Source organism: Macrotis lagotis, chromosome 2 (assembly GCF_037893015.1).
Source record: "Macrotis lagotis isolate mMagLag1 chromosome 2, bilby.v1.9.chrom.fasta, whole genome shotgun sequence".
Lineage (NCBI taxonomy): Eukaryota > Metazoa > Chordata > Mammalia > Peramelemorphia > Peramelidae > Macrotis > Macrotis lagotis.
The window spans coordinates 279,068,805-279,212,983 of record NC_133659.1 but is presented as its reverse complement, the minus strand read 5'-3'; the positions used below and the strand labels follow the sequence as shown (position 1 = coordinate 279,212,983).

Sequence of the window (144,179 nt, the reverse complement as noted above, 5' to 3'; positions counted from 1 at the left end):
ATTAAATATCTGAGAGCCAGTGCTCTATCCACTGTGCCACCTAATTGTTCCCACTTTGCAAACCTTAAAAGTACAAGACAAATGTTAGGTGGTATTATTGTTATTCTCCCTCTACATCTCTCTCATTTGTTACCACAGTATTTTTCATAGGCACCACCCTAGTTCAAGTCTTTCTGGCTTCTTGCCTAAACTATTACAATTGCTTCCTAATTTGTCTCCCTACTTCAGGTATTCCCCCACTCCAATCCCCCCACCTCCACTGCAGCATCCAGATTAATCTCCCTTCAGTAAAATTCTGGCCATGTCATTCCCCCTCTAGTGACAAATAGAAATTCCTTTGACTTTTAAAGCCCTTTTAACCTGACCCGGCCTACCTTTCCAACCTGATTATATAGTCTTCTTCTTCTTATAGCATTCTGTTATCTGTGTATATATTAGATATATTTATCTGGCAGTCTAGATAAACTGGCCTTCCCATCTCTTTGTACTGAGCATTCATCATTCTATGCTTCCCCTTCCCTTCCATCTCATATAATCCCTTTAGGTTTTTTTTTTGTTTTTTGTTTTAGTTTTTTTGTAAGACAACAGGGTTAAGTGGCTTGTCCAAGGCCACACAGCTAGGTAATTATTAAGTGTCTGAGGCTAGATTTGAACTCAGGTACTCCTGACTTCAGGGCTGTTGCTCTGTCCACTGTGCCATCTAGCTGCCCCTACATCTCATATAATCCCACACTTCCCTCAAGACTGACCTGGAACACAACCTTCTCCTTCAAGATTTTTCTACTACATCCAAATGCTAGTGCCTTCCCTCTCAAAACCATCTTGAATCTGTATGTGTGTCTATATCTTCTTTAATAGATTGTAAGAGAGAACCTGTTCTCTTTTTGTTTTTGTATTTCCCAGTACTAGCATGGTTTTTGACATAAAAGAGATAAATGCTCATTGATGGGTTGATTGGTTCACTGATTAGTTTACTCCATTTATAATAACTCTGTGAGGCTGTTGAGGAAGACAAATGAAACCTGATGACTTAAAATGGGAGATAAGCAAAGTTGGCATGCCCATCCCCATTGCTATAGCTGTTTCTGTCTTTATCAATGCAATGGATCAGGTAGCTCACCCCTTTGGTGAGGTGGTATGGAGTTGTCAACATTAATAATGCTTTGTTTTTTTCCTCTATTCCTATAGCTGAGATTAATCTTGAATAATTTACTTTCACCTGAGGAGTACAGTTTATTTCACTGTCCTTTCCCTGGACTTTCTGATATCTCCCTTGTATTGCCATAATGGAGTTAGTCTTTAACTAGGAGCCTACTCATTCACATCACCATAAGAGTATGGGAAGATCAACTGGAAGAACATGAGTGGGACATTGGGATAGCAAGGGCCATCTGGGAAAATTTCACTGTCACTATAGCAATCGGGGGATGGCAGGAAAAGGTACAGTTCCTGCCATGTTGCTAGAAAGGGGGTATAGCTCTAGGAATAATTCACAAAACATGGAACTGAGACAAGTACTCACTAGCCTGGCTTGGGGAAGGAGAGAGGCACTAAATTTTTTTTTTACGAGAAATCTAGATATCTCAGGGTCTTAAGGACCCTCTAATCTCACCTAAGCCAAAGACTTAGAATTTTACCAAGAGACCCCCCTCCCCGGACATTCTAGTTTCCAAGGAGAATTTCTGAAGGACATTCTTCTGAAGGAATGGTATCATAATCTCATGGAAGTTGATATCTGTATGGGTCCCTTGGGTTATATCTATGCTAGTTATTGTGGGAAGGGTCAAATGGAAATTCTTAGAGTAATCTGAGTCATACTATGATAGTCATACTATGATCTTGAGGTGGGGGATATTTCCTTCTTATTGATGCAGATGAAGGAAAATAGAATACTTCTCCAAATCCCCTTTATAATAATCCTATGAGGTTTGTGAGGAAGACAAATGAAACTGGACATGGGCATACCCATGCCCATTGCTGCAACTGTTTCCTGTCCTTACCAGTACAGTGGATCAGGTAGCTCAGCCTCTTAGTGAGGAGGTATAGAGTTGTCTACATCAAGAATGCTTTTCTCTCTCTCTCTCTCTCTCTCTCTCTCTCTTATTATAGCTAAGACTAATGAGAAATAGTACAGTCCTTCCCCAGGACTTAATAAAATCTTCCTTTACTGACCTCACAGACACCTTCCTGAAGGTTTTGATGTCATGTCCACATACTGTTGACATAGTGTCCTGCCCCCTCAGGCACATTTTTGGAATTATAGTAGATGGGGAGAATCCAGTTATTCTAGCAACAATTCAGAACAAGCTACTGACATGCTTTTCCATAATCTAGAAAGGAAGCTCAGATTTATTGATTCTGGATTTTAGAGAGGTCACATTCCCCAGTTGGGTCTCCTGATTTACTATTTACTGAATTACCTTTAAATATGGGTCTTTCAAGTGAGGTCCAGGTTAGCTAGGTGGTGCAGTGGCTAGAGCACTGGTCCTAGAGTAAAGAGGACCTGAGTTCAAATCCCTTCCCAAATACTTGATACTTCCTAGTTATGTGACCTGGGGCAATTCACTTAACCCTGTTGTCTTAAAAAACAAAAAAAGAAAAAAAATTCAAGAGTTGTACGTGTATAACTTTTACCAGACTGTTTGACTCCAATGGGGGGGGGATGGTAGAAAAATGTGTAACTCATAAATTTGCAGATGGATAAATATTGAAAAACTGCCATTGCGTGTAACTAGAAAAATTGAATAAAATTTCAATTAAAGTTTAGTGCAGAACAGATTAAAGTTTTGGAAGAATAATGGGAGCTCATCAACCTAACCAGGCCCATATGTCTCCATGGGGCTCACATATTTGAAATTCTCTTCCATAAAGACTGAAGCAGGACACAGGAAAATGACCATGTTGGACTTGAAGGTCATGTCCTTTCAGACAGAAAAGACTAATGTGTAGAACACTACCCATACACAATGAGTACTGTCTTAGCTGCTCCTTGGCATATGTATTGGAGAATACCTGGAGCCAAGTACTAAACTACTCTCCAAGTACCACTTTTGTTCAATCCACTATGGAAATATATTCAAGCAAGGTCTTCCAGAGTGGAGCTCTCTTTCTTTTCTCTCTTTTCTTCTTTGCAGGATGCCACTCTCTCTAAGCTACAGTGTGTGCTTCCAGCCTATGTTCCTGAAAAAAATATGGCCTCAGCTCCATTTGAGTGGACTCAATCAAGTCTAAGCCCAACCACCTCTTATGTCTGATTTCTTCTCTCTTTCCCTCACGCATTGTCACCTAGATCTTTGTTATTCAGCTTGTCCTCAAAGCAGTTTATTTTCTCTCCAAGAAAAAATTTAATCTGTGAACTTTTCCAGGCTTGTGAAACAAAAATCCTGAGCTTTTCTACTTTCAGGGTTAGTTGTGAGTTTTTCACTTCAAAAGAACTCTCATCTTTATCACCACCAATTTCCCTATCATCAAGATTAGATTGAATGGAACCTTTGGCAGCCAGCTGGGATAGACAAATCTAATGATCTTGAAACTTCTGGAGGGCTGCAAGCTTCTTGAATTAACTATTTGCTTAAAAAAAAATCTTTATTATGTTCTGAACTTGAGAAATAAAGAAACATTTCCACAACAAAGTGGAATAGAAAAACAAGATTGCACCAGAAATTATAGATTCATTATATTCAACTTGCTTATTCTTTCAAATATACAACAAAGTTATCATGTAACTCTCTTTTTTCCTCCCCCAAAAGCCTTGAGATTGCTACCATTAAATACAAACATTGTATGTTGTTTGTACTTCATTTTACAAAGAGGACTATTACATCAGGGAAGTGAAGTCATGATATGCATTGAGTTGGATTTCAGAGAGGAGCACTTTCTCCTCCTGAGTCATTTGCATCCAATGGTCAGATATGGATCTGCACAACTGGAGAGGACAATGGATGTAGAGGGAGACTTTGACCTTTTAAGTTAAGGTCATTAACAGATAGCTGTTTGACTGAGGCAACATCCATTAAGTTAGTTAAGAAAAAAATGAAGAATAGAGTGACCTCTTTTGTGCAATCAGGAAAAAAAATCAATCTGGGAGGGGAAGACCCTTAAGATTTCTGACCACAACAGAAACAGTTGTTATTTACATTTACTCTAATCTAATCTGGGCCTAAACAGTGACCAAACAGGTCTTGGCCTGGGACCTATTGTTGGTCATCAATGAAAGCCAGAGTAATTTTGGGTTTATAAACTCTAAAATAGATTGTCAGGTTACAATTCTTTTGGCAGATTCAAAGGTAAGGGTGGGGGGAGTGAAAAAGAAAGAAAAAAAGAGAAAGAGGGGGCAGCTAGGTGGCGCAGTGGATAGAGCATCGGCCCTGGAGTCAGGAGTACCTGAGTTCAAATCCGACCTCAGACACTTAATAATTACCTAGCTGTGGGGCCTTGGGCAAGCCTCTTAATCCCATTGCCTTACAAAAAAAAAAAAAAAAGGAGAGAATACTCCTAGTTCTCCAAGAGGACTATAGATAGATATAGATATGTATGTATATATTATATTCAAATGTTTATACATACATGTGTATGTATGTATGAACATGCATATCTATATGTTCTTTCTTTGGATGCAAACAGGATTGCCATTTGCTCTGTTTGTTTGTTTCTATGTTTTCTAGTATTTTTTTTTTTTTAGTTTTTGCAGGGCAATAGGGTTAAGTGGCTTGCCCAAGGCCACATTAAGTGTCTGAGGTCAGATTTGAACTCAGGTACTCCTGACTCCAGGGCCAGTGCTCTATCTACTGTGCAACCTAGCTGCCCCTATTTTCTTCTTTTTTTAAAGAAATATTTTATTTGGGGGTGGCTAGGTGGCGCAGTGGATAAAGCACCGGCCTTGCAGTCAGGAGTACTTGGGTTCAAATCTGATCTCAGACACTTAATAATTACCTAGCTGTGTGGCCTTGGGCAAGCCACTTAACCCCATTTGCCTTGCAAAAACCTAAATATATATATATATATATATAATTTATTTTGAGTTTTACAATTTTTCCCCTAATCTTGCTTCCCTCCCCCCACCCCCCCACAGAAGGTAGTCAATTAGTCTTTACATTGTTTCCATGGTATACACTGATCTAAGTTGAATGTGATGAGAGAGAAATCATATCCTTAAGAAAGAAAAATAATGTATAAGAGATAGCAAAATTACATAGTAAGAAAACTTTTTTTTTAAATTAAAGGTAATAGTCTTTAGTCTTTTTTCAAACTCCACAATTCTTTCTCTGGATACAGATGGTATTCTCCATTGCAGATAGTCCAAAATTGTGCCTGATTGTTACACTGATAGAATGAGCAAGTCCTTTGAGGTTGATCATCATGCATATGTTGCTGTTAGAGTGTACAATGTTCTTCTAGTTCTGCTCATCTGACTCAGCCTTATGCAAATCCTTCTAGGCCTCTCTGAATTCCCATCCCTCCTAATTTCTAATAGAACAATAATGTTCAGTGACATACAAATACCAGTTTGTTAAGCCATTCCCCAACTGAAGGACATTCACTTAATTTCCAATTCTTTGCCACTACAAACAGGGCTGATATGAATATTTTTGTACAAGTGATGTTTTTATCCTTTTTCATAATCTTTTCAGGGTATAGACCCAGTAGTGGTATTGCTAGATCAAGGGGGATGAACATTTTTGTTGCCCTTTGGGCATAATTCCAAATTGCTCTCCAGAAAGGTTGGATGAGTTCACAGCTACCATTTGCTTTTGAAAAGTAGTGGCTTGGGACAGCTAAGTGATGCAGTAGATAGAACTCTGGCCCTGGAGTCAGGAGAACCTAAGATCAAATCTAACTTCAGACACGTGATACTTACTAGATGTGTGACCCTGGACAATTCACTTAACCTAGACTGACTTGCAAAAAAGAAAAAGAGAAGCTTGCCAATGTGTGTTAAATTGCTACTGAATTGATAATGAAATGCCATCTGTCATTCTTCATCCTGGATGTCTATTGTGAACTTAGATCATACACTATTAGTCCCCTAAACAAGATAAATAGGTCATGGGAGGTTTTTTATCATTAAAAGTGTACATTCAAAATTTAATTCAGTTGGGTTCAGTGTTAATACCCATCACAAAAAGATTGTTAGGCTGTCAAAAGACTGAGGTCACTACTTCTATTCCTGACAAGTTACCTTTTTTGTGTTATCAATGGCTCCTAATTATAAATACTTAGTCCAGAGTGATTAAAATAGGTTTTTTTAATAAGCTTCTCTGCAAAGAAGGAACATCTCTCCTAGTGAAAAAAGGCAGTGAATTACAACAATGTTCAGTCTTATATGCAGTTTGAAAGGCTTCTTCCTTCCTTTTGTGCTAATCATTGGTCAGGGTTACAATCTAATTAATAATCCTCAGCCCATTCTGTTCTGTAATAAGATTTCCCCTGTCCTTGTCATTATACTAGTGAATACAGGGGAGTATAATGTATTATGTATAAACTTCATTGAGCCAGCCCAAAGGACAAGGACACAGAGCCTAGGTCAACCCCTGACTAGTTTTTGACCTCTCCCTCTGCAAGAAGGCTTCATATTGGGTAGGAGGTCCTCAGCTCAGTGATTGGTCAGGGTCATATCTTTTGTCTTACACTCACATATATTTTGCACATAGGCACCAACAGTCAGGCTGACTCCAGTCTTTGTAATGCATGCGCATGCGCATGTGTGTGTGTGTGTGTGTGTGTGTGTGTGTGTGTGTACTAACAATCTCCTCTTATATTCCGTGGAAGTCAAATACCCTACATTCCTCATATTTGTTAACCTATTGGGTCCCACCCATCACCCATGAGCACTTGGTGATGTCATATTGTCCTGGGCATGGGAAAATATGATTCCCTAACAAAGAATGGTACAGCAATTGCTGCTCACCTGAACTTCATGCCAATCAGAGAATCCATTTATTCATCATCTTCCTTGACTTGCTCTCAAATGATGTGGTAGAAATCAGTGTCACCATCATAAAGATGAGAGCACTTTTGAAAGTAAAAAACTGGGGTGGCTAGCTGGTGCAGTGGATAGAGCACCTGCTCTGGAGTCAGGAGTACCTGAGTTCAAATCCAGCCTCAGACACTTAATAATTACCTAGCTGTGCAGCCTTGGCAAGCCACTTAATCCATTTACCTTGCAAAAACCTAAAAAAAAAAAAGTGAAAAATTTACACTGTCCCTGGAGCTAGAAAAAACTCAGGATTTTTATTTCACAAGCCTGAAAAGTACCCAGATTAAAAATGTTTTTGATTTGAGGACAGGATGAATAACAAAAGTCTAAGCAAGGGTGTCTGAGGGAAGGAGAGAGAGGAAAGCAGGCCTAAGAGCTGGCTGGGCTCAGACTTGAGTGAGTCCTACCTATGAGGAGAGTTTAGCCCAGACTTTTATAGTCTTGCCCACTTCTTCCAAAAGTTAGTTGAAATCCCATCCCCTAGACAAGATTGAGGTCAGGTAAAGGTGGGAAGCTGGAGGAGGTTGGTGAGCTGAGGATGCTTATATCTTGGCAAAATTCCATTTAACAATGGAGTTACATTGAACAATAGGAGGGAATTTACATCCAATTAGGGCTAAAACATTTTCTCAATATTAAAAACTAAATAGAGGGGCAGCTAGGTGGCGTAGTGGATAAAGCACCGGCCTTGGAGTCAGGAGTACTTGGGTTCAAATCTGGTCTCAGACACTTAATAATTACCTAGCTGTGTGGTCTTGGGCAAACCATTTAACCCCATTTGCCTTGCAAACACCTAAAAAAAAAACCTAAATAGATATTTCTTCTACAAAATGGCAAAATGACCCCTAACCCAGGACAGAAGTTTGTCCCTTAAAATGGTGGGCTCAAGTGTCCTACCTATCAGAAGCCATGTCCAAGATGAATGATGCCAAGCTAAGAAGGTTTCTTGGATGTAATTTCTAGAAAGATTTATTTAGACTAAATATAATTTATTTAGAAAAAGACAGCTTTGGGTCATAGATTTAATTGATCTGCTTCTTTATTTCATCCCCGGTGCATATCTCAGGTCTTGAGACCCCTTGCTCCTTCTGAGGGTTCCATATACCATGTTCAAATTCCCCTCAAGTGGCAGGTCTCTTTTTTTCCTGAGATAGTTTAGAAACTTCATTTCATTTATAAGTACTTTGAAGACCTATGGGTACTGTTGGGAGGTACCTTAACTTTTTAAAGACATGGTGGGGATGTAAAAATGTCTCCATATAACTATGATGAATACAAAGGGATTCCTTAGTTAATTATGTGTGAATGATGTTATAATTACATTTATAGATATTATTTGCAATATCAAGTTTCCCCATCAAGATTTTGATAAATTTCAGGTAGACATAAGAAATTAAATGGGAATTTTTTAGATATTTTTGCAAAGGCTAACAGGTGAAACAGAAAATGTATTTTATCTTAACATTGATATATATATATATATATATATATATATATATATATATATATGTATATATAGCCTATTACTAAATACTTAACATAAATTTTAAACAAATTTAACTTAACAAAAACTTAAATTTAAACAAAAACCTTAAATTTTACAACAAGGTACTATAAACACCATATAAAAGAAAAAGAAAAAATTCAAACTTCTCTGCTTTGAATGGAAGGCTAAAAGTTACATGCAGATTCTCTAGACGGAGGGAATCTCACCCCTTATACCATGATGTGGAAGGGATAACTTCATTAGCTCACTAAACAGGTCTGATTTGATTTTTGCTTGGCCTTTTTTCCCTATTAAAATGCATGTATATTCATACCTTTTTTCCTGTGAAAAATGTGCATGTATGTATGTATGTGTGAGTATGTTTGATAGTATTAAATGTTTTGGGCTTTTTTTATTTGTTTTTAGCTGGAGTCAGATTAAGAAAATTAACTGAAAGCTAAAATAGGTATCTTAGTCCTAAATTGAAAAAGCATTACTGATCTCTAGAATGATTATTTTATGAAAAATTTGTTTATTTACAAGATAAGAGTTCATTGACTTCTAATTTTTAAGATAATTTTGTAGCAGGAGTCATCTCATAGAACATGCAATAAGTTACTTTTCCTACTTTTGACCCACTCAAATGCTGAGAAGCAAAAGCAGTTTCTCAGAAGCAGGAAATACAACTTTATAGAGGTTCCTTAGTGAAGCCTTCTTTATACATTCCTTATGATGAGAACATGATGAACTGGAAGTCTGCATTTAGTTTTTAGAGTCTTAATTTAGTGGATGATGTTACTCATCATAGATTCTTTTTTGATTTTATTGCATTTTTATTTATTTTGTTAAATATTTCCTTGTGGCAGCTAGGTGGTGCAGTGGGGGGGGGGCAGAGTACTGACCCTGGAGTCAGGAGGACCTGAGTTCAAATGTGACCTCAGATACTTAATAATTATCTAGCTGTGTGACCTTGAGCAAGTCATTTAACCCCATTGCCTTAACATTTTTTTTAATTTTAAAAATTAATATTTTCTAATTACATTTATAATAATTAATTTATTTTTACCAACTACATGCAAAGATAGTTTTCAATATCATTTTTTGTAAGGTTTTGAGTTCCACATTTTTCTTCCTTCCCTCTCCTCTAATCTAACTTATATATGTATATATATATATATATATATATATATATATATATATATATATAACTATGTTAAATATACTTCTGGATTAATCATGCTGTGAAAGAAGAATCAGAACAAAAAGCAAAAATACTATGAGAGAAAAAAAGCATAAAACAAATTTTTAAAATTGAAAATAAAAAGACTTTGTGGTTCCTTCCCTCTATGTGGATGGTACTTTCCATCACAAATTCTTCAGAATTCTGTTTGATCATTGTTCTGCTGTGAAGAACTCTGTCCACTATAGTTGATCATCAGACAACATTGTTGTTGATGTGTGCAATGTTCTTCTGGTTCTGCCTACTTTACTCAGCATCAGTTCATACAAGTCTTTCCAGGTTTTTCTTTAGACATGGCATTGCTGTCATCTTTGTCTGTAAGGTAGTTTTCTATAGTGAGTACTTTCTTAGCCTTTTTGATCAACTTTGTTGTAGCTCTGCTCCTGGGGCATAGGGAGTATAGAGCCAAGCTTTTTATTTATTGGGGCTGGGGTCTGATCCCTGGCTTGTCATTGGCCAAGATGTTGTTTATGCAAAGGCCTTACCTTTGCAGAGGTTTTTTTCCTTCCTTTATGTCCAGGTTCTGATTTAGCAGTTGTTTGTTCCAGACCCAGTCCTGTCTTTTATCCAGTGTTCTCAGACTTTGTTCCTGGTTGGGATCCTCCCTGCTGGCTTGCTACCTAGCAGCTGGGACTTCTGCTATTGTTAAACTGTCTTTTCAGGCTTTTCTGGAGTCTACCGTCGCTTGATTTCTTACAGTATTTGTATTAGTATATAATATTCTATCACTTTCTGTTATAAATGGCTCATAATTATAAATACTTAATCCAGAGTGATTAAAATAGCTTTTATTAATAAACTTCTCTATAGAGGAGGGCCATCTCTCCTAGCAAGAAAAGATCCTGAATTACAATGTCCAGTCTTATGTACAATTTGAAAGACTTGTTCTTCCCCTTCATGCCAGTCCATTGGTCACAGCTACAATTTAATCTATCCTTTCATCCCTAAGTTTTACCCTCCCTGGTCATTATACTAATGAGCATAGGGGAGTGAACAGTAATTTGCATGAACCTCCTTGAGCAGGTGCACTTATAAAGGACTAGGACCCTAGGCCAACCCTTGACTCCCTGAAACTAGGTGTTTTTGTCTGTTTTTTTTTTTTTTGGTAAGGTTATGGGGTTAAGTGACTTGTTTTTTTTTTAGATCAAAGATGTCAGTCTTTTTTTTTTAATTTTTATTAAAGATATTATTTGAGTTTTACAGTTTTCCCCCAATCTTGCTTCCCTCCCCCACCCCCACCCCACAGATAGCACTCCGTCAGTCTTTACTTTGTTTCCATGTTGCACCTCGATCCAAATTGGGTGTGATGAGAGAGAAATCATATCCTTGAAAGAGAACAGAATTCTCAGTGGTAACCAGATCAAACCATAAGACATAAGTGACTTGTTCAAGGTCACACAACTAGGTAATAAGTGGCTGAGGTCACATTTGAACTCAGGTCCTCCTAACTCCAGGTGCTATATCCACTGAGTCACTTAGTTACCCCTTGAAGCTAGTTTTTGACCACCCCCTGGGTAAAGAGGCTTAATTTGGGTGAGGGGAGCTTTTTATCCCAATGATTGGACAGGGTCATTCTTTTGTCTTACACTCAAATACCTGCACAGGCTGACCCCAGTCTTTCTAATGCATGTATATATATATATATATATATTTAAGCTAACAATTTCCTCTTACATTCTGTGGAAGCCAAACACCCTACATTCCTCACACTTTCACATATCAACAATTTGTTCAGCCATTCTCCAATTGATAAGTACCCCCTCCATTTCCAATTTTTTGCCACTACAAAAAGAGCTGGTACTACCTCCATTGAGCCACCTAGATGTCATACACACACACACACACATGCACATACACATATAAACATGTGTGTATCTGTATGACAGAGTTCTTGCTCTCACATTGAGAGAATTTAGCTTAATAAGAGACAGAATCCTAGATCTCAATCAAGGGCATGTGGCCTGAACTCTCTACTGCAGCAAGTTGGAGATAGGAAGTTGATGGACACTACCAGCTGCTCTCATGCCAACTTCTTCCCAGAGTTATTTTCCTTCTACAACTGGGGGGGGGGGGAGTGAGGGGAGAGGAGGAAAGGTTGGTATCATTCATCTCTCTCAATGTAAGAAACCAGGAGAACTCAAAACAAATGTAGAATATGTGGCAATTGGAAAACAATTTGAAAAAGATTGAAAAGACTGGACAGCTTTGGCTTGGGCTAAGTCCTCTGATAAAGGCTCAGGTCTTTGATCTCTAATATGAGACTCTCATACTAATGGGCTGTGGGACTAGGGTTACATAGGGTTACATGGACATGTGTGTGCATGCATATAATATGCATATATGTATCAACTCTTACTCTTATTAATTTAACCAACTTTAGGGGAGATTAGATTTAGGGTTCCTCTTTTCATGAAACAAGTTCAAGCATAGAGAACTTTTCAGTTCAAAATGGGAAGGGAACAAACATGTAGTAAACAGATTGCTTAATACTTCAATGCACACAGCACCAGGCAAAGACCCATACAAATATGCTCTCATTTAATCTTCACAGCAGTCCTTAGAGTGGATATTATCATCCCTATTCTATAGTTGAGGAAACTGGGGAAGATAGAATAAAGTGACTTTCTGAGGGTCAGACAGTTAGTTAAATGTCTGTTAAATTGAAACTCAGGTCTTTCTAACTCCAGACCGAGTACTCTCCTCTCGGTACTTAACTTCCTCTAAAATAAGAAACATTTCTCAAGTAATGACAGTGCCTTATCTTTGTACTGAATTCACTTCAATTTTCTTCTTTCTTCAGTTTTTTAACAGTGAGAATTTTGAAAATTAAGAAAAGATATCTTTGTATGTAATTTAAAAAATTATAAAGAAAAGGCTCTTTGAGTCTTTAAAGATGCCCTTTTGTACATGGTGAGGTAACTCCCTGTTTTCCATCAGCAGTTTTGCTTAGTTTATACTCCACAGGGCTCCCACTCCTAGACTGATTCTTTTGGGAGTTCATCTTTTGTCTCAATTTTTACCTAGTCTTTAAATTCCTGAATGGGCATTGCCTCAGACAGACCGAGACCTGAGAAAGCTCTAACCTTAAAAAGATCAAGGCTTCCCATCGCATCCAGGGTCATTGCCAGTTGTCTTGATCAATCATTATAAAGGCTCATGAATACTTAGTCCAGAGTGATTAAATTTTTTTATTAAGATATCTTAATAAATGGCACACCTCTCTCAAGAGGAGAAAGGGGCACCAAATCCCAGAAATGTTGGCTCTTATATACACTTTGAAAGTCCTTCCCCTGAAACTGATATCTTATTGTCTAATCTTGCTCTCTTATACTTTGTTTCTTCCTTAAGGATATGATTTCTCTCTCATCACATTCAATTTGGATCAATGTATAACATGGAAACAATGTAAAGACTGGCAAATTGCCTTCTATGGGGGGTGGGGGGGAGGGAAGTAAGATTAGGGGAAAAATTGTAAAACTCAAAATAAATAAAATCTTTAAGTTAAAAAAAAGAAAAGAAAAAGAAAGTCCTTCTCCTTCCTGCCACTCTTAGGCTGGAGTCACAATCTAATCGATACATTCGCCCCCATATGTTTTCCCCACTCTGCTCATTATACTAATGAGCAAGAACAGCTACTTCCTAGAGCTTGGCAAAGGAGAAAGACACAGACCCTAGGTTAACTCAGAACTAGGTGGGACAGACATGACCTAATCTCAGGTTTTGATCAGGTTGAGGCTAAGTCTTTTGTCTTAACTCACATACCTGCCTATAGACAACAATACAGGCAGACCCCTCCCATATTCCTCATACCTATGTTTTGCCTCTGGACTCCAATGACTCAGGAGGAGAGAGTGAGGCTGAGGACTCAGCACTCTGCCTCACTGAAATCCAATTCACTTGAAAGTCAAAACATCACCCTCCTGGTGTCATTGGTCCTCTCAGAATGAAAGACAGATGACAATTGTTCATGGCTGATGCCCATTTACTAGGACCTGAAGAACCAGGACCTTAATAGGTCAGAATAACTAACGCTTTGCCCAAGGGTACTGAACTTCAGAGCATTGTTCTTCCTTTATCAGCTGAGAAACAGCTGAATTTAGCTCCTGGTTAATTGGTGAATAATTAGTTAAAATGGGAAGTTGCCAGAAGACTGGGTTTTAGTCTCTGCTATTATCCCTTCCCAGAACACCTCTAATCCTTCTTCCATAATAGCAATGTGAGTCAATTAGCAATCACATATTAAGTGCCTATTCCAATCCAAGTCAGCCATTATTCTAAAGGCTGAGGGTACAAAGTGGAAAAAACAAAACCAAAAATGGTCCTCTTTCTCAAGAAGTCCTTAGTCTAAAGGGGAAATAACAGGCAAACACCTAAGTACAAAGGATATATAAACAGTCAATTGAAGATAGTCAACAAGAAGGAAGGGGGATCAGGAAGGGCTTTGTATAGCCGGGACATGAAGAAAGCTCTCCTTTTGGGGCACAATTTTCTCCCCAGTGTCCCCTCTCTGACCCATTTGAATTTGGCACTGAAAGTTGAATTGCTGTCCAGTTTCCTGTTTTGTGCTCCAGAGTGTGTTTCTTTGTACAACTTGTCTCTGGCACTAAAAATGCTTGCTGTTGAGAAAATGGTAGATTCAAACTTGGAAGCAAATAATTCTCATTAGATAAAACTTCAAGTTTTCCTGTCTTTGAGATCATTTTTTTTTCTCCCTGAAGTTTTAATCAACTCACTTTAAAGGGGAGAAGTGAAAAATAGTCTTTGCTATAATCATTTATTTTCTTCAAAGAAACTCCAGAATGCACACAGAAATTTCTCCTAAGAGTAGCAGGTTGCTATTGACCCTGGAATGAGATATCAGTCTTTATTTTGATTGATTTTAGAGATGTAGACCAGCTGATTGGGTTCTGTTGGCAGTACTAGAAGAGCAGGAGTGTATACTGAATAGAATAAGGGTCCTGTGTTTTGCTTGACTCTGGAAAAGTCACAATTTCTAAAACCCTTAGTTGCTCTTACTGTAAAATTGAAAATGCTGGACTATAAATCTTAAATTCTGCAACTAGAAAACAAATGAATGAAAAAGCATTTTCTTTTGCAAAGCAAGTTACCCTGATCTTGAGGAACTCACCGTCTGAAACATAACCCATATTTGAGATTTCTGCTGCAAGTCAAATGGAAAAGTCTCATGATCTTTACTTTTTTTTTAATTTGTGAAATAAAACAAGCATTTCCATAACCTAATATAAAATGCACACAAAACTGCAAATCTATTATGTATAATATTGCTATTCCTTTTCAATATCTATAAAGTTATAATGTAAATTTCATTTATTTTCTTCTCTCCCTAAAACTGGCTACTATTACATATTTATATATGCATATAAATATATTAAAATAATAAATATATTTTTATATGTATACATATAAGTATATAAAATCATTCTATACATATTTCAATTTATCAGTTCTTTGGATGCAGATAGAATCTTCTATTTGGATATTTATAATAGTCAAAATCATGGTACTTCAACAAAGGAGATGATAGTAATGCATCTTCTCTAAAGTTCCTTCCACTGATAAAGTAACATTTGTCTCTGATTTTGAATCATTTGACAATGCTTAAAACTTTAATGCTGAGAACTCTCTTCTCTGTGTCTTCAGTACTGTGTTTGCTAAGTCATTAGGGGCTTGAGCACTTGCAGAAACAGTTAGTTATCAGGTCACATCTGTAGGGATTGCTTCCCTTAAACCAATTTACTTGCATTTTACAATATCACCTCTCTGATGTCATAGTCATTTTCAAGAGTGAAGGACAAACAACAACAAATTGGGGTACACAATTTTTCTCTTCCCACTGATCCCCCTTAGACTGTAAGCTCCTAGAGAGTAGGCATTTTTTCCCTTGACTTTCTTTATATTTTCTATCTTTAGCACAATGCCTAGCCCATTTTAGGGCATGAATGGACTAGGGAGGAGGAGTGGGCTGGAAGTAAGAATGGTGGTTACCTTTCCTGGCTCTTGGTCCATCTGCCCATTAATGGCAGTTGGTCAGAATTGGTAGCAAGGAAGAAGGTGGATTTTCAGATGTTGGGGACTCATAACTGCTCCTCTCCAGGTTTAGGAAATTCAAACTTTTCTACTGCTGTTTCATTTTATCTTTCCTATGCCTTATTCTTACTTGAATATTATATTATATTTATTTATTTATTTTTCTTTCTACATGCAATGGTCGTTTTCAGCAATTTTTTTTGCAAGGTTTTGAGTTTTACATTTTTCTCCCTCCCTCCTTCCCCTCCCCCAACCCAACAGAAAGCAATCTAAGCTATATTATATATAAGCCTGTAAATCTGTGCTAAACATAGATACATATTAATCATTGAATGTCAAATTTATATTTATTATAGTTATTTGTGTCAGAACTGCCTCACAAATTAAAAAAACCCAAATTACAAAAATATAAGCACCTTGAAATTATGTTATTATAATTTTTCACTTTGATAGGTTGGGGGCAATTCAAAGGGTTGAATGTTAAATTTTCCACTGTCAACATTACAGCTCGGAAATAGGCAAACCCTACAAATCTGGCCATGACTGCTTATTTTGTGGATTGCAGATGGGAGAAAGTGGGGCCAATGCAAATTAATTTGAAAGTGTGTCCTTCCGTTCCTTCCATCAGGGAAACAGGGACAATTTTGGGGCTGTATCCAGAGAAACAGCTGTGGAGTTTGAAGAAAGACCAAGGACTATTACCTTAAATTTAGAAAAAAAAACCTGATATCTTATTGCCTGATCTTGTTATCTCTTATACTTTTTGTTTCTTCCTTAAGGATATGATTTCTCTCTCACCACACTCAATTTTTCAATGGAAACAATGTAAAGACTGGCAAATTGCCTTCTGTGGGGGGATGGGGGAGGGAGTAAGACTGGGGGGGAAATTGTAAAACTCTAAAATCTTTACGATATTAAAAAAAAAGGAAAAAAAAGTGCGTCCTGCTTGCTTCCATCCCCCCACTCCCGGCGGTTGTTAAGTAAGCGTGCCCCAGCTTCTAAGTCTTCAGGGCCTAACACATTGCGTGGCTCGGTGCTCTGGCATTATTTTAACATTTAGTGACTTTGCGATCACTTCCACAGATGGCGTAATGGACGACAGAGGACGCCCACGAGGTCTCCGAGTAGCCCGAGCATCCATGTGCGGCCACGGAGCAGAGAGAAGCGCGGCCGGGCTAGGAGTTGGTCAAAGTCAGCCAACTAACTGCAGGCGAGCATGCGATCCCCAGAGGCTGCGGGGGGGGGGGGGGGGGGGGGGGGAAATACTACATTTCCCAGAAGGCCCAGCGGGCTCTCTCATGAATCGGGAGGTCCGGGCGCTAAGGGAAGGGGAAGAATACTACATTTCCCAGAAGGCACAGCGGGCGTACGCTTGTAAACTCAGGCAGTCCGAGGCGGCAAAGGGGAAATCCTACATTTCCCAGAAGGCATCCCTTTCGCGACTGGCGACCTTTCCTTCCCCGCCCTCCGCCCTCCTTCCCGGAACAACCGTCACCCTTCGCTGCGTGGCATGCTGGGAGTCGTAGGCTTCCTCCGCCCCGCGGGCCCGGACCGGGGCTGCCCATGAGGTTGTCAGCGTTTTCCCGAGCTGGATTTCCGCGCGGGGAGCTGGTCGGAGCGGGAGCCGAGGCGGGGGGCGGCGGCGCGGGGGTCCCGGGGCTCGCGCGGCGCGCGCTCTCGCCTTCCTGCCGCGGCGGCGACCCCGCCCGCTCGTCGGGCGCCACGCAGTAGGCGGCCTCGGAGGCGCTGCCAGCGGCCGGCCCTCCCCCTCCGGCTGCCCCGGCGGCTCCACGGTGGCGATCTGCTCCCGGGGCCGAAGGAGGCGCGGAGGGGATGGAGTGACCGGCGGGGAAGGTGGGCCGGCCTGGGGGGAGGGGTCGGGCCCCCCGCCGCGGGGGGGGCGGCAGTCGGCGGGGCGCACGTGGAGCCCCCCCCCGAGACTCGGGCCCCGGGCCGCCGCACGCAGGGGCCCGCCTCGGCGCCCCCGACCCTTCCTCCCGCCCCCCGCGCGGGCTGGGTGCGCCCGGAACCAGAAAAACGGGTCCTGGGCCTGGGGCCGCGCTCCCGAGTGGCGTGGGGCGGGGGGGGGGGGACACGCGGCCCGCCGGGCCTGGGGAACGTGGCCCTGGGGAGCCCACAGGCGCCGGCCCCGGCGGCCTCACCCGCCAGGGACATGGGGTTTTCCTTTTTGTCCCTTTTTACCCCAAAGGGATTTGGTTCTTGATTAGTGGATGAGGCGCTGCGGAGTTTCTAGAAAGTGGGGCTTTATCAGCATCACCTGCAAGCGCGGGTTTTTCCATTCTAGTGGTTTTTCTCCAGCCCTCCTTTCTTTTTACTAAAAAAAAAGGGGGGGGGGTGACTTTAATTACATTTTTATCATTTTGGGGGTATATTTTCAGCTCCTGATTAGCCTCGTCAGTGAATTATTTCTGCCTTTTAGGCTCCTTGGTGTCAAAGCCGGGGCTGTCTGTAAAGGTGGACGAGTCACCCAGTAAATGTTTGGGACTTGGGCTGTCTGTAGAAGTGGACAAGTCACCCAGTAAATATGTTTGGGACTTGGCCTCTCTTTAAGTTTTATCATCCCCGAAATGGGGCTAAAATAGCAATAAGGTAGCTCTAAGGATCAATTGAAATCATCTGGCAAACAGTCTTAGAAATGCTAGCAATTATTGTCTTTCTGTTCAGCACTGACTTTTGGAACTGGATGTTTCCCTACTCTTCTTTTTTAGATGTCTAATTTTTTTTGTTCTCTTACAGATTTTATTTATTTTGAGTTTTACAATTTCCCCCCTAATCTTACTCCCCCCCCCCACAAATGGCAATTTACCAGTCTTTACATTGTTTCCATGGTATACATTGATCCAAATTGAATGTGATGAGAGAGAAATCATATTGGATGTCTTTTATAAAAAGCCCAATGTACATTATTTTACTCTTTATACCAGATTTCTGGGACTGTGGAAAGGACCCTGAACTTAGAGTCATGGAATCCCCTTGGTCTTCCACTTGTTGCTTGTGACCTTTAGTCACTTTTCTCTTTTCTGGGCCTCAGTTTCCTCATCTGTAAAATGAGAAAATAGGGCAGCTCATTAGTTACCCCTTGGTAAATGGAGAATTCTTAGAAAACTGAAGGAGCAGCTAGGTGGTGCAGTGAATAGAGCACTGACCTTGGAGTCAGGAGGACAGGAGTTCAAATGTAGCTCAGACCCTTGACAACTAGCTGTGTGACCCTGAGCAAGTCACATCCAGGGCCATCCCCACTCTTCCTCCTTCATATCTGGTCCCTGGACCCAGATGACTGAAGAAGGAAGTGAGGCTGGTGATTTAGCAGAGCACCCTCCTCCCTCAAATCCCATTCATGTGCTTGTTATTGGCATCACGTCCCTGATGTCATGGTCTTCTTTGAGAATGAAGGACAAACTTTTTTTTATATAAAATGAGTAGATAACAAATGATCTCCCAAGGCCCTTCCCAGCTCTAAATCTAGAACTAAGATCCTATAATCCTATAAATAGATTAGAAGTAATTTTCCCCAAGATGACAAAATAAAGGCAGCAACACCAGGTTGTGAATTTCATTCTGAGTATTTTTCTGGCTTTTTTCCCCCACAAGTTCCCATCTTTGGGACTTCCGACTCATATTAACCTTGGCAAGTCATCAGTTCAATCCAATGTTTTTTTTTTTCAGACAAGGAAACTGGGGCCTAGACAAGTGAGGGGATTTATTCAAAGTAACAGATTATTCAGAGCAGGAATCCCACATCAGATGATCTGACTCTTAAATCCAACACTGTGTCAATGTGAGGGCTCTGTATTTCCCCCTCCCACTCTCCTCCCTTCCCAAAACTTAGAAAATTGTCTATAAATTTGCTACAAAATAACATGCTAGCTAGGTGCAGGGGAGCTGAGGCTCCCTCCCCCCCAGGGCCAATGATTTTAGCTTCACTTTGCTTATATGTGTATGGCCTATTGTGATAAAGATCTTTCTGTTAATGACTGATAGAAGAGACACTGTAGGAAAATTAGCAAAGTAAAGGAAGGAAAGCAAACTTGAAGAGGTCATTTGAAGCTCACATTCCTTCTCCAGTGTTCCCCACCAGGGATAGAAGAGCTTCTGCCAGATTCACCTCCAGTTAATAGATAATCTTTTAGTGAACTAAAAGGAGATTTAGTTACTTGAGACAATATTTATGGCACAAAATCCCAGTCTTTCCTTGATTTTTTTTAAGTTAAAATACTAGGAGAAATGTGAATTGAAGATATTTATTTCAATTTAAGTGAATATGGAATTCAAAAATAATATGCTAGTGGTGACTGCATTTTTAAACTTGGCAACTAACAATAAATTCAGAGTCCTTCTCAGCTTTTAACTGTAGATAACTGAAACTGCCAAAACCTGGTTGCAAAGAGTGATACTTTTCCACACATGCCTAGTTCCATAGTCTGTTCATATGTTAATAATCTATAAGTAGAATCCTTCATCAGCCAAAGTGTCTTTGGTCCTAGCTCAAGAGCTCATCAACTTACTTTGTTTCTCTACAGTATTGGGGTGTCTAGATATGAATTTTGTTTTTTTTGTTTAGGTTTTTTGCAAATGGGGTTAAGTGGCTTGCCCAAGGCCACACAGCTAGGTAATTATTAAGTGTCCGAAGCCGGATTTGAACTCAGGTACTCCTGACTTCAGGGCCAGTGCTATATCCACTGTACCACCTAGCTGCCCCAGATGTGTATTTTCTTAACATTGACATTGCCTTTTAGCCTTCTGCTAGAGGAACTATAACTGAGAAGTGGGCCAGACTTCAAAATTGGGGAAAAAAGAAGTGATTCAGTACTTATCTTTTGGTCCTTCAACTTAGAGGTGCCATTTTAGTTACTATTTAATTATTTTAAGATTGCTTAATTTTTCTTTTGCTTTACCTCTAGATTAATAACTAGTCTTCTATTCAGATATTTAAACTATTAAAATTGATAGAATTACATTTGTACAAGGAACTAAAAGATAATCTTTACCTGGAAGTTTTGATAATTCAGTCTTATGTTTTGTAAGCCAGACAATTTATATGACCACCCTATGAATTGCTTTTCTAGCATTATCTGGAAGAGGAAAAAAGTCATGAATCATTTCAGTAGGTTCCCCCCCCTTGGTTTTTGCAAAGCATTGGGGTTAAGTGACTTGCTCAAGGTCACACAGCTAGGTCATTAGTAAGTGTCTGAGGCTGGATTTGAACTCAGGTACTCCTGACTCCAGGGCCAGTGCTCTATCCACTGCACCACCTAGATGCCCCTTCAGTTTTCTAAGAATTAATTCTCCATTTACCAAGGGGGTCACTAATGAGCTCCTGTTTGTTCTATTTCTTTTTATTTGACTGCTCATGAACATCTCTACTGGGAAATGAAATACAACAGATTATACTCATTTTTTTGTCAACCATTCTCAGGAAATGGTTTGGGATTTGAATGTCTGATAGAAATATATACTTTTACCTCTTTAATTGCTCATAGATTTAGAGTTGAGAGTCATCCAGCCCAACCTCTCATTTTGCAAGTGAAGAAACTGGTTTAAAGAAATTGAGTATGGTTCTGCCCCCCCCCCCCCACTTCGCATCCTTCTCTCCAGGTCAAAGGGATAGTAAGGAAAAGATCTGGGACTCAAATCCAGACCCCTCACCCTTAATGTTGTGTGTGCTACCTCACTCCTAGCTAGACCAGGGATAGTGGGGGCAGTATTGTAATAGCAGACACTTGATAAAGCACCTTAGGTTTTCCACAGTTTCACATTTGGTGCTTCCAATAACCAAATGAGGTAGAATAGGATATTATTTCCTTTTGCAAGTTAAAAAGCTAAATCCCAGATTTAAATGACTCTCCCAATCCATGCTTCTAATGTGTGCCATAGCCAAGATTCATATTTGTGTCTTCTGATTTGGAACCTTGGATTTTTTTCACTGTGCTTTAGTTTTTGTGAAAATTTAAAGTATTTGACAACTGGATTATTGTAGTTTTTGGGTAGTTATGGAACATACCAGAGAACTTCTATTTATAACATGTTTTTACATTTACTTAGAACCATATCTTGGAAAAACAAAATAACAGAATTATCTATTAGATGTTTATAAATTAAACCGAAGATTAAGTACATTAAGTACGTCCTCGTATTTTGATATAAACCTGTATCCTTTGTCCAGAGAAGCCAAAAAAATTTCATGTACAGGCTTTTATTTTAAAATATTTTTTGCATAATTTTTTGACCTCTACAATTTACAATCAAATTAATTTCTAATATATGTAATTCTTTTGACAAGCATCTTTTGCATTTACATTCTTTTGTATCTGCAGATGTTCGTGAATTCTACTGTAAGATCAGGGGGCAAGCCTACTAAGATTCGAAAACTCAGAGTATAGCAGCAGGCATGGATGAACAGGCCCTCTTAGGGCTAAATCCAAATGCTGATGCAGACTTCAGACAAAGGGTATGTTAAAGATTTAAAGATTTTTTTTTAACTAAGTGTTATAATGAAGCATAATTGTGGATGTTATTAGAAAATTGAAGATTAAACTAATCTTTTATAGTACTATTTTATTCATATAAATGATACTGAATGTTTGTGTAGAAAACTTATTACTAACCAAGAGAATTTGAAGTCTCTTCCATTGGTAGTGCTGAAAGAAAATGATGACTATTTAATGGAAGCAGAAAAATTTTACACGAAAATGTGGAAACTTATCTTTACTGGAAAACAGGGCATTAATGATTTGCATCCTTTACTTTTTCCATTTAGGATTACAAACTAAACTGAAAAAGGTAGAAGGGACCCTTCCAACCTGCCATATTTATTTAACTTGATATATAGAATCACTTAATTGCTACACATTTAATAAAGTTATTTTGTTAAAAGTTTATCTCAGTATATTAGCATTGAGCATAAAGTAGAATTTGACATAAGGCGATTTTTTTCCTGGACTCTGTTGTAAAAAATTTAGTTTACTGAAGCACCTCAAAGGTGGTGTCAGCTGGAAAATGGTTCTTTGATGTCACTCCAAAGAATAATATAATAATAAGGTGGTATTGTATTTAGGAAACTTAATCATCTAATGGAGTTGTTTTAAGTAATCCAAACTATAAGTTAACCCTGAATACAAACAAAATACAAAAAAAGCCTTTAAGAGCAAATGTAATTAGTTTTTTAAAAGCCTTAAGGCCTTTTGAAGCTTAAGCTCTGTGGGAGGAAGGAGGAACTTCTTTTCCATGCCCCTTCTCTTTTTTTTCTTTGTTTCCAGTTGCAATGGAATCATATGCCTAGAGAATTTAATAATTGTAGCCAACACTTACTCTAGTCACATTGTTGCCTCCTATTTGAATAGATTTTTTTTTTAAATATAGCTTGCTATAAGATGCCCAGTGAATTTTTCATTAGATTAGTAGGAGATTTCCTCCATTCATGTCCTTCTCTCAAGGTATGAAGGTGGCCCTGGATTTTTCTGTGGCCCTCCCTGTACAATCCAAGCTGCAGCAGTTCTTACCCAAGTACAGACCTATGACAAAGACAACTACTTTGAAGCCTCATTATCAGAAGTTGATTACTAGGTGACCAGTTTTGTTTGGCCTTAGCCATGCATGGAATCTACTACTGGGAGAGAAGAGTTGTGATTTGCCTTAGAGCACAAATCCTTTGAAGTTAAGAGAGAGCATTTATTTTCCTGATTAATGTTTCATTCAGTCTTTGCTTTACAGGATTAGTTATCACTTAGGTATTACAGGAGACAAATAGAAACTCAAATTTAAAATGTCTTCAGATTATCCTCTTCATGAAACTCTTTTAAATATTTTGTATTTCTTTCTAGTGTGGACCACAAAAAACAGGTGAAAGGAATTATGGAAACCCATTACTTTCTTTTAAATCTCATTGTTTCTTGTTCAGTCATTTCAGTCTTGTCCAGTACTCTGTGACCCCATTTGGAGTTTTGATTTGGCATTTCCTTTTCCAACTCATTTTACAGATGGGAAATTGAGGCAAATTGGATTAAATGACTTGCCCAAGGAGCAGCTAGGTGGCACAGTGAATAGAGCACTGGCCCTGGAGTTAGGAGGTCCTAAATTCAAATCCAGCCTCAGACACTAATTACCTAGCTGTGTGACCTTGAGCAAGTCACTTAACCCCATTGCCTATCGGAAAAAAAAACACACCTTAAAAAATGACTTGTCCAGGGTCATCCAGCTAGTAAATGTCTGTTGTCAGATTTGAACTCATGAAGATGAGTCTTCCTGACTGGAGGCCCTAAGCTCTTTGCACTTTGATACCTAGGTGTCTAAGTTATCTTTCTCTTTCAGTATTTTTGGAGAGAGGGGGAAACAAGGGGCTTCATAGAGTAAATCATAGGATCATGAATTTGTAATTAAACAGAAGAAGGGCATTAAGTCCAAACCCCTCATTTTACAAATGAAGTGGTCGAAACCACAGGTTATGTGACTATCCAAGAGTCACAGACCTATGGTCAGAACAAGATCTTTGAACTACATTTATGTCTTGTCCAGATTTCTTGAGTTTTCTCAAGATAATTGACCTGGTTTAGCTGCTTCTTAGAGAGTGAAATGATAAGTTATGACTAGAAAAGAGCTCTGTGGGAAGTTCATGACTCACTGTATACCCCCCCAGAAAAGAACATACAGATAAGAATAAATTCAAAAAGGATGGAAAGAGCAAAAAAAAAAGTCATGAATTAAAGAATGATCTATTTTGTCAGATCACATTAACAAACTTTAGAAAACCTTGTTTGTTTTGCCTGCCTACCTATACATCAATATCTGGAGAGATGGGTAAGAGCATCTGTGGTTGGAGTTTTGTGGCTCCAGATTAGCCAGATTATCTCAGAGTTTGTAAGGGTCCTTGACTTCTGTAAATGGGATAAAGCAGCACAGTTTGTATCCAGCTGCTGCCTGGGTCATTTTTTCAAGTCTCCCTGCTTTGTGTTCTTATTTCAGTTGATGATGCAGCTCTTTGCAAACAACACTATCACAGGATCAATAAAATCATATTGACTCAGAGTTGTACAAGACCAGATATTAGTAGCAAATCTTTGTTATTATGATACCTATTATTTTACTTATTTTTGAATTTTATTAACCTTGTCAGATTTCAAAAACATTGTTTTTAGTCCACTTTGCTCAGCTACTCTTTGGAGCAAGTTTCATGTTCCCATCTGTCCTTATAGATGTCTGAAATACAATTGATTTAAAAGTAGTGCTCCTGAGTTAGGAGAGAAGTAATTCCCTTCTTTCAGTTTGAGAGTGGGAAAATAGCCTGTTTGGTTCTGGTATTGCAGACAGCAACAATATACCTCCATCTCCTGAGTCAGTGACTGAAAGAACAGACTTGGCTCTTTAAAGGTAGTCTAAAATTTAGAGTCTAAACTAAAGCTTTGACCATTTACAGATAATTGACATTCAGAACATTTCTCAGATTTCTGTATTTTCTAGATTTTAATTTTTATTTTAGAAAGTCAACATTTTGTTAAAAGACATTCCTCTTCTATCCTGTGATAGCTCAAATGATACAGTACAAGATTTTTTAAATTTTCTCTCTTTAGTGCTAATTTCCTATTAAGTTGTTAATATATTCTATTAAAAATTCTTAGATCTTAAAAAGAGTAAGATTTCAAACCAATGCTTAGTAGTAGTAAAAGTTTAGGAGAGATGTGACTTGATATTCTGAACATAGACTTTTTATTTTAAACTTCTAAGTTATAAATGAATTTTTATATTTAGATAAAATTAATTAGCATAGGAGTGCACAGGAAGTTGTAACAAGTTCAGATTCATTATTATTTATGTAAGGTTTTCTGAATTTTGTTTTGCAAATAGTGGGACACTGATCTTGTTTAGTTTTCAGTGAATTTTTCTTTTTTGTTGTAGGCACTGGCCTATTTTGAACAGTTAAAGATTTCCCCAGATGCCTGGCAGGTGTGTGCAGAAGCTCTGGCCCAAAGGACATACAGGTAATTAGAAATTAATAATTCTGTAGAATTCTCAGAAGAATAAAAACTTAACCTTAACTAAATTTAAGAAGGAATCAACATTTCATGGGACCTTATAATTTGAGAATGACTTCATAAGCAAAATTGAATAAGGAGGACACTAAAAAACAAATTATCTGAAGTTTCTTCCATAAATCCAAATTCTAGAGGTTTTTAATATGAAATAGACGATAGACATAGGTAGTGATAGTTTTCAGTTTTAAATTTCAGGTTTTGAATTAGAATTATTGTAGGTCTTGAAGTAACCCATGGCAAAGATTTAATTGATTCAGTTAAGGAGAAAAACACTAATACCTCATATTTGGAACAGATACTGTTTGGCATTTTTTTAAATGTAATTTAAGTAGCATAATAGGTTTACTACTATAGAGTGTCTTATTTCATCTAGTCATCTCCAGCCATTTTATAGATAAAAGAAAATGAGTCATATAACATAGAAAATGTCAGAGATGAAATTTGTCCAACACATATTTTCTATCATGTAGCTTAGAATCATTTGAATAGTGACATAGGGCACAAGCAGCTGGTATAAGGCTAGTTCTTGGGGTCACAAGAAGGCAGAGAGCTAACAAAAGAATGCTGTTAAAACCAGATTACAGTCTTTGGGGAACGTTTAACAAATTAAATACAAATACATTATATTGAAGATAATGTGAGTGTGTGGTTTTTCTGAATCACTGTGAAGGTAGCTGCTGAGCTGGAAAAAACTGTCAACCCAATCCCAGAATGATGTTTTTAAATACATAAAATACAAAGGAAACTAATTCTATTGAAATACAATTATCAGAGCACTAAAACTTTCACCCATGCCCCCTCTAATTGTCAGATACTCTGTAGGAGGGAGATCTCACATGTGATTTAACTTTGGGGAGTAAAATTTTCATACTCAGCTATCCCCCTAAATTCACCTGTCTTAGAAATACAAGGTATTGGGGAGGGATGTGGCCATCTTAGCACTCAGAGCACTGCATTCTTTTAATATGATTTTGTCGTTTAACAGTTTCTGTTAACAAACTGTTAAGTTGTTTCTGGGAACATCATTTACTTAGTGAGGGCAGGGATGTGTGTAGGAAGGGCAGAATTGCCACCAGTGATTTGACCAGCTATCTCTAGGTTTCCCAGAATAAGCCATTGTTCTTTTAGAGACCCAGAGGTTTCATATTTTAAGATATTTCTTAGTTGTCAGGGCTTTTTTGCATATCTTATAAGTTAATACATAGGAGAAATTTTTTTTCTTGGTATATGAGTAGTGCTTTAGAATTTAGTTATCTTTATGATAAAATAAGTTATATGTATTTTTATTGAAAACTGAAAGAATATTTTTAAAAGCCCAGTGTTTTAATTGGTTATTTGGTGATGTTAATACCTTATATTTTCTATTAACTCTTCTACTCACCAAATTAATGCCCTAAGAATCAAGGGTAGATTTTACTATTAAATGTTATGAGTTTTGTTGTTGTTTTATTTGTTTTGATCATTATTCTAATTATTTTTTTCTTTTTTTTCTTAGTGATGATCACGTCAAGTTCTTCTGCTTTCAGGTTCTAGAACATCAAATAAAATTCAAGTGAGAAATTTTTCCTTACCCCCCAACCCCAACTCCCTGTTTAACATTTAAGCTCTGCATGGGGAAAATTGGTTTCATTTTTGTTTTACCTTGTAATAAAGTTTGTTGTTAGATGTTCTTCAGGAAATCAGAACACAAATTGGCATAATTAGTGTAATGGCAAAATAACTTTCATAGGGCTAAGGCTGATTTTGATTCTGCCATGACTTCTCAGATTTTAAGACGGTTCACCTAGTCTTTCAGTGAACTGTAGACCTCCACACAATCATGCTAGCCACATAGTATGTTTAATAGGACTCTTAAAAGTTGCAGGAGGTGCCAATTTGAACTTATTTCATCAGATGTAAATATCTTAGGAGATTCTCTAACATACTAAATTTGATCAACTTCAAATTCACAGGATTTAGATCTAGAAATTAGTTGAGGAAATGGAAGCTAATAAAGGCTAAATCACTTTGCTGATTTCTCTTATAGTATGAGTAAGGATTCAAGCTCTGATTCCCAGTTCCACAGTACTAGGACCTTCTCCCTACCCAGTCTCAGGAGTGTTGTAAAAAGAGCACTTGGAAAATCTGAAGAACTGTGAACTATGACTACCACTAAGTTAGGGAATAAAATACAATCCTCTCAAAGTAAGGTAAATATCTATTTCAACAAGAAACAGGAAAAGTAAGGTGAATTTAAGAGCATCCTCAGAATATATATTTAGAAGCTAGAACAAAATGTTGCCATTTCCCATTGTAGAAATTGAATATTAGAAGTGCATATATTTGATAGGGAAATGATGTCTATGAATAGCATTCATATTCAGTTCTTATCTACTCACCTCCCCTTTAAAGAACTTTAAGCAGCTAGCAGCTAAGTGCTGTAGAAAGGCCACAAATTGAGCCTAAACTCAAAGGTTTTAAGTTCAAGTTAATTAATAATAAAATCCTATTAATTGATCTATTTGATCTCTGTCAGTTACCTATTCACATTTATTTTGTAATTTAGCCAAGAGGGAATAGAATTTTTGGATTAGGAAAACATGCACTGATCTACCAAAGACATTTAAGATTTCAAATCAATTCACAAAAATGTGTTTTTAATGTTTTGTCCTATTGACTAAACATTTTAGGGTTAAGTCTTTCTAAAATTTAGGATTCCATGGGTCTTAAAACATTTTGGGTTTTTTTTTGTGATTATTGAGTATCTACTTTCAGTATAAAGGGGATTCAGAAATTAACCCCCCCCCAAAATAGGTGAGAGATACCGTGTAAAGCAGGAATAGGGAACCTTTTTTTCTGCCAATGTCCATATGGATATTTATAACATCATTCAAAGGGCTATATTTGGTCAAATCTTTAATTCACCCCCAAAGTTACTAGATTTATTGAATTCTAAGTCCTGCCTGCAATTGCCTTGGCAACGCAATATGGACCAAGGGCTGGAAGGTCTCTCCCCTCCCCCCCAATATGTTCTCCCTGCCTAGAGTGAAGAGAGGTTGGGGGAAATTTCTGAAAGTGATTCTGGATTTATATCGAGTATGAGGGAAATGAGAGGTAAAGGATGCCGGATGAGAAGGGCTATTGAGACAGAGTTTGGAGGAAGACTTTATGTGTATGTAAGAACAGGGACCAATATGTATGGGGGTAGAGAGGGAGAAGGGATGGCATTTTGTTGTAAGGTGGATGGGAGTTGAAGTGTGGGCCAGTGGAAGTGTCTCTTGTTAGCAGGATTTGCTTTCAGGGCTGCTGCTTTTAACACTGCTGCAGACCCATAATCTGGTCATTTCATCTGAAGATATAGGACTTCTTGTTCCAATTGGAGAAGTGTTGGCTTTGTGAAATGTGAAATTTTTTTTTAGGTTTTTTTTTTTGCAAGGCAAATGGGGTTAAGTGGCTTGCCCAAGGCCACACAGCTAGGTAATTATTAAGTGTCTGAGACCAGATTTGAACCCAGGTACTCCTGACTCCAAGGCGGGTGCTTTATCCACTGCACCACCTAGCTGCCCGAAATGTGAAATTTATGTTGAATGACAAGCATTTTTTTTAGAAATGAATTGCTTCATCAGTTTTGGTAGAGAACCCATTGGACCTTTGAAGTTTTGTTTAATAATGATTGATATTTATGGAGAGCTTACTTTACAGTATGGCCTTTGATCTTCACAACCAACTTAATTATTATTTCCATTTTATAAGTGAGGGAACTTAGAAGTTACATGACTTGCCCATGGTCCTTGGCCAATAAATGTCAAAGGTAGAATTTCAGCCTAGATCTCTTCTGTCTCCCAAATTCAGTGCTCTTTCTTCTCTATCAAGGACTTTGCATTATTTTTTATGTGTTTTGTTTCAGGTATTCAGAACTCACTGCAGCTCAACAACAACTAATTAGGGAAACTCTTATAACTTGGCTACAAGCTCAGGTAAAGCAGTAACAGCAACAAAGTGTTGCTCAACTTCTTCCCACAGCACAATCCACTAAGTCTTTAAGCAGTTATCTGTTTCTGAGTTTGCATGTTTTTTCATTGAGGGCTATTGATAAAAGAACTGACTTTGATCTAAATAAACTTTCAGAACTGTTCTCTTTTTGACAGAAAAGGGGGAGTGGAAAAAATTAACCATTTTGAAATTTTATAGAAGATAAAATTTTCAACATTGTGATTTTAAATTAGACTCCTCAGGACATGTCCTAAATATAAAGTCCTGACAGTTCATCCTTTTTTTAGCTAATACAGCCAATTGAGTATCAGTACTTGAAATTTGTACCTAAAAAGTGTTCAGCTGTTACCCAGTATCCATGGTGTTTGAAGTACGCATTTGACTGTACTTAAAAATCCATAAGGACATGCACTCAAATTTTATGGTCTGATTGAGGTGTCAGCAGCCTGGTGTGGGAAAACCTGAGTCAATTGTTATATTGATTGAAACTCAAGAAATATGTTTTCAAATGGGCAATTTGAAAAAAAAAAGGTAAAACAGGGGGCTTTTTGTTATAGTTTCTATGTGATTTAATGAATTTAAATATATACAGTATTGCACAGTGCTGATCATATGCCATTGTGATTGGCTAAATGAGTAGTAATTAATAGTTTTAGGTAAATTTAGAGGAGTTTTTGAATTCTCCCTCCCCCCTTTCCTTGCTGCTTTATTACAAAATGTTTCATTCAAAGGGCCTAAAAAAAAAGGCAAAAAAAGGACCTCGTATATACAGAGGTCTTTTGCCCTGTTTTAGGTAATCCCTGATATATTCAAAGCAGCCGTGTAAAGGGAAGACTTTTGAGACACTTATTTCATTTACTAAGTAATGAAGGAAAATTTTGAAAGTATTTTCATATCACAAAACTAATAAAACTATTTAGAATTCCTTGTGTAGATTTTGCATTGACAACTTATGACTTCATGCCCTTCTACCTTTCCCAGGTCACTGGTTTTGGCTAGCTCTTTAAACATCAGTATTATTTACAAAGCATGTTTCAACATAATATGTTGATCTGGCTTGTGTTTAGGGCTTGCTTTGCAAAATAAATTAATATCCTCAATGCAATTCACATTTAATGGTGAAAAATTTAGGTGAAGATGAAGTTTTGCATTCTTAAACCAGATAAATTATAGAAGCAGCTTGATTTTATTGAGCCTTGGCTTCTGCTCACAATAGTTCTGCTTCTTTTAGATGATAAATCCCCAGCCGGAGAAGACTTTCATTCGAAACAAAGCAGCACAAGTTTTTGCATTACTCTTTGTTACAGAGTATCTCACTAAATGGCCCAAGTATTTTTTTGATATTCTATCAGTAGTGGACCTTAACCCAAGAGGAGTAGACTTATACCTCAGAATCCTCATGGCTATTGATGCAGAATTGGTGGATCGGGATGTAGTTCATACGTCGGAGGCAAGTAATTCAACAACATTGATTTATATGAATTTTTCTTTTTTTTTTTAATTACAGTGGAATGGGCATAATTTTATTTTGTTTACTGTGGAAGATAAGAAAAGATACAAAATTGCTTATTTCAAATCCATTTCTAGATGTGATGTTTTAAATAGTCTAGATTGTTAACGAAGTACCAATTTGCATACCTTCGGAATTAATAAAAAAGAACATCATCTAGTAAATTTAAGAATATTCTTTAGTTCTCTTCCCCCTAAGATCCCAGCTTCATAACCAGGACTTCCCACTAGTGGGTCCAGTACTCTGGGGTGTACCAAATGATGTCATGGTGAGTTTTATTTACAACAAAATGTACAGCAACTATTAATGTGAGATTTTTTAATTTAAATAATTTTTCCATTTGTTAACATTTTGTTTTCCAATTATATACAATAGTAATATGTACCTATCATTTTTTTATAAGGTTTCAAATTTATTCCCCCATTCCCCTCCTCCCTTCCTTCCCCCCCCACAGAAGGCTGTCTGATAGTCTCTACGTTGTTTCCATTCCATACATTGATGTAAATTGTGTTATAAGAGGAAACATAAACCCCCCCCCCCCAAGAAGATGAGAAACCTCTAGAGAGAGAGAAAATGTACTTCAGTCTGTGTTTAGATTCCAGTGGCTGTCTCTGGGGTGAGCTGCTTTCTTTATCGTATGTCCACCAGAGAAGTTGCTTCAATATTTTCCCCTCAGTTTTTATTACTAGCTGTACCTATTTGTCCACACTCTCATTCTACGATCTTCCCACTCTTCTATCACCTATTCCCCCCTTCTGTTCCCCCATTCACCCTTATCCTGTCCTTTTCTTATTTTTCTCTAGGGTAATATAGAGTTCCTCAGCCTATTAAGTGTGTATGTTATTTCCTCACCCTATTAAGTGTGTATGTTATTTCCTCTCTGAACCATTTCTGATGAGAATGAAGGCTCACTCATTCCTCCCTGCCTTCCCCCTTTACATTTTCACTTATGTGAAATTTCTTAGCTGCTTCTTCATCTCCTTTTCCTTCCTCCTAGTACTTTCCTTTATCACCCGTTGACTCTTTTTACTCTATTATACCATTATATTCTGCTCCTTCCCATGTCCTGTCTATATATGTTCCTTCTAACAGCTCTTATAAATAAGAAAGTTCATATGAGTTATCAATATCTTCTTCCCATGCAGGAATACAAACAGTTCAATATCATTAAGTTCCTCATAGTTAGTCCTTCTCATCTACCCCCTCCATGGTTCACCTGAGTCCTATACTTGGAGATCAAACTTCTGTTCAGCTCTGGTTGTTTCAGTGGGAAAGTCTGAAAGTGCCCTGTTTCATTGAAAGTCCATCTTTTCCCCTGAAAGAGGATGTTCAGTTTTGCTGGGTAGTTGATTCTTGGTTGTAAACCAAGATCTTTTGTTTTCCAGAATATCATATTCCAATCCTTATGAGCCCTTAATATATATATATATATATATATATATATATATATATATATATATATATATATATATATATATATATATAGATGCTGCCAGATCCTGTGTAATCCTGTAATCCTGACTATGGAGCCTCGGGAGTTGAATTGTTTGTTTATGGCAGCTTTTAGAATTTCCTCTTTGATTTGGGAGTTTGGAATTTGGCTATAATATTCCTGGAAGTTTTTCTTTTGGGATCTTTCAGGAGGTGACTGGTGAATTCTCTTGATTTCTATTTTACCCTCAGCTTCTAGGATCTCAGGGCAATTTTGCTGTATTATTTCTTGAAAAATGAAGTCTAGGCTCTTCTGATTGTGGCTTTCAGATAGCCCAATAATTTTTAACTTATTTCTTCTGGATCTGTTTCCTAGGTCTATTGTTTTTCCAATGAGATTTCATATTTTCTTCTATTTTTTTGGCATTTTTGGCAGTTTTATTTCTTCCTGATTTCTTGCAAAGTCATCAGCTTCATTTAGTTCCATTCTGCATTTGAAGTTAATTTCTTCTGAGAACTTTTTTATCTCCTTTTCCAGCTGGCCAATTCTGCTTTTTAATGCATTCTTCTCATTTGCCTTTTGTTTTGCTTTTTCTATTAGGCTTAAACTGGTTTTTAACATTATTTTCTTAAGTAATTTTTCGTATATCTTTCACCAAACTTTTGGTTTTCATGATTTTTCTGCATTGCTCTCATTTCTCTTCCCAATTTTTCCTCCATCTCCCTTCATTGATTTTCAGTCTTTTTTGAGCCCATCCATAGTCTGAACCCATTTTCTATTTTTCTTTTTTTTTCAATGAGAGTTTGACAATTTTATTCACAAAATATAAGCAAGCATTATGTTCTCCTAAGTGAAAATGTTCTCTTCAAATATGATTACGCAAGGGTTGAAGATTTTTCTGGGGGGGGGAAGGGGGAGAAGGGTATAGAACTGAATACAAAACATTTCACTAAAAACCTCTTTAAAATGTATAATACAAACCAATACTTTATATAAAGCTTTTTTTATGAAATAAGTTCAACAATTAATGTAAAAAAATTCCTTTTTAAACAGAATGAAAGGCATTTCATTTTCTATTTTTCTTGGAGGTTTTGGATATCGAAGCTTCGATTTTTGTCATCATCTGAGTGTGTTTTGATCTTCCATGGGACTAAAGTAATTTTCTATGGTCATATTCTTCTTTTTCTGTTGTTTACTCATTTCCTCAGCCCAAGACAGCACTTCCAAGGCTTTGGAGTTTTTTGAGGGGGGATAGACACCCCACTGGAACCTTTATTCCTCCAAGGAATAAAGCCTGTGTTTTGATATGTAGATGCCCCCCCCCCCCATTTCCCTCTGCCCTGGAGCTATAAGGAGTATCCTGCTATCTGATATGGAAGCCCAAACTGCAACCTGGATCTGAGTGTAGGCAAACAGCAGAGTCCTACCTAAAGGGAGAGTAGAGAAATCACCACAGTCTTCCCTGACTCCTCAGCACCTCTTGGGGTGCAGGCTGCTTTTTCCGGATTCTCACTGTAGATTCTGGGTCTGGTACTCCCTCACTACTCACTCATTCTGGTGTAGCAGAGTTCTCTCCTTGCCTCTTCAAGCTATTGCTGGTGATCTCTGGGCTGGGTTGGGCTGTGCTGCTGCTGCTGCAGCTGCGGCTATGGCTTTTTTCCAACCCCTGGTCCTGGTGAAGCACACCTTTCCTGTGGAACTTCTAAGTTATCTTGAACTGGGAAAATGTATCACTCAATCTTTCTATGGGTTCTAAATTTTGGCTAGTCATCATTTGTTGGTTTTTAGGATTTGGGGGGGGTATTCTCAGGAAATGCTGCCTTCATGCTGCCATTTTGGCTCCGCCCCCTAATGTGAGATCTTGAGAAAGGGATCCTCTTTAAAAGTTTGGGAAGCAGTGGTCAGTGTTTTTCCTTTGAAGTGGAAGGAATGCTGAATTTTGATTTAGAGAATATGAGTCTGTATCTCAGTTTGTCACTTGTTCTTTGGACTTTCTGAGTGCAGCTTAAACTTGAAAATAAATAAAAATGTAGTAAAATATAATGTGAATATGCACCCCAAGGCATCCTAATATATGGTTTAGTGATGTCTTCTTCACCCCCCCCCCCCCATTTCTATTTGATTCTGACATCACTGAACTGGAGACCTCTAAGGTATCTTCTAGCTCCAGATCTAGGATTCCATGATCTCACAGTCTCCCCCCCCCACCTTAGTTAGTGTAAGTACTATTATAAAACAGAAAATCTCTATTCAAATGTGTAGAGGTCTTACAGCATTTTTAACTTGGTTTATCTATAGTTTTCCTTTCTAATTTGCAGTCCCACTTTGTGTTAGTTTGACTTGAGAAATAGAAAAGAAAGAGGATATACAGAGAATTAAGCAAATCTGTGGTCTCAAGCTGATGATTAAGAAAAATAGTGGTATGGGAAGTCTGTCAAAATAGCCTCATAGTCTAATATTTTTAAAAATACATTTGCATTTTGTTAAATATTTCCCAATTACATGTAAAAAATTCAACATTTCATTTTATAAAAAATTCCTCTCCTTCCCTTACCCCTTATGATATCGATTATACACAGGAAGTTCTACAAAACATATTTTCATATTAGCCATGTTCAGAGCTTCATCTTTTTTTTTCATTTATTTTATTTTATTTTTTTTATTCTCATTTTGTACAAATTTTTTTTTTACATTAATAAAATATTCTTGTTTAAGAGTAAACAAAATACCCCACCCCATGAATATAGACTTGCTTGGGCGATAAAGTAAAGGGGAGAGGAAAAAAATTAAAATTAAAAAAAATAATAGTAATAATTGTAGGTATAGTCAGGTGGCGCAATGGATGAAGCACCAGCTCTGGAGCCACGAGCACCCGAGCCCACATCCAGCCCCGTACACCCAGCAATAACCCAGCCCTGTGGCATGCAAGCCACCTGATCCCCACTGCCTTGCAAAAAAGCAAAAAGAAGAAAAAAAAAAGACCCAAAATAAAATAAAATGGTAATAATAGTAGGGGTGGCTGGGTGGCAGACAGAGCATTGGCCCCTTGAGCCAGGAGCACCTGGGTCCAAATCTGGCCTCAGACACCCAAAGATCACCCTGCTATGTGGCCCCAGGCAGGCCACCCAGCCCCATTTGTCCTGCACCCTCCCCCAAATAATAATAATAAAAAAATGTTCTTCAATCTTTGTTCCAACACCAACAACTCTGTCATGGGTGGATCGCATTCTTTATAGTAAGTCCATCGCAAAAGTTTTTCCAATGTTGCCATTGCTGATCGCAACTCCCTCCTTTCGTACTTCTCCACTACCATGTACTATATTTTCTCTCTCCTTTCACTCTGACTCTGCTGTAGGGTAGCTGAATGGCGCAGCAGACAGATCCCTGGTCCTGGGGCCAAGAAGCTCTGAGCCCCCATACCACCCTTTAGGCCCAGCATCCACCTGACCCTATGGTCCGGGGCAGGCTTTCCAATCTCAGCCCCTTGCAAGAAGTAAAAAAGAAAATGTGTTATATCTGACCACTCTCCCCCCGTGGTCCATCCTCTCCTCCTTTTTTCACATCCCCACCCCTTCCCCCTGCTCCCATCCCCTTCTTACTCCAGATGCCTATATCCCATTGAATATATAAGCTGTTTCCTCTCCTAGTCACCTCTGATGAGAGCAAAGGTTCCCTCATTCCCCTTTGCCTCCTCCCTTCCATATCGTTGCAATAGCTCATTGTAATAAAAAAAATCTTATTATATGAAATATCTTGACCTATTCCCCTTCCTTTTTCTTTCTCCCATTACATTTCCCTTTTTACACCACATTTTATCTTCAAATTCAGCTTTCTCCTGTGCTTCAACTATAAAAGCTCCCTCTACCTGCTCTATTAACGGAGAAGGTTCATATGAGTGTTATCAGTGTCATTTTTCTATGCAGGAATACATGCAGTTCATCCTCATTAAGTCCCTCATATTTCCCCCCCTCTCCTCCAATCTCCATGCTTCACCTGAGTCCTGTATCTGAAGATCAAACCTTCTGTTCAGCTGTGGCCATTCCAAAAGGAACATTTGAAACTCCCCTGGTTCATTGAAAGTCCATCTTTTTCCCTGGAAGAGGACATTCAGCCTTGCTGGGTAGTTGATTCTTGGCTGCATTCTAAGCTCTTTTGCCTTCCGGTATATTATATTCCAAGCCCTATGAGCTTCCAATGTAGTTGCTGCTAAATCCTGTGTGATCCTGACTGCAGCTCCATGATATTTGAACTGTGTCATCCTGGCTGCTTGTAATATTTTCTCTTTGACTTGGGGGTTCTGGAACTTGGCTATAATATTCCTAGGGGTTGGTTTTTGGGGATCTCTTTCTCTGGGGGATCGGTGGATTCTCTCCATTTCTATTTTGCCCTCTGCTTCTAGAATATCAGGGCAGTTTTCCTGTAGTAATTCTTTGAAAATGATGTCAAGGCTCTTTTCCTGATCATGACTTTCAGATATTCCAATAATTTTTAAATTATTTTTCCTAAGTCTGTTTTCCACATCAGTTGTTTTTTCAATGAGATATTTCACATTTTCTTCTAATTTTTCATTTTTTTGGTTTTGAAGTATTGATTCCTGATTTCTAGTAAATTCATTGATCTCCCTGAATTCTGTTCTTTGTCTGAAGGATTTGTTCTCCTCAGAGAGTTTTCTTATCTCTTTTTCCATCTGGCCAATTTTTTTTAAAGCATTCTTCTCCTCAATAACTTTTTGAACTGTTTTATCCATTTGACCTAAGCTGGTTTTTAGCCTGCTATTTGCTTCAGCATTCTTTTGGATTTCCTTGACTAGGCTGCTGACTTCATTTTCATGTTTTTCTTGCATCTCTCTCCTTTCTTTTCCCAGTTTTTCTTCCAACTCCCTCATTTGATTTTCAAAGTCTTTTTTGAGCTCTGTCATAGCCTGAGCCCAATTTCTTTTTTTGTTGGAGTCTTTAGATCAGGAGCTTGTGCTTCCTCATCTTCAGACTGAGTATTTTGATCCTTCTTGGGCTCATATGCAAAATATTTCTCAGTGGTCTTCCTCTTATTTCTCTGCTTGCTCATTTTCCCAGCCTGGGCCTGGTTTTGGGGTGCTTCCTGAGCTTTTGGGACACTCCCACAAGGGTCTCAGTGTGTGAGGCTCTGTCCTCCCTCCTGGTCTGTGAATGACCATAAGCACCCCCCTCTGCTATGGGGCTGAGGTGGGGGGGGGCCCTCCTCTTCTATGGGGGGGGGTGGCCTAGACTGCGATCAGGTTCTGAATGTGGTCAGAGCCCCAGAGGCAGAGGACAAAGCTCTGCAGTTTCTCTTCATTCCCCTCCTTCAGCTCAATGGGCTCATGCCCTGGGGGCTCCTGCTTACCAGCTCCTCCTGCTTCTGTTTCGGGATCTGGGCTCCAGAAAGACCAAGCTGCTAGCTGTGTGCCCTGAGGGCTGGGCTCTACATACTCGCTCTGGCACAGGTCCCCTGCTGTTCCCCCACTTTGTGCCTGGTGCTCCCCGGGGTGCAGCTCAGGAGACTCCCCCGCTGCTGTGAGTTGGGGCTCCCAGCTCCCTGGAGCTGCCTCCAGGAGGCTGAAGTTCTTTTGCTCTGGTGGCCTGCCCCTCCGATCCCGGGGAGCAGAGCCTTTCTGCTCTTTTCCAATTTACCTTGAGTAGAAGAACTGCCTCACTGGGTCCCTTTGTGGGACCCAGTGTCTCTCGAAAGCTTAGTTAGAGTCCTTAGTTTCAAGTTTTATCAGAGAGCGCCTAAGACTCGATCCCTTCTTGTTGCCATCTTGGCTCAGCCCCCCCCCCAAAGCTTCATCTTAAGAGACAGAAAATAAACCTGAAAATGTGTCATGTCAATTTGAAATTTCATCATGAATTCATGAGTAGATGAACCCAATTTAATAACTTGATGTCTGCTGAAATGTTTTTGTTCTAGGAAGCTCGTAGGAATACCTTAATAAAAGATACCATGAGGGAGCAGTGCATTCCAAATCTGGTGGAATCATGGTACCAAATCTTACAAAATTATCAGTATACTAATTCGGAGGTAACATGCCAGTGCCTTGAAGTAGTTGGGGCCTATGTCTCTTGGATTGATTTGACCCTGATAGCCAATGATAGGTAAGTTATATATTTTTTTATTGAAACTTGCAAAATTTATGGTTTAAAAAATGTTTTTTGAGTCATGAATTTGTATATGTTCTAATTATGTTCTATTTTTTCAGATTTATAAATATGCTGCTAGGTCATATGTCGATAGAAGTTCTCCGTGAGGAAGCATGTGACTGTTTGTTTGAAATTGTAAATAAGGGAATGGACCCGATTGATAAAATGAAACTAGTGGAATCCTTATGTCAAGTGTTACAGTCTGCAGGGTTTTTCAGCATTGAACAGGTCAGTAAGATGGCTTGAAACTTACTTGTAATGGGTGAGTAAAGGAAATTAAGTCTAATATTTGTAGTTAAGAAACACCATGCTTTAACATCATTACAACCATAAGTATATTTAGGAAACATACACAGGATGTTGAAGAAACAAATGTATATGACATTTATAAATTCCAATTAATTGGGGCTATTTAGTCTTAGTGTTAACAAAAACAAGGGAAGTGGGTTTTTTTGTACTTAAAGATTTTATTTATTTTGAGTTTTACAATTTTTCTCCCTAATTTTACTTCCCTCTCCCCACCCCCTGCAGAAGGCAATTTGCCAGTCTTTACATTGTTTCCATGATATACATTGATCCAAATTGAATGTGATGAGAGAGAAATCATATCCTTAAGTATAAGGGATAGCAAGATCAGACAATAAGATATCAATTTTTTTTTCTAAATTAAAATTAATAGTCACAAGGGAAGTGTTTTCAAAACAATTTCATTCTCAGATGAAATTGGTTTTAAAACACATACTCTTAAACAGTTACATAAAAATCACTAAGAAACTTTAATAATCTCTGTGAAAGAAATAGGGATTAATGTACGTATTAGTTTGGGGAGCTTCCAGGTGAGGCAACTCCCATCTGCCAGTGCATATCAGCATCTTCTCTTCAACTTAAGTCTTAGTTGCCTGAGATCCAAAGTTAAGGGATTTTCTTCATAGTGAACAGGTGCAGTATATATGACTGAAAACCTAGGTTGTGAGACATCCCTCTTCATTGGATCATGATGCCTTTCCTGCTGGATTTTATCAGGAATATTTGAGACGCTAGATTTTAAAATATTCTTTAATACTGTATATAAGTTCTACAAGTTGGAAAGACTTTGATTCTGGGCTTAGCGACAGATGCCTTGTAATGAGTATAGAAGGCTTGGTCACAAGATCTTTTATTTATTTTTGACCACAGCAGCTATTAAAAACAATTTTAAGTTGAGGGCTATGATCTTCATTGCTTGAGGGAGATCTTTGAAAAGCTGAAATATTTATTTTATAGATCATAATTATTAGACTTTTAATTTAGATAAAAATAGAAAGGGCAAGAAACTAACATGCATTGTTTTTGGTGCTACCATGGACCCATTTTTCAAAGGGTATTTCAAATTTAAGTTTAAAAAAGGCTTTCAATTCTATAATTTTTCCTTTTCTTTTGAGCCTTCTTATCCTTGAAAAATGTTTTTTAGCTCTGAATTTGTGGCATGATGTTATTTCTGGTAATTGATTGATCTAGTTGCTTATAAGAAATTGTAAAATTCTTAGGCAAGTTTTCTAAATTAAAAATACTTATTAGTTACAAAATCATATTTTTTAACTTTTAAAAGATTTTTCCCAGAGACTTAGAGAACTTTTTATCTGTTCAGAGGCTTACAGGAGACAAGTGCTATTCTAATGCTGCCAATATTATTTCTTCTAATTCTTATATATCTAGGTTCCTTCTGACATTTCATTCTCTGCTTTTTCTTAGTAACTGAAGAGTACCTGATTATTTAAAATGATGAAAATAGAATATTCATGGCCAGAGGAAAAAATAAGATAGCATATTTTTGCAGAATATTTCAATTAATTTTTAATAAGATACAGAAACTAGAAACTAATTTATTAAGTGTATAGAAACCAGAAACTAATTTATTAATAGTGCTTATCTAATGAAAGAAATTTGCATTTGTTTTTTGAAGCAATATATTGCTGATATTTTAGATTTTGAAAATTGCTACTATGTTTAGGATAATTTTTTATTGGTGTTGCTTTGAATTATATTTAGTATATTAATGATCTTATATTAATTACATACAGGAAGAAGATGTGGACTTCTTAGCTAGATTTTCTAAGCTAGTAAATGGAATGGGGCAGTCACTGATCGTCAGCTGGACTAAACTGATTAAGAATGGGGATATGAAGAATGCTCAAGAGGCACTACAGGCTATTGAAACAAAAGTGGCACTAATGTTACAGCTACTAATTCATGAGGATGATGATATCTCCTCTAACATTATTGGATTTTGTTACGATTACCTTCACATTTTGAAACAGGTATGCTAATATTGAATTTCAGAAATAATTCTGTGCCAAAGAAATTATCACATTTAATTTTAGACTTTGTTTTGTTTTAATTTTTTTGTTTTTTTGCAAGGCAATGGGGTTAAATGACTTGTCCAAGGTCACACAGCTAGGTAATAAATGTCTGAGGTCACATTTGAACTCAGGTCCTCCTGACTCTAGGGCAGTGCTCTATCTACTGTACCACCTAGCTGCCCAGTTTTAGACTTTGAAATGTTAATATCTCATAGACATTAAGAGTCCTATCAAACATGGCTTTGATTTTCTATAAACAATGCATTAATTCTTCAACTTATCTGTGATTTCACTGATTGTAATTTCTGTAATGGCACCAATCATAATGCACCTATTCCTTTCATTCTGTTTAACTTGTCTTTGTCATCCCATAAATCGAACCTTGGGTCAGTCTCAAGAATGCCCCCCAAAATAATTACTTTATAAACTGAGTAGCATGGTTTCTAAGGTAGATCGTTAATCCCAACATTCTTAAATTGTATCTACCAAGAAAATAAGCTTTTATCAAGTGCTTACTTGTGTCAGACAGGGTGCTAAATTCTGGGAGCACCAAAAAAACCAGAAAGACACTTCCTGACCTCAAGAAACTTAACACTCTAATGAAGGATAGTGCACAAAAGCATCTTAGAGGAAGGGGAAAAAAATAACCTGGAGTGTGCGTGGTAGTGAAAGCCCAGAATGGAGAGATATAAAGGCAGGGTCTCCTTAAACGGAGGAAAGAGGTGAGAGAGAGACAGAGATAGAGAGAGACAGAGACAGAGAGACATTTGACGCAGATATGATATTGAGAACCTTCCAGCCAAATGTTAAGGAGGGGATGCCATGACAAGCATGTGAATTGGATTTGAGTGAGGGGAGCTGTGCTAAGTACTAGCCTCACTTTATCTTCCTGGGTCATCTGGGTCCAGTGGCCAGATATGAATCAGGAAGAGTAGAAATGGCCCTGGGTGGGAGGCAATCAGGGTTAAGTGACTTGCCTAAGGTCACTTAGCTAGTAAGTGTCTGAGGCTGGATTTGAACTTAGATCCTCCTGACTTCAGGGCTAGTGATCTATTTATGCACATTAGATTTGTTTCAAAGTCTTTTACTAGAGAACTCCACTTCAGTATTATTCTAGTACCTTGCTGAAGGTAGACTTGACTTAATCCTTTCTTAAACATAAATCATTATTATCATTATTAGAGAAGACTTCTACTTTGGCCTGACAGTTGACTATATCAGCATTAGAGTCTGTTTAAATATTAAGAAGTTTCTCACAAGAAATGGGGGAGGGCCGGTCTTCTTGTGAATTTGGTCCACAAAAATATGACTGCTTCCTAGGGTAGGAAGGAAGTGTAATTGATTACTTTGAAGTAATCATCACTATGAAGTGAGATGAAGGTGAAGTAAAAATATGAAACAAATCAGTAACCAAATAAATTTCCTGAAAAAGTGATAATGATTTTATTAACTGCCTTTTTTTTTTAAATAGCTCACAGTGCTCTCTGATCAACAAAAAGCTAATGTAGAGGTAAGGCTGAATAAACTCCTTTTTTGTTGAATATTTTTATAAAATGATAACTTAATTATTTATAAAAGTTTGAAATCATGTATAAAACCTTTAATTTTAAACATTTAAGGAATTAAACAAGGGGCTTAAAGAAATTTCATTCTTTTTTATAGGCAATCATGTTGGCTGTTATGAAAAAATTGACCTATGATGAAGAATATAACTTTGAAAATGAGGTAAGTTTTTTTTTTAAATATCTTTGGAGGAATAATTTGTGTAGGAACTTTTTTGTCTCATTGCCATAGATTAAGTTTGATTAGTGTTTGAATTCTGGAAAAGGCATGTGAGAAATTACAATTTCATCTTTATTAACTTCAAGAAATTTAGGTAAAATTTAATTTGAAGCTTCATTATCATCAGATTTCATTTTCAGTATTTTTAATGGATTAACATTTTGCATTGGTAGTGACAAAAAAAAAATCTTGTTTCAAACTTAGCAAAACAATTGATGCCCTTAAATGCCTAAACAATAAATTGATGCCCTTAAATAATGTAACATTTTGGGTCTTTGTCCTTGGCCTTGAGCAGTTCGAATGCAACTGTTATCTGGTTCAAACACTGATGAACTAAGGTCTGGACTCTTAATGGGAGTGGGATGTACATTGTTGTTTTTAGACATGTGGAATGTTCTACTCACAGGGTGAAGGATCCTCCATAGGTATGTTGACCTTGGAATCTTGTTCCTTTGATGTAATGATGTGTTCATCAGTCTAGGCTACCCAATAAGATTCCCTATTTGGTAGTTGCTTCCAGTTGCACACTGGAATTTTGAGTAAAGGACAGAATTGATGTGCTTGACCCAGCTCTGAAGATGCTATTGTAATTTTAAAACAAATTGAAAATTAAATTATGGTCTTATTAGACCATTTTGCTAATGAATGAAATTATATATAATTTTATAGCCTGAGTAGTCTTTTCATAACCTTGAATTAATTTTTTACTTTTCATTCTTCACTATATATCCAACCAATTGTCAGCTCCTGTCTCCATAATCTTTTTCACATCCATTCCCTTAAGCTCTCTTCAAAAAGTCATTGACTGGGGCAGCTAGGTGGTGTAGTGGATAAAGCACCAGTCCTGGAGTCAGGAGTACCTGGGTTCAAATCCAGTCTCAGACACTTAATAATTACCTAGCTGTGTGGCCTTGGGCAAGCCACTTAACCCTGTTTGCCTTGCAAAAACCTAAAAAAAAAAAAGGGCATTGACTTAAATTCAGTCCTTCATCACATCCTGTCTGGATCATGCCAGTACTCTTGCTCCTCAATGATTTCCCTGCTTCTCTCTTCTCTCTTTGATCCTCCAATCACCACCAAAACAGTTTTGACACAGACAGCTCTGACCAGGCAGGCCACTTCTTCCTCAACATGACATCACTGGCTCTTATTGCTTCTTTTTGCTGGTAAAATGTTGCCATTTCAGGCCCGCCATGGTCTGGCTCCAGTATCCCTTTTCAGGCTACTTTGTATCACTGTCTTTGTCCAATCTAGGTTCCATAGAAATGGGACTATTAGCTTTTCCTTTGACTACTCTGGCTGTGCTAGTCCTCCCTATTATAGGAAGTACATGCCCTTTGTAGCTCTTGCCTTTCAGAGTCCTTGTCTGTTTTTAAGTTGCCCTCCTATAAAGTCTTCTCTCATAGCAATTTTGAATTATGCCCAAAGAGCTATTAAACTTTGTATACCCTTTGAGACATCAATACCACTATTAGATCTGTATCCCAAGGAGATCATAGAAAAAGGGGGGAAGGATCCACATGTACAAATATCTATGTCAGGTGTTGCGTTTTTTTTTTGTGGTGGCAAATCATCAACTGGGAATGGCTGAAAAAAGTTGTAGTACATGAATGTAATGGAGATATTATTGTGCTATAAGACATAACCTGCAGGCAGATTTCAAAAATCCTGGAAAGATTTACATGAATTGATACTGAGTAAAGTTAGTGGAACCAAGAACATTGTACACTCTTAACTACAACATTATGCGATGATCAGCTGAGATAGACTTGGTTCTTCTCAGCAGTACAACGATGGGCACAACATTCCTAAAGGACTCTTGATGGAAAATACTGTCCACATCAAGAGAAAGAACTATGGAGTCTGAATATAGATCAAAGCATTCTGTTTTTACTTTCTTGTTTTTTCTTTCTCATGGCTTTTCCCTTTTTTTTTCTGATCTTCTCACAATATGACTAATGGAAATATTTGACATGATTGTACATGTATAACCCATATCAGATTGTTTGCTGTCCTGAGGAATGGGGAGGTAGGGAGAAAAATATAGAATTCAAAAACTTACAAAAATGAATGTTAAACTAAATTTACATGTAATTTGAAAAATTGAATACTATTATGTGGCCAGAAGGGGGGGGTCTTCCCCTATTTTTCAAACTCCTTGGATCCCTAATTGTTAGTTTTTCTTTAATTTGTTTTGCATTATATTTATTTAATATTTACTTACTCATTTTGTACAAACAATGTTTTTTATACATTAATAAATTATTCTTGTTTAAGAGTAAACAAAACTAGGGGCGGCTAGGTGGCACAGAGGATAAAGCACTGGCCGTGGAGTCAGTAGTACCTGGGTTCAAATCTGGTCTCAGACACTTAATAATTACCTAGCTGTGTGGCCTTGGGCAAGCCACTTAACCCCATTTGCCTTGCAAAAACTAAAAAAAAAAAAGAGTAAACAAAATACCCCCTCCCCCCAAAAATAGACTCACTTGAGCGATAAAAGGCAGAGAAAAAAATTAAAATTAAAAATATAATAGTAATAATTGTAGGTATGGCCAGGTGGCACAGTGGACAGAGCACCAACCCTGGAGCCAGGAGCACCCAAGCCCATATCCAGCCCTGTACACCCAACAATCACCCAGCTGTGTGACATGCAAGCCACCCCAACCCCACTGCCCTGCAAAAACCAAAAAAAGAAAAAAAAAAGACCTAAAATAAAATAGTAATAATAGTAGGGGTGGCTGGGTGGTGGACAGAGCACTGGCCCTTGAGCCAGGAGCACCTGGGTCTGGATCCAGCCTTAGACACACAATGATCACCCTGCTATGCGGCCCCAGGCAGGCCACCCAGCCCCATATGCCCTGCGCCCCCCCAAAATAATAATAATAAAAAATGTTCTTCAGTCTGTGTTCCAACACCAACTCTGTGTCGCGGGTGGATCACATTCTTTATGATAAGTCCATCACAAAAGTTACTTCCATATTTTTTCCACCTTTGCCATTGCTGATCGCAACTCCCTCCTTTCGTATTTCTCTACTACCGTGTACTATATCTTCTCTGTCCTTTCACTCTGACTTTGCTGTAGGGTAGCTGAGTTGGTGCATCAGACAGATCCCTGGCCCTGGGGCCAAGAGGCCCTGAGCCCCCATACCACCCCTTAAGCCCAGCATCCACCTGGCCCTATGGTCCCTGGACAGGCCATCTAGTCCCAGACCCTTGCAAGAAGTAAAAAAGAAAATGTGTTATATCTGACTACTCTCCCCGCCATGGTCCTTCCTCTCCTCCTTCATTCACATCTCCACCCCTTCCCGTCCCCCCCATCTCCTTCTTACTCCAGATGTCTATACCCCATTGAGTGTATATATGCTGTTTCCTCTCCTAGCCACCTCTGATGAGAGCAAAGGTTCCCTCATTCCTCCTTGCCTTCCCAGCTTCCATATCATTGCAATAGCTCATTGTAATAAAGAAAAATCTTATTTATGAAATATCTTGGCCTATTCCCCTTCTCCTTTTTCTTTCTCCCATTACATTTCCCTTTTTTTCTATTGACTCCATTTTTAATCTTCAAATTCAGCTTTCTCCTGTGCTTCATCTATAAAAGCTCCTTCTACCTCTTCTGTTCATATGAGTATTATCAGTGTCCTTTTTCTATACAGGAATACATGCAGTTCATCATCATTAAGTCCCTCATATTTTCCCCTTCTATCTCTGTGCCCCTGTATTTGAGGATCAAACCTTCTGTTCAGCTCTGGCCATTCCAACAGGAACGTTTGAAATTCCTCTGGTTCATTGAAAGTCCATCTGTTTCCCTGGAAGAGGACATTCCACTTTGCTGGGTAGTTGATTCTCGGTTGCATTCCAAGCTCTTTTGCCTTCCGATATATTATATTCCAAGCCCTACGAGCTTTTCATGTAGTTGGCTGTTAAGTCCTGTGAGATTCTGGTTGCAGCTGTATGGTATTTGAGTTGTGTCCTTCTGGCTGCTTGTAATATTTTCTCTTTGACTTGGGAGTTCTGGAACTTGGCTGTAATATTCCTGGGGGTTGCTTGTTTCCTGGATCAGGACTGCTTTGGCCAAGCTGCTAGCTGTGTGCCAGAGGGCCCCCCCCCCCGCACTGTTCCCCCAAGTTGTGCCCAGTGCTCCCCAGGGTGTAGGTCAGGAAACTCTTGCTGCTGTGAGCCAGGGCTCCCAGCGCCCTGGGGCTGCCTCTGGGAGGCTGAAGTTCTTTTTGCTCTGGCGGGCTGCCCTTCCTACCTGGGGGAGCAGAGCCTTTCTGCTCTTTTCCAGGTTACCTTGAGTAGGAGAACTGCCTCACTGGGTCCCTCTGTGGGTTCTGTCTCTCGAAAATTGAGTCCTTAGTTTAGAAGTTTTATGAGAGAGCGTCTAAGAGAGGATGCTCTCTTGTTGGCCATCTTGGTTCTGCCCCCCTCATGTGTATATTTTTAAAAATCATTTCAGGGTGAAGATGAAGCTATGTTTGTAGAATATAGAAAACAACTGAAATTATTGTTGGATCGACTTGCTCAAGTCTCACCAGAGTTGTTACTGGCTTCTGTTCGGAGAGTTTTTAGCACTACGCTACAGTAAGTTTTTTCAAGACTTTAGTTTGAAAGCTTACATGTGTTTTAAACAGAAACAAGGTTTGAAATAATAAATTTACTTTAGTTAGTCTAGGCTAGGATTGGTTTGGTATTGACAACAATCTTAAGGATACAAGGTAGAGGAAGAAGAGCCTGAGGGACGATAATGAACTAGCATCTTGGTAGAAAGGGTCTTTCCTTGAGAACTAGAAATTTGGATTTTAGTTCTGGTTTCACATACTTCCCACCACTGACTCCAAGCAACTTCATACATCACTGTGGGCCTTTGTTTTGCAAAAATCTGCCTCTTTTTGTTCTAAGATATGAATTCTCCTGACCATGACATCTGGACCAGTGTCATGTGTTCTATGCCAACCCCCTGGGGGGGGCAAAGAAAACGCCATTTTTCCTCAACTCTCCTAGTATCCACTTTATTATGTTCCTTATTTCAAATACATCAGCTCATCACAACCTTTATTGTTAGCCCTGGAGGTCTCCATTTGGATTTGGAATTTGTATTGTTACTAATAGACATAAACAATTGGAAGAAACAAAATTGATATTTTAAAATATATACCAAATGGTCACATGTAAAGGGTATCATTTGGCAAAGCAAGCTTCATTGGATAATGTTACCTAATTTTTGCCTTAAGTGAAAATTCTTTGTTCTCCAAAAAGCATTTCAAATTGAGGAGAGAGGCATAGTTACCATTGACTTATAATTTTGGTATTTAGCATTGTTCTTTTTAAGCATACATTTGAATATTTGCGTCAGTATTTTTTGTTTGCTTCTTTAGATAAGTTGTAATATTTTTGTGGTACTTGTTTAAAGTAAATGATCTCACTACATATATATATAGTGCATATCAAAATTTCAAGATAAATGATCCACCTTCCCCCTGCCTTGACTTTTTCTGTTTGTATAGTAAAATCAACAGATATCTTTTAATTGGGCATTTATCCAACATAACTTAATAGTTTTCCTAGGTTTAAAACACTGAAACTTCCAAGGTTGCTTTAAAATAATCAAAAATATATTTTATTATTCATTATATTTCCTAAGACATTTAATAACTGCAACTGTACCTTGAGTGACTTTGTAGATCACTCTGACATCTCTTTTTTGTCAGGAATTGGCAAGCTACTAGGTTTATGGAAGTTGAAGTAGCAATAAGATTGCTGTATATGTTGGCAGAAGCTCTTCCAGTGTCTCATGGTGCCCACTTCTCAGGTGATGTTTCAAAAGCTACTGCTTTGCAGGATATGATACGAACTGTGAGTATTCAACTGATGATTATGAAGTTTTATTTTCTTAATAAAAAAAAAAAAGTTTTTTCCCTGTGAACTAGTGGAACTCTTAACTGGTTTCTGTTTTTTGCCCCCACTGCAGTTGGTAACATCTGGTGTCAGTGCCTATCAGCATACATCAGTGACATTAGAGTTCTTCGAAACTATAGTTCGATATGAAAAGTTTTTTGCCGTTGAACCCCAACACATTCCTTGTGTTCTAGTAAGTACCATTAATTCTGTTTATTTGTTACTTTATTGTGCTATCTAAGCTTTTTAGCTTCTCCCAAAGTAGTTTCTTTCAACTGTTTTTATCTAGTTTGCCCAGAGCTGCTTTTTTCTTTTTAAACTTCGAGTAACTTGTATCCTAATGATCAAGGTTACAAGTATCTCCTTATGTGGGGCTAGCTTTTGTGTAGAAGAAATTTGGATAGAGAAGGGCCCTGGTTTCTAGGCACTTAATTGTAATTATATTGTAATAAATCATATGGCCACAGATAACAGAATACATGTTGTTCAAGGGCATGAAAAGTTTAAAAGCATTTTGGTTTCCCCCCCTAGATGGCGTTCTTAGACCAGAGAGGCCTGCGCCATTCTAGTCCAAAAGTACGGAGCAGAACAGCTTATCTTTTCTCCAGATTTGTCAAGTCTCTCAAGTAAGTAGAAGCTGCTTTCAGCTGACGCTGGTTTTTCTTTTTTTCTTCCACTTATTTGGAAGATTTTAGTCATTGTAATCAATATGTCAGAAATAGCTGCTTAAATTCTTTTCTAAGATTATTGGATCTTAGTTTTATCTGAACTTTTTCTTTTTTTTCTGGCAAGGCAATGGGGTTAAGTGGCTTGCTCAAGGCCACACAACTAGGTAATTATTAAGTGTCTGAGGCCAGATTTGAACTCAGGTACTCCTGACTACAGGGCTGGTGCTCTATTCACTGCACCATCTAGCCACCCCTGAACTTGTCCCATGAAACAAGTATTTCCCATTTATTGAATGAAATATCTCTTCTGGTATCATTCTGAAAAATGTCCTTTCCACAGTGACTGCTATAGTTTGTGTTTTTTTGCTTTTTTGCAAGGCAGTGGGGTTAAGTGACTTGAGAAAGGTCACAGAGCTAGATAATTCTTAAGTGTCTGAGGCAGGATTTGAACTTAAGTCCTCCTGACCCTACCTGAACTTACAAGCAATTTATTTAAAAGTCTTTATTTTCTCTTTCCCTCCCTATATTTATTTAGTAAACAAATGAATGCTTTCATTGAGGACATTTTGAACAGAATACAAGACCTGTTGGAACTTTCTCCACCTGTAAGTATCTGCTGACAAAGAAGCTGCCCCTCAGGAGCCCAGAAATGGAAAATCTAGAGAACCAAAAACCTGTAGATATTGGTAGTTGTTGATTACTTTTCATTTCAAATTCTTCTCGTTGTTTGAATATTAATGATATTGAGTAGTTTGGGAACCATTGCTTTGTACGGGGATCTCCCTGGCAGTCATTCTCAAATGGTTACAAGTATTTTTTGTGGAGTTTGTCATAATTAATGACAATTAGATCAGAAGACATGTTTAACTGAAATTTTTTCCAGATGTATTTAATCCTTTTTTGCATAATTTTTTTTCCTCTAAAAATGAAAATTGCATTTTACAGGAAAACACAATGGACACATTTGCTTATCTTCTTAGCTCTCCCATACAATCTCTTCACGAAAAATAGTTAGCTGACAAATCCACCTGTTCTTTTTTCTACATTTGTCTCTAAAGTTTGGCTGTTCTCATTGATTGTTCAGGGCTTAGGTATACTGATAAGAAGAGCTCTTTAGCAGAAAAGCTATTTATTAAATATACATTTTTAGACAGATTTTAGACAATTAGTATAAGTAATGATTTATTTGGTTAAGAAAGTTCTGACTCACAATTTAGTATGTCTCAAAGTTTTTTTGCTAAAATGTTCCCAAATAATTTGGTATTTTGTTTTATACAATAGGCATATTTCTGAAAAATAATATGTAAACTATAATTCATATGAGGCGGGCAGGGCAGTTTTTTATAATGTAAATAAACTAGGCTTTTATCTCTTAGATTGAACTTGTAAGTGTTGTTTTCTTAAAGTATAGTGATACTTGAAGATTTTTTGGTCTAACTTCTATGAAAAATGGAACGTAAATCCAAAATCAGCTAATTAAAATATCACCAAGTGAATATGTATTAGAGTGATCTTGTGGGGAAAAATTTGCTGACAATTTAATTAACTTGATTTTGCTTGCAATCTTTCAGAAACACTTGCAAAAATAACTTTTGTTTTAATTAATACTTTAAAATGAGTTCTGAACACTCTAATTTTTAGCATTAGAATAAGATTTTTTTCAAATATACACTTGAATTTGTTTTTTGTTTTCTCAGAGTACACTAATATCCTATTTTTATCTTTACCTTATCAACCTTTTATCATAACTACAAAAAGTTATACAAATAAGAAGCTGATACACATAAATAATCTAGTCCAGGTTTCTGCTTCCAATTTGTTCCTACCCCCATACAACAAAGTTTAGAATTCAAGGTTTTTTGATTGACAGCAATTAATTTATCCCTTGCATAATAGCTATGCTTAAATGCAGTTTGAAATAATGTTTTGTGAAGAACTTATCCAGAACAGTTTTTAAAAATCAATTGTTGGGGTGGCTAGGTGGCACAGTGGATAAAGCACCAGCCCTGGAGTCAGGAGTACCTGGGTTCAAATCCAGTCTGAGACACTTAATAATTACCTAGCTGTGTGGCCTTGGGCAAGCTACTTAACCCCATTTGCCTTGCAAAAACCTAAAAAAAAAATCAATTGTTGTTTTGACTTGTTCTGTGATTGTTGCTCATTTTATTTTTATGAGCAAGTGAAATGAACTAGAACTTCATTAAAGGACATAAATCTCGTTCTAGGAAAATGGTTACCAGTCTTTGCTGAGCAGTGATGATCAGCTTTTTATTTATGAGACTGCAGGAGTATTAATTGTTAACAGTGACTACCCAGCAGAAAGGAAGCAGGCTTTAATGAGGAATCTGTTGACTCCATTAATGGAAAAGTTTAAAATTTTGTTAGAAAAATTGATGCTGGCACAAGATGAAGAAAGGCAGGCAGCTCTAGCGGATTGTCTCAACCATGCTGTTGGGTTTGCCAGGTGAGTACAAATTATAATTTTTTTAAAAGAATTTCATCAGTTAAAACATTTTAAAGAAATAAACAGCCATTTGATCATGTGAGAATAGGTACCATTTTGCAATTACAAAACATTTCTTGGATTCCAAAAATATACTAAATTTGTGAAGTGATCCTATTTTATTCAAAGGTTCATTCATAAAGTTTAAGGAGGGGCCAGTGGCAGGGTATACTAGACCCTGTAGGTTTGTAGACGTAACAAAATATGTATAATCACATGTAAATGCTGAATTTGAAAACTTAAACCTTTTGTCTTAACACTGATAAATATGGGATTCCTCAGGGATTCTTAAACACTTCAGTATGTTAAATCATTTGGATTCTGGATCATTACTCAACCAAGAGCTTTTTATATTAGGACTTCCCCATGATAATGTATCTACCAAGTGGCTATATGTAAAATTTGTTATAAAAGATATTTAAATTTATTCTAAATGAAAATCAGTTCTAGATTGAAGCCATGTATTAATGAAATTGTAATGCAATTACTATTTTTGAATTAAAAAATTAAAACCTATTCCAAGTTGGTCTAAAAGGGTTGTATTGTTGCGCAAGCTCATCATTTCCATGGAAGTTGAGTTCTACCCTAGTACCTGTGAATTCAGATTTGAATATTTTTGTCTTTAGTCTTTATATTCTTGCTTACTAATATCTTTAATATCCTCGTATCAAAAAAAAAAGACCTTGGAATATGATTTCATTCATTTATTTTATCTTACTTTTTTTTTCAGATATACTATAATGCCCCACATATTCCATAAATCCCAAGGCTAAATAATGCAAAAAAAATGAGTGGTATCAACTTAAATGACAACAGGGGCCCCTGCAATGCACATGAGAATCCCTATAGGCACATGTTGATTTAGGAAGCCACATATTAATATTGCCTGCATTTAATTTATTATGTTATTTATGGCATTATTGATATGAACTTTTATTTTGATGAATGTTTCATTTATATTTTAATCTGGTTGACTGGGTAGTGGCCATGTGTTTAAGTCCTGCTAGAAAACATTGTACTACCAAAATAACTCATTATTTATTGGTTTGAGTAGAGCAAATTATATTGACAGTCTTTTCCATTTTCTAATCTGTGGATGCTGAGTAACAATAAAGAAGTTTCAATTAAGCTTTTAATTTTATTATTTACACAGCCGAACAAGTAAAGCTTTCAGCAACAAACAGACTGTGAAACAGTGTGGCTGTTCTGAGGTTTATTTGGACTGTTTACAGACATTTCTGCCAGCCCTCAGCTGTCCTTTACAGAAGGAGATTCTCAGAAGTGGTGTTCGTACTTTCCTTCATCGAATGATTATTTGTCTTGAGGAAGAAGTTCTTCCTTTCATCCCTTCAGCCTCGGAACACATGCTCAAAGACTGTGAAGCCAAGGACCTTCAGGAATTCATTCCTCTCATCAATCAGATTACGGCCAAATTCAAGGTACTGATTCCTCCATGATGGCTCCAGTTTGGGTGGCTGGAGATGAGGTTATCTTCAGGCTTGTTCTGTCCTTGGCTGTGTATTGCTCAGTAAAAAAAAAATGGAGAATTTTCTTCTTAAAAGAGCCTGGAAGCCTCACACATGGCCAGGGGAGTCTGTGTTAAGTTAGGCTCTTAGCTGCGCAGCCACAGACATCCTGCTCCCTCCATGGTGTGATCAGTCTTTAGAAGGATCCTGGCTTTGTCCATGGGCACCCCCAATTAGTGAAGCTCTAGCTCTGGCTGCAACCTTTATGTCTGGAAGGCTTTACACAACCTGGGGTGAATGGGTCCTCTGAAAGCCTGGCTCTTACCTCCACAGGGAATAGCTCATTAGGTGTTGGGAAAATATCTAAACCAATTGCATCATAGATTCAGCACAGTAATTCAAGGTTCTGCGCCACCCAATAAGTGGTATAACAAAAATAGCAGCCTCAGAGCATCAGTCAATTCATTTAATATTATGAGTAAATTGTCAGTAGAATCAAGGCATTTTAAATTATTCTTTTTTTTAGATTTTTCAAGGCAATGGGGTTAAGTGGCTTGCCCAAGGCCACACAGCTAGGTAATTATTAAGTGTCTGAGGTTGGATTTGAACTCAGGTACTCCTGAGTCCAAGGCTTGTGCTCTATCCACTGCACCACCTAGATGCCCCCATTTTAAATTATTCTTAAAGGTTATAATGAGAAATTTCAGTTTCTTTGCCCAAAATAATATATTTTATTCAATAAATTTTATAAGAATTTTAAAATTTGAATGCATTTGTCATTGTCATTCAAAGATAAATTGCATTTTCACAAAGATTTGCATCATCTCTCATCCTTTTAGCTTTATTGTAGAAGGTAGATGATATTTTTTAATAGATTTGGAAAATCTAGTATTTTGAATTTGTTTTTGGGTAAGCAACTGTGTTACTGGATAATGGAAATCCCTCAGATGATTAGAAGTCCCAAATTCCTACATAGCAAACCACAGAGAGATTTTTTTCACTGTCAGCTAATTGATGTTCTGATAATTCAGCAAGTGTTTAGATTCTGATAAGTGGGATGGAATTTGTTATTTCAAGAAAGAAGTAAAGCTTTAGGGTCTGCTTAATGTGTCTAGTTGCATATGAGCATTGCTTTTGACAGTCTGGTTCGGGGGTGATGGATCATTAATTCCCTTCCCAGGGTCCCCTTGTACAGACTAGAGCCCAGGATCCCCAGATTCAGCCCCTCTTCCTGTCTCAGCAGGCTCCTTTTCAGTTCATGTGATCTTCTCCCCAGCAGCCTTGCCATCTGAACCTTTTCCATCCAGTGCTATGTTGGAGCCAGCTCATAGGGGCATAAGCTGTTGTGGATCAACACCACACAGTGGGGTCTAATGATTTATTTTTTTAGTAATGCAGATTCAACTTAAAAGTGTGTCATGCTTATTCTCCTTCCTCCTATCCACGATCTTCTTTGGGTACCCAGCTGTCCTGAGGGGTAGCTGTCTTGGTTGACCCACTGGCTTCTGGCCCATCTCCCATACCTCAGTGTGCCAGCTCGGGATCACTGCTACTAGAAAAGAAAGTGTCCAAGTAGCTCCCATGACATGAGTTGGGGACTTCTTGCTTTGTCCTTGGTGGCCCTAGTGTTTGTCACAATGCATTATCCACTGTTTTTTTTCCATTCATTTGAGATTGTTCAGATCAGTCTTGCTGTGCAGGGTTCACTTTTCAGAAACAGGGATCTTTGTTTTTCTTTCCCAGACACAGGTGTCACCATTTTTACAACAAATGTTCATGCCCTTGCTTCATGCCATTTTTGAAGTGTTGCTTCGCCCCGCAGAAGAAAATGACCAATCTGCAGCTTTGGAAAAACAGATGTTGAGGAGGAGTTACTTTGCTTTCCTGCAGACAGTCACAGGAAGTGGAATGAGTGAAGTCATAGCCAATCAGGGTGAGAAAACATATACTGGCTTTTGTTGTTGTTTTTTAATTTTTTATTTGTATTTAAGGCAATGGGCTTTAAGTGACTTACCCAAGGTCACACAATTAGGCAATTATTAAGTGTCTGAGGCTGGAATTGAACTCAGGTCCTCCTGGCTCCAGGGCTGGTGCTCTATCTAGCTGCCCCTTGGCTTTTTGGTAATACAAATTAACAGTAAATGCATAGTAAGTTATCATCTCAACCTAACATATTACCTTACATTGTTTTTAATAGGGGTACTGAATATTTTAAAGAGATACTTTGTGGGCATTAAAATTGCCCTTCCTACAAGAACATCCATTGAAGCAGAGCTCTCAGGTCTTCCTCACAATCTGAGATACTCCCTTCTTCATTATAGAAAAAAGACAAAAGGCAGACCTTGGGGGCGGGGTGGGGGGGAGGCAGAGCCTAGACGGTGAAGAGAAGCCAGCAACTTCCTTAAGCTCTCCCAAACTTCCTCAGAAACAGCATTTATCAGGCTTCTAAATGGATTTTGGAGCAACAAAACCCATGAAAGAACAAGGGTGGAGCATTTTCCAGCAAGGTATGTCTCTGGTGGAGGGGAAGCCTGACCAGGAGCCAAAGGCAGAGAACTGAAACCAGGGTGTGCAGGAGGGCAGCCAGAAGACAGTTCAACCCACTCTCCTGGGCTGGACAGTTCAGTGAGCTAGGCAGTAGCAGTCCCAATGTGGAAGACCCTTCTCCCCAACACAAGAAGCTGGAACAGTGCCCCTATGACCCAGGAGCAGAGCTCAAAGTCAGAGAAAAGCCAGTACTATAGACAGTTAGAGTGGAGATAAGGAAAAGCACAAGATCATCTCAGAAGAGGATGACAGGAAAAAATGCTACATATGAAACTCCAGAGTTCTTGGAAGAGCTCAAAAAGAATTTTAAAAATCAAATAGAAGAATTGGGAAAAGAAATGCAAGAAAGAGGGACAGCGCAGTGACACAATGCATAGAGCATCAACCCAGGATTTGAGGAGGAGCTGAGTTGAAATCCAGCCTCATACAATTAATAATCACTTAGCTCAATGACCTTGGGCAAGTCACTTAACCCCATTGCCCCCCCTCCAAAAAATAGAAATGCAAGAGATATTCATCATCTTATAAAAGGAAGCAGAAAAATAGAGTGAAAAAATAAATCCCTTAAAAATACCATTGGACAAATGGAGAAAAGATAGCTTAAAAATATAATTAACCAAATGAAAAAGAAGATGCAAAAAGTAACTGAAGAAAATAATTCCTTGAGGACAGACTTTGCCCTCGTGGAGCTTATGGTCTCATGGAAGAGACAAAATGCAAAAATATATATAAAAAGCAAATGTTTGGGGCAGCTAGGTGGCACAATGAATAGAGCACTGGCCCTGGAGTCAGGAGTACCTGAATTCAAATCCGGCCTCAGATACTTAATAATTACTTAGCTGTGTGGCCTTGGGCAAGCCACTTAACCCCATTGCCTTGCAAAAAATAAAATAATATAAAGTAAAAATAAAAAGCAAATGTTGTATAGATAATTAGGAGGGAAGATCCTTGAATTGGGAGGGGATAGGGAAGTCTTCCTGTGGAAGGCATGATTTTAGTTTAGACTTGAAGCCAGGAGGATTAGTAGTTGGAATGGAGGACAGAATTTTCTAGATAGAAAGAATGCCTAGGGCTAAGAGAGAGCCGTCTTCTTAGAGGCAATGTCACTGGATCCAAATGGCTACACTAAGGCCTAAAGTGTAAGGTAGAGGTAGGAAAGGGCTGGTAGAGGAAGAGCTTAGAATGCCAGAGCATTTTTTGATCTTGGAGGCAATAAGCCATTAGAGTTTATTTGGGAGGGAGGGAGGAGAAGAGGAGGAGGGGGCTGGGAAATGTTATGTAGTCAGTCCTTCACTTTAGGAAAATCATTTTGGTGACTGTAGAGGCTGAAGTGGAGGAGAGACTTGGGGCTAGAAGTCCCTCCATCAGGATATTGCAATAATGTAGATGGGAGGTGATGAGGGCCTTTACTAGAATGGTGGCCGTGTCATATGGGAGAAGTATGAGTGAGTTTGCAGGACTTGCAAACAGCTTTGCTGTGGAGAAGGGGAGAGACAGTGAGGAGTCCAAGATGACTTCTGGTTTGTGAGCCTGAAGACCTGGGAGGATAGTGGTGCCTTCTAAAAGGGATTGGGGAAAGATGATGGATTCTGTGTTGGAGATACTGATTGTAAGTTGTCTCCTGGACATTCAGGGCAGGTTGTCTAAAAGACCCCTGGAGAGGCTCAATAGTTTAGCCAAGAACCTGGGCTAGATGTGTTCAGGAGATGTTGCAAATGAGCAGTGCTTAGCTACCACACAGACCTCTCCTGGAGTGGGTGTTTATAAAGAACAACCACGACAAAATTGGGAACTACTTGGTAGACTTCTTTGGACACTTTAAAGAATTGGAAATTTAGTGGAGATCTTAAAATGCCTACTAAGTTTCTCTTCTTTGGTTCCATCATGGTTCTCTCAAAGCTGGTATGTTCTCTTTTAACAATGATATTTCCTAAAATGATATTATTACTCTTTCCCCATCCTGAAAATAGAATCTCACTTCCTCATACAATGTTTTGAATAGGAAAACAAATAAGGAAACTTAATTTCATGAATTTTGCTTAGTAAGTTTGAAGGAAATAAAAGGAAAGTCTGTGCATGGGTGTGGGGGAGGGAGTGCATGAATCTGATAGTTTCTATTCGTGTACATCTTATTGTGATTTTATAGTTTTGGGTTAAAACCTTTTCAAAGCTTACATGTCATGATGCTACTTAATTTTCTTTATCTTCAAATAGAATTAAAAAGTCTTGAGTTGTAGTTCTGTTGAAACCACACTAAAATGTTTTATTTGTGCCCATTTAGGTGCTGAGAATGTTGAACGAGTGTTGGTGACTATCATTCAAGGAGCAGTTGAATATCCAGATCCTATTGCTCAGAAAACTTGCTTTATCATCCTCTCAAAGCTTGTGGACCTCTGGGGTAAGTATGGTGGTTAATTATTATCTGATTTTAGTCTCCTGTTCTCAACTTCCCTCTTTTCTTAGTTCTGGCATATACTATGAGTTAGCATTTAATTTATACTAGTCTGATACATTATAATTGATTTCATTACACATTACACAAAAGGAAAATTTGTATTCTCTTCACAGGGGGCAAAGATGGACCAGTGGGATTTGCTGATTTTGTCTACAAACACATTGTTCCTGCATGTTTCTTAGCACCTTTAAAACAAACTTTTGACCTGGCAGATGCACAAACAGTTCTGGTAAGAACCTAGATATCTTTGTTTAAATAATATAGATTGTTCTTTTAAAAAAGGCCTAGATTTTTAAATTTCAGTTTAGGTTCATTTTAAAAACCTGTTGATTCATGTTAACTCTAATCTTTGTGCTATTAAAAATCCATCTATTTTAGCAACTCATGTGACTTGGTTTTCTGTGCTAATTGAAAACAATATAGTGTCCCTAAAACACCATCTGAAAATATTTAGACATTGCAAGTTATTCACTTCTTCCTGTTGTATACTCCTTTCTTAGTACCTCCCCACCTCAGTTTCACTCATCTTCTCTCTAAAGTCCTGTTTTCCTCATTTGTAAGTTGTTTTAAAATCTTCTATAGAGAGAAGGAGGTGCAGTAGAGAGGGTCCTGACCCTGAGGTCAGGAAGACCTGAGCTCAATCCCAGCCTCTTCAGGCTTGCTAGTTGTGTGGCCCATGACATGCATGCCATTCTGCCTCAGTGTCCTCAACTGTATAAGGAGATAATAATAGCCCCTCCCTCTCCTCCTAGGGTGGTTGTGAGAATCAAGGGAGATACTGTCTGGTCAAATGCAGCATAAACCCTTCCTCAGGCTTGTGCCCAAATAGCCCAAGGAACTTTAGATTTTTTCACATAATGTCCCTTTTCTCTGAAGACTTTTTAAAGACGATTTTTAAAAATGTATATCAGTATCATATATGGGTATATTTGATACCAATCCCTTAGGGATTTTTGGTGCAAAGATTTGTTTTATAATTAATAGCCAAAAAAAAAAAAGCAAAAGCTCTGCTCTGCTAATCTGGTTATGGTGTGACCCTCTGGTTTTGTGGTAGGTGCTATACTATTAGGCCCAATTCTTCCACATTTCTTTACACCTTTCTTGCAGTGCTTATCAAAAAGAATTCTTTTAATGATCTATGACTCTTGGGATGGCTAGGTGGTGCAGTGGATAGAGCACCAGCCCTGGAGTCAGGAGTACCTGAATTCAAATCCAGCCTCAGACACTTAATAATTCCCTAGCTGTATGGCCTTGGGCAAGCCACTTAACCCCATTGCCTTGCAAAAACTTAAAAAAACAAATCTGACTCTCCAAGTCAGCATGGAATCCAAGTTTTCCTGGCTTCAAAGCCTGCTTTCTCTTTACTATACCATACTGTATCCACTGAGCTGGAGTAACATATCCAAAAAACCCACAAAAATATATTCTCAAGGAAATTGAATTGGTGAATTTTGAGACATTTACTTTATAACAAATACTGGGTACTTTTTTGTTCTGTATCAAGTCAAATGGATGTACTTGAAAAAATTCTTTGTTTTCTCTGCAAATTTCCTCTTATTATAACATTGACTAGGAAGTTGTAAAAGGATGAATTTGAACCTAGGAATAGACTGATTCCACCTCTTATCCTTGGCCTACCCTCCTTGTTTTTCTGGCCTCTTATATTTTCTATACTAAATATCCTTTTTTTGATTTAGATGGAAGTGGGGGAAAAAGACACCGAAAAGGGGAAGTATCTATGGTCCATTTTCCAATTTGAAAAGAAATAAGCAGGAATTGACTATTAAGCTTTGTTTTTCTATAGGCTTTATCTGAATGTGCAGTGACTCTAAAAACAATTCATCTCAAAAGGGTAAGTTTTACATTTATTTTCTTGAATATTTAGAATTTTATCTGTATAAAGATAATTCTAATAATATAGAATCTGTCCAAAACCTATTTTTAAGTGCTAATTGAGCAACTTCATGTCAGCGATTTCTAGGGGAAATGATAGTAGCAACAAATATGTGGCTCTCTTGTCACAAATCATAACCAAAAAAATAGAATACTCCCTTACTATCTTGAACCAGGGATATATAATCCCAACCAGCAATCAGTCACTTGCAATTCAGTATTGTCTTAAGGTAAAAATCAAGAATGATCAGAAACAAGAGTTAAGTATTTTCATAAAGTATGAATTGGTTAAGTACCTCATTGTTTTCATTTGAGAGTTGTGCATACTGCTCACCACTATTACATAGTTCACAGATATATGAGTAAAAAAGTGCTTTATAAATAAATAATTACATTTAAATGTAACTTCTTACTATAAGCCACAGGTTGTTTAACCATGGTCAAAAATCATTTAATCTCTCTGGACTACCATTTCTTTACCCTTATGACAATTTGGACTAAAGGAGGTTCCATTTAGATTTAAGATTCCATTATTCTATGCTTACTATAGATGATGATCTAAAGAAGATGTCACTCTGAATGCTGATGACCATCTATTATTGTTATTGACTTTCCTAGGAGTCTAGTCACTGCTAATTATCACTGATTAGCACAATAGTATAAGAATGAATAAGATTTTGGTAGCATTTGCTTATAGACATAAATCTTTTTTTTTCCCCAAGAATTATTCTAAAGCAGTAAAACATGATTCCCCTTATTTGTAAAAGTGGGATGGTTTGTTTTAAATTCAACCATTGTCTACACAAAAGAGTTTTAATTAGGTTGTATTTATATCTGATTAAATTTTCAGGGCCCAGAATGTATTCAGTATCTTCAGCAAGAATATCTCCCTTCTCTCCAGGTAGCTCCTGAAATAATACAGGTAAAAATCTTCTTTATTTTTTAACTTAACTATGGGAACAAAAATTTTTGCATCAATTCAGACTTTGATTTAGAAAAATGAAAAAATATAAGCATTTCACATTAGATTTCTAAACTTTTTACATGCCTAACTAAAGGATACATAGGTCGAGCAGTTAAATGCCTAACATGTAAAATTAATTTTCATCATAAACCATTTGTCAGGAAAAGTAGACAAAGATATCTTCAGTCAGCAGAAATTTATTAGGTGCCTGCTAATAGCTTGTACTTGGGGGTACATCAAAAGATGAGATGGAAATCTGTAATGTCAGGATTTAATTTATAATTTTAAAGTGCTGTATAAAATCGGCATATGTTATGTTAGTATGTCAGAATTAGCCATTCCATTTCATTTTACCTAGACTTTTCTGCTTTTGTTCTTAATTTTTTTTTAGCCAAGTTTGGCTAAGAATCACAATAAAATCTCAGTGACCCTTTGATACTCACTGATGTGTTATGGTCAGGATCCCCTCCCTTTCCTTAGCACTGTTCCTTTTTCCTGTCCAGTTTCCTGCAGGGCTTGTCCTTGGAGTTGAGTGCTGCTAGAAAGATACAAATTTTGAGCTGCTTAGTTCCTGGTCCAAGGAATATGAGAAAAACTTGAGCAGCACTTTTTTTCCCCCACCCAGGTCAATGAGGGCTAGATCTTAACCATGAGATTTATACTTGGAACAATTTAAAGCAACTTGCTATGACTGCTTTAGAATTCCCATAAATTCCCATGAAATGTGAATGAATAAATTCCAGTGTTGTATAATTTGCTAGATTGAAGTAAGAAGTGAATGTAATTCTAGATATAATTTTCATAAGTGACCCTTCTTGAATTTTATGATGGTATTCATAGAGGTTCCATTTTTCCCTCTAGGAGTTCTGCCAAGCCCTTCAACAGGCTGATGCTAAAGTGTTTAAAAATTACTTAAAGGTAAGTTTTCAAAGACAGTTAATAAATTGTGTAGCCTCTTAATTAAACCATATTTAAGAGCAAAAAAGAAAAACAATTTATCAGTGATATTTAACTGAAATACTAGTACATTTTGAAGAATCTTGTTTTGTGATGCACTTGTTGGATATCTTATATAGCTTTTGGTAAAAGCTGTTGGCTTCCAAATTTGGCAGAAATGGCAGAGGAGAGAAAGAAAACAAATAGAATATATGTGTATATAAGAATGGCTTTTTCAGGGGCAGCTAGGTGGCGCAGTGGATAAAGCACCGGCCCTGGAGTCAGGAGTACCTGGGTTCAAATCCAGTCTCAGACACTTTAATTACCTAGCTGTGTGGCCTTGGGCAAGCCACTTAACCCCATTTGCCTTGCAAAAAAAAACCTTAAAAAAAAAGAATAGCTTTTTCAAAAGCTTAATATGTTAAAGTGGTATTCAGCTACCATGTGCTCTCAAGCAGGAGGAAGGGCATCTCATAAGATAGCGTCCTAGCCTAGACCTCACCTAATAAGATTATTGAAGGGATTCAAAAGAACATAAGACAAGTAAAAGGAAATGAAATTTTGTGTTTAGCCTATGTGCTTGAGACAAAAGTATAGATATAGATATGTTTTGATTCAGATCTACCTCTTAGCCTTTTTATATTCATGCAAGTATTAAAGTTAGATAGACTGTTGGGTCCTAAAAGCTGACCATAATATTTATTTGGTGATTTGTGTGTAAACTGAATTGGAATGTTAATTTCAGCCTGGAAATATTTTTCATTTTAAATTGTTTCACTTCCATTAAAGTCTTACTAGTCCAGTATTTTACCATGGTATGAAGGTAACTAGTCCTGAAGGTTCAGCCAGCAGACAAAGCTAGAACTGAGGGAGGGGGACTATCCCATTTAAGGGCACCTCCTCCCGGCAAAGGAGAAGGTTTGCAAAACTGAAATCAAACTTGTGAAGATTTCACAGACATCCTTCTAATCATAGGATGGTACTTGGAGTTTTAGTTTTATACTGCTCTTTTATTTTTTTCCTAGCTGTGGGAGAGCTAAGGAAATGTGGAGATGACTCTTGTTGAGTAGATAAAAGAAATGTGCAGTCCCTCATACATGAAAATGGCCCACAACTTGGAGTCTTTTTATAGAACTGATGGGGCATACATTCAGCTCTCCAAACCTGCAGTTCTCTTTGTGAGCACTAGCATTATTTGGGATCTAGGTCATTTAGGGTTGCAGTCTCAGCCAACCCAGCTTTGTTCCCTTTATATGAAGCTAAAGGTGTGTTGGGAAGGCATATTAACTTGGTACTTACCTAATTGTTGACCATTTCAGAGTTTTTAGAAGGAAAATATTTTTTAAAACATTCAGATACAACATAAATATGTTTGTTCTTCCCTGGGATAGGAGATTTTTCTTTACTGTTTCCAGAACACAACTGGAATATTTATGGCATTGTATCTTGTACACTATTCCTTCCCCCAAATTTGCTCTTGTCTATCCTTAAGGATTCAGACAGAATTCAGACCTCCTCTGTAAGACTTTGCCTGACTATACTCATCCCAAATTATCTCTTCTGCTGCTGAGTTCTGAGAACAGTTGATGTGTGCTCATTTGGCATGCCACCAACACTGCAGTAGTAAATATGGCCAGACTGTAAACTCCACAAATCTTGGTCTAGCTTTTATTGCATTCAGTGGCTGGCAGAGCACCCTTTTTATGATACACACTTAAAATGTTGTTGAGTGATGATTATGCTACTAGTTGGGTATCTTGAACTGTGATAAGCAGCATGGCCTTTGGGAGAGTGCTGGCCAGGCACATCTCTGACCCATGTTGGAGCTTTGACCTTAACACTGGATTTCAGTGCTCAGTATTCATAGTAGTTCTAGGAAAAGATGAGGGGCAGACAAACTGCTGGTCTGCATTAGGAGAGAAAAGGAAACATTCTTTGTTACTTCTAACTTCTTCAACCAAAGGCATCGTCTAGCTATTTTAGATCTTTATTCATTTGACATGTTTTTTCCTTGTTTGCAGTCTCAGGTAATCAGCAATATGTAAAGTTTTTGGTTTTTCTTAATTTACCCATGGGATTATGAATTATGTGAAATACTGATTTTAGACAGACATATTTCACCCTAGAGGAATGATTGCATTCCTTTTGTGAAGCAATGGTTCTAAGCAACGAATCTTTGTGGGAAAAAACTCATTTCTAATAACCCCCTTTATTTTTTTAACAGGTATTCTTTCAGAGAGCAAAGCCCTAAGGATCATACTGGAAATCCCTGTACCAATTTCTGTGATCAGGAACTCCAGTTAATAATTTATACAGATGGTATTTTTTTTGTGCCATTCATACTGGTGGTCTTTTTAAAGTTCCTCTGTGCTTACTGCAATATGTATTTTAGCATTTTTCTGTAAAAATGGAGTATGACTGAGTTGGCTTAAATACAGGTATGTAACAACATGAAAAGTTAACCTGCATGCCTACTCAGAAATTGTTGTATAGGAAAAAATAATTGCTGTAAAAAAAAAATGCAGCAAAACTGTCATGGTATCTTTAATTTTTTATCTGAAAGAATTGAAGTCTTTAAAGACCATAGCAGTGATTAAGCAATGTGTATTCTTTAAAAAAAAAATTATCAACTATAATATGTTCAACACAAGAATTTAATTTTCCCTCATGTATGCCAATATTAAAATATGGAAGAAAAAAGAATCAAAACTGATTTTTTGTAGATAGCCATGACATTTCTTTAAGCTGTTTTAATGCTAACATGTGTTTCTTATAGAACACAGTGATTTCATAAATTAATTGATTTAAAAGTAGGTGCTGGTTATACATTTTTATATAAAAAAAATAAATTTTATGTAGTGAATTCTGCCAAGTTCTTTTTTAAATCATTGTTCATACTTTATATTAGCCAAATCTTCTGTCACACTCTTGTATTTCCCAAAATATTCATATTTCAGACAGGAGGGGAGGGAGGATGGAGATTTGTGGGGAAAGGCTCCAGTCTCAGAGTTCACCAAATTCTGGCTGTGTCACTCCCACCTGATCTTTTTTAAAAATTTATTTTAACCCCCTCCACCAAGTTCCAAATTCTCTTCCTCCCACTCCACTTCCCCCATTGAGAAAGCAAATAACCTGCTATTGGTTGAAAATGTGTTGCCATAGAAACAGCCAGGTACTTCAGAATATAGAGTACTGCCTCTGAAGTCAGAAGGACCTGAGTTCACCAACCTCAGCATTTAGTAATTAGCTAGCTGTGTGACCTTGGACAAGTCACTTAACCCCATTGCTTTGCCAACGGGTTGCCAATAAAAACATTAGCACAATAGTCATGTTGTAAAAGTAAACATAACCTCCACACACAAAGAAAGAGAAACCTCAAGAAAAAAAATCAGATCGGGGAAAAGTGTGCTTCAATCTGCATTCAGATTCCATCAGCTCTGTCTTTGGGATATCATTCTTTATCATAAGTCCATCAGAGAAGTTGCTTCAATATTTTTCCCCAGTTGCTATTGCTAACTGTACTTCCTTCTATCCTATTCTCCCCCCCCCCCCCATTTATTCTATTCTCTCTCAACTGTCGTTATTCAAAAGTCTGTTGCATCTGACTACCTACTCCTATGATCTTTCCTCTCTTCTATCATCTACACCCCCCCCCCCCCCCCCCCCCCCCGTCTCCCATCCCTTTCCTCTCCTGTTTTCCTCTAGTGTAAGATAGATTTCTAGACTCAGTTGATTTATATTTTCTCTCTGAGCTACTTATGACTGGAATAAGACTCATTCATTCCCTACCTACACTGCAAAAGCTTTGCCTTCTTTTATGTGAAATAACTTGCCCCATTCTACCTCTCCTTTCCCTTTCTCCCCATTGACTCCATCTTTGTAATATACCTTCATATTCAACTCCCTCCTGTGCCTTTCTCATATATGCACATGCACCTTCTAATTGCCCTAATAAATGAGAAGTTTCATATAAGTTATCAGTTTCATCTTCCCTTGCAGGAATACAAGCAATTCAACACCATTAAGTAGTTCCTCGTAATTTACCCTTCTCATCCAACCCTCTCAATGCTTCACCTGAGTCCCATATGTGAAGACCAGTCTTTCTATTCAACTCTGGTTGTTTCATCAGGAAAGCTTAAACGTTCTGTATTTCATTGAATGCAGTTTTCCTGGATTCTTTCTTTTTCTTTTTTGACATTTTTTTAGAAAGATTTTATTTATGAGTTTTACAATTTTTCCCCTAATCTTGCTTCCCTCCCCCCACCCCCCACAGAAGGCAATCTGTTAGTCTGTTTCCATGGTATACATTGATCTAAGTTGAATGTGATGAGAGAAGAAATCATGCCCTTAAAGAAGAAAAATAAAGTATAAGAGATAGCAGAATTACATAATAAGATAATGGATTTTTTTTCTACATTAAAGTTAATAGTCTTGGGTCTTCATTCAAATTCCACAATTCTTTCTCTGGATTTCATTCATGGACCTTCACAAGAAGCAACTATTTTTCCAATCATTTCCAACCAAACTTTCAGTTGACCTGAAACAAATGACCACAGTCATCTAAGTTTAGACTCATCCTCTCCCCATTTTTGTCTCCTTATTCTCACTCTTGCTCATCCTCTTCACCTGCATTGTCAGCCCCTTGTCTCAGATTTGGGGTGTTTTGTGTGAGGGGGAAGCAGTAGTGATGGTGGAGGAAGTATCAAGAACAAAGCCATGGAAAGAAACAAATGCACTCAGAACCCCAGCCAGGTTACCAATCAAGAGAGATTTAGGTCTACTTTTCTTTCCCTTATTCAGAATGTCAGAGCAACATCTCAGGATTTGGGGAGAGGAGTACTAAATTTCAGTCACATCACTGTACTAAAACAAAAACACCCCAGCGTGCTGAAAGAAAGCAAGCTCAGATGCAGATATTGAACTGCTGTTGTTAACCCTGGAGGAATTATGGATAGATGAAGCTCCAGATAATCACCAACTATATCCTGTGTCAGGCTCTTTATTACCTGGCCTGGGGCACATGAGACAAAAATATTTCCTTTCCTCTTGTATATAATAGGTAGAGATACTAGAATTAGATGAAGAGGAGCCACATCTGAAAAGGCACCATGAAAGGTGATGGCTTAACTTTGAAGAAAACTAGGAGTTTTGAGAAATGATGACAAGGGGAAGGACTTGGGGGGAGAGAAGGCACATAGTCTGAAAGTGGATCACCTTGTTTGGGGGCATAAGAAGGTCCATTGAGCTAAAGTGCAGTACACCTGGAGGTGAACAAAGTGTAATAAGCGTAGAGGTAGGCCCATGCTCTAAGGAACTTAAGTTCTAGGGCATCACTGGGGAACAAGCTTGCATTTTAGGAATGTCACCAGCAATTTTTTGGAGTTGGAAAGAAACGAGGCAAAAAAAGCGAATCAGGAGTTCTGTTATGATAGTGCATGTATAATCTGGGCAGCTAGGTGGCAAAGCAGATAGTGTTAGACCTAGGACCAAAAAGACTCATCCTCCCGAGTTCAAATCTGGTCTCATATTCTTGTGTGACTGCACAAGGCACTTTTCCTAGTTTACCTCAGTTCCTCATCTGTAAAATGACATGAAGAGTCAGATACAAGTGAAGTGAAAAATTACCAGAGAATAATAGTTCATATTTGAGAGGAGGAATTAGGAGGAGGACCTAAAGGTAGGTGGTGATGAAGCACACAGAGATCCATGATGGATTCCAAAGATGGAGTGAAAATTCTGGTATTTAGCAACTCAGTAGATAAAGACATTGAGGATGATACTAAGTTTATGAATTTAGGTAATGAAGGATGGCGATAACCTTGCCACAAATAGGGAAGTTTGGATGGGGTTGGGTTTGGGGAGAAAATGAAGTTGGAAAAGAAATAGAAATTGGAGTTTGGGAAAGGAACTAGGCTAGAAATAGAGATCTATGAGTTATCAGTATAAAGACAAGTAAACTCACAGGAACTAATAAGATCATTGAGTGTAGGGACAATAAAGAAACTGGGTCCGGGATAGCTAGAAATACAATAGGAATGATCATGATGAATGATAATTTGAGGCCAGTAGTAGTAGAACCAAGAGAGCAGCATCACAAAAACGTAAAAGATACAAAAAGAGAACTGAATTTCAAAAGATCATATCCCTCTAGTCGTGAATGGTGAGTATTGGGGTAAGGCCATCAGATTTGGCAACAGGCTCATCAATATTACATGACTCACCCAAGGTCACACAAATAAACATCTCTGTGTGCTGACTACCATACTGTGACCCTGGGATGTTCACTTGACCCCTGAGAGTCATTTTCCTCAGGCAAATCCTATTTTACTGAATGTTAGAAGGGCTACGTGAAACACTTCATAAAATGCAGTTAAAGTAATTTTTATTTGGAAAACTTACTCTCTGTTTTGGGAAACAATAATAATACCTCTACTTAGAATCAAAGTGGGGAAGGGTGGGAACATGGGCCCAGCTTCCAAGTCGGATCATATGGGTGGAATCCACTAGAATGAGCTTCCAATTCTTCCATAAACGGAGTGGTTTTGGAGAAATCACACTTTTCTAGGTTTCATTTTCCTCCTCTGAAAGGAAGGGGTTGGACTATGCAACTTTTAAGGTCATTTCAAATCTAAGTCCTGTAATGTTCCAATGTCACAATGCTCTCTAGGAGACAAGGTGGATCAGTGAGCTTAGATGCTGATCTCTGGCAAGTAATTATCAAATAGCTATCTATGAAGACTTACAGCAAAGCTGTTGTTACTGGGAACTAACCTGAATTTACCACTCATGAATAACAGTGTTTCCTGGTATATATAATGGGAAGCAGCACTCAACTGGAGAAGTCAGCCTTGAATTCTACTTTTGGCACTACTAGTTCCTTGGTTTTGTGAGCCCAGATACCTACCTTATTTCCTCATTTACAAAGAGGTTTTGATCTTCCAGTTCTAACCTGGAAAACAATGAAAAGTTAGCTTTATTTCCCTTTTAGCCAGGTACAGGACTGGCAGATGAAGAAAACACTAGTTTATTTAGATTTGCGTAAGACATTGGAGACAAACTCAGAATATTTGTATGGACTTTACAAAGTGCAGATGTGTTGCTGACCTACATAAGTGGTAGATTGTCCCTACTAATGAAATGAGAACTGGATTAAAAAAAATTTATGGATAAGATTGATAGGAGTTAGGTGGAAGTACAGTGGATTCCTAGTTGATTAAAAGATCATTGCCAAGGTTTTTGACTCATGCATCAGTGTCAACCTATTTAAGGCTTAGAGTGGTGAGCCATTAGGTTATATTTAGGTCCTTTTATGCCCAACATTTTCTAAAATTAAATGATTAGGATGGAAATCAGTGAATAATGTAAATCCTAAAAGGATAGTTAATGTGTGGGATGTCACAGTAGCAGCTTGCAAATTTATAGTTTTTAAGTACTTTCTCAATATGACAGGTAATTTAATGGTAGAATTGGGATCTAAAAGACCTAGCTGGTTAGGAACAATGGACTAGATTGAGGAAAATTAAAATTTACGGGAATAAACAAAATACTGAAGTAGGGTTTTTTGGTTTTTAAAGGAAAAGTACAAAATGGAAGAAATGCATGGTTAGCAGCTTACATGGGAAGGGTTTATGGTCTATGTTTGGTAGCCGTGTACTATGTCTACCATAAAAGTCGTGATTTTGGGCTACATCGACAATCTTAATGTCAAAGGATATTTCCAGTCTGTACTGGCCAAATCTCACAACTGGAGTAATATGTTGAGCACCTGTTTGGGTTAACTAGAATAATAATGTATTCTAGAGGAGCAGCTAGGTGGCCCAGTGGATAGGGCACTGGCCCTGGAGTCAAGAAGATCTGAGTTCAAATGTGACCTCACACACTTAATAATTACCTAGTTGTGTGATCTTGGGCAAATCACTTAACCCTATTGCCTTGCAAAACTTAAAAAAGAAAAGGCTTGAGGGCAAGAGGAAAATGGTGAGAACGGGGATAGCATTGCAACTTCTATTTTCTAATATTTGGCAATCATGTATAACTCCATAGAACAGAAGTGGGAACAATGGGTATCAGAGGAAGTATCTGTTTAATAGAAGACCTTTCTGACAAAAATGTTTGAAAAATTAAAGGCAAATTGAACTGCTGAAAGTAATAGTAATGTTCCTATCAGTGGGAGATATTTTAAATAGAGGTTGGATGATCACTTGTAAGGACTGTTATAAAGGAAATTCAAGTGTTAAGTGGAACCAGATTTCTTTCAACTGTAAAATTATTTCTGGGGAAATAGTTTAAACATCTTAAAACCCAGCAAGTCAAGTAGCATTTATTAAGCTTACAGTATATTATTTGCCAGATGCTGTACACTGGATGTACGGAGAAATGCAAAAAAAAAAAAAAATTTTAATTGTTGCTGCCCTCAAGGAGCAAACATTCTAAGGAGGCACAATTTAAAAAATACTGTGTACAAATAAGATCTATGCAAAGTAAATTGAGAATTCCACTCAGGAAAGGAACTGGCTTGGGAAAAGGAGAAGGGGTGGTATGAAACCCAGAAAGACTGGCAGAATATAGGATTTGAACTGTATCTTGAAGGAAACCAGGGAAGCCTTGAGAAGTCAATGGGAGGAACATTTAAGGCATAATGAAAATGCAGTCAAGAGATTGTCTAGGGGTGGCTAGGTGGCACAGTGGATAGAGCACCAGCTCTGAAGTCAGGAGTCAAATTATTAATAATATTTATAAAAATAAAGTCTGAGTTCAAATTTTTAATAATACCTAGCTGCGTGACCCTGGGCAATCCCACTGCCTTGCAAAAAAAAAAATGAGATTGAGTGTCATGTCCTAGGAATACTAAGAAGGTTAGTGTTATCCTGTTTGAGAATACATAGAGTATAAAAAGTCTAGAAAGGTCTGAAGGGGTCAGGTTGTAAAGAGCTTTAAAAGTCAAAAAGGAATTTCTATTTGTTCCTGGAGGTAAATTGGGGCCTGCTCTAAACAGGATATTGTAGTAGTCCAAGAGTGAGGTACTTGATGAACACCTGTAGCAGGATGTTATCTGTAATAGGAGAGAAGGGAACATTGAGGAGAGATGTTGCAAAGCCAGAAACAATAGGGATAGTCTACTCACAGTATCTTGTTACTGTTGTTTTCTCAATTCTGCTTGAATAGTATGTCTCACATCTATAATCTTCTCTCCACTCATCCAGTCACTTTACTGCTGTTTATTTGTCTCTGACTCTTCACACCAGCCCCTTCTAGCCACCACTATCTCCCTAAATCTATCCAAATTCATGTTTATTTCCTTGATACTCTTCATCTCATCTGCTGCTCTCTTTTTCCTTTTTCCTTTCAATCTTTCCCAAGATCAGGGTCTTTTCCAATGAGTTTTGTCTTCTCATTATATGGCTAAAACTTCAGATTCAGGATTTGACCTTCCACGGAATACTCTGAATTAATTTCTTTTAAATATATACTGGTTTGATCTCCTTGCTGTTTTGAGGGACTCTCAAAAGTCTTCTCTGGCACTTGATTCTATGGCACTAAGCTTTCCTTATACAGCTATCCATTGATGAAGGAAAAACCATAGCTTTGATCGCAGACTTTTTCAGCAAGGTGATGTCTGCTTTTTGGCATGCTGTCCAGATATGCCATAGCTTTTCTTCCAAGGATGAAGTGTTTTTTAAATTTCATGGCTGCAGTTGCTTTCTGCAGTGATCTTTCAGGTCCTCAATTATCTCTTTTTTTTTTTTTAAGGTTTTTGCAAGGCAAATGGGGTTAAGTGGCTTGCCCAAGGCCACACGGCTAGGTAATTATTAAATGTTTGAGACTGGATTTGAACCCAGGTACTCCTGACTACAGGGCCAGTGCTTTATCTACTGTGCTACCTAGCAGCCCTCCCTCAATTATCTCTTGTTTGGACTATGCAATTGTCTCCAAATTGCTGTCTCCTGGGGTTAGCTAGGTGGGAAAGTGAATGAAGCATCGCACCTGGAGTCAAGACCTGTGTTCCAAATTCAGCTTCAGACTTAGACTAGCTGTGTGACACAGAATAAGTAATTTAATCTCTATCTCAGTTTCTTCAACTGCAAAATAGGGATAATAGTACCTACCTCACAAAGTAGGGGGAGATATATTGAGATAATATTTATAAAGCTTAGCACAGTGGCTAGAACTTAGTAGAGGCTTGTTTCCTTACCCTCCTAAGGGGTGTCCCTGCCTCCAGATTCTCCCTTCTCCAATCCATCCACAGTGCTGATCAAGGGATCTTCCTAAAGTGCAGGTGCGACCTTATTTTCCTGCTCAAGAAACTCCAATGGCTTCCTTTCCTTTCAGGATAAAACATAGTTTTTGGCTTTTCAAGTCCTTTATAATCTTACCTTAATTTACTTTTCTAGGTTAATTGCATTATTATTCTCCTCTATTTGCTTTTCACCTAACCCCAATATTCCATCTTCCTTTTTGGCACTTCTGCTCAAACTACTCTCAGGCCCTCCCTCCCTCAGCTTCACTTTATAGAGCCCCTTTCCTTTAGACTCAGATCAAGAGCACCCCCTTTCAGGATGTCTCTCCTGATCCTCCTAGGTGCTAGAGCTCTCCCCTCTGTCCTCAGAATTCACTTTATATAGTTTTGTATTGAATATTCCATGTACAAGTCCCCCCCCCCCCCCCCCCCCCCCCCCCCCCCCCCCCCCCCCCGCCCCATAGAATAAAGTCTTTGAGGGCACAGGTTGGTTCATTTTGTCTTTGTATTCCCAGTCCCTAGAAGTAAGGTTCTAGACTGCCAGGCACATCATTGGCATTTAATAAAAATTTAACAAATACCTATTGAATGTAGAAAAGAATGCTACACCTAAAGTTTCAGGAAGTCTCTCCTGATCCAGCTACTAGAGCTCTTCCTTCTGTCCCCAGAATTCACTTTACATAGTTTTGTACTTATTGTTCAGTGTACAAGTTTCCTGCCAACAGAATAAAGTCTTTGAGAGGATATATGATGTTATTAGGACCTAAAACAACTGTTAGTGTGTTTTGTCAAATAGGAATTCAACAAATTAAAAATTAATACAACAATTAAACAAAGAAACGAACTGTTTCAGCTATGTTGAAAATAGATTAATTATAGAAAACATCTGGATACCTAGACCTTAGTTCTGGATCTCTGTCCCAAATCAGTGTGGGTGTATTAGGATAAGAATAAATTGCTATTGAGAGTATTTTTCTTTATATAAAATGAGATAGCATTGATATAGAGCTTTAATATGCTTTCTAAATATATCATTTTATCCTCACATCAACCCTGGGAGATAGGTGCTATCATTATTACCAGTTTTACAGATGCACAAACTGAAGTCAACCCTGGTTAAGTGATTTGCCCAGAGTCACACAGGTCCTGTTTGAGGCTTCTTCTTGCTACCTAAGTTCAGGACTCTTTTTTTTTAAAGTTTTTTTTTTTTGCAAGGCAACGGGGTTAAGTGGCTTGCCCAAGGCCACACAACTAGGTAATTATTAGGTGTCTGACATTGGATTTGAACTCAGGTCCTCCTGACTCCAGGGCTGGTGTTCTAGCCACTGCTCACCTAGTGGCCCCAAGTTCAGGGCTTGAATGTCATATGCCTTTTCCCTTTAGGGCCTTATGACCTATAATATACTGTACACTTGTTTTTTTTTTTTTGTTTTGTTTTTTGCAAGGCAATGGGGTTAACTGGCTTGCACGAGGCCACACAGCTAGGTCATTATTAAGTGTCTGAGACCGGATTTGAATTCATGTACTCCTGACTCCAGGGCCCATGCTCTATGCACCGTGCCACCTAGCCGCCCCCACACTTGTTTTTTGATGATAGTTTTGAGAAACAGGTTAGGCTCAACTTTTAGGAACTTAACGTCTTTCATTCTGAACTTTCACTGGGCTAAATAGCAGTATTTGCTATTGTGTAAGGTTGATGCGATGGTTCCGTCTGTATCCTGGTGGCTGGATTACTTACTTAGATGCGTTAATAAGTCTATCTGCTTAGAATTAAGTTACAAGTTAAATGAGTTACGTCTGTCTACCTGATGAGAGTTGAAGCAACTCCGGTAGCCAACTGATGAAAACCAGAGAGGACGCCGGCCCAGCCGAAGAGGCCCCTGCAGGCTAGGGCGGGGTGAAGCATTTTAAGGAGGCGGTTGGCGCCTATGCCATGTGCCATCATCTTCCTCCCTCTCGGCTCGGGCATCCCTGTGTTGATCCTGATCCACTTGGAGAGTCACCGGTTGGAGATCCTCAAGCAGAGGGTGCTGGGGGGCGGGGCGGGGGTCCCCGGCATCCAACGCGCACTAAGCACCTTGCAGAGAAGGGTGAAGACATCACTCCTACCACAAGCACCCCCCGCCGCCGGGCGAAGGAAGGAAGGGGTCCCCTCAGTGCGACTGGACCCCCAGCTCCCCGGAGCGCCCCACGGGCTGGGCCAGGGGGGCTCCGCCCTCCTCCCCACGCCCGGCTCCGCTCTACAGTCTGGGGGCACCGGCCGCTAGGCGAGACCCACTGCGCCCGGAGGCTGGGGCAGGAGGGAGGGGCTGCGGTGGGCGTGCACTGGGAGGAGGCAGCGCGAGGTGGGCGGGGCCGGGGCGGGGCCGGGGCGGGGCGCCGCTGAGCCGCGAGGCCGCGCCGGCCCCCAGGGAGCGCGCGCGCACCGCGCACGCTCGGGCAGTCACGTGGCTGCCCCGGCCGGGCTCGCCTAACAGGAAGTGTCCCGAGGCGTGAGGAGGAGGAGGAGGAGGAGGAGGAGGAGGAGGCCCGCCGGAGCCGAGCCGCGCGCGGGACCCCGGCCCGGTGAGTGCGGCGGCGGCGGCCACGGCGGCCCGGAGGGCGCGGACGGGCCTCGGAGCGCGCCCAGGCCCGGGCCCCGCGCAGGGGCCGGGGAGGAATGCTGAGTCAGAGGCGGGCAGCAGCCCAGCGGGGGCGGGGCCGGCGCCCGGAGCCTGGTCCGACGGGAGCGCGCCCCGGCCGGCCCCACCCACCCCGCCAGGGGCCACTTCGGGGCGACGTCGGGGCGGGTCGGAAGTCGGGGCGGGGGGGGGGGGGGCGCCGAGGGGCTCATTGTTCACTTGTCCGAGGCGGAAGCCCCGCGCTTCCAGTCCGCGCCCCCGGCGGCTGCCGCCCCGAGCCGGCCCCTTGACCCCGACCTCGGCGCGCCTCGTGTCCGCCCCAGCGGCCTGGGGACCCGGAGCCCCCCGCCTAGCCGCCTCCCTACCTGTGGAGCGTCGGCCCCCGCCAGGTACCTGCCCCCGGCGGCCGCCCCGGGGCTGCTGAATCACGGGGGCCCGGGAAGCCGCGTCAGACGGCGCCCCGCGAACTTGTGCTTCCCACGCCTGCGCCGGCCCGGCCCGGCCCGCGGCCCAGGGCACGGGCCCACGCTGGGGCCGCCCCGAGGGTGTTCCGTGGGGAGGTGGGGCGGAGGTGCCAGAGGAGAGCGCCCGAGCGGACGTACCTGTGTGTGTGTGATCAGATGCATGCATGCATATTTGTACCTGTTTGTAGTGTTGTCATTGACTAGAGTAACTGAGAATGTGTGTGTAGTGTTGTTACATTACTAGAGGAGACAGCCTGAAAACACAGTATACTTCAAGAGTGCCTGATACGGTGTTATATAGTAGCGCATACTATCTGTCATCGAGTATGCTAGAGTACCCGACTGTATAGTGTTGTTTACTAGAGAGCTCGACAATATAATATATACGCATATCTCTATATATTAACATGGTATGTGCTAGAATAGAGTGCTTGAGAATTTAGTGTTGTGATATGCTACAGTACCTGAGACTATATGATGTTATAGATTAGAGTGCCTGAGAAAACATACATACATGCAAATATATAGTGTTGTCATTTACTACAGTGACTGAGAATTTTATTTGTATATATATACATATATATATATATATATATAGTTGTATCACTAGAGGAGAGAGCCTGAAAATAGAGTATACCCTGAGTGCCTGATACTATGTTATATAGTAACACATGCTGTGTGTGTATATAATATATGTGTGTATATATATATATATATAGATAGATAGATAGATAGTGTACGCCTGAGTATATAGTGTTTACTAGAGAGCTCGAAAATATATACGCATATCTCTATATTAACATGTTATGTGCTAGAATAGAACGCTTGAGAATATATATAGTGTTGTTATATACTAGAGTCCCTAAGAATATATAATGTTATAGAGTGCCTGAGAATACATACATACATATATATTTATACGGTTGTCATTTACTAGAGTAACTGAGAATTTTATTTGTATGTATACATACATATATATATATGTATATACACACCTATACATACATCTTTATATATATGTATATGTAGTTGTTGTATTACTAGAGGAGAGAGCCTGAAAATATAGTATAAGAGTGCCTGATAGTATGTTATATAGTAACACATTCTATCTATCTATCATCTATCTAGTATGCTAGAGTAGAGTACCTGAGTATATAGTGTTGTTTATTAGAGTACTCAAGTGCTCAATATGTATATATCTAGAGATCTATATTAATATATTTATACATTGATATGTTATATGCTAGAATAGAATGCTTGACCATATATACATATATAGTGTTGTTATATACTAGAGTGCCTGAGAATATATAGAGTAGAATGCCTGAGAATATATAGTGTTATTATATACTCTTTATATATTATATATAGAGTGGAGTACCTACAAATATATATGTATACATATATGTAGAAAGAGAATTTTAATATACTATAGTAGTGCCTAAGAATACAGTATACTATAAGAATGCTTGATAGTATATTATATATTAACACATACTATATATATGTATATAATATATGCTATAGTAGAGTGCCTGAGTATATAGTGTTATTTACTAGAGTATTCAAGAATAAATATGCATATATATCTATATATATTGTTATATTCTAGAGTAGAATGCTTGAGAATATATATAGTGTCGTTATATACTAGAATACCTAAGTATATTTAGTGTTGTTATATACTAGAGTGCCTGAGAATATATATATGTACATAAATATTAATATTATATACTAGAGTAGATTATCTGAGAATATACATAGTGTTTTTATATACTCTATATATTATATATATATAGAGTGGAGTACCTACAAATATTATGTGTGTGTGTGTGTGTGTGTGTGTGTGTGTGGAGAGAGTATTGTTATATACTGTAGTAGTGCCTAAGAATGCAGTATGTTATGTATTAGAATGTGCTTGATAGTATGTTATATTAGAGTGCAGTATATATACTGTATATATATATAATATACTATAATAGAGGTTCTGAGAATAGTGATTTTTATGTATATAGTATACTATAACAGAGTACCTGATAGTATATTATATAGTAATATGTATTATATGTATATATAATATCTACTATAGTAGAGTGCTTAAGAATAGATGGTGTTTTTATACTATATATTATACTCTTACGTGTGTTAGTATATAATATATACTACAGTAGAGTATTTAAGAATATAGATAGATAGATAGATAGAGTTGTTACATATTAGAGTGGCTAATAAAACATAATATTGTTAATATTTTTATTGAATAGTACATGATAATGTATATAGTTAGATGTCTAATAATGCCACTTAATGATGGTATTGAATAAAGTTACTTCTCATAAAGTAGCAAGCAGTGTTTGAGAGATCTCAGAGTTTAAGTGAGAGACCTCACCAGATTTTGAGCACTTTTTTCCCCCATTGGACTTGAGGGAAAAAGTAGTCATTGGTCATAAGAAAATTTGATTTCCCTCCCCTACCCCTTCCACTTTGTATTATATATATAGAAACATACTTCATACCCAGGCTTTTCAGAATTTCATCCACAGGAAAAATACAATGCCCTCATGATTTTGCCTATAGTGTTCCTACAGGCACATTTTTTATAGGGGTTTGATTCATGTTCATGTCTAGGACACTAACCTCTCAAATTTGTTATGAAATTAGAAAACTAACAGGACTCCTTTATTGGTAGACCTGCTAGACTTCAGTCTTGAAAATTTGACCTCTTTCTTGCCCTCCAAGTCACCTAGGGAAATTTTACCCATTCTTTAGAATCAATCACAAATACCACCTTCTCCATTAAACTTTCAAGATTCAGAAATAATCTTTCTTCAGACTTCATAGTTCTTTGTACCTACTCTCAGAGTTATCTTGTTGGATTTTGTATTATATTCCCTAGAACATAGGTTTAGAATTGGAAGGGATCTGAGAGGCCATCAACATCAGCCTCCTCATTTTATAAATGAGAACATTGAGGCACAGAGAAGTTAGGTGATTTTGTCTAGCATCTTACAACTAGAGGACATCTAAGGCAAAATTGAACTTAAGTCTTTCTTTTTCCAAGCTCAGTGCCCTAGCCATCTTGCCATACTATTTCCATGACTTCGTGTATGTGTCACTTTCTTCTACCAGATTTTAAGATCTATAGATTTAGGGATACATCTTAATTAAATTCTCTTTTATCATTCCTATCCTAATATATTCCAAATAATAGAAGCTCCATAAGTGTATGTTTGAATTAAATTGGAGTTACTATCGTAGTGGTACCCCATTTTTCCCTTAGTCCTGCATGGGTTCAAATATTTTAATTGCACCTACTATTTATTCTGAGAAGCAGACTGCATTTGTGAATGTAGGTTCAGTCTTAGAGGCAGAAAGATATGAATTTATGTCCTGCCTATGATACATACTGGTCTTGTGACAGTAGACAGATCATTTGACCTCTCAGGGACCCCCAAGAAACTATGTATATTAGTTATTGTGCTCGACTTCCCCTCTGAATGAAGACTTCCCTAAATTTAGGCAACATATTTAATTTTAAAGGGTTGTACATAGTAGATACATATTATGCATGAGGAAGCAAACTTCAAGATCCTACAAAAAAAAGCCAAGGATCTTTGAAGGTTGACATTTTCCACATTTTTCAGTAATGGTTATGTTTTTAATTAAAAACACATAGAATTGCAGCTAAGGAATTTAAATTGTTGTTTTACCTTTTGCCTTTGCCTTGAACAAAAAGGAAACGGTAATTTTTTAAATCTTTTTCTGAAAATTTATATTATTTGCTTTCATCTTCTGTTCTTTGAACATTCTACATGTTAATCATTTATTAACTATTCTTGACAAAAATCTTGTTCAAAAATGTCAAGGAGCAATTTTTCTTTAACCTATATTTTGGAATAAAAATCAAAGTAATTGTATTTTTTCTAGAATTAATGTGTAATATTGGAGTACATAGATTAGTGTTTTTGTTAGGTCACTTAGTCTACAGATTCTTAAAGCACCATCATTTAATGATTCTGTGTAGTTCATTTAGCTTTTCAGCTTTTAACTCATGGGAAATTGAACTGTTTGTATGTTTTGAAGAAACAATTTAGTATATTGTAAATGTGTATATATATATATTTTCTAGATAACTACAAATACATATATCTTAAATCTTTTTTCCCCTCAGTATTTGAAGAGGATCCCCAAATCAAGCAGAAATGCAGAGTACTTCTAATCATCTGTGGCTCCTTTCTGATATCCTAGGGCAAGGAGCCACTGCAAATGTCTTTCGTGGAAGACATAAGGTTAGTGTGGAGAAAAATTTTAGAATTTGAGAACTTTATAAGATATTGTCAATAATATATAGTTTATTTTTGTATAATTACTCTTAAAAGAAGCCTACTCATTCAAAAATATGATAGTTTGGTTATTTTATTTAAAGTGATGTTAAAGAGTAAAAAGATATCTTGGGGCAGCTAGGTGGCGCAGCGGATAGAGCACCGGCTCTGGAGTCAGTAGTACCTGAGTTCAAATGTGGCCTCAGACATTTAATAATTACCTAGCTGTGTGGCCTTGGGCAAGTCACTTAACACCCCATTTGCCTTGCAAAAACCTTAAAAAAAGAGAGAGAGAGACATATCTTAAACATACTTATTTCCTGAATGAGAAGGGGATCACAAGTCTGCCTCAGAGAGGAGGGTTAATGTTAAGAGCTATTAGGACCTACATAGGTAGAGAACCTTTAAAATCAGGGCAGAAACGTGGGTTTTGTTTCAGGCAATAGAGGGGAGTCAAATGATGAAATTCGAATTAGAAAGATTAGCTGGCAGCAGTATACAGGGTAGATTGAAAGCAGAACTAGGAATATGGTGGTGGAGATAAGAAAGAAAACAGTGTGAATCAGATTTTTCAAAGGAAGAAATAATGGGACTTGGTTACATTAGATAAAAGAGACAATTAAGGACAATTACAGAGTTTCCAACAGGAGGGAGGAATGGGGAGAGGGAGGGAGGGAGGGAGAGAGAGAGAATGCATGTGTGAGAGACAGAGATATAGTTGTATATGTAAACTGTAATCACTCATTTTTTAAGTCAAAGACTCATTTTATAATACTAAAATGACCCCCTATTTGTCAGTTTTGAATGTTTGGAATTCTGTACACTTTCAAAAGAGTAACAACTTTTGTAAGGATTTCTACTTGCTAGTTTGTGTTTAGATCCTTTTAGATCATTGTCCCTTAAATATGGAATCATTAACCTTTTTTGAAGGAGAGGAATTTCTTGTTCTGCTAAATGTAAGGATTGGACCTGGGTGGTTTCTGAAGTCAGGCACAGTGTGAGGGCTGAGAATATAAATACAAAGGATGAACAGAGGAGACAATGATATATACATATATAAGCTTATGCAGAATAAACATTAAAAATATAAATAAGCTCAAGGTGGTCTGGTAGGAATGGCAGTAGAAGTTGGGGGAATTAGGAAAATATTCATGTTAAAGTTATTGGTTGAGCTATGTCTTGAAGGAAAAAAGGAATTTGAAGAAAGTGGTATCTAGGCAAAGGGAATTGACGGTCAAAAGGCAGAGGATTGAAATATGATATATCATATGTGAGGAATAGATAGAAGACATCTTGATCTATATTATTATGGACTACTTTTTGTTTATCATAAACCTTGAAGAATGAGGGAGTAGGAGGTTTATAAACTGGACATTTCCCCAGGCAGGGTTGGAACTGGAAGTCATTGTTGCAGTTTATGGATAATTCAAAGCTGAGAGGAAAATATACAGATAGCTTACAGATTTTTAGCATGGAAAAAAGTGGTATCACAGTATAAGAATGTAGGAAATTAACCTTTAGTCTTTTGAAAATCAAAGAATCATTTTATATTGTGAGTATTAACAAGAGAACAAATTGATCATTTCTGTCCAAAACTGACTGTGTGTGTGCTCAAGTTCTTGTATGGCTAGGGAAAGACATGAGAGTGTCACAGAACTTATTACTCAAAGAGTACCTCATTATGTTCAGCTAAAAATGGTATCAAGAAAGACTAATAATTGAATACTCATAGAATCTCAGGGTTGGTTGGAAGGATTCTTAGAAGTTATCCTAACTAGATTCATGTCAAAATAGGAGTCCTCTCTAGAATACCCTTAACAGTGTTGTGGTCCTCTGCTTGAGGACCTCAAGTATGATAGGATTCATATATCTGAAAGGGGTCCATTGCATTTTTGGACAGGTCTGACTGTTCAGCAATTCTTCCACCTCTGAAGCCAAAATCTAGTTTAAAACTTATACAATGTTTGCTTTTTCTTCCTACTTCTACCTGCTGGGACTGAAAAACTCAAAATTTGATGTCTGAATCCTGTGGCAGGTTTTTAGATACTTTGAAATTATATTTTTCTCCCATTAGTCTTTTCTTTCCTTTTTTTTCTTTTTTTTTGAGGGAGCAGCCAGTTTGTGGTAGCACTTAACTAGAAGAGTTTCTAGAAAGTAAGAGTCACACATGGGACTGAGGCTCTCTATTCTCGTGGCTGTGAAGGAAATCTTTTCTTGACTTAGAGAAATTATATTTTGTTCCTTGCAAAGCCAGTTAAATGGCTCCATGTGTAAAAAATGCAGATTGCTCTCTGTTTGAGAGGGTGGACTGGTTAAAGGAATATCTTCTCTAATTTACCAGGGAGAATGAAATATTCCCTTAAAATATGGAAAAAAAGTACTTTTAAGAAGAAAACAAAAAGTCAGAAGGACGTTAGAGAATTGAAGGTTTTTGTCCAAAACCAGAAGGAAACAAGGAACACTGAACTAGTACAATTATGCCATAGGTTTGATCCTGCTTTGAGGAGAAAGCAAAAGAATTATGGAAGGGACTCAGAGATGTCACCAGGAACCTGATGACCTTGAACTGGTCACAGGAAGAAAAGAAACATGTGATTATCACCTGTCTCCTGCCTTTTGTCAGCTTAATATGGATAAACAGGTTGTATACTGTATTCCAGGTTCTTATCTGGGATAGGTTTGGTACACATTAGACTTGGTAAAACTGACATTCAGTACTGACCACCATTTGACTGACATCCAGTGACCACGATTCTTGGTGACTGATGAAGGAACATGTGGTTCTGTCAGAGAAATCCTGTTCAGCATCTCTGGGGATCATGAAGTCCTTTGGCAGTGAGTTTTGAAGAACTTAGAGGCAGAGATGATATTTTCATCCCTACTGTTGAGTGAAGGCTTAGACTTGAAGGAGGACAGAAGATCAAGAAATGGCAGCTGGTGTTAAAAGCAGACTGGGATGGTGGAACAAGGCTGAAGATACAGACTATGAATGGAGCACATCTGAGAATCACGAAAGAAAATTTGGAAATTTACAGATTTTATCAAAGGGTCTTTGAAATGAATATGGAACAAAAGAGAGAAATCTAACCTATAAACTTCCAAGGCTAATGCCATGTGACATTATGTACCTTGTGAATAGTAATGGAGGTGCTGGTAATTCAAAGGAAACAATATTCAGGAATTGGGAGAGTAATGATACAGGTAGAGGTCTAGCCAACTCAAACTAAACAAGCCCAAACCAACTCACTATCTCATCCACCAACTCCACTCCTCTTAGGACTTTTTCTGGTTCTTTTGAAGAGACCACCACCCTCTGGTAGTCTCATTTCAAAACCTGACTTATACAGCCTCTGATCGATTGTAACAGCTTCCTCCTAATTATCTCTAACTCTCCACTGTGTCCTTCGGGTAACTAGAGCAGAGCCTTGTGATCCTCTAGTTGTCAAATCCCAATGGCTCTTTTTTTCTCTAGCACAATAGCTGGTGAATATATGGCATCTGTGGTATGCCAGGCTAAGCACTTTTACTTTGTTTAATCCTCACACAGGTCCTGGGAGGTAGGTCCAGTGACTTTCCCCAAGTCAAACAGCTAATAAGTGTGGGCAACTGGACTTGAATGTAGCTCTTCCTTTCTTCCAGCATTTTGTCTACTGTGCCCCATAGCTGTTTGTCATTTAAACTTCACTTACTTGCCCAACCTTTTGTATTCCTTCCCTTGTCATATTCTGTGAGTTCAACCAGACTGTCCTTATCACTATTTTTCACACACAAACCTCCACCTCCAGTGCCTTTGCACAGGTTGACCCCCATGTTTGGAATTCATTCCTCCTCACATCTACATAGTCATGTAACCTAGGGAATTTTCAAGAATTATTAAGTAGTGTGGTTAAAGTATATTTAGAAACCAGGGACAGTGTGGTGCAGTGAAAGGAGTACTAGATCTGGAGTCAGATAATCTAGAATTGAATCCCAGCTCAGTCACGGACCTTGGCTGTCGCCATCTGCCCTGGTGCTGACTTCTTCAGACTTTCCAGCCTTACCCTCTGTTCTGTAGCACCTTGGCATTTGCCATCTATCCTGTCACCATACTTTAAGAATCCTAGGTCTTTCCACTAATCCTGCAGCCAAACCCTCCAATGGTGAGACCTTCCCTCCGCTTAGCATGGGCTCTTTTGAGAACAGAAGCTGCTTTTTTTTTCTGTTTGAATTCTTCAGATCCTAGCGTAATTCTTCTTCTTTTTTGTTTGTTTAGATTTTTTTTTGGATTTTTGCAAGGCAATGTGGTTAAGTGGCTTGCCCAAGGCCACACTAGCCCAAGCGAGGTAATTCTTTAGTGTGTGAGGTCAGATTTGAACTCAGGTACTCCTGACTCCAGGGCTGGTGCTCTATCCACTGTGCCCACCTAGCTGCCCCCTATTTTTCTTCTTTTTTAAAAAATAAATTTTTGCGTTTACATCTTTTGTTTTATGTTAACTACATTTCCCTTTGTTTCCCTCTCCCTTCCAGGGAGTCTTCTTTTAAAACAAAGACTAGGGAGGGGAAAGTTCAATAAAACTATCAAAAAAAGTCGTAACACTATATGAAGTGTTTGGCATCTGTATAGTTAAATGTTTTTTTCATTCATTCTTTAGAATCCCTAAGTTCCTTCTAAGCTCAGTGCAGGTGAATTCACCTTGTATATGAGGCCTTTTCTGATTTCTGTAGCTTTTAGTGTCTCTCTTCCTCCCAAACTAATTTGTAGTGATTCTTATACATGGTTACTTGTAGTTATACATATTATATTCCCATGGAAAATATAAACATTTTAAGGCCAAAAACTGTTTTGATCTTTGTATTCCCAGCACTTAGCACAGTGCTGAGAACATTGGTGTGTAGAACATGAGTGTTAAAGGGTTAAGGTGAACCTAGAGTTCTTAATCCAAGAAGGTAAATGTAACTTCATATTGAAGCTTGGTTATTGTGACTTACTGCTTCAAAAGGGTATGCTTTATTCAAAAGGAATAGATTGTATAAAAGGGTCAGTGGAGCAGTTCTAAGTGTGATTGTATATCAGGAAATGATTCTGTGTGGAAATATATCAGCTTAGAGGGAAGCACGGCACAGAATGTTTGGATAAGGCTGAAAGGCAGGTGAGGATATATTACAGCAGGCATAAAGGAATGGGGAGTTACCAAAGTAGAAGGTAAAAGTGGCTTTTTGAGGCTCTGATATAGTTATGAGGATGGACTCCATCTCATTTCCATCTGCTAGAAGTTTCTCTCCAATAAAACTGAGCAGCAAAACATTCTATGCAGGAATTCCTTTAGAAAATGGAAAACCAACAAGAGGTTCTTCAATTTAGGACCTGATTTAGACCACTAAGGAAAAACTGACTACAAAAATAGAATTGAAGGAAACATTGGAAGAACGTGATTACTATTTTGAACCTAGTTCAAGCCAGACCAGTTATTCAGGTACAGGTGAATGCAACCCATAACGTCAACAGTCTCTTACTAAGAGTCCCTGTTAGCCTAGGCTAAGCTGTGCTTGAGTTCTGGGGATACAAAAAAAGGACAAAGATGAATTCTTGCTCTCAAGGACCTTACAGTCTAATGAGGTGAGACGATGCATATAACATGTACTGAGATAATTCAGAGGGTGGCACTAAGATGAAGAGGACTGGGGGAAGGCTTCTTGCCAAAGGTGAAATTGTAGACTGGGGATAAGGAGAAAACAAGTTCTAGGCCTGGGGGAAACAGCCAGTAAAAATGTCTTTCACCTAAAATAAGGTGGAAAAGGCTACAGTTCCGGCAGCTAGGTGACACAATGGATTAGAAGCCCTGGAGTAGGGAGGACCTGAGTTCAAAACCTGCCTCAGACACTTAATAAATACCTAGGTGTGTGACCTTGGGCAAGTCACTTACCCCCATGGTCTTGCAAAAACAAAAAGAAAAACAGAAAAAGGCCACAATTTGTAATTAATTAAAATAAAGTACAACTCCCTTTTGTTTTCTTATTGATAAGTGTTAGGTCAGAAAGACATCCCTGCAGGGCAGTAGAAATTCTGTTGAATCTTTGTACTGGAAAGGACTTTATGCCTTAGGCAGCCTTAGCCAACTCAATGAGAAGGAATTAAAGATTAGTTGAGGTAATTAGTAACTTGATGCTCACAGTAAATTTGTCACTAGGGAGACAGCCTGGTGGTGCAGTGGATAGAGTACCAGTCCTGGAGACAGGAGGACCTGAGTTTAGATGTGACCTCAAAGACCTAATTGCCTAGCTATGTAACCTTGGGCAAGTCACTTAACCCTGTTGTCTTAAATAAAAAAAAAATAAAAAATATTGTCACTAGGCTTTCTTTAATAACTGAAAAATTGGATGTACTTATTGAATATGCAATGATGTGATCCTGAAACAAACTTTCTTAAACTTTTTTTGTATTATGAACTTCTTTGGCAGTCTGGTAAAAACTACTGGAAAATTAGAATAATTTCTTTAAATATATAAATAAAATAGACATTGAAGCATAGTTAGCAATTTTTTTTAAGTTCATGGATACCCAGGAAAAATGTCTGATCTAGAGGGTTGTGAACCTAGCATTGAGATGCTGAGAGCAGAGCTGTAAAAGATTGCTTTTTGGGCAAAGAATTGAATTTGAAATTAGAGTAGTTTTGCCCAAACTGTGGAAGAAACACGTGAATGAACATCATCGGGATAATTTCAGTCCTACTTATAAAATGCACTGAATTTGTCTTTATCTCAAGATCTTTTCTGGTGTTCATGCCCCAACCATACCTCCAAACTACCATTAATAAATTTTATCGTTTTATTTAAGGGACAGGATGGCATTATGTGTAATGGGATGACCTCAGTCAAGAATAACTTCATTCAGGTTAGAGGAGTGTATCTGGTATGGAAGTTCTGTGGTCACTGTCCAAGGACTGTTGACATTTTGGGGTGTTCAGGTAGCTGTAAAGAGAATTATTTTCCCCCTTAAGCTAGACTGGTCTCGTGATAGAGAACTCAGGAGAGAGACTTTGAACTTAGGACTAGTGGTGCAAACCAGTGTGGCATAGAAAGTGACACCAAGACCCTGGATAAATGGAAGAGTCAGCTAACTTGAAATAGATTGAAAAGGAAACTGCCTGTGAAGCAGGAAGCGATTAGTCAAATCAAGATACAATGTGTACTCTCAAAATCCCTTAGATCTTTTATTATTCAGTATCAATCGTTTAAAAACTGTGTAGTATATGCTTGGTTATACAAGTACAAAGAAAGAAATAATTCCCACTCACCAAGATCTTACATTTTAATGGAGAAGACAAGTATATATGAATATATATAGCATAAATGTAAAGTTAATAAATATAAATTACAAAGTAGTTAATTACAGAGTAATTTGGGTAGAAACACTAGTAGTTGGGGGAATCTGGAAAAGCTTAATACTGAAGATGATAATTATGGGAATATTAGAGGAAGTGACACAGTGAGGCAGAGATAAGAAGTGTGTAAACTCCAGGTCTATTGGAAATCACAGGGTTGAAAATAAGTGTGTGTCAGTGTCTGTCTGGTTAGAGGAACAAAAAGATGGCTAGTTTGACTGGATTGCTGAGGTCTAAAGGAAGTCCTGGAATTGATTGAGTGAAGGAGTGGTTAGACCTTTTCTAAAGGAAATTTACTTTGGCCTCCAGAAGTGGGATTGACTGGAGTGATTAGGGACTTGAAGCAGAGCATCTAGTTAGGAAACTGTTTATGTAATCTAGGTGAGAAGTATTGAGGCGGAGTGAAGGATAATTCCAAAGCACAGTTAGAGGGCTTAATATGAATGATAACCCCTGTGAACAATACATTTTTCCCCATTTAAAATATATATCATTCTCTCTTTTACATTTATACATATATGTATGTATATATACATACACACATGTGTGCCCACTTTCAAGCAGGAATATATATATGTGTATATATATATATAAACACGTATTTGTGTGTGTATGTGTGTGTGTGTATGCATGCATGCATGCGCACTTTATAGCAGGAAAGTTTATCCTGATTTTGGTACCTTTACAAATGATGATTTGTTAATAGAAGACTATCTAAAGAAAATTTTGCCTTTTCTAATTTGATCTGATTTAAAGGGGCTTTATGTGAAAAGGGAATTTCCAACTACTTGTGTTATGGAATTATAATTTTATATGGAAGGGTGTGGTTTCCAGCCTAGAATGGGGGCTAGATATCAGACACACCCACTAGAAGGTACCTCTAGGAGGACATGCCAGGAGGGATGGTTCCCCCAAACCGAGGATCTTTATGCCTTATCAGTTATGCCAGATCCTCCACAAATGTGAATCTTCCTTCAGCATGTCAGCACACCTAGTGACTTTTAATAAAATGATATTAGTTATTAGAGGTCAGCAATGCATAAGTATATATACACACACCCATATACAAGGAAACTTGAATTGAGTTATACTATAAAATCTCATTTGATGGTAACAATAGTTCTGTGAAGTTGTTATTACCCCATTTTACAAATGAGAAAACTGAGCCTGAGAAAGCTTAGGTGATCATAACCCTTGTGTTTCAGAGGTGGGATTTGTTCCCAGGTCTCCCAACTCCACATTCAGCACTTTGTCCACAATGTAGCAGCACCTCTCAAGGCACTGTGCATTTGCTGTTTTGCAGTAGAAGCTATATGGAAATGAACTGTAGAATTAAAAAAAAGGGGAGAGGTTGTAAATCCAAGGAGAAACCACTCCTTCACAGATCCAGGATGACAGTAGAAAAGTGACTTTAAGCAAGCTATAATTCAAACTGGGATTCAAAATATAGTTTAAGGCTATCATGAAGGTGGTTTTTGGTCATTGGTTTCTGAGGTTTCTTCTTAGTTGATTGAATTGTCTTAGTTTAAGAGGAGTATTTTTCTACTTCTCTACCTCTATTTTGAATGTATTTTTTGATCTCTCTATTGATGGAGTTTTTATCTTTTGTGTTTTAGCCAGAGGACCTTTTCTTTAGAAGAATGTTTGTAAATGCATAGAAGAAAATGCATAAGATTACAAAGGAAACTAATTAGTTTTCTGTCTTTGTTGCTTGTACTTACAGTTTCCCTTGGGCCTGAGAGTGAAAAAGATAAGTTTCACTTTCTGTTTCCTTGTGATTTAGTATTTATTTAGAGTAGGAATTCTTATCTTCTGGCATGTAAATTGCCATCTGTTCCAGGAACATATACTAATATAATATTTTCTTTGAAATTTAGCAGAAAATAAAAAAAAAAAACTTTAACTTTAGTCTAATCTTAGGCATACATAAAACTTGAATAACTGTTGAATATCAAATCTTTATTAGTAAATACAGTTTTTTAAGTTTTTTTAAAAAAGTCTTCTATAGAAGTAGCCTAAATCTGAAAATTATGATTTTCTACAAGATGAAGATATAAATTAATATTAGTAGTAATTGTTGTTTAGCCTAGAAAAGAGAAAATTTGCTAGGGAAGACATATAATAACTGTCTTCATATACTATCATCTATTATAAATGCTCATGTGCAAAAGAGATGAAAATTGTTTTAGTTAGCTCCTAAAAGCAGAACTAAAAAAGTAGACATTAGAGTAGCAAATTAAAATGCAAAATGAGAAAGAATGCATCTTGTCACCACTCAAGAGCTGCTACCAAGTAAAATGGGTTTTCTTGATTTTAAATGTATGGGTTCCCAACAACTGAAAGGTCTGTCCAAGTAGAGAGAGCCTTGATGACCATTTGGAAATTACTGCTTAGTAGTGGGCTGGACAGTATAGTTTCCAAGGGCCTTTACAATTCTGAGGTTACAATAACTTTGTAGATCTGCTCTTTACAAAGCGCTCATCATGATCTTTGATTTTTTTTAATTAAAATAAAATTTTAGTGATATCTTTGCTTTTACATTATCTACATTTTCTATAATGTCCCCCTTTTCAGAAAGCCATTCCTTAGAATAGGGGTAGGGAATCTCTGACCCATGGGCTGTGTTGGTCTGGTGTTGGCAAGGCAGTGTCAGGTGGGACTTGAAATTCAATAAATCTAATAGATTTTTAGGGGTGAATTAATTAAATATGACCAAACATAGCCCATAAATGATGTTATAAATATTCAAAATGACCTTTTGTAGAAAAAGGGTTCCTCACACCTGCCTCAGAAAAAAGAATAAAAAGGGGTAAAACAGTTCAGCCACACTAATTAGTATTGAAGAAGTCTGACACAGCCAATGCTCTGAGCTCTGTGAAGAAGATGGGTGGGGGAGGTATCTTCTTATATTTCTTCTTGAAGGCCAAATTGGTCATTTTAATAATATAACATTCTGAGTTATTTTGTCATCAGTTTTTCCTTTTATGTTCCTGTAGTCATTGTGTTTGTTTTTTCCTGAATTTCCTTGTTACTTTATATCAATTCATATAAATCTTCCTGTTTCTCTACATTCATAATGTTGATTGCTTCTAACCATACAATAATATTCCATCACAGTCATGTCCCAGTATTTGTTTAACCATTTCCCAGCATCACTTTTATATTGATTAATTTTTGTGTGCAATGTGTCAGTGTGCATTAATTTATTATTTAAGCACTCAAAATGATAGCTTTTATTCCTGAAGTCATAGCATGAAGTTTCTACTGTTGTGAAAGGCATTATTAGTATCCCACTTGAAACTCATAATGCTCTTAATTATATTAATCATATGTCATATTTTAAGGTAGATTTTATTTACTTTCTCATGTATAAATTAAGTACTTCCTAAGTTATGGTAGTTATAATAGAAAGTATGACAAAGAGTTGTTATACTTTTGTATAAATGTAAGTAGCCCTTTGTATCAGATTTTATCAAATAATTTATAACAACATGAGTATTTGTAATGATTTTAATTTTCTATATAATATTTTTAATTAGACATTCTTCTCTTTAGAAAACTGGTGATTTATTTGCGGTCAAGGTATTTAATAGCATAAGTTTCCTTCGTCCAGTGGATGTTCAGATGAGAGAATTTGAAGTCTTAAAAAAATTAAATCACAAGAATATTGTAAAATTGTTTGCTATTGAAGAGGAGGTAAGTATTTGTATTTTAATCAACTATATCTTACATGTAATGTAAATTCTAGCTATTAGTGGGTGTATACTTAGTTTTTTAAAAAGTAATTTCAGTACGATTTTATGTTTTTGGAGTGCTTTATGGTTTACATAATGCTTTCATTTGATCCTCACAGCAGTCCCCTGAGGCAGATACTGTTATATCCAATTGATAGAAGAGCCGGAGTTTGAGGGATGGTAAATGACCACCCAAAGTCACTAACCCAAAGCTCTTTCCACTGTACTTCACTGTTAACAGAACTTTAAATGAATAAAGGACCATTACAGAAAGGCAACCAGAAAGAAATCTTCCAAGAATAAACAATATGGGATAAAAGTTAGAATTCTAGCTATATGGTATAATGCTGGGAGAAACAACTAAATCCACATAAATAAATTATAGAGGGAAGTCCGTCAAGTAGACGAAGGTGGTGGAGAAGAAAAGAGAAAAACAAAATTTAAAGATCAAATGAGGAATGGGACTTAGTAAAAGGAAACAACAGAAATTAGGATAATTTAAATTTTTTTCTTTTTTAAATAACTTAACAGATATCAACAATCATGACCATTTCCTTATATAAAGAACAGAAAAAGATTGAATAGGAAAGTGTAGTTCTCCTTTAAAGTGTCTTTATTTAGTGGTTTTTTGTATGTATGTTTGTCTATATAAATCAAACAGAAATCTGATTTAGGTATCTGAGGATTTGGGAAGACAAAAATAATGGGAAGATACATAGTATCAAAATGTCTACTTAGCCCTTTTTCTTCTGTTGCTTCTTTCTGTCTATACAGTCAGATATTGTAGTAGAATAACATTTGAGGATTTTCAGAAATGGAGAAGATGATAATGTTGACAAAATTATTTTTTCCAAATATGGAGGTAGAAAAACCTCTCTACCCCGTCAAAGAAAATTATCTTACAAAGAAATGTGGCCAAACCAAAATTGTGTGATAACTAATTGCTGAGATACTCTGTTGAACTGCATTATGGTTTTGTATTTCAGTTAAACAGTAAATACAACAGACCTGCCTGTCTGGATCCCCTTCAGAACTTCTTTCTGCTCTCTTCTATGTGTTATTGTTGTTTTGTTTTTATTCTTCATGTTTGAGTGATTCTTTTTTGTCTTTTATCATTACCCTCCCTTAATATATTCCTCTCTTCTCCTCCAAAAATCTTCCTTGTAGCAAGTATAGATTAAAAAAAATAAACCAATCCAATCATTGGCTGTGTCATAAAATGTATGGCTCATGCTGTACTTCTTCAAATCCTTTGCCTTTTGTTCCAGTAGTGGAAAACATACTTCATCAGTTTTCTGGAATCTTGGTCATTTTGGTGATCTTGGTTCTCAAGTATTTCACAGCTTGTTTGAAAACATATTTCTTGTTCTGGATCTCTAGTCTTATCATCACTCTGCCAAGAAGTGGTTCCTCATCAATCTTCTGGAGTCACAATTGGTCATTGTTTTATTGGTCATTGTTTTGATCATATTTCAGTTTTTCATTGTTTTTTTTTAAATGTTATAGTATTGTATGAATTCTAATGGTTCTGTTCAGTTTGTACTACCCAAGACTCTGAATCTTTTTTCATCATTTTATGCAGTACAGTAATATTTATTATGGTCATATGCCACAATTTATGCAGCTACTCCTCAGTTGTCTAAGAGGCAATCTAAGGCATTTCCATAGATTCTAGTTTTTTCTTTTCTTTCTTTTAATCTCTTTCCAAGATTAGGAACTTTGTTTTGTTTATAACAATTCCCTATCCCCTACACTCCTAACTTCTTCCAATTCCTTGTTTTCTCTTTGGGTTTGATATATTCCCTAACCAAACTCTGTGTCTGTTCAGCCCTCCTTTTTCTATTTCAGATAATAGTGAAGATCATCTGAGACCTACTGCTCCATCCATTCCCTCCCAAATTTCCTCCAGTTTCCTCAGTACCTTTGAAGATATTAAAGTTCTGACACTTATTTTTTTTAAACTAAAATATTAGCTTTATAATCCTCATGCAGCTTCTTCTAGGTTCTCAAATACATTTATCTTCCTGTGTTTCTCTGGGCTTTTGTGTTTACATTGCAACATTCTGAATCAGTTCTGAAACTTATATTCCATTAAAAGTTCATGTTTAAGATTATACTCAGCCATGGTTGTAAGCCTTTTGCCTTTTGTTATTATTATTTTTCCCTTGATTATAGTATAAGCTACTGGGCTTGTGTAATCCTGACCATAGTTCCTTGGTACTTGATATATTTCTTTTTGACTGCTTGCAGTATTTTTTCTCTTTCTTTCTCCCCTCCAACACCCCACCCCCACCCCCAAGTATTTTTCCTTTCCTTTGATTTGGAAGCTCTTGATTTAGGTTGTGACTTTCCTGAACTTTTTTATTTGGTGATTCTTTCAGAATTGGTTGGTGGATCTCTAGCCAGATTTGGGCAGTTTTCATTTTGATTTCTTCTCGTATATCTAGGCTTTTTAAAATCATGGTTTTCAGGGAGTTGAGTGGTTCTTAAATTATCTTTCCTTGACTGGTTTTTCTACATCAACCATTTTTGATATCAGTTCACTGGAAATTCCATCTTGTGCTGAAATTGAGTTATTTAAGTACTCTTTCTTTGTTCTGTTGTTAATCAGTATTTTACATTTTTAAAGATAGTTGTTTTCTTAATTTATAGTAATTTTCTTTGCTCTTCATTTATTATGAATTCTCCTTTTTTATTTTTGATATTGCAATTTGATTTTTCTCTTTAATCAGACTTTATTAATCATTTATTTTATTAGTTTTCTTAAAAAAAAATTTTTGCTTTCAACTCTCTTTTCCTCTTTGAATTTCAGAATGACTATGCTTGTATTTAATTTTTGTTATTGTTGTTTTTCCAGTTTTTTTAAAAAAATTTCATATCTGATCTTTTCTTTCTCTTTTTAATGAAAGTGCTCAAAGATTTAAATTTTCTTGTAAAAACAGATCTAACTCCATCTTAGCAGTTTTGATATGTTGTCTCATCTTGGGCAAAGTGATCTGTGGTTTCCATTTATTTTCTGACCCACTAGTTTCTTAGGATTAAATTATTTTGTATGTAGTCAAGTGTGAATCCTTTCTTCAGATGCCCTTACAAGCTTTGGAGCACCAGGGCTAATACTATCTTCCTTGCTGTGAGCTTTCACCTGGCTTGTTCTTGTGTTGGTGCTTATACTTGTATGTTTGTGTGTTTGTGCACAGGAAGGTCCAAACAGAATAGAGGATCTTTGCTTATTATTGTTTTGTCTAAAGAAAGGAGGAAAGGAGGGAGAGAGAGGAAGAGAAAGAGAAATTTATCCTTTGCAACCTTTCATGTCTCCAACTTAACCGGAAGTCAAGATGGTGTTTTTAGATATAATTAAGTTTTAGAAATGATAGCAATCATAGTGCAGCCTTATGAATAGTTTGACAGAGAAAATAAAATGTATAATTTCATTTTATTTATTACCTGTAAATGAATAAAACCTTATGTAGTTAAGAATGGTGTGTGCTAGTACATATTTTGTAATTACACGCAGAGACAGAGTAATTTCTGTTCACAAACTTTTCCCTATCCTAAGTTCTCTGCATGCATTTATACAACAGCTGGCAGTACCTTACAGTTCAAAGAGCAGTGGATTTGTAATCTGAAACTTGAGTTCAAATCTAAACTCTGCAACTTAATAGTTATGTGACCTTAGGGAAGTCCCTGAAACTTGATGGCTACAGGATTGCTAAGGTAGCTTTAAGTTAAAAATCTCTGATTTTTATGGCATAGAAACTAAGAAAGTATGGCCGTAGTCTATACTGGGTACTATTAGGTACAATGAAAATATTTAGAAATGTTAAAAGATGAGACTCATTTGTAAGCATTTACTATCACTGTAGCAGCCCTGGACAAGCTAGACTCTGGCTGAACAGATGTTGTGTTGGCCAGTTAGTTTAAGGGTATGATTCCATCCTTGGAACAGGTGTATTTGTCAGTAGGAATATATATGAACTTAAATGTTTTCTGTGAAAAATTGTTTTCTTTGTAATTATGTAACTTTTTAGCTAGTATTTATTAAGGGTTATAATCTGGGGAAACCATTTATGAAATTTTAGAAGTGATGATTACCCCTAAATTTAACATTTTTAACAGTTCATCTTTCTGATTCAGTAACATTTTAGATCTTAAGTAGAATTAAACACCAAGGTTACTGTAGTACAGTGTCTTGCAAATTATTGCAATAAATCCTGTAAATGTGAATGAAATTTCTATTTTTTATGCTCTTATACTATATCTCAGCCATTGGTTATTTGTTTGTTTGTTTTTCTCAGACAACCACAAGACATAAAGTACTTGTTATGGAATTTTGCCCATGCGGTAGTTTATATACTGTTTTAGAAGAACCATCTAATGCCTATGGACTGCCAGAATCAGAGTTTTTAATTGTGTTGAGAGATGTAGGTATGTTCCATCAGTTTTTAAAGTTGAATCTTACTTTCTTTCAGATTTGGATATTATATCTCTTCCATTCAGAATCTTAAATCATTTTTAGAATAGTTCATTTTATTTCTGATCCTATTTACCTACTAGCACTTTACTTCCCTCAATATCTTGTATTTTTAAATTTACTTTGTACACACACACACACACACACACACACACACACACACACACTCTGCCTTTTTTGATCGAATGTAAACTCCTGGAGAGTAGGAATCATTTCTTTTTTTTGTGTTTGTATCCTCAACAAAAGCATCTAGGATATAGTAAGTGCTTAATAAATGTTTATTAATTGATTGTTGGCCAAATAGATTACCAGTTATCTCTTCTACATTGTGACTTTCTCCATCACAGTTTTGATATATCTCAGGTTGATGTAAGAAATGGGTACTTTGGGGAATTTTGTAGTACCCACAAATAACATAAGAAATACAGTAGATGACATAGAAAACTTTACAAACTCAAAAATGCATAAAATGTATGTATGGTATTGTATATCAACCCAAATTTTACAATAAATAACCCATGAAAGAAAAAAATTCAGACTTTTGTGGTTCAAAAGGAGGGGCAAAACATTTTGCACCAAGAAAACTTGTCTCTAAACCTGTGATGCTTAAGGGATAGCTGTCGTTCTGGTACTCTTACTCTTTAAACAAGTACTTATATTCTTGAAATATTTGCATGTCATTTATAGGGAGCTTTTGAATACATAACAGATATTTAAGTCTGAGGTTAGAAATTGTAACCCCAGGATGGAGTCCTTCAGTTCTTAGATTTAGTCAGATTTTCATCATGTTAACTTAGAGAAACGCTATGCTATTAAAATATTCTTTATTCTGCATTGATATAGTTTTTTCCCAATTCTTAAGGTATTTGAATTGTACTGAGTAAATTAGTCAAGATCATTTTATAACACTCAGGAAAGTACAAAAGTTTTAATAAAAAACAACACTCATTTCTTTCCTGACTTGAAACACTGAGAAAACTTTGGTTTCAAAGGATTTTAATATCAATTGATCATATATATACATATATAAATTAAATACACCCACCCACATTATATATAGTTTGCTACATAATCTTTTTTTGTTTTGTATTTGGTGCTGCAGTGGGTGGAATGAATCACCTTCGAGAAAATGGAATAGTGCATCGTGACATCAAACCAGGCAATATCATGCGTGTAATAGGGGAAGATGGACAATCTGTTTACAAACTGACAGATTTTGGTGCTGCTAGAGTATTGGAAGATGATGAACAATTTGTTTCTTTGTATGGCACTGAAGAATATTTGGTGAGCTACTTGTTACAATTGTGGTTGGCTAAAGAAATTGATCTAAAACAAAATTCATCAATTGGGAGAATGAACCTTCAGGGGAATGGTGGGAAAAGGAGATTTGTTACCCATAAATTGTTTTCTTTTATGGTTACAGGAAATAAATTAGGGGTCTTATCTCTTATGAGTGCTGCTGCATAGTCATTTGAAAGATAAAAAGTTAAAATTAAGTTTATAAAGTTAATAAGGGTTTATAAGGATTCTCTGATTTTTTTTTTTTAGCAGTACTGGTGCTCTTGTTAGTTATATAGAACTTTGTTTTGCTACTTAAAAAAAACCCAAATATTACTTGATGTTTAGTCCTTGTCTTCAATTACCTTACTATCTTAATAATCAGTTTATAAAAAATGTGTATATACTGGCAAACCCCACCTAAAACATTTGCTATGGAGAAGAATTAATTATAAGGTAATTTAATCTTGGACCACATCGAAGGGAATTTTCCAAGAAGGATCACCTTTCAAATGATCCATAGAGTAGATCCTGAGAACACTGTCAAATCAAGGTTCTGGTTTTATTCTGATTTATATTTGAATGTATTAAGAAAAACTGTGTTGAAAAGACTTGCCTTGGGCAGTGCTGAATAGTTCTCCAGTTGAAAAACTATACTTTTTTTTATGAAGTTAGAAATTCTTTAACTTCAAGTGACTTCTGACCAGTTTCACTGAAGTGGGTGTTTCTTCTGTTGACTTATATTAAAACCCTGGCTTTAGTTTGTTTGAGAACCTTCCCAAATTATTGTGAATGAAAAATTCATCATTCTGTACCTAACCTAGTGATGCTGAACTTCTTCAGACTTAGCTGATCTTCACTTCACAGAACTTGATAGATGTAGGGTTGTCTAGTCAGCTCATGCATTTTGCAGTTGAGGAAATAGAGGCCTAGAGAGGATAAGTGATTTATTTGGCTAGAGTTACACAGGTAATAAATGACAGACCAAATCTGAATCCAGGTCCTCTGACTCCAGCACCCCATTTGCCTTTCAGCATCATCCTTGGTTGACATCCTGGGACATCAATTGAAAACTTGTCTGCTTTGTAGGATCTAGTTGAGCTTATACTTTTCCTCTATTTACATGTCATAATGAAGATGTTGTAGAGGGAAACATTTACCAGATTATCAAAATTTAGGGTAAATTTAATAATTAAAAAAATAATTTTTAAAAAATGGATAGGTTGAGGGGCAGCTGAGTGGCACAGTGGATAAAACACTAGCCCTAGAGTCAGGAGGACCTGAGTTCAAATGTGACCTCAGAAACTTAATAATTATCCAGCTGTGTGACCTTGGGCAAATCACTTAATCCCATTCATTGCCTTGCAAAAAATACCCCCCCCCCCCCATGGGTAGGTTGTTAGTTTCCCATGTACCTCCAAAGAATTAACTTTTTAAATTGCTTACCTTACTGCTTCTGATAACTATAGCTTGAAATATAAAAGGAAAAATTTCTTTTATGTATATTTTGTCATTTAGTGATTATATAAATAGCCTTTTTTAGATTTGTTAATCCTATTTTACCATAACATGTCACGATGTGCCTGATCAGTTTTGATCTCAGCTCAAATACAAACTTGCAGGCTCGCTCTCTAAAGACACTCCTACCTCCTTTTGTAGTTTTATTTTTAAAACTCCATTTCACATTCCACATTTCATCAAAGAGAGATGACTAGTTATTCCCCTAATTCAGTATTCCATCTTTATCTATGCTTTCAGTCAGGCCAGTCTCCATGTCTGGTATGTGCTGCCCTCACGGCAGCTCTCTCACTAGTTTTGTTTTCAGCTAGGGGCCTCCTTCAGGGAGCTGTCCTGACTCTTCCCTCCTCAGAGTCTTTAGGGTCACCTCCCTGTGTACAAGCTGTGTCTCCAAAGGCCTGTGAACTGTGTGTGAGAGCAGGGGCTGTGCTTATCTTGGTATTCTCAGGGCTTTGAACATATGCCAGGTAGTTAGTAATTATTGATTGAAGTAAATTGAATCATGTGTAGAATACCAGTAGTGCATAGGATGTACCTGTTGTATGCTTATGGTATCTTATGTGTATATGAAAACCCATAACGAATGTGGGAATATAATTGATGATCCTTTGAATGAAGACACAGAAAATTTTTGTCTAAGGTGTACACATTATCATTCATCTCATCTTTATTTTCATATTTTCCTCTCAGCATCCTGATATGTATGAACGAGCAGTTCTAAGGAAAGATCATCAGAAGAAATATGGCGCAACAGTTGATCTTTGGAGCATTGGAGTAACATTTTATCATGCTGCAACAGGATCGCTACCTTTTCGCCCTTTTGAAGGACCTAGACGAAACAAAGAAGTAATGTAGGTAGTTTCATGTAGCATTCTAAAAAATAAGTTAGTCATTTCTAATTTTTAAGTTGTTTTTAATCAAAGAATATCTTAACTTAAGGTGTGTACATACACACACGTAGTTTAATACATGTACTCTACTATTTGTTTATATAAATATATAATTTATATATGTAAATTCTATAGTAGAAGGGTAGTATACAAATAATCATGTTTCAAAATGTTGATTCACTTAAATTTCCAAATTTTAAATAGATGGAATTCACAGGGATTATTTTTCTAGCTTTTGAGCTATTTTACTTATTCATCTTGTCCTTTGTGCTACTATGAAATATAAGTTTTCACGAATTTTATTTAATTTTAATTTGCCCTTGCATCTTTTATGTTATTTGGAGGGTTTTTTGGGGAGGGAGGAGGTGACTGAAAAAATATTTTTGTTTTATCCAAATTTTTAACCAAATTTTTTCTAAAATATTGAAGCCTCCTTGCAGTGCTAGAACATGTAACCATTTAGACAAAAATGTCATGCCAGGAATTGATTTGTTTTATGTTTGTTGTCAGATGAATGTTTTGACAGATACAATGCTAAATATTTGGTTCTTGTACTAAAGAGATTGTTTCATACTAGTTGCAGTTTACCTGTAAAGTATCTTTGTCACCATAGTTTATGCAAAAACATTTTTTTAAGAAAAATCTAAATTACGAAATGCTCCAAATCACAAGTAATTAGAGAAGTGCAAATTTAAGCAACTCAGAGGTTCCAACCCATACCTGTCCTAATGGCAAAGATAAATGTTAGAGAGGGTTCAGAAAAGCAGGCACATTGTTGTACTACTGATGGAATTGTGGAGTCCAGGCATTTTTGGAAACCTATATGGAACTATACCTAGAAAGTTACCAGTCACTCAGCAATGCTACCACTAGGTCCTAAAAAGATTAAAGAAAGAGGTCTTGTGTGTACAAGAATATTTGAAGCAGTTCTTTGGAAACTAAGGGAGAGTCCATTATGTGGGAGTGACTGTGTTTGTAAATTTAATAAATGAGATTGTGATAAGAAACACTGAGGAAAATGTGGTTCTAGAGAAATCTGGAAAGACTTGGAGAGTAGTGTGCACAGTTAGAGCAGTTCTATTAAAGCAGACAGTTCTGACTGATCTGAAGGTGCTGATCAGCGAGGCCAGTCCTAGTTGTGCAAGAGCAATTGTGCAAGATTGACACACATTCCCCACCTCCTGAGAGAGACAGACAGTGAACAGCAGAGTCAGAATGGGAGACCTGGCCCAGGAAGGAAGCTGCTCCATTATGCATGCTTGTTCTAAGAGCTTTTGTCCCCCAGTACAGAAGGAAGAGAAGACAAATGCTTGTTAATTGAACAGAAATGGAAAATGTAACTTTTAAAAATAGAGTACTTAGTATAAACCTCACAGTGAATGGAATAAATGTTTCCAGATGTGTACAAAGACATACTGACACATAGTGGCTCTGTGACACTTGAGTTCTCTAGGCAATGTTATAGTTGTAGAGAAGGTACCAGCAGCCTGCATTGATTGAAGAAGCTGCTTCTTTACCTTAGATTCCCTGTGCCAAAGAAATACAGGTCCAGTCCCTATTTCTATCCTTGTATGTTTTCTTTTCTTTTTTTTTGTCAGTATAACTTTATTTTTATTTTAAAATGGAAACAGTGGAGTAAAGGAGTTTGTGGCTAAAACAACCTTCACTTGAAAGAAAACGGGAGCCCACATAAATCAAAAGAACAAACTCCAAAAGTCTGAACCAGCTGCCCTGCCTCCCCAGAGGACAGAGTAAAGGACAGGGTTAAAGCAGAGGGTATAGAGAGGGTACAATCAGAAAGAAAGGTCATTTACAGTCAAGTACAACTTCCCAAGGCAGTACAATCACATAGAGAAGGTAGCACTTAGGTTGAGACACATTCAAAACTACAAGCCCCACTCCACCTCCAACCCTTTCTTAAAAGTTCTTTTCTCCACTAAGGAGAGAGCAATGACATGGAGCATTCATGAGGGGCTAGGAAGGCATGGTTCATGGCCTGTGTTATTTTTGCCAAGGCCAGGATGTTATCAGTGGTAGTTGTAGGAATTGTGTATTTTTTCATAAATGAAGTGGAGGAATCCAGTGTGGGATTCAGGCATTTTTTTTAGGTATTACCTGCCAGAGTTAGTTTACATTGCTATACATGAAGTTGCAAAGAAAAGTTTTACTACACAAAAAATATTACATTAAAAAATTCTTCCCCCCTTACAGGTGCAGTGGTGGGTAAGGCGTGGAGCCCTCCAAAGCAATGGCTTGGGGAGAGGGAAGTGAAAGAGCCCAAGTGATGCTTGCCAATGCGATGGGGTGGGTCGGGTCCACTGTAGATAGTTGGGGAATGCTGTACCCAGAAGGAAATTGAATATCCCTTGTATGTTTTCTACAGAACTATTACTTTAATTTCTCATTAAGACCTAATGATTATCCTCTTTTTTTAAAAAGGCTTTTTGTACAGGTGGAAAATAAGCCTCAGGCAAGTTCTACTAACCTAGAAAATTTTTAAATCTGGGTCTGGTGACTTTTTGTGCCTGCATATGCTTAACTAATTTCAGAGTGTCTTTGTTCAAAAGCAGGAGACTTAGTGAAGAGGTTTTGATCATGGGAACCCATGAAACATGAAAATAAAAAGAGGACTTCAGTCCTTTTCAGCCCTCTTCTGCTTCCATAGTATTTGGAACACAGAGTGCTAAGAAATACAGAAATCCTAGCTCATTTATAAATGTTAGTAATATAACTTTTTTTTTAGTGAGTAAATGTTTATTGACACAAAAAAAACCAAGCAAAATCAACAGTGATTATTTGATTGAGTAGATTTAGGAATGTTGAGTTTTTTTGTTTTGTTTTTTTAAAGAAAGATTTTATTTATTTTGAGTTTTACAATTTTCCCCCCAATCTTGCTTCCCCCCCCCCAGACACGCACACAGTTACTCTTTACATTGTTTCCATGGTATACATTGATCTAAGTTGAATGAGAGAGAAAATAAAGTATGAGTTTTTTTCCTAAATTAAAGGCAATAGTCTTTGGTCTTTGTTCAAACTCCACAAATCTTTTTCTGGATACAGATGCTATTCTCCATTGCAGACAGCCCAAAATTGTCCCTGATTGTTGCACTGATGGAAAGAGCAAATCCATCAAGGTTGATCATCACCCTCATGTTGAATAATATAACTTTTGATACTCAATGTATTATCGTATTTGGTGAACAACTAGGTGACTCACCTACTGAATTGGTCATATCAGTATTGATACTCATAGATGAAATATGAAGTTACAAATGCATGTAAAAGGATGACCCACCGGTTCATTTTATAGAGGCAAATCAACAATTTGATCATTGCTTTTATTGAGAATTAAAACCAAGAAATAATATTTAATGAACTTGATCATCTGACCTTTTAGTGTAAACAAATAAAAACCATAAAGATAATTGCAGTGCAGGAACTTGTATCTAGCAGCTAGGTTACGCAGTGGATGAAGCACCAGATCTGGAGCTGGAAGATCTGAGTTCAAATCTATCCTCAGACATTTACTAGCTGCATGACCCTGGGCAAGTCACTTATCCCTGAGGTTTTCCTCATTTCCTCATCTGAAAAATGAAGTGGAGAATCAAATGGCAAATCACTCCAGTGTCTTTGCCAAGAAAACCCCAGATGTGGTCATGAAAAGATGGACACAACTGAATAACAACATGAACCAACATCTACTGCAGAGGATGAGAAGTAAAGAAATTCCATGAAGACTATGGCAAGATTCCTTCAAAGTTATTCATTATGCCTTAAAATGGCAATGATTTATAGATTAGTGAGAAAACTTATGTTTATACTTTAAGAAGAAAGTTGAAAGGTATTGGATATGGTGAACTACAGGTGGAGAGGAAAGTGCATTGAACTCTCATTTAGAGGACCTAGGTTCATATCTACCTTTGTAGCTTGTAATCTGTGTGCTCTTGGTCAAGTAATTTAACTTTGGGGCCCCACTTTCACATTGGATGAGAGAGAAGCCTTGCCTTTAAGTTCCCTTCTAGGACTAAATCTAAAATTACGTGAACATCACAGAAGTTAAAGTTGGTGTCAGTAGACAATAAAGCAGTATTTACTATAGATTTTAGAAGTCAGCATCAAAACTAAATTAAAGACAGGATTAAGAGGAGAGAAAGACATTGGATGTGTCTCAGAGGAGGCAATATGGCCCATGTAAGAATATAGTACCACCTGCTAAAGGCTTCTTTCTTCTCTTCCTCTAAATGTTTTAGTAGATTTAAGATTTTCTTGGATAACATTAATGGCAGCATTATTATTATAGGTTCTCTGCACTTCAATCATAGTCAGCATATTTTAACTGCTTTGTTATTTCTGTGCATAATACAGGTTCCAGGAAATTATTAGAGGTACACATAAAAAAGACTTCTATAAATCTGATTAATAGCCACGATTAAATTACTCATTTGTTTCTGCTTTTGTTATTTCACAGGTATAAAATAATTACTGGAAAACCTTCTGGTGCTATATCAGGAGTACAAAAAGCAGAAAATGGGCCAATTGACTGGAGTGCAGATATGCCTGTTTCTTGTAGTCTTTCTAGGTGAGTGTATTGTTGTACCTACCTTATCTTTTACTATGATGACTATAGTTAATTAACACCACAATTTCCCAGCCCTTTTCACACTGTAAATATTCTCCTAATAAATTGTATTTCCTATACAGAGATATTGCTGTTGACCCACCATTCTTGGGGTATTAGTTTTGGATTTTTTTCTATAATAATAGATTTGCATTGATCCTGTACATTATTACTTAATCTTATGACTAATGGCATATACTTAGGGGGTGACTAGTCAAGTCTGATCTTGAAATAATGGAAATGTAGCCCAGAATGTTGGTCTTGGCAGAACCATGCCTCATTTGACAGAGTTGACTGGCTATGATTCAATTCAAAAACTATTCAACATTTATTAAGCGCTTATGTGCCCTTAGCTTTCTTCAAGTTCAACTCAATGCCAAATCCCATATAAGCCTTCTGTGTTCAATATCTTCAATTGTTAGTGTTTTCTCTCCCACCTCCCTTAAAAAAAACTGTTAAATTATTTTGTATTTGTTTATTTGTGTTCATGTTTTTTGCCCAGTAAGGTAGGGATTCGTTGAAGGCTTTTTTTTATTTTTTTTATCCCCAGTCTCTGAGGCAGCACAGCAATAATGAACGGAGAGCTAGCCTTAAAATCAGAAAAAAACCTGGGTTCAAGACCTACCTACCTCGGCCATCTACTGGTCACGTGACCTTGGAAAGTCACTTACTTCTTAATGCCCCCAGACAACTCTAAGACTGTAAGTTTCGGAGAAAAAGCTAATTTCTGTTGGTAGGAGGATCTTATGCAATGAAATCCAAAGTCCAAATTGGGAGTCCCTAGCATAGTATCTACTAGAAGCCTAGCCGTTACCCTATGGTATTTACTGAATGGACTGAGTAGGGAATTGGCTAGGGAATTCCAAGACAGAAATAAAACAGTCTTCCAAAAGCCAGGAATTGAAGTATTATGATACTGCTGCTTTTATTTTTGTGAAACATTTGTCCAAAACCCTATGTAAGGTCTCCTGAAGGCTAAGAAATCATAAAGCATTTTTTATTTGTAGTACATCCCATCCCCCCAACAGTTGACATATTCTTGTGATTGTTAGTTTGGCTAAAAAAATGATCATGTGAGATAAGAATCATTTTAAACAAAACACCAGGTTGATGGAAACTTTAAAATAATAAAGAATTTCATTTCATTCTCTTCAGTTATTAGAGTCAAGATAATATTTTAGTTACATAGGATTTGTAGTTTAACTTCTTTTTCCAACACTGAAGATTACAACACATTTAAGATATCTAGAACTTTTTTTTCAGATATTCTTCTTCCCAGTGTTTAAAATTGTTTGTTGAGAACATAAGACCTTTTTTTTAAAAAAAAGAGTGGGGTAGGGGGCAAAGAAATGGGAATAGTCTAGAAGGGACATTTTCACACCTACTATGATGGGGTCATTAATTTGGGACAGTATTCTCTCAAGAGTTAAGTGCATGAACTAAGTAGTTCTTAGGCAGAAGTTGGACTACGTTCCCTGAGCCCAAGTTCATTCCTTTCCAATGAAGGCAACCCAATCCAGTCAAAGAAGAATGATGCTGGATCCAGAAGGCCTGGCTTTTTTCCTCTGGCCCTGGCACTTGCCCCTATGGCCTTTGGTAGGTTTCTTAACATTGCCTGGGCTTCACTTTGCTTCTGAATATGGTGACACAGATTGGACGGGGCAGTTTTCAGCTTTACATCAGTGTTTCAAGAGTGGCAGGAAACCTGGTTGATACATTCCTTGGTTAATTACCTGTCAGTTTCACCCCCTGACTGCTGTAGCCACTTAGCTTTCTGAACCTCCTTTCCCCAACTATAGTGATAATTCCTGTTCACCCTTGTAGTCTTTTTGTAGGGACTAAATGAGATGTATGAAAAATTCTCATCCTGTAAAGCAGTAATAATGTGTGTGTTTGTGTTGTGTGTGTGTTTGTGTGTGTATATAGTATAAAGTGTCAATTCATTCCCTTTTATAATTAAATCTAGTTCCCTTTTATAATTAAAATAAATCTCTCAGCCAATCTCTTCCAGATTTATTTGAGAATTTGTATTCCAGTTTATGAAATGTACCAGTTAAAAAGTAGTAAACAGAAAGTTAATTTTCTCAGTTACCTACTATATTACATGAATCCTGGACCCTTTTGTCAGTTTGGTAAAGTCTAGATTCTTCTCAGAATGATGTTTTAAAATGCAGGATTTTTGAGGTTTTTTTGGAAGGCAATAGAGTTAAACGACTTGTCCAAGGTCACACAGGTAGGGAATTATTAAGTGTCTGAGGTCAGATTTGAACTCAGGTCATGCTGACTCCAGGGCTGGTATTCACTGTGCTACCCTAGCTGCCCCAGGATTTTTTTTTTTCAAAAGGTCACAAACCAGCACACATATACATGAGAGAAAATATTTTCGTTTGCTATTATAATAATGCTCTTAATTTGAGATACAGTAATTTCTATAATCTAAAGAAGGCTGATAGAATTTGAATGCCTCAGAAAATCAAAAAAATGCTGTTTAATAATAGAGTGTTGAGGGGTGGCTAGGTGGTGCAGCGGATAGAGTGAGGACCCTGGAGTCAGTACCCGGGTTCAAATTCGGCCTCAGACACTTAATGATTACCTAGCTGTGTGGCCTTGGGAAAGCCACTTAACACCATTTGCCTTGCAAAAAACCTAAAAAAGAAAAAAAAAGTAATTAGAGTGTTGGAGGGCAGCTGGATGGCACAGTGGATAGAAAGAACACCAGGACCAGTGTTTAGATTTGAGCTCAGATACTTAATAATTACCTAGATGTTTGGGGCAAGTCACTTAACCCCCATTGCCTTGGGGAAAAGAAATAATAGTGTTGAAACTTGCTTTTGTATATAGGAAATTGTCTGCTTTCCTAAGTAATTTTACAATTTGTTTTTGCAAAACATACAATGAACATCTGTAGGACAAAAGACTCTTTTGTCTCTCTCTCTCTCTCTCTCTCTCTCTCTCTCTCTCTCTCTCTCTGTGTATATATATATATATGTATATATATAAGCCTAGATATTTAATAAGTATAAAAATTGGAGCATCTCAAATACCAAAGAGCCTGCAGAATGTATCTAATATACTCCTGTGTCTCATAGTTCAAATGGACTATGCAAATATGTTTCAGAAATATAAAGAATCACAAAAACTTGTCCTCATCTACCTTCTCATACAGATTATTCTTTTTTTAATTTATTTAAGGCATTGGGGTTCGGTGACTTGCCCAAGGTTGCACAGCTAGGTTATAAGTGTCTGAGGGCTGATAAGGTCTTCCTGACTCCAGGGCCAGTGCTCTATCCACTTCACCACCTAGCTGCCCCTCATACAGATTATTCTAGGGCTAATTACTAAAGTAAACATTCTTGACCGTGAATGTGTTTTAAGTTAATGTTGTACCTGAGTAAAGCATCTTCTTTGATCAGAGCTTGGGTATATAATGAATGCTAAATGTCAAGGTAACTTCATGAGGAATTGTCTATTTGTAAAAGAATAAATTTTAAATTTTAAATGATCTCTTTTTGATAAAAATAAAACACTAATGACTTTGTGAGCATTGAAATCAATTCTTTATCTTAAATTCATGACCATTCTACTCAATCATGCCTTGTATAATATAATATTATAATCTGTTTGAGGAGGTAAGAAAACAAGGGGTGAGAAATCACATAAATAGATGCAATGACTAAGTCATCATGGAATTCTGTAACACCTCGAACTTACTAGTAATGATTAGGCAACAGCTACCTTTTTTTCCTGAAAAATGGAAAATTTTATAAAATATTGAACCAATTAAGTAACCAATAACTGTAAAATGTTGCAAATGATCTTTTTTCCTTTCTGTAGTTATATTATAGAGTTATTATTGCTAAAATATGAAACACTGATCTTATGATTAAATGTTATTTCAGGGGTCTTCAAGTACTGCTAACCCCTGTTCTTGCAAACATTCTTGAAGCTGATCAGGAAAAATGCTGGGGTTTTGACCAGTTTTTTGCTGAAACTAGTGATATACTTCACCGAATGATAGTGCATGTTTTTTCTTTACAACAAATGACAGCCCACAAGATTTATATTCATAGTTGTAATACGTAAGTACTTACTTTTCATTCTTATATGTTATGCCTATGGTGTATTTTTTAGGTCAAATCAGCAGACTAATACAAAAAGTTATTTTCTTTTTTTTTTATGTATTTAAGGCAGTAGGGTTAAGTGACTTGCCCAAGATCACACAGCTAGGCAATTATTAGGTGTCTAAGGCTGGATTTGAACTCAGGTCCTCCTGATACTAGGGCCGGTGCTCTATCCACTATACCACCTCATTGCCCCCCCAAAGTTATTTTTCTTGATGAATGAGAATGGAGAAATATTGTAAACATTCATTTAATTATTCAAAAATAGATATTGTATTTGAATTTTTAGCAAGTTCTAATTCATTTCTGTTTTGTCTATAAGTCAACAAGCATTTATTAAGTGTTTACCATATATTAAGTGATAGCAGACACTGGTGCTAAAGCACCAGAGAGGCAAAAAAAGGAATCTTTGTTTTTGCCTTTACAGAGCTCATGTTTTAACAAGAGTTTTTTTTTTCAAATGTTAGGAGAAATTGACTAGCTCTTAAACTTTTCCATTTTTGTCGTTGTTTATTTTACTTCTTTTTTTAGTTCATTCTGTATGAGTTCATCAATTTTTTTCAGGCTTATTCTTTGCATTTTTCATTTGTTACAGTGCAGAAATATTCTATTTCATGATCTGCCCCCAGTTGATGGATTTGAGTTTCATGACAAGTTTTAATTTTTTTTATTATGATTATTTTATGTCATTCACAAAATTGACTGCTAAATAATGGTATTCTGTGTCTAGATCTGTGAGGATTTTTTGGCTAAATAGAATTTTTTGTTCATATCAGAGTAGCATTAGTGTATGTTTATCAGAACATGACAATAGCTTCATTATAAAGAACCAGATATTCTATTACTATTGTTAAAATATTAATAGTTTTCATTTCCCCAACTGTGTTACCTTTATGGGTTCTTCCATACAGTGCTACTGTATTCCATGATTTGGTTTATAAACAGACCAAAATTGTTTCTTCAAATCAAGAGTTGATCTATGAAGGACGACGATTAGTGCTTGAACCTGGAAGACTAGCACAGCATTTCCCTAAAACTACGGAAGAAAATCCCATCATTCTTGTAAGCCGAGAACCTATGAGTACTGTAGGATTAATGTATGAAAAAAGTAAGCTGATTTCTTATTCTGTATTGTGGGGAAGAGCTAATTTTTAAAATTATTGCATTGGCTTTGTAAAGACTAATAATGACAAAGTAAAGACTGACAAATTGCTTTCTGTGGGGGGGTGGGGGAGGGAAGTAAGATTGAGGGAAAAATTGTAAAACTCAAAACTCAAAATAAATAAAATCTTTAATAACAAGAAAAAAAGACTAAATGATAGAAAGGTAGGACTTTGTATAAGCAATTCATTTATGTAAATTATTAGAAAGTTTCTACAATAAAAACTGGTTTTGAGCTAAAAAAGTTTTCACAACATGTAGTTTATTTAAAGCAGGGGTGTCCAGACTTTTAAACTTTTCTGAGCCATTATTGCCCAACAAAAATTTAATAATTTAACAAAAAAATCAAGTTTTTGTTGAGTGATTACTGCCCAGAAGAGCTAAAAGGTTGGGTACCCCTTGTCCATTGATTGATTGATTGATTGATTGGGGTTTTTTTTTTTTGCAAGGCAATGGGGTTAAGTGGCTTGTCCAAGGCCACACAGCTAGGTAATTATTAAGTGTCTGAGGTTGGATTTAAACTCAGGTACTCCTGATTCCAGGGCCGGTGCTCTATCTACTGTGCCACCTAGTCGCCCCTTGTCTCCTTGTTTAAAGTGCATCTTATAATACAATTTGTAAATATGCTGTCATCATAACAAATATCTTTTTCAAAAAAAAGTAGAGCAAAATATTTTATTAGTATCATCTTTAGCATAGGATTTTTTAATTAAAAGAACTACTTTCGCTGAATGAATCCAGTAAATTGTCTTTGTCTATGCACTTATGGCATAAAAGTATTGAAACACTTCAGAAATTATTTAATCTTCCAACAGTAGAGTTGAATCTATTATCTTGAGAACTTTATAAAGTTTAAAGTAATTTTGAAAAAAGTAAAATTGAAAATATATTGAAGATGTTATCTTTGTATGGTGAGTCTACCACAGTGTCTTACACAGAGTAGGCAACTGTTAATTAATAAGTAGCAAAATTTATTTTCATTTAATGACATGTGATATTGTTTTATTTTTTCCTTGGAAATTAGCTTAAGTGTAAAATAATTTTAGAAGTTACGTTCATTAGTAATTTTTTAAAGTTTGAATAATTATTTATTTTCTATTTTAGTTTCACTCCCTAAAGTACATCCACGTTATGATTTGGATAGTGATGCTAGCATGGCTAAGGTTAGTATTTAATTGGAATATTTCATATTCTAAAGATATTAATATAAATTCAAAGACGATCTGTGGAAGAGAGAAATGACATTACTCATTTTAAAATGACCTTTGTTCCTTTATTTATTCAAGCTAAGATGTAATTCTTCAAATGTATTGACCTACCTGAGGTATAATTCTATAAAAATTAATGATCTAAACAGAGAAGTTCATCAAAAAAAACCCCCAAAAGATGTATCACTCCAAAAATATAGGTAGTTTGCTACTACTCCACATAAGACAAAAAAAGACGCAAAAAGTCCAAGTTTAAAAAAAGGAGTAGATTAAATAGATTCCTGCTACAACAGTGGAAATCCTTTGCTGGACTTTGGTTTTTCACTTTCTTTTATCTTCTGCAGTGTTTAATAAATTGCTAGTGTCTTGTCCCACGTTTTATTAAGAACCCCTTGGTTTAGATTGTAGAACATTCATTTGTAAATACTCCTTGAAAAACTGTATGGATTTTTCTTTTATTTCTTTACTTACTAACTGATGTGTGGTTATATACTTTTTTTAAAAAGTATACAATGTATATACTTTTAAGTTGCTTGTGCATTTCGCAAACTCATTATTGAGCTTGAAGCTTATCAAAAACACTCAACAAGCTTGAAGATTTTTGGAGAAGCGCCCATTTTTTCTGGTTTATTATCATTAGCCCAGTTATCACTAACTTTTTTTCCCATTAGGTAATAACAGGTGTCATATGTTATGCCTGTAGAGTTGCCAGTACCTTGCTGCTTTATCAGGAATTGATGCGAAAAGGAATACGATGGTTGATGTAAGTAATATATTAAATTTTGAATATAGTCATTTATTTATATGAAGAGACTTGTGTCATGTCAGACATCATCATGATAGAGCATAGCTCCTAAAAGTGATGAAATTGGTAAGGCTTTATCACTTCCTCCACAGATGGGTACATGCTTGCCTTTTTCTAGGTATGCAGTTACCATTCATTACTACTGGGGAAGGAATTTGTATGATTATTCTTACATAATTTAATTTCTCAAAATGCTCCCTCCGAGCAAACCAGGTATGCATAAAGTAATTTAGATAAATGATTTACGTAACTGAATTGATGTCTTAAGAACATAGCCATATTAGGTCAGATCCATTCACTCAGCATTCAGCAAGCATTTAAGGACCATCTCTTATTCATATACCACCAGGTGTCTTTGTTAGAAAGTAGAATAATCCCCCAGGGTGTATCCCTTTTATTAAGCCATTGTGACCATATTCTTCCTAGTCTTATGTTAGGACTTACAGTCTTTGTTAATGATTCAGTGCCAGTGTGGCATGTTGGACCTGACAGGTCCTGAGAACCTATTCATACTCTTCAAATCTGCAAATGACATAAATTTGAGCTTGATTAGAAGATGGCCATCTAGATGGTCTCTAACCTATTTTAGATTGATGCATTGCCAAGAACATTCCTTCCAAAGTTCATGATGTGAAGGAATTCCTTCCATGAAGGAATTTAAGCTCACAAAAGATATGGTGGTTAGTTGACTTTTCCTTTGAAGGGCAAAGAGATGTGATTGGATGGGTTATTATCCAAGCTGGGTGGAGGAAGAGACTAAAAGTCTGGCAAAGAAAACATAAAAGACCATGGTAACATTTGCAGATTCTCCAGATAGGAAGAAAATCTTTTGTCAAAGAGGTGAACTGATGAAGTGACCCAAACCAGAAGAACATTGTACACAGTACCTGTAATATTGTGTGATGATCCTTGGCTCTTCTCAGCAATACAGTGATCAAAGATAATTCCAAAAAACTCAAGATAGACAATGCCATCCACATCCAGAGAAGGAACTATGGAGACTGAATGCAGATTGAAGCATACTATTTTCACTTTTTTAGTTTTTTTCTCATGTTTCTTGCAATTTGTTCTTATTCTTTCACTACATGACCAATGTAGAATTATGGTTTTTTTTTAATATTTTATTTGAGTTTTACAATTTTTCTCCCAATCTTACTCCCCCCCCCCCCCCCCCCATGGAAAGCAATCTGTCATTCTTTATTTTGTTTCCATATTGTACATTGATCCAAATTGAGTGTGATGAGAGAGAAATCACATCCTTAAGGAAGAAACAAAAAAGTATAAGAGAGAACAGGATCAGACAACAAGATATTTTTTTTTCTAAATTAAAGGGAATAGTCCTTGAACTTTGTTCAAACGCCACGGCTTTTTATCTGGATATATATGGTATTCTCCATTGCATACAGCCCTAAATTGTCCCTGGTTGTTGCACTGATGGAACATCAGGTTGAACATTGCCCCCATCTTGCTGTTAGGGTGTACAGTGTTTTTCTGGTTCTGCTCATCTCACTCAGCATCAGTTCATGCAAATCCCTCCAGGCTTCCCTGAATTCCTGTCCCTCCTGGTTTCTAATAGAGCAATAGTGTTCCGTGACATACATATACCACAGTTTGCTAAGCCATTCCCCAATTGAAGGACATTTACTTGATTTCTAATTCTTTGCCACCACAAACAGGGCTGCTATGAATATTTTTGTACAAGTGATGTTTTTACCCTTTTTTCATCATCTCTTCAGGGTATAGACCCAGTAGTGGTATTGCTGAATCAAAGGGTATGCTCATTTTTGTTGCCCTTTGGGCATAGTTCCAAATTTCTCTCCAGAAAGGTTGGGTGAGTTCACAGCTCCACCAACAGTGTAATAGTATCCCAGATTTCCCACAACCCTTTCAACAATGATCATTATCCTTTCTGGTCATATTGGCCAGTCTGAGAGGTGTGAAGTGGTACCTCTAGAATTATGTTTTTAATGTGATTGTAAATGTATTACCTATGGCAGCTTCTTGCTGTCTTGGGGGTCAGGGTGAGGAAGGGAGAAAAATTTGGAGCTCAAAATCTTTTAAAAATGAATGTTGAAAATTATATGTGATAGAAAAAATAAAATACTGAAAACCATTAAGAGGAGGGGAAAAATGACAAGGTACAAAAGGCAAGGTAAAATGAAATTCAAATAGAATAAATTTAAAGTCTTGTGATTGGTACAAAAGCTCAACTTCACAAGTATAATACAGATATTAGAAAGTGGTTGTTTTGAATAGAATGAGTTTTAGTAAACTGCAAACTCAATGAGCTAGCAGTTTGTTGTGGTAAACAAAAAAAATTAATGAAATGTTGTGTTCCATTAACAGAGTCAGAGTTGAGATTGGAATTTGTTGAGATAGCAGTTGAGAAGTGACAATCTCATTATACTTGACCCCATCAGATCTCTTCTGGAGGACTGTGTTAAGTTCTGGCCATCTTGATTTAAGATAGTTATTAAGTTGGAGAATGTCCAGCTGCAGACAGTCAAGATAGTGAAGGAATTGAATCTGTGTCACATAAGGGTCAGTTGAAAGAATTAAGATATTTAGCCTGAAAAAAAGACTCGGGTACATGGCAGCCACCTCAAGTATTTGAAGATTCTTGATGAAAAAGGGATTTGACTTGTTTTGTTTTTCTTCAGAAGCAGTGGATGGAAAATGCAAAGTAGCTGATTTAGGCTTGATTTTAGAAAACTTTTTTTTTTAAAGGTTTTTGCAAGACAGTGGGGTTAAGTGGCTTGCCCAAAGGCCACACGGCTAGGTAATTATTAAGTGTCTGAGGTCGGATTTGAACTCAGGTACTCCTGACTCCCAAGGCCAGTGCTCTATCCATTGCGCCACCTAGCCGTCCCCAGAAAAGACTTCTAAAGATTAAAACTGTTGGGGCAGCTAGATGGTGCAGTAGATAGAGCACTGGCCTTGGGAGTCAGGAGTACCTGAGTTCAAATGCGGCCTCAGACACTTAATAATTACCTAGCCGTGTGGACTTGGGCAAGCTACTTAACCTCATTGCCTTGAAAAAAAAAAACAAAAAACAACTGTCCCAAAGTGGAATGGACTGTCTAGAGAGTTATGGGCTTGTGTCTCCTTGGCTGTTATTGAGCAGAAACTGGGTAACCACTTGTCAGGTATGGTACTATAAGACTGAATTCCTTTCATATAGAGAGTGAATTAGGGATCACTGTGATCCCTTTCCAACAGTCGGATTGTTTGATTAGTCTGGCAGCAGTGTGAAGACTGTTGGAGAGGAGCTTGAGGAAATGGGCTAGGAATCTGGTTAGGAAGCTCTTCTAGTGGCCCAGGCCAATGGAAATTGAGACCTGGACTGATGGCAGTGGGAGAGATAGAGGTGAAAAGTATTGAAAAAATTGTCTTTACAAAGTAGTAACTGGCCCCGAAAGGTGAAGAGGGAAGGTCAAAAATAATGATGATGTCAGAAAGGTGTTGATCTAGGGACAAATATAAAAGGCTCAGCTGAGTTTGAAGTATGAATGAGTCAGTCAGATGGGAACATTCTGTAGGCAATTAAGAGAGGAAGACCTGGAATTCAGAAGTAGTTGGTGTGGGGGGAGGGGGAGATCTAGAAGCCACTTGCTTGATTGTGATCATTGAAGCTATGGAAATTGATGAGACTGCCTAGAGAGATTGGGGAGAGGAGAGAGAGACGGAGATGAGAGCAATATAAGATATTCAGCAGCAAAATGAGCTGTTAGGAACCGGCAACAAATGAGCAGTTAGAAATAGTAAGAAAGTCCAGAGAGTATATAATGCTTCTGGGACTAAGAAAAGAAACCACATTCAGAAGACAGCATTGTTGGTCAGTAGTTTCAGAAGCTACAGGATGGCAGAGCATGGGCAAAGGCTGAGAAAAGACCCTTGGAACTGTCAAGTACTAGTCATTTGTGGCATTTGAGAGAATCTGTTCAGTGAATTTGTGGAAATAGAAACTAGTTTACAAAGGGTAAAGGGAAAGAATGAGTGGTAATGAAGTAGAAGTTTCTTCACTCCTTTATTTTAGGAGGGAAAAACTTAGAAGATTTTATTAGATATATTTTGGTCATACTGTTAATAGAAACTTTCATTTTCACTTAATGCCTAACCCCATGAAATTGTTGTTCCTTTGTTTTATTAATTTAATGAAGTTGTTGGAGTATTAAGATTGAAATAGAAGAAAACTCATATATATTACGTATGTTGTATTATGTTTTTAGAGAACAAGTCAATGGCTTCATTGTAAAAGGAATGTATGTCAAAATGTCAAGTGTTCCAATGGAGAAAAATAGTAGCATAAATTAAATGCCAAATAAATTCATTATTGTACTTTATTAAAGTTCATAGAATTCTATCTGAAATTATAAATTATATAAATTATATATAATATATATATAAATTATAAATTATAAAAACATTAAGCCAAAAGTAAAGTTTGCAAAATTAAGTGCTATAATAATTCTTAGAAATAAATTTTTAATGGTATCCTCAAATCAGAATCAAATTTCATATATGTTAAGAATGTTGCTATAAAGTATGCATATAGTATGTTATATGATCTGTAAGAATAGAACTTCTCTTAACAGCTGTTGTTACTATAAGTGGTAGAATAGAGAAAATCCAATGACTTTTTAGGTAGATTGATATGGTTAGTATTATTTTGCAGTGAACTGATTAAAGAAGATTATAATGAAACCATACACAAAAAGACAGAAGTTGTGATTGCTTTGGATTTCTGTATCAGAAACATTGAAAAAACTGTAAAAATGTAAGTAAGCTCATTTTCTTACTAGTAAGTAAAATGTTAGATTCAATTGCATTTCTTTTTTTAGCATTTTTTAAATTTAATATTTATTTGTTCTCATTTTATACAGTTTTTTATACATTAATAAAATAGTCTTGTTTAAGAGTAACAAAATACCTCCTCCCCCCAAAGAAATATAGACTCACTTGAGCGATAAAGTAAAGGGGAGAGAAAAAATTAAAATACAAAAAAAATAATAGTAATAATTGTAGGTATGGCCAGGTGGCACAGTGGACAAAGCACCAGCCTTGGAGCCAGGAGCACCCAAGCCCATATCTGGCCCCTTACACCTATCAATCACCCAGCTGTGTGACATGCAAGCCACCCCAACCCCACTGCCCTGCATAAACCAAAAAAAGAAAAAAAAGACCTAAAATAAAATAATAATAGTAGGGGCGGCTGGGTGGCAAACAGAGCACTGGCCCTTGAGCCAGGAGCACCCTGGTCCGAATCCAGCTTCAGACACCCAATGATCACCCTGCTATGCAGCCCCAGGCAAGCCACCCAGCCCCATTTGCCCTGCACCCCCCAATAATAATAATAATAATAATAATAATAATACAAAATGTGCTTCAGTCTGTGTTCCAACACCACCAACTCTGTCGCGGGTGGATCACATTCTTTATGATGAGTCTATCACAAAAGTTATTTCCATATGTTTCCACTGTTGCCATTGCTGATCGCAACTCCCTCCTTTCATATTTTTCCACTTTCACGTACTATATTTTCTCTCTCCTTTCACTCTGACTCTGCTGTAGGGTTGCTGAGTGGCGCCGCAGACAGATCCCTGGCTCTGGGGCCAAGAGGCCCCGAGGCCCCCTACTACCCCTTAGGCCCAACATCCACCTGGCCCTATGGTCCCAGACAGGCCATCCAATCCCAGCCCCTTTCAAGAAGTAAAAAAGAAAATTGTTATATCTGACCACTCTCCCCCCATGGTCCATCCTCTCCTCCTTCATTCACATCCCCCCCCCCTCCCCCTGTCCCCTCCTCTTTCCTTCTTACTCCAGATGGCTATACCCCATTGAGTATAAATGCTGTTTCCTCTCCTAGCCACCTCTGATGAAAGCAAAGATTTCCTCATTCTCCCTTGCCTTTCCCCCCTTTCATATCATTGGAATAGCTCATTGTAATAAAGAAGAATCTTGGGGCGGCTAGGTGGCTCAGTGGATAAAGCACCTGCCCTGAAGTCAGGAGTACCTGGGTTCAAATCCGGTCTCAGACACTTAATAATTACCTAGCTGTGTGGCCTTGGGCAAGCCACTTAACCCCATTTGCCTTGCAAAAAAATTAAAAAAAAAAAGAAGCATCTTATTATATGAAATATCTTGACCTATTCCACCTCTCTTTTTTCTTTCTCCATTGCATTTCCCTTTTTTCTATTGGCTGCATTTTTTTTCCTTTGGTAAGGCAAATGGGGTTATAAGTGGCTTACTCAAGGCCACACAACTAGGTAAATATTAAGTGTCTGATGCCGAATTTGAACCCAGGTACTCCTGACTCCAAGGGCCACTATGCCACCTAGCCACCCCTTATTGACTCCATTTTTACACCATGTTTCATCTTCAAATTCAGCTTTCTCCTGTGCTTCATCTATAAAAGCTCCTTCTACCTGCTCTGTTAACTGAGAAGGTTCATATGAGTATCATCAGTGTCATTTTTCTATACAGGAATACATGCAGTTCATCATCATCAAGTCCCTCATATTTTCCCCTTCTCCTCCAATCTCTATGCTTCACCTGAGTCCTGTATTTGAAGATCAAACCTTCTGTTCAGCTCTGGCCATTCCAACAGGAACATTTGAAATTCCCCTGGTTCATTGAAAGTCCATCTTTTTCCCTGGGAGAGGACATTCAGCCTTGCTGGGTAGTTGGTTCTCAGTTGCATTCTAAGCTCTTTTGCCTTCCGGTATATTATATTCCAAGCCCTATGAGCTTTTAATGTAGTTGCTGCTAAGTCCTTTGAGATCCTGATTGCAGCTCCATGATCTTTGAATTGTGTCCTTCTGGCTGCTTGTAATATTTTCTCTTTGACTTGGGAGTTCTGGAACTTGGCTATAATATTCCTAGGAGTTGGTTTTTTGGGGATCTCTTTCTGGGGGGGGGTGGATCTGTGGATTCTCTCCATTTCTATTTTGCCCTTTGCTTCTAACATATCAGGGCAATTTTCCTGTAGTAATTCCTTGAAAATGATGTCAAGGCTCTTTTCCTGATCATGACTTTCAGGTATTCCGATAAGTTTTCAATTATCTTTCCTAAATCTGTTTTCCGTATCAGTTGTTTTTTTCAGTGAGATGTTTCACATTTTCTTCAAATTTTTCCATTCTTTTGGTTTTGAAGTATTGATTCCTGATTTCTTGTAAATTCATCAATCTCCTTGAGTTCTATTCTTTGTCTGAAGGATTTGTTCTCCTCAGAGAGCTTTCTTATCTCTTTTTCCATCTGGCCAATTTTTCTTTTTAAAGCATTCTTCTCCTCAATAACTTTTTTGAACTGTTTTATCCATTTGATCTAAGCTGGTTTTTAGCATGCTATTTTCTTCAGCATTTTTTTGGATTTCCTTGACTAAGCTGCTGACTTCATTTTCATGTTTTTCCTGCATCTCATTTGTTTTCCCAGTTTTTCTTCTAACTCCCTCATTTGATTTTCAGAGTCTTTTTTGAGCTCTGTCATAGCCTGAGCCCAATTTTTGTTTTTGTTGGAGTCTTTAGATGCAGGAGCTTGTGCTTCCTCATCTTCAGACTGAGTATTTTGATCCTTCTTGGGCTCATTTGCAAAATATTTCTCAGTGGTGTTTCTCTTGTTTCTCTGCTTGCTCATTTTCTCAGCCTTAGCCTGTTTTGGGGGTACTTCTTGAGCTTTTGGGACACTCCCACAAGGGTCTCAGTGTGAGAGGCTCTGTCATCCCTCCTGGTCTGTGAATGACCATAAGCGCCCCCCTCTGCCACAGGGCTGAGGTGGGGGGGGCCCTGCTGTTCTATTGGGGGGCCTAGACTGTGATCAGGATCTGAATGTGGTCAGAGCCCCAGAGTCCTGTTTCAGGGGCAGAGCTCTGCAGTCTCTCTCTCTCTCTTCACTCCCCTCCCTCAGCTCAATGGGTTCATGCCCTGGGGGCTCCTGCTTATCAGCTCCACCTGCTTGTTTCCTGGAACACTGCTGAGATTGCAACAATAGCAGATACTGTCTTGGGCAGGCTCATAAAACTTCTAAACTAAGGGCTCTAAGGAAATTTTCCAGAGACAGAACCCACAGAGGGATCCAGTGAGGCAGTTCTCCTACTCAAGGTAACCTGGAAAAGAGCAGAGAGGCTCTGCTCCCTGGGGTTGGAGGGGTGGCCCGCCAGAGGGTTGGTCCCCAGAGCGAAAGAACTTCAGCCTCCTGGAGGCAGCCCCAGGGCAATGGGAGCCATGGCTCTCAGCAGTGGGAGAGTTTCCTTATCTACGCCCCAGGGAGCACCAGGCACAAATTGGGGGATCAGCAGGGGCCGGCTACCAGAGGGAGCAAGTGAAGCCCAGCCCTCAGGGCACACAGCAAGCAGATAAGCAGGAGCACCCAGGCATGAGCCCATTGAACCTAGGGAGGGGAGTGAAGAAAGAGACTGCAGAGCTCTGCCCCTGGAGCAGGACTCTGGGGCTCTGACCACATTCAGATCCTGATCACAGTCTAGGCCCCCCATAGAACAGCAGGGCCCCTCCTACCTCAGCCCCGTGGCAGAGGGGGATGCTTATGGTTATTCACAGACCAGGAGGGAGGACAGAGCCTCACACATGGAGATCCTTGTGGGAGTGTCCCAAAAGCTCAGGAAGCACCCTAAAAACAAGCTAAGACTTCCTTGGCCAAGCTGCTAGCTGTGTACCAGAAGGCTTCCCCCTCCCCTTCCCCCACGTTTTGCTTCCCAGGGCATAGGTTAGTAAACTCCCCCATGGCTCAGGGGCTCCCAGAGCCCTGGGGCTGCCCCTCCAACCCTGGGGAACAGAGCCTTTCTGCTCTTTTCCAGGTTACCTTGAGTAGGAGAACTGCCTCACTGGATCCCTCTATGGGTTCTGTCTCTTGAGAAAATTTCGTTAGAATCCTTAGTTTAGAAGTTTTATGAGAGTGCACAAGGCAGGATCTGCTATTGTTGCCATCTTGACTCCGCCCCCGTCAATTGCATTTCTTAAGTATCCTTATCATAATATGATAAAAATTTCCCAAAAATTCCTTTTAATTACCTTTTTAAGAGACCTTATTTTATTTTATTTTTATTATTATTTTTTGCAAGGCATTTGGGGTTAAGTGCTTTCCCAAGGCCACACAACTAGCTAATTATTAAATGTCTGAGACCAGATTTGAACCCAGGTACTCCTGAGTCCAGGGCCGGTGTTTTATCCATTACGCCACCTAACTGCCCCAAGAACTTATTTTATTAATAGTATTAAGAACAAAGTTCTTGGGAGCAGCTAGTGGCATAGTAGATAGAGCACTGGCCTTGGAGTCAGGAGGATCTGAGTTCAAATGTTAGCCTCAAACACTTAATACTTAATTAACTGTGTGACCTCGGGCAAGTCACTTAAACCCCATTGCCTTACAAAAGTAAAAAAAAAAGAATAAAGTTCTTTTTATTTAATATTTATTTATTCTCTTTTTGTACAAATAATTTTTTTATACATTAATAAAATATTCTTGTTTAAGAGTAAACAGAATACCCCCTCCCCCCACAAAATATAGACTCATTTGAGTGATAAAGTAAAGGGGAGAGAAAAAAATTAAAATAAAACAAATAATAGTAATAATTGTAGGTATGGCCAGATGGCACAGTTGGATGGAGCCCCAGCCCTGGAGCCAGGAGCGCCCAAGCCCACATCCGGCCCCATACACCCAACAATCACCCAGCCGTGTGACATGCTAGCCACCCCAACCCCACTGCCTTGCAAAAACCAAAAAAAGAAAAAAAAAGACCCCAAAATAAAGTAAAATAGTAATAATAGTAAAGGTGGCTGGGTGGTGGACAGAGCATTGGCCCTTGAGCCAGGAGCTCCTGGGTCCAAATCTGGCTTCAGACACCCAACGATCACCCTGCTAAGCTGCTCCAGGCAGGCCACCCTGTCCCGTTTGCCCTGCACCCCCCTAAAAAAAATAATAAAAAATGTGCTTGAATCTTTGTTCCAACACCTCTGTCGCAGATGGATCACAAGGAATAAAATTCTTGTTGGTCTAGTGACTATATTTCATGAAAACAAAATAGGATGGATTAAATACTATGTCATTAGTCGATTTTTGTTTTTTGTATTTTCATTTTTTTTAAGAAAGGAAAAAATAAACACATCTAATTCCTATCTATATTATAAGCCAAAAACCTTATGCTGAAAATAAAATCCTAAGTTTTCAGTTAAAGAGTAGTTGTCCCAAATCTTATTTCAAAGCTATGGGCATAATCCTTATTTTTCATTATCTTAACCCTATCTTAGCCTCCAGTGATTTTATACTTTTCTATGTAGTCTAGTTATGTGTATGGTAGAGTCAATAGTAAAAAAAAAATTTTTTTTTAAGGTTTCTATCCATTACACCTAGTATGTAGTTAACTGAAATTAGATATCTAAGAAAACATATAACCTCAAGCTGCTTATTACTAAATTCAACATGCCATTTTCCTCCCTTGACTGTTAAGTTACATTAGAGTAACATGAAATTTTCTTTTTCTTAGAAAGCTATCATTCTCTTTTGGGTGTTGCATGTATCACCTTTTCTTTAATCTTAGATAGCATAGTAAGTGAATCTGATGTTATTAATTTGCCTTTAAATGCAACTTTTCTATATATCTTTTAGAAAAAAAAATATATATATATACATATACACATACGTATTCACACCTGTATATGTGCAAATGTATGCATTGTGTTTTTCCTGATGCCTTGTTTTTATTGTAAATAGATATGAAAAATTGATGCAGATTGATTTGGAAGCAACAGAGTTGGGTGAAATTTCAGATATACATACTAAATTGTTGCGAGTAAGTAATTACATGATCTTAAGCTATATATCCATAATCCATTTTTTTTGCTTATCAGGGATAGAAATGGACCTCAGGTTCACTAATTCCTAGTCTGATTATATCCAGGCCATCCTAAAGATCTGGTAAAAGAGTCTTCCAAGGGAAATCCTCCCAGAACAAACAAATATTTCAATGACAAATTCTATACTACCCAAATTCCTCCTGCTGTAAGTTTAAGCCTTTTCCTAGAATTGTAACATTTTAGGGCCGAAGGAAACATTATAGATCTTCTAATCTAATTCCCTCATTTTACCAAAAACAGAACAAAACTGAGTTCTAAAGGGACATTGACTTGCCTAGTATTAAATCATTAGTCCATTTATGCTTTCCATAATGTTCCCGTTTGACCTGTCATGATTAAAAAAAAAATTCATCTCATAAGTGCAAGTTAACCTACACCTTAAAATTATCCAGAAATGAATAACAATGTAGATAATAAATGAGAAATTAATCCACACTTCTACTCCAGTGCCTCTTGATGGCTCAGAGAGGAGCTTGTGCTCTCCATGGCTATGTTTGTGGAGCATAGGCTGGAAAGGCTTTCAGTGCAGGCCTATTGTCAGGCTAATGGGTCACAGAATTAGAACTGGCAGTAACCTTAGAGGTTTTGTAGCCTGCTTTACTTTGTAGTCAGGCAAACACAGAGACAAGGAGGTGAAGTAACTTGGCTCATAGCCTTCTTACTTTTCATCCCATATAGAGTGTATGTGTTTATATAAGAGCTAAGTTGATTCCAGCAAATACTTTTAACTTCCTCACTTTCTTCATCTGCAAAAGTTTGAGCTTAAGCTGTGAATAAATCTTAAGAAAAGATAGATAATGGGGCGGCTAGGTGGCACAGTGGATAAAGCACCTGCCCTGGAGTCAGGTGTACCTGGGTTCAAATCCAGTCTCATACACTTAATAATAATTACCTAGCTTTGTGGCCTTGGGCAAGCCACTTAACCCCATTTGCTTTGCAAAAACCTAAAAAAAAAAAAAAAGATATATAATGAATTTGTCCTTACCATCCCTATGCTTACAGATGGAAATGACTGATTTGGAGTTTGCTAAGCAAGAGCAGAGTAATAAACAGATGTTGTCTCTGATAGGATCATCGTTGTGATTTTTGATGCTCTAATACAAATCTGTTTCTTTCCTGTTAGCTCTCCAGCTCCCAGGGAACAATAGAAACCAGTCTTCAGGATATCAAAAGCAAATTGTCTCCTGGGGGATTGTTGGCAGATAGTTGGGCAATCCAGGAAGGAACACATCCAAAAGACAGAAAGTGAGTTAAAGCTTTTATCTGCTTAGCTCTTCATTCTTATCTGTCTTTTGCTACACTATGACTACAGTAGAACGTTTGTTCTTTTTTTTTTCCTGTATAGTGTAGAAAAACTGCAAGTTCTGCTAAATTGCATTACAGAGATTTACTATCAGTTCAAAAAAGACAAAGCAGAACGTAGTAAGTAAATTTTAACTTATTTGGTAAGTCAGTGTTAATTGATGGTGTGTAGTAGTGATTGTTATTTTAAGAGATGTGATTCCCAATAGTAATGACTGCTTAAGAGAAATAGCTTATTCTTAAGATATCTTTTGAAAAATTTAAGTTCTTAGATTTTTTGAACTACGTATTCTCAAAAGAAGAAATTATGCAAAATTTGGAGATTCTGACTAACAAAATTAATATGATAAACTTTTTTCTAGGACTAGCTTACAATGAAGAGCAGATTCACAAATTTGACAAGTAAGAGCCTAATTTACATTTTTAATCATCAGATTGCTTCTTGATGCCATTTTGCTTATTCTACTAGAAACAGCTGTCCTTTAAATTTGACTTAATAAGGCTGCTTATTATGTGTATGTAATATAAGACCCATGGCATGGTGATGAGAATGGGAATGATGAAGTGGAAGAAAAAAATCTGAATTCTACTGAACCATACTTTCACCACTGAAATAATGGCAAAAAGAAAAACTCTTGTCTACTCTCCTCCTTTTTTGTGACTTCCCTTATTTCTGTTTGCTGAGTCATAGTGAACAGTGCTTCTCTTACCCACCTCCATCCATCCATCTACCCCCCATCTTCCAGTATTATTATTATTATTATTTTTAGGTTTTTGCAAGTCAAAGGGGTTAAGTGACTTGCCCAAAGCCACACAGCTAGGTAATTATGAAGTGTCTGAGACCTGATTTGAATCCAGGTACTCCAGACTTCAGGGCTGGTGCTTTATCCACTGCGCCACCTAGCCGTCCCTTCCAGTAGTATTATTAAAATAAACTTTTGTTTTAAAGGTATAACTAGTGTGAAATCTTATGATGAACCCCATTCCTAAAAAGTAAAGTCACTGCCAGAGAGTAAATGACTCAAAAAGAGAATATTTACTGCTCTCTGGTTCCTTGTGCAAGCCAAAGCAGGTAGCCTAAGTTTATTCCTTATCCATACAATTTGACTGGTATTCCAGCTTCCATCCTTTGTCCCTCTCCAGTCCTTCATTCTGCTACCAAATTGGTATTTCAAACAAAATTGGACCAACCATTTTACTTCTCTACTCAAAAATCTTTAGTGGTTCCCTTTTATTCCAAATGAAAAACAACCTTTAACCTGACAATGAAAGCCTTCCCACAATAAGACTCCCATCTCCCTCTTCAGTGTTGTTGTTGTTCTTCACACAGTCTGGTTCCAGATCAGTCTATGTACTCTGATTGTCAGTCTATCATTTCTCCCATTCATTATGTGACTTCTTTACCTTTTCCAATTATATATGGCCCTTTATGGTTTTTTGTTAATTCCTGTATGCTAATTAGCATTGGTAAGATAGTAGAGTCTTTTTGCCCCAGGCATCTTGCTAGTGGTCTTCATATCCCTTGGAATTTTTTTTTTGAAGTTGTAGAGTTACAATATGATTAGCAGCCAGACCTTTATCAGCAAAACATCAATGTTAAAAGATAGACTCAGGCAAAAGGGAACAGATTGAGATCATTGAAAGCCCTTATGTGGTTTACCAAATATGATCCAATCTTCTTTCTTCCTCTTGTTAAATTCCAGCATTGCCATGGTAGCTTTCAAAAATAAAAATCGTGCTGCAAGTTTGGAATGTATACATATATAAGGTTTGCTGATGGAAATATACATTCCTTCATTTTAAGAATGATGAAAAGTTTCCTTTCCTCCTTTGGTAATTTATACTTTTTCATTACATATTTAATAAACTTTAAAGATGTGCAGTAGGGATTAAGAAATTTATGGGAGAAGTTTTCATCGATTGTTTTTAAATTACAGGCAGAAACTATATTTTTATGCAACAAAAGCTATGAGCCACTTCACTGATGAATGTGTTGAAAAATATGAAACATTTTTGGATAAGGCAGAAGAGTGGATGAGGTAAAAAAAATCCTTTCTTTGGTTTTTGTAGTTTATAATTTTACTTTTTCTTAATAAGAATGGGCATTTACTTTCATAACTTGCTTATTTTAATTGAGTTTATTTTACTTTCAGAAAGATGCTTCACTTAAGGAAACAGTTGTCATCTCTAACTAATCAATGTTTTGATATGGAGGAAGAGGTATCAAAGTACCAGGATTATAGCAATGAGGTATTGAAACCTTTCTGCTTGGGGGAGAAAAAAAATCTGTTTTCTCCTTGAAGACCACTGAGGATAAACAATATTTGGGAATATTCATTTTAGTAATTAATGGGAGAAACCATACAGGCTCTATGTCTGTCCTCAGGCATCTCAGGCATCTCCGAATCTAATGAGGAAAAACAGCACATAAGAAAGAGGGCGAAAAGAAGGATTGGGAAGGGAATGGAGAGAAGTGACCTAGGATGGTTCACGATGGCGTGATGCGTGGGAAATAGATTTCTCATTGACAGCCACAAACACATCCACATAAACAAGGCATCCCAGAAGTCTTGGTGTGGTTTTAAGCTTGGCCCTGTATATGTTGCTATTGTTGAGAAAATAAGATGAATAAAGATAACAAGTGAACATCTTTTAAATAAAATGGGCTGCCTCTAGGGGTGAGTTTGAGAGTCTTTCTGCAGAGACTAGATGACTACTTGTTGGTGTTATAGACAATATTCATATTCTGGAGAGAAGGGGGACTAAAGGTTGACTGCCCAACTCTTCAATTTGATGGTTCTCTTCTAAAATTATTGCCCGAATATTTGAATATTATTATTGCCCAAATATTGAATAAATTTCCTTCCTCCATTGTTTCCTTCATGCAGTTCATAATTCTTGCTCTTGCCAGATCAACCTGCTTAATGACTGTCATGAATATATCAAACCTAAGCCTAGAAATCACTAATGACTCCTCTTTGCCTGTAGACAAAACTTAATATTAGAAGCTCTCTATAGTTTACTTTCTTGCCCTTAAGAAACTGGGGTTGCCTTTGGAAACATGCTTTCTTATATATTTCATATACCTACCAGCTTAAGATTATTTTGAGATTTTTGTATCACAAATGTCACTCCTAATGTAAAATACTGATTTTATTAAAAGGTTAAGCATTAACTCTGTATTAGGCAATTTATTTCTCTTTGTTTTATGATTTATATATACCTTTTTCTTATTTCAGTTACAGGAAACTTTGCCTCAGAAATTGTTTGCAGCTTCCAGTGGAATAAAACATACCATAGCCCCTATTTATCCAAGCTCCAACACATTAGTGGAGATGACTCTTGGGTAAGAAGTTTATAATTGAGTGATTAATTTTCAATTTCATTTTTAGCTCTTAAGTATTTGATATTAGTAAATAATTCTAGGATAAAGTTCAAAATTGCTTCAGAATTACTGTCTAACATTACTTGTGAAGATAAAAATTTTATAAAGGCAATTCTAAGAAGTAATAACGACTTACTGGATTTTGTTTTATAGCATGAAAAAATTGAAAGAAGAGATGGAAGGTGTTGTTAAAGAACTTGCTGAAAATAATCACATTTTAGAGAGGTAAGGTTCTTCACCTCCTCACCCCAATAAAAATATTTACCAAATTAAATAAAGGCACAAAAAAGTTCATTTTTCTGAATCATTGGCTAGGTAGGCAGTAATAAAGGATATATGGACACAAATCTAATTGAGGTTTTTCTCTAACTTGATCTTTTAACTTGTTTGGCTCCATTTCCTGCTCATCATTCATCTTTGTAGATTATAATATCTGTATTTCTCATAGTTGCTGTGGGGAAAAATCATAAATAATTTTATAGAGAATTCCATATTATATAACTCTTTGTTGATAACATTAGCTCTTTGAATAAGTAGCGATTTGATTCAGAACTGCCTTCATGTTCTATAGAAAAATTGCTCATTTCAGCAATCATCTTGCAGTTTTTTTTAAATCAAAGCTACTTGTTAAGGCTATACTGGAATTCTTTGGTTTATTATTGATGCTAGAGGATTGTTCAAGCAGTTACTTAGCATGCACCTTCAAGTATCAGAAATGTCAGCAGCTGAGTGCAGTGCCAGCCCTTGACAATGTTCTCCCAGATGGGAATTGTTTTGATTATGCCTTGTTACTCTTGAGTTATTTTGAGTACCTATTACTATTGGTCACCAGGTTAGTAGTACTCTGTGTAATAGCAACATATGAGGAAACTTGGTCCTGGATCTGATGGGACATTTAGTTGGAATAAAAGTTATTAGCTATATATAGATATTTTTCAAAGACCTTAATAACTAAGACTCTGTAAACATAAAGTTTACCTTAGTTAAACCCTGAGCTTATGTTGTAGGTTCAAAATCAGAATCTAGTATGGTATTCTGAGAAGACTTGATTTCTAGTTCTGGCTTTGTATCTAATGAACTTTGTGACCTTGGGCAAATCACTTTGACATCTCAAGGCCTCAGCCTCTCCATTTATAAAATTAAAGAGTTGAAGATGATTTCTAAGTTCTCTTCTCAGTTTATATTGTGATAATCTTTCTGGATTTCCTAGAAGTGAAATGGGTATAATAATACCATTCACTTGGTCACTGTGCAGACAGAATTAAATAATGTATATGAGGGACAGCTAAGGGGGGTAGTGAATAAAGCACCAGCCTTGGACTCAGGAAGATCTGAGGTCAAATCTAGCCTCAGACACTAAATAGATTTATGACCTTGATTAAGTCACTTAAGCCTCCTCCCTCTGCCCCCCAAAAATATATTGTGAAAGTGTTTTGAAAATTTTTAAGGTACTGACTTCTTATTATGATAGTAAATTAAGATTGTAGAGAAGTCTGACTCTCCTACATAAATCCAGGCAAATATCTTTGAAGAACCCCCAAAATACTAATAATAAAGAAAATAAGAATGAAACAGAAGTAATGTCCTCCAGAATTCCACATAAAAGATGTTTAGAACCTGGCAATTACAGTGAGAAGAGTTTCACTATGGATACCAAATATCAGATTCCTTTAAAACACGACATTTTTTAAAAGCCCTGGATGTATATTTCAAAAAATCATAAAACTGCTCATATCTAGTAGAACCAGAGGACAAATGAAACTGGAAAGAACCCACTTCCTGAAAAGAAACCTCAACTAAAAATATCCACAAGTAACATAGGCAGTCCAGAGGTCCCATGACAAAGGAAAAATACTAGAAAGCAGCCAGAAAGAGCGCTCAAGTAATGAGGGACCAGTCAGGATCCACAGACCAATGAGACAACTCCAGAAAAGGAGAGAAGAGTCTTAGAATACAATATTTCAAAACACAAAAGCCAAAGGATTATAATCAGTATTAATGTATATTTAAAAAAGGAGCATATTCTAAAGGGGGAAAATGGACCTTTAATAGACAACAGAATTCTTGGTCACTCTATTAAAAAGGCTGAGTAGAAACTTTGAAATTAAGCCCAAAGTGAAGGAGAATCTAGGAAGGTAAGTACAGCCCTTCCTGAGGGGAGTAATCAGGAGAGACCAAATGATGGTGGACTCCTTAGAAAGGTATCCCTTTAGAAGCCTCATGCCTTTGGAGATCACAGAGGGAGTTTAAGTTCAGAGCAGCTTTGTTTAGTTGTGCTAGTTTTAAGAGAGCAAATAGGAATGCACTAGGGAAGAAAGATGGAACCTGAGTGATATATGTGAAAATGAGTATACTAACATGGAAGAAAATGGGATGGGAGAGCAGGATCTCTTAGCACTCTTCTTATTTGAACCTGATCCAAAAGGTTGGACATAGAAGTGGAATCACAGAGTTTAGTGTCAACATTACCCATCTCAACTGGGATACAGGAAGAGAGATGAGGGAGGAGTAGTGGAGAATCATATAAAGAGAAAATTAGGTTTGGGGAGCAGATTGTTATAAGCCAGACAAACTTCAATCAAGTCACCAATCATTTATTAAGTATTTATCATGTATCAGGCACTGGGAATATAGAGAAAGGTAAAAAAAAGAGTCCCTGCCTTGAAGGAGCCCACAATCTGATGTTTATAACTGATGTGCAGTTATATACAAGTAACATATTAAACAGGATAAATTGAAGATAATCATTAGAGGGAAGACATCAAGGAGAATCAGGAAAGGTCTATTGGAGAAGGTGAGATTTTAGCTGAGACTGAGGAAGCCAAGAGGTAAAGAAGGGGAGGAAAAGGATTCTAGGTATTGAGAAAAAATACTACAAGATCATGAGGTCAGGAGAATGAATATCTTGTGTGAGAAATAGTGATGAAGCCAGTGTCACTGAACCAAGGAATATGTAGTTTGGAGTAAGGTAAGGAAAACTGGAAAAAATAGGAAGGACTTTAAAAAGCCAAATAAAAGATCTATTTTTGATTCTGGAAATAATATGTCACTGAGACATACTGAAAGGGAGTGAGGTGTAGTCCTCTGCAATAGGATGATCCCTTTTTATAGCTGAGTGGGGGAGATAGTGCAACGGGGAGCAGCATGAGGCAAGGGGATTAACCAGTGAGCTTTTGGGAGTGGTCCAGGAGTGACTTAAGAGGCTGTGTACCAAGGTGCTGGTGGTGGTGGTGGTGGTGGTTTCAAAAGAGAGAAGTATCCAAGAGATATTTTCAAAGGTAAAATTGAGCCAGGGTGACCTTAAGGATGGTGGAGCTCTCAACAGCACCAAGGAAATTCAGAAAGAATTAAATAAAAAGGAAACTTCAAGGGGTTGATCTTAAAGTATGACTTAAGAGGAATATGTTAGAATTATAAAGGAAAATTAAAGAAGAGAGGTGAGGGGGTGGCTAGGTAGTACAGTGGATAGCGCACTGACCCTGGAGTCAGGAGGACCTGAGTTCAAATCCAGCCTCAGACACTTAATAATTACCTAGCTCTATGACCTTGGGAAAGTCACTTAATTCCATTGCCTTGCAACCCCCCCCCCCCCCCGAAAAGAGGAGAAGCAAAGGAGAAGAAACATCTCTCTTCACTTATAGATCATTTTTTTTTAGATTTTTGCAAGGCAAACGGGGTTAAGTGGCTTGCCCAAGGCTAGGTAATTACTAAGTGTCTGAGACCGGATTTGAACCCAGGTACTCCTGACTCCAGGGCGGGTACTTTATCCAACTACACCACCTAGCTGCCCCCACTTACAGATTTTTACAGATTTTTTTTGAGGTAGTAATTTACCTAGAGTCATACAGCTAGTAAGTGTCAAGTATCTGAGGCCAGATCTGAACCTAGGTCCTCCTGATTCTAGGACCAGTGCATTATCTACTGTGCCACTTAGTGCCCTTCACTTACAGAGTTCAGTTGTTTAGTCTCTATATTTTTGGGTTTTTGGTTTTTTTTTTGCAAGGCAATGGGGTTAAGTGGCTTGCCCAAGGCCACACAGCTAGGTAATTAAGTGTCTGAGGCCAGATTTGAACTTGGGTACTCCTGACTCAAAGGCTGGTGCTCTGTCCACTGCACCACCTAGCTGCCCCATTTGGTCTATTTTTGTATTATGGGTTTTTTTTTTATATAGAAAGTAAGCACATGGGGCAGCTAGTATGTAATGAGCTTATGCATAAAGTGGAAGATGATTGAATGTATTAGAAAACAATCCAGTCAAACATTGTTTACAGGAAACATGCTTGAAACAAAAAATCAACAAAAGAATTAAAGGAATGAAATAGAATTCACACCTCAGGTGAATTTTTTTTAAAAAAGGGCTAGCAATCTTAATCTCAGACAAGGTAAAGAGTTAAGCAAGAAAAATGTGTTGTTTAAAAGTAGCGTAGATAGTAAAATCAATACTTAATGTATAAGATGTCCCCAAAAGACTTAGTGTGGTTTCATGCTTCTTAAAAACTGTATATCACAAATTGACATTGCATTGAAGTAGTTAAAGGGAAAATTAATTGAATATTGGGAGAAATAACCAGAAAAATTAATGAAAAACTCTGTGTGAAAAAAACTATGAAAAACTGTGCCTTTTTAGACTTAGATGAGTCTAATAAAAGAGAAGTTAGAAATATATATATATATATATGTACACGAATACTATATGTATATATAGAGATGTATGTGTGTGTGTGTGTGTGTGTGTGTGTGTGTGTGTGCATCTGTGTATACATGTGGTAAAATGTTGGCCTTGGAGTCAAGAAGATCTGAGTTTGACTCCTATCTCAGACACTAGCTGTACCTCTGAGCAAGTCACTTAGCCTTTCTGAAGCTCTCCTCTTTAAAGGTAGTAGTACTTAGAGCTGTTGCAAGGAGCAAATTCAACAATATGTAAAGTGTTTTGTAAACCTTAAAGTACTCTATAAATGTTTACCATCTCTACTGGTTACTCAGTATTAATATTGAAAGGAATATATAGCTAGCTGTGGATGATACTTTTACAAAAATTGACCAGTGTTGAAAAGGAACAAAAATTTCATCAACAAATGTAGAAAAGCATGAATATTAAACATGTCCCTTACCACAATATAACAAAAATTATAATTAATAAGGAACCCTTGAAGAAAAGAGTCAAATGAAGAACATTTCATCCTAAAAAATTGGTGAATCAAAGAATAATCATAGAAATAATACGTAATTTATTCAAGAAAAATTTAATGACAACTTAAATTTTTGTGATTCAGACAAAGTAGTCCTCTAGGGAAATATTTCTGTCTCATTATTCATTCCTAAGAAAGAGCAGAACAGATCAATGAATTGAGTATGTATTAGCTCAATTAAAAACAAAAATAAATTATGAAAAACAGAAAAATTGAACAAAGTTAAAAGCAAAGAAAATAGGAACTGATAAAAATAAGCTGTTTATTTGAAGAAAAAAGATAAACTCTTAGCTTATCTCATCCAAAAAATAAAGAAAAAATTATCAGTTTCAAAAGTTTAAAAAAAGATATTTCATAAATAGAGTAGGAATTATTAGAAATTTTTGTTTTGGAAAAACTGATAAAATGGATGAATATTTACAAAAAAAGCCCAAATTAAAAGAAAAAAAGAATTTTAATAACCCAGTCTTTCATTTATTTTTTTATTGAAGATTTTATTTTGAGTTTTACAATTTTTTCTCCTAATCTTACGTTCCCCCCCCAAGAAGATAATTTGTTAGTCTTTACTTTGTTTCCATGGTATACATTGATCTAAGTTGAATGTTATGAGAGAAATCATGTCCTTTTAAGGAAAAAAATAGATAGAAATTTTTATATAATAAGTTAATGGTTTTTTTTTTAATTAAATTGTTCAAATTCCACAATTCTTTCTCAGAATATAGATGGTATTCTCCATCGCAGATATTACAAAATTGCATCTGATTGTTGCACTGATAGATTGAGCAAATTCATTAAGGTAGATCATCACCCCCATGTTGCTGTTAGGGTGTACAATGTTCTTCTGGTTCTTGCTCAGCATTAGTTCATACAAATCCTTCCAGGCTTCCCTGAATTCCATCCTTCTTGGTTTCTAATAGAACAATAGCATTCCATCACATACATATCCCACAGTTTAATTAAGCCATTCCCCACTTGATAGACATTCACTGAATTTCTTTGCCACCATAAACAGGGCTGCTATGAATATTTTTGTACAAGTGATGTTTTTACACTTTTTCATCATCTCTTCAGGGTATAGGCCCAGTAGTGGTATTGCTGGATCAAAGAGTATGCACATTTTTGTTGCCCTTTGAGCATAATTCCAAGTTGCTCTCCAGAAAGGTTGGATGTGTTCACAGTTCCACCAACAGTGTATTAGTGTCCCAGTTTTCCCACATCCCTTCCAACGTTAATCAAACATAAGAAGAACTGAAGAAGCTACTGAAAAGTTCTCCCCCCCCCGAAAAAAAATGTGCTGTTTTCTTCTTTAACAATGTTAAATTTTGGGAGATTTACTTTTTACTTCTTTTTCAGATTTGGCGCTTTGACTATGGATGGTGGACTTCGGAATGTTGATTGCCTCTAACTTTCTGAGAAGGTTGAAAAAAACCTCATTCAATTTGCACAAGAAAAAAATGCTTTGGGGGCATTAAATGTTAGTGACTGCAGGTGTCCTGTTTCTATATTTCAGTATTTGACACAAGCATGTAAATATGTACTATATTGTAAATATATAAAAATATATAAATTTTTGGCTGCTGCTCAAATGTACTTTTCTCTTTTAACATTTATAATCAAGTGAGGAACTTTACCTCAGTGAGCACTAGTACATGATCATGATAAATATTTAGAGATAATGATATTTCTAAGCTACTTTGAACAGAAGACTAGATGAGCCATAGCTTGCTCTAGCTTCTAAAGAAGAATTTTAGGTGGACCCAAAATCTATGTTGTATATTACTGTATTGCATCCTTAAAATTCAGAGATTGAATCAGTTTTTATTGCTGATGAGACTTCTGGTTGTAATTTTGGGGGCAAGAGCAAGAATAGAAGAAATTGTTTTTCTTGTCTTGGCTTTTGTTTTGTGGGAATTGGGAATTGAACTTGTGTATTTCTTTTTAGAAGGAAAATGAGATGACCTAATCAGTCTACGCTGCCCAGGTCACTGATTACTCTGGGGAAATCTGATTATTTTAGAATAAGATCTAAAGCAAAATTTTAGCTGTTTAATCGTTAACCCCCTCTCCCCCCACCTCTGATAGCCATAAAACTTGGTTGTGATTTTGATACAGAACTTAAACTAGGGGCAACTGAGATGTTAATGTATTCATTTCCTATCATCTTTTCTAAAACTAGTTTTGCTTAATATTTTAAAGAAGTTAATGAATATAATTGTTTTTATGAGAAGAATGTATGCATATAGTTCAAATGAGAAAAATTCTTATTTTTTAAAAGAAATAATATGGATTATGGTGGTAAAAGGACTTTATGTCCTTCAAGTAGAAGAGCAATTTTTTGTCTTATATTCCCAGAGGTTTTGCAAACTTAGTAAGGTTTCGTTCATTCAACAAATATTTATTAAGCACAAACCCTATAGGGATTACAGGAAAAAATAAAATATGATCCTTGCCCTCATGGAACTTAATCTACTAAGGGAGGTGAGACCAGATAAGACCAGAAATACACAAGTAATACAGGGTAAACTGTTTAAAAGACATAAAGGAGAGGCAAAATTTTCTTCTGCAGAAAATGGAAAGGGGTAAATCAGGGAATGCTTCAAGGAGATCACATGTGAACTAAGCCTTGAAGAAAAGGTAAGAATTAAGCACAGTTAGGGGAAGTGCATTCCAGGTAAAGGGAATAGCATGAGCCAAGGCACAAAACTGGAAGAGTACTCCTAGTAAAGCAACAAGTGGTTTGGCTAGAATGTAGGCAGCATAGATATAGATTGGAGCCAAATGATAATCCCTTTAACCCAAAAAGAGTTTTCTTATTGAAAGGATTTCCAAGAATTGCAAACTGAAGGGTTGTGCTCAGCACTTATTTTTATTATTCCACCAATAATTTTTGTAATGATTAGTTTTGGTCTCAGACATATCAGATCTGTGAGTATTGTTTTGATCTGTGTATCATGATTCCCTGACAAAAACAGCAATGGAAAATAAACCAATTTTTAAAAACTGACATTGTATTAAGATTTTCTTTGGAAAAATGATGCATTATTGTATGGGGACAATTTAAGCTACCCATGTATTCATTAAATAAATGCATGAGTGAATGGCTTTATTTACTTAAATATAGCATCAACAGCCAATCAATTTTATGGTCTGAGTGTGTTTTTCTTCAAATGACACATTTTCCTAAAGTTCCATTATGTTAAATATTTAATTGTAACATCTTTAGATTTTTATATCGCCAGTCTTAAGCAAGACTATCAAAGAAACTATACGTATATGTAGCCTGATTGTCATCAGTCTTAGATGAAGATTTTTTTCATTACAGGATTTAGTGTCATATATAAACTATGCGTCATTAGTTTGCCCATTTTAACCCTAGAAATATATAATCATAGTCCAAAATGTTTTAAGACAATGAATGCATTTTGCTTTTAAAACAATTTTATAGAGTGCAGGAAGACTAGCCAAGATGGTGGAAAAGGAAGTTGTTCAACCAAGTTCTTCCCCACCTACTATTTCATGAAGATATAGAAAATGCTTCAGAGTTCTTATCAGGAAATCAAAGAAAAGTCAGTATTTCAGCTCAAGTCAGAATGGGAGAGATGAAGTCTGCAGATCCTGTGTATGGTAGCTAGCCAGGTTTAGTTGCACCCGCACACCAGGACTAAAAGAAGGCCACAGTTTTGAACCAGGGAAAGAGATCCCCAGAACAAACCTCACCATGTTCAGGGAGCACAGGTGCTGGGTCCTAGGTCCTAGATCCAGCACTGAGGAGGCATGGTCTTCCAGGGCAAGGATTAGATATCGTCTCCCCACAGTGGAGGCAAGCTACAGAACTCTGACCTAGGAGTCAAGCTGAGTCTCAGATCAGTTGCCAATCCAGGTCAAAACTGGAGTGGAATACCCAGGAAAAGAGCCCAGGCCTGAGGGAACCTCAGAGTTCTGCCATTCTGAAACTGTGGATCAACCACAAACCCACTGTTGTCAAGTCTAGAGAGCAATGCTCAAATTCAACTGGACCAGGGCACTTTAGACGTTGAAAGCTAGCACAGCTCCTGCCTAGGCTATCCTTGAGTTCCTGGAATCACACTCAAGACCCTGAGAAATCAAGAGACAAGGAGATACAAAATAAAACCAAGCAAAATGCAGAAATGGGCAGTCTGGCCTTAACAAAGTTCCAAAGGCAGGAAATCTGGAGGAATAAAGATATTACGGTGACAGAGGCTCTCAAGACAAATATTCAAGAGAGTGATTCCAAAACATCTACAAGAAAGACCTTCAAAGAGAATCAGTTTGCCATAGAATACGTACAAGAAACTATGCAAGAGTTTTTTTAAATTTTTTTTAACTTTTGTTTAAAGCAATAAGGTTAAGTGACTTGCCCAAGGCCACACAGCTAGGCAACTATTAAGTGTCTGCGGTGGGATTTGAACTCAGGTCCTCCTGACTCCAGGGCTGGTGCTCTACCCACTCCGCCACCTAGCGGCCCTTATGCAAGAGTTTTAAAAGAGCTAAAAATCATTTGTTAAATGAAAGTACTTATGGAAACATTTGAAAACATGGACAGTACCAGAGATAAAAATGGAACAGAAGTGAGAGCTATGAAAAAAAGAAATGAAAAGTGAATTCACATAAGAAGTATGAAACTTTGCCCAAACAAAAGACTATGAAAATTAGAATGGAACAAATGACTTCATGAGGCAAAATATTTAAACAGTGGAAAAACTCCCTTTGGAAAAAAATAGAACCATAAGACATCATATATAGAAAGCAACTGATCTGGAATCATCAATGAGATAATTTTAAAATTATTGAACTACTTGAAAATCATGGCAAAAAAGGAGCTTAAACATCATATTTCCAGAAATTAAAAGAAAACTGTCCCACCTTTCTTAGATGGGTAAAATAAAAATAGAATTCATTAGTGACCAGAGAGAAACCTCAAAATGAAAAATTCCAGGAACATTATAGCCAAAATTCAGAGCTTCCAGGTCAGGGGAAAGAATTCAAGGTCCAAGGAGCCATAGTTAGGATCACACAAGGTTTGTCAGCCATCAGTATAAAGAATTGGAGAGCTTCTGGAAAGCAGGAGACTTAGTAAAAGGAAAAATAGATCCTTGATGAAGTAGAGGAATTCCATAGCATTCCTGATTTAAAACAAAACAAACCAAAAAACCAGAACACAAAAAAACTTTGAAATACAAATACAGGACCCAAATGAAACATAAAAACTAAATATGAGTGAACTATCATGTGGAACAAAATAAGTAAAAATGATGGAGACAGATACATTTATCATCCCCAAATCTCATCAGGACTCAAAAAAGTTATAAGACTGAGGGCCTGAAAGGTTTGTTTTTGAATTTTGATCTTTGGCAAAGAGGGAAATGGTGAGGAAAGATGGAAGGATGGGGGAGGTCATCTCATAATTTGGTTGTACAAATAGAAGTTTACAAATAAAGATGTCAGGGAAACATGAATTTTGAACCTCATTTTCATCTGAATTGGTTAAAGGAGGGAAGAATATGTGTTCACATTTAGGTGCAGAAAAAGTTTACTCACCTAGGAAAGGGGCAAAGGGAAAAATAAGAAAGTAAGTTCAAAGTAGTCTAGTTCTAAATGAAACAAACTGTAAATATAGAAGATATATGGAAAAGAAGAGATTTAAAGGAATAAAAGAAATAAGGACCTATGATTGTGTTCCAAGAGAGAAGAGGACAGAAAAAAAGAGGCAAATTATATCAAATCTAGAACCCAGGTGCTGAACATTGTCTGCTCTCACCATACTCTATAAAGAGGGAATGGAAAATTGATTGATGACCAATCAAGATTCCAAAGGACTTGTGAAACTACTATTCACTTCTTTTAGTTTGGTGGACTCAGTACAGATTGACTTTACTCCAAATCAACAATGATTAGAGAAATGCAAAATTAAAGTGTCTGAGGTTCCATTTATATACTATGAATTTTTTTCTTTTTTAAATTTAATTTTATGTAATTTTGTTACCTTGTAAGTTCCAAACTTTCTTACTTCCTCCATCATTACCCCACATAGAGAAGTCCACCATTTAGTGCCAACCGTGAATTCAGGAGGACCAGAATTCAAATCTGGCCTCAGACACTAGCAGTGTGATCTTGGGCAAGTTATTTAATCATGAATGCCTCTCATCCAGAGCCATCTCCAGTCATCCTGATTCCTATTTGGTCACTGAACCCAGATGACTGGAGGAGAAAGTGAGACTGGTGACGTAGCACAGCATCCTCTCACTGAAATCCAATTCACATGCTTGTAGTGGCATCACCTCTCTAATGTCATAATCTTTGAAAATGAAGGATGGGGGTGGCTAGGTGGCACAGTGGATAGAGAACCGGCTCTGGAGTCAGGAGTACCTGAGTTCAAATCTGGCCTCAGACACTTAATAATTACCTAGCTGTGTGGTCTTGTGCAAGCCACTTAACCCCATTGCCTTGCAAAAACCTTAAAAAAAAATGAAGGATGAACTCTGTGTGTGTGTGTGTGTGTGTGTGTGTGTGTGTGTGTGTGTGTGTGTGTGTGTTAAACCATACTATTATTTATCAATTTTTTCTCTGGAGATGGATTGCATCTTCATAGATCCTTTGAAATTGAGTTGAATATTTGTAATATTCAGATTAGCTTAGTTATTCTTTGAACTTAACTGCTGTTACTATATACATTCTCTTGATTCTACTCATTTCACTTTTTATTATTTCATGCATGTCTTTCCATGTTTTTCTAAAATCAACCTGCTTATCATTTCTTCCATCATACATAGTACTATTCCTGAACTTGTTTATCCATTCCCTAATTGATGGATATACACCCTCAATTTCCAATTCTTTGCCACCACAAAGAGAACTGATAAGAAAACATTAGAATATCTTTTCTTTTTCCCTGGAAACAGACCAGTAAAAATAGTGGTGGTGCTAGGTTAAATTTCATAAGACTTTAATTCAGATTGCTCTCCAAAAGGATTGGATCAATTCAGTTTCATCAACAATGTATTAATGTTCCAATTTTTCCACATCCCCTCCAATATTTCTCATTTTCTCTTTTATCGTTTTTTTTAAAAATTTTTGCAAGGCAGTGGGATTAGGTGACTTGCCCCAAGGTCACATAGTTTTTTAATTATTGTGTGAGACTGGATTTGAACTCAGATCCTTCTGACTCCAGGGCTGGTGATCCATCCACTGCACCTACATTTTATCATTTTAGCAAATCTGATTGGTGTGAAATGATATCTCAAAATGTTCATTTGCATTTCTATAATTAATAATGATTTAGAGCATTTTTTCCTGTGTCAATTTATAGCTTTGATTTTTTCCTCCAAAAACTGCCTTTTTATTTCCTTTGACCAACATTCAATTGGAAAATGATTCATATTATAAATTTGACAAAATTTTTTAAGTATAGGGATATGCGATCCTTATCCAAGAAACTGACTATAATTTTTTCCCCAAAATTTCTGCTTTCTTTCTAATCTTGATTACATTGATTTTTATTTGTTAAATTTTAATGTAACCAAAATTATCCATTTTATATCTCACAATGGTCTCTATCTCTTGTTCATAAATTCTCTTCTCTATAAGTCTGATAGATAATGTGTTTCATGTTTTTATGATATCTCTCTTTATATCTAGGCCTTTTTTGTCTTTATCTTGGTAAATGGTATTAAAAAATTGATTTTTAGGCAATTTCTTTCACACTGCTTTCCAGTTTACTAAATTTTTTTTAAACCAAATAGTGAATTCTTATCCCAAAAGCTTAACTTTATACATTTGCTAAACACAAGATTTCTACAGTCATTAACTACTTTGTGTTTTTTATCTATTCTGTTCCACTGATCCGCCTTTCTATTTCTTGACCAGTATCAGGGAGTTTTGAAAATTACCACCTTATAATACAGTTTGATATCTGATACTGTAAACCTCCTTTCTTGACATTTTTTCCTCTTTATTCCTTTGATAGTCTTATCTTTTGTTCTTCCAAATGAATTTGCTTATTTTTTTCTGGTTCAATAAAATAACTTTTTGATTATTTATTTGGGATGGCAATGAATAAGTGTATTAGTATGTACTCATTTGTCCTCAGCCACAGCCACAGCCACAGCCTGGGCCTCAAGTCCAGTGCCAGCAGAAGGGTCTGTACCCTTCCCCTGATCAACCATCTGACCCCACCCCCACTGCCCATGGGCTGAAAGTTCCCAAAGCTGAGGTTGCTGCCCCCAGGGCTAGTTATTTGTTGATTCAGCAGTATCTGCCTAAAGGTATCAGCACTTCAATCAGGCCAAACCAACTCCCCCCCCCCCTTTTCCAGGGGTCAGGTCTTTTTTTTAAGATCCTCCTATGTTGTTTTAGGTTGGGCAACTGCTTTAACCTGATATTATTTCTGTTGTTCTAAAGTTAACTCTTGAGTCATTATTTTAAATTATTTCTGAGAGAATTTAGAGAGCCAGTTAATTTCCTTCCTTATTCTGTCATTCTCCCAGGATCTTCTGGCTTATACCATCAAACTCTTATGGCAGGTCTATTTTTGCCAATCTCCCTGCACTCATTTTGAGGAATTATTAAATTTTAGCCCTAGTTATCTAAGTATCAAGGACTCTCAAAAAATTGAAAAGCTGCCTCATTTGCTAAAGAACCCAGAAAATCATGATTCTTGATCATGTAAGCTTTTATGTGAGCTAAGAACAAGAGGTTAATGTTGGTAAGAATATAAGAAAGAAGTTAGAAAATAATGATGAAACTTTGAGAAAAAGTTCTAGTCCAACATTAGCAGGAACAAGTAATCACAAATACCAAAAATGTTTCTTTTCTTTCAAACTTAAAGCTCTAACCTGTCAGTTTTTTTTTAACATTCCACAATTCATCCCACCCACAGGAAGGATATTTTTCCTTTATGTTTGAGGTTCGCATATAGAAAATTGATGTCTGCTATTCAAACAAGTTTTTAAAAACCAGTAATTGGTAGGAATGTGCCAGTTGCGGGGTCAGGGTTCAACCAGTACATCTGTGCTCAAAATAAATTTCAAGTATTACCCTGTTGTTTTAGCTGGTTTTCCTTCTCTGCTCTCCACTCCCCACTTTAAGAAAATGTCAGGTCCAGGGCAGCTAGGTGGCAAAGTGGATAGAACACTGGTATTGGAGTCAGGAGGACCTGAGTTCAAATTTGACCTCAGACACTTAATTACCTGTGTGGCCTTGGGCAAGTCACTTAACCCCATTGCCTTACAAAAATAAAAAAAAAAAAGAAAAGAAAAGTTAAGGTCAAAATTCTTAAATCTTCAAGGGAGAATGAAGAACAAATAGAGTTGATACAAGAATGAGCACTCCTGCATGCTTCTAATTTGCAGCTTCCTTTTTTCCAAACAAATTATCTTGAAAATTTAGGTGGTAAACACATAACTTAAAGATTATATCAGACTATCTTAGAGATGAATTTAATTGATTTAAAAACCTGCAATGAAACAGCAAAATATCAAAAAGATATATAGGATATCATTTGAGAATCACCATGCAAGGTGTCTAGTAGGTGATCATTGGATACATGTCAAATGTATTTCAGTTGAACTTAATCAGTTGAGATAATGTAAATTAAAGTGATTTTGAATGTGGCCTCACTGAAATAATCAAGGATCAAAATGGAATCTCTAGACAGAAAGCATCTTGAACAGGAATAACACCATAGTCAAAAGTTCTAGAAGAATTTTGGATACCCAGGAACAAAGAAATGGGACAAAGAAATGATGAAGAGGATGAAATCTGAATGTCTTCATGAGGAAACAGGATACATGCACACAAGACAATAGATTCATAAAGTGTTTTTTTCTTTTTTCCATTTATCCAAACACTGTCAACTTAATCCTTTTCATATTTGTGATAAGCTAAACACTGAGTTTAGAGTATGAGAACCTTGCCATTTCTTATATATTCTTTGTACAAATTGGTTGATCTCGGTACCAAGATCCTTGATACAAAATAGAGATGATGCTTCCATGACCTTCCTCATTGAACTGTTGTAAAGTGCACCCTCTATAAACCTTGTATTTAAATTCAAGATGATTATTTGAATCAACTAGTATTGGCATTTTTTAGGGAATCTATTAGTACACTGCTACTCTATGATTTTGGATAATTAATGCTTTAGTTAGCACGTTGCCCTGATGCTAGATTTGAGGGGTCCTGATTTTCTGAATGTCTCAATGAAATGACATGTGCATCCATGCACAAAAAAAGGGGGGTGGGTTGCTTTAAAATTTTCATTAACTGTTGAATCAGGTTAGGATTTCTGAAGCTTAAAGATCTTTCTTTAGAAAGAACATCTATTAATACAACTTCTTGTTACAAGGAGTAAGGTCTAAAGGACAAACCAAAGGAATGACAAGAGGAAAGGGATTTAGGGCTAACAGGTGGTCAAGAGACATGCTGGCTGAAACTTGTTCACAGTTAATGTGTCACATGTGGGTGTTTATGGGTTTTTCTCCTTTATCCTTTCTGTAGGGTAATTCTTGATGTCACCCTGGACTGCTTCTAGCTAGAGCTATGGCCATAAGAAATGATTTTAGCAAAACTATCCGAAGGATAGCCCGACTCTTTTACTGGTTCCCCAAATCACTGATTTGCTCAAGGAGTCAAAAATTCAAGCTACTTTGGAGCCAGGGTGGGGGTAAGTTACTTTAGATTAACGTTGCTTTAGCTACATTTTTTTCCTGTTACTAAATTTGAATTTAAAAATTCAGGTCCTTGAAAAAAAAAGGTTTTAAAAAACCATTTGATATGGTCATGTGGGAGAAAATGGAGCATGAATGAAACAAGCAATTTTGGCTGAGACAATAAAATCATGACATTTACTTTAATGTAGTTTCATGTTTTTACAATTATTTAGAATCAAAGTTTCCTCAACTGTAAAATGGGAAATAATAATGGTACCTAACTCCCACAGTCATTGTGAGAATACAATAAAATTTTTAAAGCATATTGCAAAATTTAAAATACCAAATAAGTGCTAACTATTATTATTATTACATTTCTAAAGAAATATGAAGGAATTTTTTTGCATTTAATTTTTGAAAGCATTTGATTTTGCTATTGGTATTGTATAAGCCACTGGTTCTCAAACTATTTGGTCTCAGGATACCTTTATACTCTTAAAAAATTATTGAATACTCCAAAGAACTTTTGCTTATGAATTATTGCTTTATTTGAAATGAAAAATATCTTAATATTATGAAAATATTTTTGATTTTATGGACTTCCAGAAAGGGTTTTGAAGACCCCCAGAGATACCTGGACTATACTTTGAGAACTGCTGCTTTAGACAAAACTAAATAGAAAGTATAGATTACCATCTTAAAAATCATACATTGCCCTTCCACTCCCCACCCAAATGGTGACCCATCAGTTAATCTAAATTTTATACTTTTGAGTTGTTTGCATTAGTCTAAGTCAGGGTGTCGTATGTTTTAGTTAAGGTTAAGTAGGAGATGAAGAATTTGAAATACCAGGAATTTGTGACTGATGATTTGTTGGGTACCTTCCAGAACTAACTTCCATTCTGACCTGATCAGAGTGATCACTAGACTACTCAGGACTGGGGGCAAAAATGATGGAATTAGCTGACCTTTCAGGGACTGACTTTTTTACAAGAAAACACAACTAACTGCACCTTCACTTCCACCAAAGCTCTATGAGCAGACATCATCTGTTACACTTGCATTCACCTTAGATGCTGAGTGAATCACTGGATAATACTTCAACATAATATATTGTTTTCACTTTATGTAACCCTCAGTGCTTTCTTACTAGGTTGTCTCTCACTTTGCAGATATAGAATAAAAGCTGTAATAAATGTGCTATATTCTGACAGAAAGAATCAGGATAACAAATCTATTTTTTTTAAGTTTTTGCTAGGCAAATGGGATTAAGTGGCTTGGCCAAGGCCACACAGCTCAGTAATTATTAATTAATCTGAGGCTGGATTTGAACTCAGGTACTTCTGACTCCAAGGCCAGTGCTCTATCCACTGTGCCACTGAGGTACCCCCAAAATTTATTTTTGATCCAAAGATTAGACTTTTTTCATGTTGCCCAAAAGGAGAAAGAATCATCACAGTGCTGAATAGATGCAATACCTTATACTGTCCTTGGTGCATGGATTAATCTTTAATTACAAATTAGGAACTTTATTATTTAAATAACAATAGTATTGATAAAATGTTTTAAGATTTGCAAGGTGTTTCTACAAATATCTCATTTACTTCTCACAATAACCTGAGAAAGAGTTATTATTGTTATCTCCATTT

The 144,179-nt window shown here is 37.2% G+C and overlaps 2 protein-coding genes across 5 annotated transcripts; both read left to right on the top strand.

The window, feature by feature from the left end:
- Positions 1 to 17,215: 17,215 nt before the first annotated feature.
- On the top strand, positions 17,216 to 65,176 carry XPOT (exportin for tRNA). 2 transcript variants are annotated; one of them, XM_074226223.1, is made up of 25 exons: positions 17,216 to 17,318; positions 22,086 to 22,219; positions 25,660 to 25,742; positions 27,292 to 27,348; positions 29,683 to 29,752; positions 31,000 to 31,218; positions 38,636 to 38,820; positions 38,925 to 39,093; positions 40,926 to 41,162; positions 42,676 to 42,714; positions 42,867 to 42,929; positions 47,443 to 47,567; positions 48,695 to 48,839; positions 48,955 to 49,074; positions 49,413 to 49,507; positions 50,085 to 50,154; positions 51,775 to 52,013; positions 53,206 to 53,491; positions 55,262 to 55,451; positions 58,347 to 58,463; positions 58,634 to 58,749; positions 60,325 to 60,372; positions 61,264 to 61,335; positions 62,239 to 62,295; positions 64,538 to 65,176. In XM_074226223.1, exons 2-25 carry the CDS (start codon positions 22,160 to 22,162, stop codon positions 64,562 to 64,564), a joined length of 2,889 nt encoding a protein of 962 aa, XP_074082324.1. In that variant the 5' UTR covers positions 17,216 to 17,318; positions 22,086 to 22,159; the 3' UTR covers positions 64,565 to 65,176. The 2 variants fall into 2 exon arrangements, with proteins under 2 accessions (XP_074082324.1, XP_074082323.1); XM_074226222.1 differs by lacking the exon at positions 17,216 to 17,318 and adding an exon at positions 17,457 to 17,604.
- A 9,849-nt stretch (positions 65,177 to 75,025) lies between these two features.
- On the top strand, positions 75,026 to 134,867 carry TBK1 (TANK binding kinase 1). Of its 3 annotated transcripts, none has more exons than XM_074226219.1 (21): positions 75,026 to 75,115; positions 79,807 to 79,924; positions 90,874 to 91,014; positions 95,348 to 95,477; positions 96,626 to 96,807; positions 99,010 to 99,170; positions 103,678 to 103,788; positions 107,727 to 107,906; positions 108,860 to 109,056; positions 110,214 to 110,272; positions 110,989 to 111,080; positions 115,798 to 115,899; positions 121,845 to 121,923; positions 123,111 to 123,232; positions 123,333 to 123,409; positions 123,652 to 123,691; positions 125,227 to 125,328; positions 125,443 to 125,539; positions 126,529 to 126,635; positions 126,828 to 126,899; positions 133,217 to 134,867. In XM_074226219.1, exons 2-21 carry the CDS (start codon positions 79,838 to 79,840, stop codon positions 133,266 to 133,268), a joined length of 2,190 nt encoding a protein of 729 aa, XP_074082320.1. In that variant the 5' UTR covers positions 75,026 to 75,115; positions 79,807 to 79,837; the 3' UTR covers positions 133,269 to 134,867. The 3 variants fall into 3 exon arrangements, with proteins under 3 accessions (XP_074082320.1, XP_074082321.1, XP_074082322.1); XM_074226220.1 differs by lacking the exon at positions 75,026 to 75,115 and adding an exon at positions 75,473 to 75,560; XM_074226221.1 differs by lacking the exons at positions 75,026 to 75,115; positions 79,807 to 79,924; positions 90,874 to 91,014 and having other exon boundaries at positions 95,388 to 95,473.
- The last annotated feature ends 9,312 nt before the right edge of the window (positions 134,868 to 144,179 follow it).

Excerpts from the sequence above, each read along its gene's own strand:
- XPOT (XM_074226223.1), top strand. The coding sequence starts at position 22,160 with ATGGATGAACAGGCCCTCTTAGGGCTAAATCCAAATGCTGATGCAGAC. Across the intron at positions 22,220-25,659 it reads ATGCAGACTTCAGACAAAGG|GCACTGGCCTATTTTGAACA; the intron begins GTATGTTAAAGA and ends TTTTTGTTGTAG. Across the intron at positions 47,568-48,694 it reads GTTTTTAGCACTACGCTACA|GAATTGGCAAGCTACTAGGT; the intron begins GTAAGTTTTTTC and ends CTTTTTTGTCAG.
- TBK1 (XM_074226219.1), top strand. The coding sequence starts at position 79,838 with ATGCAGAGTACTTCTAATCATCTGTGGCTCCTTTCTGATATCCTAGGG. Across the intron at positions 107,907-108,859 it reads TATATTCATAGTTGTAATAC|TGCTACTGTATTCCATGATT; the intron begins GTAAGTACTTAC and ends TCTTCCATACAG. Across the intron at positions 123,692-125,226 it reads CAGATTCACAAATTTGACAA|GCAGAAACTATATTTTTATG; the intron begins GTAAGAGCCTAA and ends TTTAAATTACAG.